Raw genomic sequence first — 130,967 nt, forward strand, 5'->3', positions numbered from 1 at the left:
AAAACAGCTGTAGTGCCAGGTGAGTGATACAGGCCCATTGAGCCTCTTGTTGTCTGTGTTTCCATTCAGTAGATAGATCAAATATGGTGTTTGTCTGTGTTTCCATTCAATAGATATATCTGTTATGTTTTTTTTCTGTGTTTCCATTCCATAGATAACTCAATTATGTTTTTGTCTGGGTTTTTTTATTCAGCAGATAAATCAATTATGTTTTTTGTCTGTTTTTCCCTTCAGATTCAGGTTATGGTGCACTCACTATGTACGCCCGGCCAAAATATTTTCTGATTATTTTGGTGTAATCTACTGCACTATTATTTTAAGTGTGTGTGTATGCAAATTGAAATAAGAGTACTTTCATAGTTGTTTTTTAACAGGGTCACCAGGCACATGGCATGGTAGAGTAGATATTCTCCTTAATCATACAAGTATGGCAGTGATCAACAAGCAATTTGTCAGCAAAGATGAAAAAGACATTGACAAAAATGATGGTGAACCTGGAAGGAAACATAGAAAGTTAAAGAGTTGTGATATCTGCGGTGAAGGAAACGTTATAGAGAAACAAGATATTGTTCTTTTAGATCAAAAAGGCATACAACAAATCCTAGCTCAATCTATAACAAATGGCTATGTCCAAGTTAATATGAATAGGAGCTCATTGCCACAGTTCTTGATTCCAACGTTTGGAGCCACATCAGAGCATGTTACTATTTCTCTGTACGACCCTGAAAATGACTACTTACTGCATATCCAGGAACAACTTCCATTATTTTTTTCATTCAGGTGTGATCACAGACCAGCTAGATGAAACTACTGTAATAATCATTTGGCTTTTCTTGAATTTCTCTGTTTTTACTAAAGAAGAGGTTCATTTGTTCAAAGATCTTGAGAAGTCAGGATTACAAAAAGATTTAGAGGAATTTCTGAAATTATACAAAAAAGCAGAAACAAGGGTAACTTTTATTTTACCAGCTTTTAACATACCTTGTTTTCAGTCTCTCCATACCAGAAAATGTATTCCAAAGTAGACTTGGTTAAAAATGATATGTGAAACTATTACCTGGGACCTCTGTTGACTTGCATTATGACCTTTGTAATAACTTGATATAAATGGTCAAAATTGAAAGAGGATGCTACATGTTTAGCTAATCTACATGTGCCTTATGTTCAGCTAATCTACCACAAGTTTAGCTAATCTACCACAAGTTTAGCTAATCTACCACAAGTATAGCTAATCTACCACATGTTTAAATAGTCTACCATATGTTTATCTAGTATACCATACGTTTAGCTAATCTACCTAATGTTTAGCTAATCTACCACATGTTCAGCTTGTCTATCATATGTTTAGCTAATCTACCTAATGTTCAGCTAGTCTACCACATGTTTTGCTAATCTTCCTAATTTTCAGCTAGTCTTCCACAAGTTTAGCTAATCTACCATATGTTCAGCTAGTCTACCACATGTTTTGCTAATCTACCACATGTTTAGCTAGTCTATCATATGTTTAGCTAATCTTCCTAATGTTCAGCTTGTCTTCCACAAGTTTAGCTAATCTACCGTATGTTTAGCTAGTCTATCACATGTTTAGCTAATCTACCTAATGTTCAGCTAGTCTACCACATGTTTTGCTAATCTACCATATGTTTAGCTAGTCTACATATTTAGCTAGTCTATCACATGTTTAGCTAATCTTCCTAATGTTCAGCTAGTCTACCACATGTTTTGCTAATCTACCAGATGTTTAGCTAGTCTACATATTTAGCTAGTCTACATATTTAGCTAGTCTACCACATGTTTAGCTAGTCTGCAACAAGTTTAGGTAATCCGCCAGATTCAAGGTCACAGGGGTCAAATAGGCTAAAAACTTTAAACGACTTCTCAACAACCAAGAGGTCCAGTGACTTGATATTGGGCCTGTAGCATGCTTTGGTGAAGTGCTACCAACTTGGTTCAAATGAATAATCTTGACCTACATTTAAGGTCACGGGGATCGAATATGATTAAGTCTTTAACTGACTTAATAACCAAGAGGCCAAAGGGACTTGATATTGAGCCTATACATTCAGCACTCTGAGGTGAAGGGCTACCATGTTTGTTCAAATGAGAAACTCTGACCACAACTGAAGGTCACAGGGTCAAATAGGCCAAAATCTTTAAACGACTTCTCAGTATCCAATATTTAGAGCGACTTGCTATTTGGCTTGTAGAAAACTATGATGAAGGGCTACCAAGTTTGTGCAAATAACAAAACTTCACCTACATTCAGGATGACAGGGGTCAAACCGGCTTAAATCTTCAAACAATGATTTTTCGATTGCCAAGAGATTCCGAGACCCGATATTAGGCCAATAGCACGTGGACTGAAGGGACTTTATTTATTGACACGGTATATGTCATTGCGTAGCGTCCGTTGCCCGTCAACATTTCCTTTCAAATCCCTACTAGTGAATGTCTGACGTGATATCAATGAATCAAATGGTCGCACTGTGTACACAGTGGTGACCGTACTATATACTACGGTCATCAAAGATGGATGCTGGCAAAATCGGTGAGTTTCGGTTTTTTACCGAATTTGCTAGTTTACGATAACACTGAAAATTTCTGAGGCGAACCGTAGGAACATTTAAACATGCTATTTCGAAATATCATATAATATATTCTTGACAATAACCTACTTTAACACAAGAAGCGTTGGAAAAATATCTCCTAGATGACCGTAATATACAGCGTGTTTTGAAAACGGCTGACCGTAATATGTTTCGTAGAAGATCGTAATACAGAGGAAGAGTTTTGTTACTGAAGTATGAAATCGTGGTCAGTCATTCATACTCACTACTTATATTTAAGTCTTTAAATTGTTCTAATAGCAAATATTTCAATTTCTACTCAAGTTGGACTCAATGAAACTACCAAACTTAATCTGTTTCATTTGCTCATGAATTTGACCAGATTAACACTGATCAGTGCGTATGAATACATGGTTAAAATCCTTCCGCGGAACGATTTCACTTTTTCTACATTGTTGTTATAAACATGGAATAATTATTAAAATTATCAAATTTATAATGTATTCTTGTATTCTATGAAAGACCAGATATGCTAGGTACTTCTATTTTGACAAAATAATGCTATTTTCAATCCAAAAATTGCGGACTATTTTACTCGACCGACTAGACATGCACAATCCGTACCTCCTCGGGCTTTTCCGCAATGGACTTGCACAAGCTTCGAGACATTCATATCTAGACCGACTTTTTTATTCGAAAAAAAAAACCAATTGAAATATAAGAATTGAATCTTGATTTGGTCGATTTCATGGGGTCATGAATTGAGTTGCTCTTGAGACAAATTCAACATGAACTGCTTCGCAGTTCATTAAATTTGTCTCAAGAGCAACTCAATTCATGACCCCATGAAATCGACTAAATCAAGATTCAATCCCTAAATATGGCCGACGCATCAGACTTGCTAAGTATCATTTCACGTCGCCTTTTCATGCATTTCAAACCTTATGAAATAGAAACAATGTACATGGTAATGATGAGCTATTAACCTTCCGTTATTATTTCAGTTTACAACGTGCAACAATTTGTTTATTTATTATGATTTAAGTGCTAATAGAATATTTTACATGTAGGCGAACGACGGCGACATGAACGCAGGTAAACACTGAAGCTTTTATTCGTTCATGTTGTTTATATTTCTTCGAATCATTGATCAAATTTCAGTTTCGTGTTTTTTCGAATTTTGTATTTTGTGTGTTTGTCTATTACCATTGGTTTTGTTTCGTTCGTTTGCAGTTAGCAAATGATACATACATCTATTGTATGCGTGACATTTAGTATATATATATGTCCTCTTATTTATGCACAGTAGTGAAATTATACTATACATTATAAATATATAGGCTATTCGGCATGTATAATACTATTATAATATTATAAAGAAAAGATCACAATGACAACGTTTTACCAGACATTTTAGTTGTAATTTGATTCTATGTGTATCACGGTAGGACATCACGTGACATAAGTGGTGAATCCACGATATTTCAAGATGGAGTCGCCGAACGCTTCAAGGCGAAAAAGCACAGAAGACGCAGGTAAAACAAGAAAAGAAAATAACCTCTCAAAACAAGACATAGCCCATGTCTTCCGGTCACTATTTCTGCTTCTTCTGATGCACAAACTATTATAAAACTCCCCGTAGTTATCCCCAACACTTCTACAAATCGACGGTTATTGTCGATATTTCCATGTGATTTGTTGTGGTATTTCCCCAGACAAAACTTGATTTAGCGTTAAGACCTATATTCCTGCCATCGTGCTGCTTCAACGGATAGGTATGTATTTATTTCAATCATTTGTCACTTGATGAATTAAAAAAAAACATGACAAAATTAGAATTTAAAACGATTTATGTTGATTTTTCCACATGATCATTTCCCACGCGTACTTTTACGAAAGACGAAAGTGATGAGTGACCACGAAAGAATCATTGAGTACATATGCTTTTAGAATAATGGAATTTTATCTAGTCTACATGACGTGAAAATGAACGGGGAAATGACTATTTTTCCAATAAATATACTTCAAAGTGACGTTTCTGGTTCAATGTTTTAGCGTTTGGCTGATTAAACAGTTGCTGATTATCTTTGATTTCATATTTACGAATGTGTGCGATATGTGGGTAGGGTTTCAAAAGCCAATCTGTGATTTGTGTAATGCTATATTCTTAATTTAGCTGTTTGTAATTCAGTATCGTTTCTTCTGTGATTCCTGTATGCTACATGTATATCTTGAACTAGATAATATAGCATTTCTTAGTACTATGTTTATACTTGTTATTTTATCTTATGTTTGTCGCAAGAATAAAAAAACACTACAGCGCTAATGTTTACTGTTTTAAATATGCGACGTTAAATACAAATTCTTGTATCTTGTTGTATCTTGGACTGTACAGCTATGAAGCTGCTCACAGAGATACGGCACCTTACAGTTGTTGAGACAAGATGTATTTTAGTAGGGCTAACCTTCAACGCCATTAGGTAATATATATACTTTTGATACGTTCTGGGTATTTAATCATATTTCATAACTTCATATATAACTGACTTTTTTTTTTACTTGTGTCTCAGGCCAGGTAAAAAAAACTCTTGTTGATCATCTGAGTGCTTGCTTTATAAGGAATGCTTCTTCAAGCATTATAATGACCATGTTCTGTGACCAACCAGCTTAAAGCAGGTCTAGGGTGTCACCTTGAAGACACATTGATTAATATGTTTTATTTTAAATGTTACAACACCATCAACATCTTTTGGAAATAGTCTATTAAACATTTGATTCAATTCTAGATAGGCATATTGGGCTTTATGTGAAATATAAGAATGGTTGTGGTAAAGCTCTATTAAAAGTGTACTGGACTACGTACAGGTCTATATTTGTATACATGTATTCATATCACAACACATATGTATGTAGACGAGTATTCATATGTTGTATACATAGCATTTCTGTTATTATTGTATGTACAGCTAGTATACTAAACAATCTCGTTAACGACATCTGGAATCAACGCAATTATTTCCTCCTTTTCAATGTCCCTGTTGGGCATTTTCCCATCTTCTGGTGCGTCTTCTGTGGATTTATCTCCGTTGATATCATCATGTAAAAGTTTAATGTCTTTAAATTCTTCGTTTTCATCTTGTGATGTAAATAGGACATGCACGGAAGTAGGACTTCTTTTCACTTTCGGAGTGGTATGCTTAAAGCGTTTGACATTAGGCGATGGTGAGTATGTGTATATTTTTCTCTTTTGCCACTGTGACGGTTTTATTGGTGTATGCTTTGGACAGTATATATCCGTTTCGGCGCGGGGCTGTGAGGTGGAGTGAGAGATTTTGAAAAAAAGCTCTGATGGGGAATCGAAAGAATAAAAGTCGAGTTTCTTTTTTGTTTCCCTATAACCCCTTTGCCTGGCAGAATTCCTTGACAATGTTGTTTTTAGTTTCGTCATCTCTTCGGCACTGGAATTGAATTAAAAGTTAAATCAATATACTAGACACCTTGAGGAAACCAAAGTGGTTTCTAAGACATGATATGTGCCAGTATATTCCGTAATGAATGATTCTCCTATAACCACAAAAGTATAACGTGGGAACTCATCATTTGGGAAAAATTTGTATAAATCGTATTTTTAGTCTATTTTCACCATTTATGTTTTAGTATTTGGTGACTATTGATCAAATATAAATATATACCAACTTGTTCAGGCAGTAGTTGCAGTAGAATGGGTCTTGGCGCTAAAACAACTTTTTGTCGTGGGAAATACCACAGCAAATCGCATGGAAATATCGGCAATAGCCGACGGTTTGTAAAAGTGTTTGTGAAAACTACAGGAAATCGTACAGTGATTTAAAAATAAGAAGATGCATAAGTAGTGTCCAGAAGACTTAGGCTATCTAGATTTGAGATGTTATATTTTACCTGCGTTTTCTCTGCTTTTTTCATTGAGTCGACCGGTGACTCCATCTTGGACTATCGTAGATTCACCAACTGATGTCACGTGATGTCCTACCGTGGTGTATAGTGCATATAAATCTAGTCCCGAATTCCTCTGGCCCTTACACCAGACTAAGACATTTTTACATATCAATAATTTGCTGTTATCCGAGTTTCCTCTGACCCGAACACCGAACCTCAACATTCCTTCGGATAATTGTCTGCAGTTTCCCGAGCTTGGTCCGCCTCTGATACCAACTGTTAGACATAAGTATATATTTGTGGTGTTAGTCCAAGTCCTGGAGGCTAAACAGGCATCCGTCCGTTAGGATACCAAATTCTTGTCAGGGTCTTTCTGATACATGTAGTTTATCCTTATGAGCCATAAGGCTTAAAGTGAATAAACAATACATACAACACAAGACTCATCATGGTTATTAAAACTCATGATGACGTCACTCATATCAATTGGTTACTATTTAATATTATTTCTTTTTATTGTTTTGGAATGTTTATGTTTGATTGTGCAACAAAATTGCCAGTATTATGATTTGCTTATTCATGAAATTACTTACCTGGAACAAATGAGTAAATTATAGATTTTGTTTTCTGCTGTAATTTTAGAGTGTAAACTGTTTACTGAATGAATATACTGCAAGTGTGCATTTCAATATTGTTTCAATTATATTAATATGTACTTGTATGTTATCATGTTACGTAAACTTGGTAGTCACCAGCTACTATATTATTATTTTTCAATACTTGATACAGTGTCTTATTACATAGCCGAAGTATCAATTATAAACTCAATGAACCAAACATCAACCGACGTGCAACATAAACGAAGGTATTGCATTATATGGTTATCAATTTACAGAAATACACAGAATTGAAGGTTCTTTCCTGGCATATTACAGTCATCCTTACGGTCATCCCTTTCAATTACTACGGTCATCATAGTTTGATATTACGGTCATCTCGGAGATATTTTTCCAACACTTCTTGCGTTAACATGGGTTATTGTCAAGAATATATTATATGATATTTCGAAACAGCATGTTAAAATCTTCCTACGGCTCGCCTCAGAAACTTTCAATGTTATCGTAAACTAGCAAATTCGGTAAAAAACCGAAACTCACCGATTTCGCCTGCATCCATCTTTGATGGCCGTAGTATATATTAAGGTCACCACTATGTACATTTGTACACAGTGGGTCGGGAGTATTATTGAGAAAAGGAGATCAAACGATGTATAAACGGAGGGTGTGGCTCCCCTTGGGCCAGAGGGACAGGGGCCCACTTGGGGAAATTGAGGTAAATCCTTTAAATCCCTACATGTCATGAACACCTGAATGGATTTTATCAAAATTTGGTCTTGGACATTATTGGGCAAAGGGAATCTAACGTTTTATAAACAATAAGTGTGGCCGAAGGGTGGGGCCCATTTGGAAAAATTGAGGTAGGTCCATTAAATCCCTACTAGTCCTGAATGCCTGAATGGATTTTGATGAAATTTGGTCTGGGGCATGATTGGCCGAAAGATATCAAACGTTGTATAAACAAAGAGTGTGGCTCCCTTGGGGCGGAAGGGGCGGGACCCAATAGGTGAAATTGTGGTATATCATTTAAAGCCCTACTTGTCCTGAACGCCTTAATGGGTTTTGATGAAATTTAGTCTCATTTGGTAGTTTTCGTTTTGGAAAATCAAGAGTAAATGCATTAACAATGTACGAGCGTGTTATGGGCTCGGGTAAGTTACCTTAAATGATCTTGAAAAGGTCCTGACCAAGTGTTGTTATTGTTTGGGTCGGCCCGTATTCAAGGATGGCCGTCATCTTGAAAAAACACATTTAAAACTTCTCAACTTCCACTTGTGTCATAAGCTGATAATCGGTAGGAATCCACTTGTGTCATAAGATGATGATCGGTAGGAATCCACTTGTGTCATTAGATGATGATCGGTAGGAATCCACTTGTGTCATAAGATGATGATCGGTAGGAATCCACTTGTGTCATAAGATGATGATCGGTAGGAATCCACTTGTGTCATAAGATGATGATCGGTAGGAATGTTAAGGGAAGCCAACAAAGTATTATCTTTCAGTAAAAAGTTTAATATGGAAGTCTGACAACCATTTTGTAACATGGATGCGCCATCATGGTTTTCCTGAATAACACCGGTTTCAAACTTCTCAGGTTCCCAGGGGGGTTCATTTTGAGTTGACCCCAACCCAATTGAATGAATGACATTGAAACGTATATAAAATATGTGGGACAGTATTTTGCAGAAGTCTTGGCGTTGTGGTTTATCAGGAATTGTGACTGACGATATCACCCCCAAGATCTACCGATCTAAGAATTAAGCTTACCCACAATATGCCAATTAATAAAGTGACCTTCCAAAAAAAAAGTAATTCTGCATCCTTCAGCAGAGCGTTAATGCAACAACAGCCTTTCAAAGTCAATTATATTCCTTAAAATGACATGATGACTGTCAGTAAAACATCCAGGAATGCACAATAACCAAGACTGACACTTCCTGTCATTGTGTATTTGGGTGATACTTTATTTCATTCTCTCATTCACAGCATTAATGCTCGACCTTGGCACTTTGATCTTCTTGTGAATATATCATGAGTGACCTTGACACTTTGATCTTCTTGTGAATATATCATGAGTGACCTTGACACTTTGATCTTCTTGTGAATATATCATGAGTGACCTTGGCACTTTGATCTTCTTGTAAATATATCATGAGTGACCTTGACACTTTGATCTTCTTGTGAATATATCATGAGTGACCTTGACACTTTGATCTCCTTGTGAGTATATTATGAGTGACCTTGACACTTTGACCTCCTTGTGAGTATATTATGAGTGACCTTGACACTTTGATATCCTTGTGAATATTATCGACTATGACACTACTCAAATAGGATTATTACGACCATCAAGTCTCCAGGAGGAGCTGCTAGTCTAACACATTGTAGCTTGAAAGATCAACGCAAAACATGTCACACCTATTAACACGTGGTACCTTAGTTTGGTTTATTTTGTTTAACGTCCTATTAACAGCCAGGGTCATTTAAGGACGTGCCAGGTTTTGGAGGTGGAGGAAAGCCGGTGTACCCGGAGAAAAACCATCGACCTACGATCAGTACCTGGCAACTGCCCCACGTAGGTTTCGAACTCGCAACCCAGAGGTGGAGGGCTAGTGTTAAAGTGTCGGGACACCTTAACCACTCGGCCACCGCGGCCCCTACACACATGATGCCTGTATAAATTTAGCAATACAAAACGTATACTGAGAAAGAAGTTTAGATCATTGTATAATGACTGAATGATACACTGTAATAACGGCTTGACGATGTGTTAACAATCATATTTCCCTTCACTCTTGAAAATATGACTAATACTTTGTTGTTTAAATTTTCACGAGCACGGTACCAGTTAACAAACATAAATACATCGTAATATCCGTGTCCCTGATGTACAAGACACGTGATTTATATCTTCATCACGCTATAGCTAGCGGATGATCAATTACACGAGTAAAAACCACAAGAACTTGTGGACATGATTATGATGTTTTTAAGTTAAATGTTACATCATAGACGAGTAAATTACTGTATTACAATCGCATGCTTAATTTGTGAAAAAAAATATCGTTCCTTGGCCTACAGTAATTTACTCGTCAATAATATTACATTTAAATTAAAAACAGCATAATCATGTCCACAAGTACATATGTACCTGTGGTAAAAACTTGATGACATATAATATATATATATAACACTAGGATATAAGTAATGCCCTGTCACAGTATTATAATCGATATAAAGTTATTGATATTGACACTGCATGCAATCTAACTAGCATTTTGAATTGTTAAGTAGACGTTCTGTGAGATGTCAGTGACATAAATCTGCTGTGCAGACATACTTAGTGTACCGACGGTCAGTTGGTAACCTATACATACGTGAAGCATTAAGCTGACTAGGCTTCCAAATCAAGCTCTACTAGTGTTACGATAAATAACGAGGTGTACCGAAATCTCCGTGCGGACTATATGTATACACCTGAGTATAATACACGGGACGTTCGAAGGACCAGGTCACTCTCGTAACAGCTGAGCAGTGACAAACACCAGCTAGTCATGGTCAGTGCTGTTCCTCCGGGGATTAGGGTCCTTCCCTGTGGGCCGTGTGGGGACAGGAACGTCACGTAAGTAACACTTATAGTAATAGACACCAGACAAACAGTGGACCAACAGGCGGATATAGACCAACCATTCCCCACACAATAAACACGGCATTTATAACCACAGGTTAGTTAATGAATGGGCCGACTTATAATTACATATGACTGTACGGTGACATGTGGTCTGACGTTACCTGTTGTTTTATTGTGTCTGAACTATTTAAATATGAGGTAAAGTAAAATGTATTATAAGTCGCTACAGTTTAAATATGATAAGATGTATAAGTCTTTGACGACCAACCTTGAAACATTAAAACATATGACCTAACATAAGCATAAGATAAACATAAGAAGGGTGTATCAAGTAAAACAGTTGGTTATCGGATATATTTAAACTGAGAGAATGGACTAAATATATATCTTTGTTTAGGTCATAAAATATGTAGGCAGCATTTGTTGATCAATAACCGTAATGATTCCACGACGGAAAAAATGAAAATAAATAAATACCGCCATTTATAGAAATAAATAAATTTCTACCCGTTAAAGAAATAAATATGTGTTTCGCTTGGAAGTCAGTATTTCTAGCAGTATACAATATGTCCTACCATTTAAAGAAAGGTAAACATCGGTCATTTTAAAGAATATATATTTCACTCATTTCTGCAGAAATAAATATCTCTACAATATTCAGACATTTTATATCATGTAAAATAAATGTGATATAATGTACTGAAATCCCGAGGCTTAACGACACCAGATTGTCACATCAGTGACATTAAGTAGGTCACATTATTGTTAATATTGATACTGATAATTTCACGTGAGGTTTCTATTATCAGCTGGATATTCGTTCCACAGATTGTATCTAAACTGCTGTTATATCGTGTAAGGCCGAGCCATTTCTGTATTTTTAAACAATTTTCCTATCAATATATTGTTCTGCAAGACACAGAGGTATGAATGGTGTATTAATTTCACACGAAATTTCATGAAACGAGTCGTAGAAGATTTTATTTTTTCGAGCCAGGGTATATATTACACGGTCGACTACATAACAGAACGATTATAACGTTATTAAGCGATGTCAGTATTACCTTGTAGTTCAAACTCACAGAACCCGTTCTATTTTTCCAATTGATCAGTTAGCATACATTAGCAAAGAATCTGCTATCATTATGTTTGTCTTGTTTTACTAGACCCGGAAGTGTATTTCGGTAAGATTTTGGTAGAGGAGGCATTCCGAATTATTCCAAACACTACACACGTCCTCCTCACATCGCCATACCAGTAAATACCCGAAACATACCAGGACTCGAACTCACGAGTTCCAAACCGTAGGCGGCTGTTGCTGTAATCAATCGAGCTGCTATCTTGAATCTGGTCATCACGAAATAGACTAGTCTACTTCTGATACTGAGCAAGGTCTGACCATACACATACACATGACACCCCAGTCAAACTCTGATATTGAGCAAATTCTGACTAGAAGCACACAAATAACGTCCCAGTCCAGTTATGATACTGAGGAAATGTCTGACCATATATACACACACGACACCCCAGTCCAGTTCTGATACTGGGGAAAGTCTGACCATACACACACACGACAACCCAGTCCAGTTCTGATATTGAGGAAAGGTCTGACCATATACACACACACGACACCCCAGTCCAGTTCTGATACTGGGGAAAGGTCTGACCATATATACACACACGACACTCCAGTCCAGTTCTGATACTGAGGACAAGGTCTGACCATATATACTCACACGACACCCCAGTCCAGTTCTGATACTGAGGAAATGTCTGACCATATATACACACACACACGACACCCCAGTCCAGTTCTGATACTGAACAAGGTCTGACCATATATACACACGACACCCCAGTCCAGTTCTGATACTGAGGAAAGGTCTGACCATATATACTCACACGACACCCCAGTCCAGTTCTGATACTGAGGCAAGGTCTGACCATATATACACACACACGACACCCCAGTCCAGTTCTGATACTGAGGAAAGGTCTGACCATATATACTCACACGACACCCCAGTCCAGTTCTGATACTGAACAAGGTCTGACCATATATACACACACACGACACTCCAGTCCAGTTCTGATACTGAGGACAGTCTGACCATATATACACACACGACACCCCAGTCCAGTTATGATACTGAGGAAAGTCTGACCATAAACACACACGACAACCCAGTCCAGTTCTGATATTGAGGAAAGGTCTGACCATATACACACACACGACACCCCAGTCCAGTTCTGATACTGGGGAAAGGTCTGACCATATATACACACACACGACACCCCAGTCCAGTTCTGATACTGAGAAAAGGTCTTAACATATATACACACACACGACACCCCAGTCCAGTTCTGATACTGGGGAAATGTCTGACCATATATACACACACACGACACCCCAGTCCAGTTCTGATACTGGGGAAATGTCTGACCATATACACACACACACGACACCCCAGTCCAGTTCTGATACTGAGGTAAAGTCTGACCATATATACACACACACGACACCCCAGTCCAGTTCTGATACTGAGGAAAGGTCTGACCATATATACTCACACGACACCCCAGTCCAGTTCTGATACTGAACAAGGTCTGACCATATATACACACACACGACACTCCAGTCCAGTTCTGATACTGAGGACAGTCTGACCATATATACACACACGACACCCCAGTCCAGTTATGATACTGAGGAAAGTCTGACCATAAACACACACGACAACCCAGTCCAGTTCTGATATTGAGGAAAGGTCTGACCATATACACACACACGACACCCCAGTCCAGTTCTGATACTGAGAAAAGGTCTTAACATATATACACACACACGACACCCCAGTCCAGTTCTGATACTGGGGAAATGTCTGACCATATATACACACACACGACACCCCAGTCCAGTTCTGATACTGGGGAAATGTCTGACCATATACACACACACACGACACCCCAGTCCAGTTATGATACTGAGGTAAAGTCTGACCATATATACACACACGACACTCCAATCCAGTTCTGATACTGAGTAAAGGTCTGACCATATACACACACACGACACCCCAATCCAGTTCTGATACTGGGGAAAGGTCTGACCATATATACACACACGACACCCCAGTCCAGTTCTGATACTGGGGAAAGGTCTGACCATATATACACACACACGACACCCCAGTCCAGTTCTGATACTGGGGAAATGTCTGACCATATATACACACACACGACACCCCAGTCCAGTTCTGATACTGAGGTAAGGTCTGACCATATATACACACACACGACAACCCCAGTCCAGTTCTGATACTGAGGAAAGGTCTGACCATATATACTCACACGACACCCCAGTCCAGTTATGATACTGAGGAAAGTCTGACCATAAACACACACGACAACCCAGTCCAGTTCTGATATTGAGGAAAGGTCTGACCATATACACACACACGACACCCCAGTCCAGTTCTGATACTGGGGAAAGGTCTGACCATATATACACACACACGACATTCCAGTCCAGTTCTGATACTGAGAAAAGGTCTTAACATATATACACACACACGACACCCCAGTCCAGTTCTGATACTGGGGAAATGTCTGACCATATATACACACACACGACACCCCAGTCCAGTTCTGATACTGGGGAAATGTCTGACCATATACACACACACACGACACCCCAGTCCAGTTCTGATACTGAGGTAAAGTCTGACCATATATACACACACGACACCCCAGTCCAGTTCTGATACTGAGGAAAGGTCTGACCATATATACTCACACGACACCCCAGTCCAGTTCTGATACTGAACAAGGTCTGACCATATATACACACACACGACACTCCAGTCCAGTTCTGATACTGAGGACAGTCTGACCATATATACACACACGACACCCCAGTCCAGTTATGATACTGAGGAAAGTCTGACCATAAACACACACGACAACCCAGTCCAGTTCTGATATTGAGGAAAGGTCTGACCATATACACACACACGACACCCCAGTCCAGTTCTGATACTGAGAAAAGGTCTTAACATATATACACACACACGACACCCCAGTCCAGTTCTGATACTGGGGAAATGTCTGACCATATATACACACACACGACACCCCAGTCCAGTTCTGATACTGGGGAAATGTCTGACCATATACACACACACACGACACCCCAGTCCAGTTCTGATACTGAGGTAAAGTCTGACCATATATACACACACGACACTCCAATCCAGTTCTGATACTGAGTAAAGGTCTGACCATATACACACACACGACACCCCAATCCAGTTCTGATACTGGGGAAAGGTCTGACCATATATACACACACGACACCCCAGTCCAGTTCTGATACTGGGGAAATGTCTGACCATATATACACACACACGACACCCCAGTCCAGTTCTGATACTGAGGTAAGGTCTGACCATATATACACACACACGACAACCCCAGTCCAGTTCTGATACTGAGGAAAGGTCTGACCATATATACTCACACGACACCCCAGTCCAGTTCTGATACTGAGGAAAGGTCTGACCATATATAGACATACATGATACCCCAGTCCAGTTCTGATACTGAGGACAGTCTGACCATATATACACACACGACACCCCAGTCCAGTTATGATACTGAGGAAAGTCTGACCATAAACACACACGACAACCCAGTCCAGTTCTGATATTGAGGAAAGGTCTGACCATATATACACACACACGACACCCCAGTCCAGTTCTGATACTGGGGAAAGGTCTGACCATATATACACACACAACACTCCAGTCCAGTTCTGATACTGAGTAAAAGGTCTGACCATATACACACACACGACACCCCAATCCAGTTCTGATACTGGGGAAAGGTCTGACCATATATACACACACGATACCCCAGTCCAGTTCTGATACTGGGGAAAGGTCTGACCATATATACACACACACGACACCCCAGTCCAGTTCTGATACTGGGGAAATGTCTGACCATATATACACACACACGACACCCCAGTCCAGTTCTGATACTGAGGTAAGGTCTGACCATATATACACACACACGACACCCCAGTCCAGTTCTGATACTGAGGTAAGGTCTGACCATATACACACACACGACACCCCAGTCCAGTTCTGATACCGAGGAAAAGTCTGGCCATATATACACACATGACACCCCAGTCCAGTTCTGATACTGGGGAAGGGTCTGACCATATATACACACACACGACACCCCAGTCCCGTTCTGATACTGAGGAAAGGTCTGACCATATATACTCACACGACACCCCAGTCCAGTTCTGATACTGAGGAAAGTCTGACCATATATACACACGACACCCCAGTCCAGTTCTGATACTGAACGAGATCTGACCATATATACACACACACGACACCCCAGTCCCGTTCTGATACTGAGGAAAGTCTGACCATATATACACGACACCCCAGTCCAGTTCTGATACTGGGGAAAGTCTGGCCATATATACACACACGACACCCCAGTCTAGTTCTGATACTGGAGAAAGGTCTGACCATATATACACACACGACAACCCAGTCCAGTTCTGATACTGGGGAAAGGTCTGACCATATATACACACACGACACCCCAGTCCAGTTCTGATACTGAACAAGGTCTGACCATATATACACACACACGACACTCCAGTCCAGTTCTGATACTGAGGACAGTCTGACCATATATACACACACGACACCCCAGTCCAGTTATGATACTGAGGAAAGTCTGACCATAAACACACACGACAACCCAGTCCAGTTCTGATATTGAGGAAAGGTCTGACCATATACACACACACGACACCCCAGTCCAGTTCTGATACTGGGGAAATGTCTGACCATATATACACACACACGACACCCCAGTCCAGTTCTGATACTGAGAAAAGGTCTTAACATATATACACACACACGACACCCCAGTCCAGTTCTGATACTGGGGAAAGGTCTGACCATATATACACACACGACACCCCAGTCCAGTTCTGATACTGGGGAAAGGTCTGACCATATATACACACACACGACACCCCAGTCCAGTTCTGATACTGGGGAAATGTCTGACCATATATACACACACACGACACCCCAGTCCAGTTCTGATACTGAGGTAAGGTCTGACCATATATACACACACACGACACCCCAGTCCAGTTCTGATACTGGGGAAATGTCTGACCATATATACACACACGACACCCCAGTCCAGTTCTGATACTGAGGACAGTCTGACCATATATACACACACGACACCCCAGTCCAGTTCTGATACTGAGGAAAGGTCTGACCATATATAGACATACATTATACCCCAGTCCAGTTCTGATACTGAGGACAGTCTGACCATATATACACACACGACACCCCAGTCCAGTTATGATACTGAGGAAAGTCTGACCATAAACACAGACGACAACCCAGTCCAGTTCTGATATTGAGGAAAGGTCTGACCATATATACACACACACGACACCCCAGTCCAGTTCTGATACTGGGGAAAGGTCTGACCATATATACACACACGACACTCCAGTCCAGTTCTGATACTGAGTAAAAGGTCTGACCATATACACACACACGACACCCCAATCCAGTTCTGATACTGGGGAAAGGTCTGACCATATATACACACACGATACCCCAGTCCAGTTCTGATACTGGGGAAAGGTCTGACCATATATACACACACACGACACCCCAGTCCAGTTCTGATACTGGGGAAATGTCTGACCATATATACACACACACGACACCCCAGTCCATTTCTGATACTGAGGAAAGGTCTGACCATATATACACACACACGACACCCCAGTCCAGTTCTGACACTGAGGTAAGGTCTGACCATATACACACACACGACACCCCAGTCCAGTTCTGATACCAAGGAAAAGTCTGGCCATATATACACACATGACACCCCAGTCCAGTTCTGATACTGGGGAAGGGTCTGACCATATATACACACACACGACACCCCAGTCCCGTTCTGATACTGAGGAAAGGTCTGACCATATATACTCACACGACACCCCAGTCCAGTTCTGATACTGAGGAAAGTCTGACCATATATACACACGACACCCCAGTCCAGTTCTGATACTGAACGAGATCTGACCATATATACACACACACGACACCCCAGTCCCGTTCTGATACTGAGGAAAGTCTGACCATATATACACGACACCCCAGTCCAGTTCTGATACTGGGGAAAGGTCTGACCATATATACACACACGACACCCCAGTCCAGTTCTGATACTGGGGAAAGGTCTGACCATATATACACACACGACACCCCAGTCCAGTTCTGATACTGAGGAAAGGTCTGACCATATATACACACACGACACCCCAGTCCAGTTCTGATACTGAACAAGGTCTGACCATATATACACACACGACACCCCAGTCCAGTTCTGATACTGAGGAAAGGTCTGACCATATATACTCACACGACACCCCAGTCCAGTTCTGATACTGAGGAAAGGTCTGACCATATATAGACATACATTATACCCCAGTCCAGTTCTGATACTGAGGACAGTCTGACCATATATACACACACGACACCCCAGTCCAGTTATGATACTGAGGAAAGTCTGACCATAAACACAGACGACAACCCAGTCCAGTTCTGATATTGAGGAAAGGTCTGACCATATATACACACACACGACACCCCAGTCCAGTTCTGATACTGGGGAAAGGTCTTACCATATATACACACACGACACTCCTGTCCAGTTCTGATACTGAGTAAAAGGTCTGACCATATACACACACACGACACCCCAATCCAGTTCTGATACTGGGGAAAGGTCTGACCATATATACACACACGATACCCCAGTCCAGTTCTGATACTGGGGAAAGGTCTGACCATATATACACACACACGACACCCCAGTCCAGTTCTGATACTGGGGAAATGTCTGACCATATATACACACACACGACACCCCAGTCCAGTTCTGATACTGAGGTAAGGTCTGACCATATATACACACACACGACACCCCAGTCCAGTTCTGACACTGAGGTAAGGTCTGACCATATACACACACACGACACCCCAGTCCAGTTCTGATACCGAGGAAAAGTCTGGCCATATATACACACATGACACCCCAGTCCAGTTCTGATACTGGGGAAGGGTCTGACCATATATACACACACACACGACACCCCAGTCCCGTTCTGATACTGAGGAAAGGTCTGACCATATATACTCACACGACACCCCAGTCCAGTTCTGATACTGAGGAAAGTCTGACCATATATACACACGACACCCCAGTCCAGTTCTGATACTGAACGAGATCTGACCATATATACACACACACGACACCCCAGTCCCGTTCTGATACTGAGGAAAGTCTGACCATATATACACGACACCCCAGTCCAGTTCTGATACTGGGGAAAGTCTGACCATATATACACACACGACACCCCAGTCCAGTTCTGATACTGGAGAAAGGTCTGACCATATATACACACACGACAACCCAGTCCAGTTCTGATACTGGGGAAAGGTCTGACCATATATACACACACGACACCCCAGTCCAGTTCTGATACTGAACAAGGTCTGACCATATATACACACACACGACACTCCAGTCCAGTTCTGATACTGAGGAAAGGTCTGACCATATATACTCACACGACACCCCAGTCCAGTTCTGATACTGAGGAAAGTCTGACCATATATACACACGACACCCCAGTCCAGTTCTGATACTGAACGAGATCTGACCATATATACACACACACGACACCCCAGTCCCGTTCTGATACTGAGGAAAGTCTGACCATATATACACGACACCCCAGTCCAGTTCTGATACTGGGGAAAGTCTGACCATATATACACACACGACACCCCAGTCCAGTTCTGATACTGGAGAAAGGTCTGACCATATATACACACACGACAACCCAGTCCAGTTCTGATACTCGGGAAAGGTCTGACCATATATACACACACGACACCCCAGTCCAGTTCTGATACTGAACAAGGTCTGACCATATATACACACACACGACACTCCAGTCCAGTTCTGATACTGAGGACAGTCTGACCATATATACACACACGACACCCCAGTCCAGTTATGATACTGAGGAAAGTCTGACCATAAACACACACGACAACCCAGTCCAGTTCTGATATTGAGGAAAGGTCTGACCATATACACACACACGACACCCCAGTCCAGTTCTGATACTGAGAAAAGGTCTTAACATATATACACACACACGACACCCCAGTCCAGTTCTGATACTGGGGAAATGTCTGACCATATACACACACACACGACACCCCAGTCCAGTTCTGATACTGAGAAAAGGTCTTAACATATATACACACACACGACACCCCAGTCCAGTTCTGATACTGAGAAAAGGTCTGACCATATATACACACACACGACACCCCAGTCCAGTTCTGATACTGGGGAAATGTCTGACCATATACACACACACACGACACCCCAGTCCAGTTCTGATACTGGGGAAAGTCTGACCATACACACACACGACACCCCAGTCCAGTTCTGATACTGAGGTAAGGTCTGACCATATACACACACACGACACCCCAGTCCAGTTCTGATACCGAGGAAAAGTCTGGCCATATATACACACATGACACCCCAGTCCAGTTCTGATACTGGGGAAGGGTCTGACCATATATACACACACACGACACCCCAGTCCCGTTCTGATACTGAGGAAAGGTCTGACCATATATACACACGACACCCCAGTCCAGTTCTGATACTGAGGAAAGGTCTGACCATATATACTCACACGACACCCCAGTCCAGTTCTGATACTGAGGAAAGTCTGACCATATATACACACGACACCCCAGTCCAGTTCTGATACTGAACGAGATCTGACCATATATACACACACACGACACCCCAGTCCCGTTCTGATACTGAGGAAAGTCTGACCATATATACACGACACCCCAGTCCAGTTCTGATACTGGGGAAAGTCTGACCATATATACACACGCGACACCCCAGTCCAGTTCTGATACTGGAGAAAGGTCTGACCATATATACACACACAACAACCCAGTCCAGTTCTGATACTGGGGAAAGGTCTGACCATATATACACACACGACACCCCAGTCCAGTTCTGATACTGGGGAAAGGTCTGACCATATATACACACACGACACCCCAGTCCAGTTCTGATACTGGGTAAGGTCTGACCATATATACACACACACGACACCCCAGTCCAGTTCTGATACTGGGGAAATGTCTGACCATATATACACACACACGACACCCCAGTCCAGTTCTGATACTGAGGTAAGGTCTGACCATATATACACACACACGACACCCCAGTCCAGTTCTGATACCGAGGAAAGGTCTGGCCATATATACACACATGACACCCCAGTCCAGTTCTGATACTGGGGAAAGGTCTGACCATATATACACACACACGACACCCCAGTCCCGTTCTGATACTGAGGAAATGTCTGACCATATATACACACACGACACCCCAGTCCAGTTCTGATACTGAGGAAAGGTCTGACCATATATACTCACACGACACCCCAGTCCAGTTCTGATACTGAGGAAAGGTCTGACCATATATACTCACACGACACCACAGTCCAGTTCTGATAATGAGGAACGGTCTGACCATATATACACATACATGATACCCCAGTCCAGTTCTGATACTGAGGTAAGGTCTGACCATATATACTCACACGACACCCCAGTCCAGTTCTGATAATGAGGAACGGTCTGACCATATATACACATACATGATACCCCAGTCCAGTTCTGATACTGAGGTAAGGTCTGACCATATATACACACATGACACCCGAGTCCAGTTCTGATACTGAGGAAAGGTCTGACCATATACACATACACGACACCCCAGTCCCGTTCTGATACTGAGGAAAGTCTGACCATATATACACGACACCCCAGTCCAGTTCTGATACTGGGGAAAGTCTGACCATATATACACACACGACACCCCAGTCCCGTTCTGATACTGAGGAAAGTCTGACCATATATACACACACACGACACCCCAGTCCAGTTCTGATACTGAGGAAAGGTCTGACCATATATACACACACGACGCCTCAGTCCAGTTCTGATACTGGGGAAAGGTCTGACCATATACACACACACGACACCCCAGTCCAGTTCTGATACTGGGGAAAGGTCTGACCATATATACACACACGACGCCTCAGTCCCGTTCTGATACTGAGGAAAGTCTGACCATATACACACACACGACACCCCAGTCCAGTTCTGATACTGAGGAAAGGTCTGACCATATATACACACACGACGCCTCAGTCCAGTTCTGATACTGGGGAAAGGTCTGACCATATACACACACACGACACCCCAGTCCAGTTCTGATACTGGGGAAAGTCTGACCATATATACACACACACGACACCCCAGTCCAGTTCTGATACTGAGGAAAGGTCTGACCATATATACACACACACGACACCCCAGTCCAGTTCTGATACTGGGGAAAGGTCTGACCATATATACACACACGACACCCCAGTCCAGTTCTGATACTGAGGAAAGGTCTGACCATATATACACACACACACGACACCCCAGTCCAGTTCTGATACTGAGGAAAGGTCTGACCATATATACACATACACGACACCCCAGTCCCGTTCTGATACTGAGGAAAGGTCTGACCATATACACACGACACCCCAGTCCAGTTCTGATACTGGGGAAAGGTCTGGCCATATATACACACACACGACACCCCAGTACAGTTCTGATACTGGGGAACGTCTGACCATATATACACACACGACACCCCAGTCCATTTCTGATACTGGGGAAAGGTCTGACCATATATACACACACGACACCCCAGTCCAGTTCTGATACTGGCGAAAGGTCTGACCATATATACACACACGACACTCCAGTCCAGTTCTGATACTGGGGAAAGTCTGACCATATATACACACACGACACCCCAGTCCAGTTCTGATACTGGAGAAAGGTCTGACCATATATACACACACGACAACCCAGTCCAGTTCTGATACTGGGGAAAGGTCTGACCATATATACACACACGACAACCCAGTCCAGTTCTGATAATGGGGAAAGTCTGACCATATATACACACACACGACACCCCAGTCCAGTTCTGATACTCAGGACAGTCTGACCATATATACACACACGACACCCCAGTCCAGTTCTGATACTCAGGACAGTCTGACCATATATACACACACGACACCCCAGTCCAGTTCTGATACTGGGGAAAGGTCTGACCATATATACACACACGATAACCCAGTCCAGTTCTGATATTGAACAAGGTCTGACCATATATACACACATGACACCCCAGTCCAGTTCTGATAATGGGGAAAGGTCTGACCATATATACACACACACGACACCCCAGTCCAGTTCTGATATTGAGGAAAGGTCTGACCCTATATACACACACACGACAACCCAGTCCAGTTCTGATACTGGGGAAAGTCTGACCATATATACACACGACACCCCAGTCCAGTTCTGATACTGAGGTAAGGTCTGACCATATATACACACACGACACCCCAGTCCAGTTCTGATACTGAGGTAAGGTCTGACCATATATACACACACGACACCCCAGTCCAGTTCTGATACTGATGTAAGGTCTGACCATATATACACACACACGACACCCCAGTCCAGTTCTGATACTGAGGTAAGGTCTGACCATATATACACACACACGACACCCCAGTCCAGTTCTGATACTGAGGAAAGGTCTGACCATATATACACACACGACACCCCAGTCCAGTTCTGATACTGGGGAAAGTCTGACCATATATACACACACACGACACCCCAGTCCAGTTCTGATACTGGGGAAAGGTCTGACCATATACACACACACACGACATCCCAGTCCAGTTCTGATACTGAGCATGGTTTTGCTATCAACACAAAATCGACATCTCCGTTAATTAAGTTCTGATACTGAACAGGGTCTGACTATAAAAACAGATGTCACGACGCCTTTCCATATTATCTTTTGTGTCAAATTAATCTTTTGTCCTAGTGGGGTTGCATATATGTTGCGATTTTGCCCCGTTATTAACCTAGCGTCAAAAGGACATTGTCTAATAAGGTTAATATAGGTAGATGGTTTAGAATCCTATTTTTATTCTGTGATAGACTTCTTCCCAAATATGCCCTCTAAAGGCCGGTCGTTGTACTTTATAGGGAAATACACATCTGTCCTCTAAAGGCCGGTCGTTGTACTTTATAGGGAAATACATATCTGCCCTCTAAAGGCCGGGTCATTGTACTTTATAGGGAAATACACATCTGTCCTCTAAAGGCCGGTCGTTGTACTTTATAGGGAAATACATATCTGCCCTCTAAAGGCCGGGTCATTGTACTTTATAGGGAAATACACATCTGTCCTCTAAAGGCCGGGTCGTCGTACTTTATAGGGAAATACATATCTGTCCTCTAAAGGCCGGGTCGTTGTACTTTATAGGGAAATACACATATGTCCTCTAAAGGCAGGGTCATTGTATTTTATAGGGAAATACATATCTGCCCTCTAAAGGCCGGTCGTTGTACTTTATAGGGAAATACACATCTGCCCTCTAAAGGCCGGGTCATTGTACTTTATAAGGAAATATACATCTGTCCTCTAAAGGCCGGGTCGTTGTACTTTATAAGGAAATATACATCTGCCCTCTAAAGGCCGGGTCATTGTACTTTATAGGGAAATACACATCTGTCCTCTAAAGGCCGGGTCGTCGTACTTTATAGGGAAATACATATCTGTCCTCTAAAGGCCGGGTCGTTGTACTTTATAGGGAAATACACATATGTCCTCTAAAGGCAGGGTCATTGTATTTTATAGGGAAATACATATCTGCCCTCTAAAGGCCGGTCGTTGTACTTTATAGGGAAATACACATCTGCCCTCTAAAGGCCGGTCGTTGTACTTTATAGGGAAATACAAATCTGTCCTCTAAAGGCCGGTCATTGTACTTTATAGGGAAATATACATCTGTCCTCTAAAGGCCGGGTCGTTGTACTTTATAGGGAAATATACATCTGTCCTCTAAAGGCCGGGTCGTTGTACTTTATAAGGAAATATACATCTGCCCTCTAAAGGCCGGGTCATTGTACTTTATAGGGAAATACACATCTGTCCTCTAAAGGCCGGGTCGTTGTACTTTATAGGGAAATACACATCTGTCCTCTAAAGGCCGGGTCGTTGTACTTTATAGGGAAATACACATCTGTCCTCTAAAGGCCGGGTCGTTGTACTTTATAAGGAAATACATATCTGTCCTCTAAAGGCCGGGTCGTTGTACTTTATAGGGAAATACACATCTGTCCTCTAAAGGCCGGGTCATTGTACTTTATAGGGAAATAAACATCTGTCCTCTAAAGGCCGGGTCATTGTACTTGATAGGGAAATACAAATCTGTCCTCTAAAGGCCGGTCGTTGTACTTTATAGGGAAATACAAATCTGTCCTCTAAAGGCCGGTCATTGTACTTTATAGGGAAATACACATCTGTCCTCTAAAGGCCGGGTCGTTGTACTTGATAGGGAAATACAAATCTGTCCTCTAAAGGCCGGTCGTTGTACTTTATAGGGAAATACAAATCTGTCCTCTAAAGGCCGGTCATTGTACTTTATAGGGAAATACACATCTGTCCTCTAAAGGCCGGGTCGTTGTACTTTATAGGGAAATACATATCTGCCCTCTAAAGGCCGGGTCGTTGTACTTTATAGGGAAATATACATCGGCCCTCTAAAGGCCGGGTCATTGTACTTGATAGGGAAATACACATCTGTCCTCTAAAGGCCGGGTCGTTGTACTTTATAGGGAAATACATATCTGCCCTCTAAAGGCCGGGTCGTTGTACTTTATAGGGAAATACACATCTGTCCTCTAAAGGCCGGGTCGTTGTACTTTATAGGGAAATACATATCTGCCTCTAAAGGCCGGGTCGTTGTACTTTATAGGGAAATACATATCTGTCCTCTAAAGGCCGGGTCATTGTACTTTATAGGGAAATACACATCTGTCCTCTAAAGGCCGGGTCATTGTACTTTATACAGAAATACAAATACGATGATCTCCAATTCTAAACAAATCAACAAAAACAATATTTCTGGCCTTGATAAGTTCACTGTCCTCTGAGAGACTGTTTTTGTAGGGAGTCTGATAAGGCGGTATCTAGACCACCCTATAACGCACACATTACAAATTGATCCTATGTTTCTAGGTAGACGTTCTACACTTGGGATATATCTTATCAATTTAAAGGGCGGCCGGAAATATACTTCCACTTTTGCTTTGTTGCCTGTATTTATTTTAGAATAAACTAGATAGCAATTTTGGCTTGGGGTTGGTTGATCAATGGAAGCAGTTTTAAAAGAATTCAATGGTGTTACAGTTAACATATATGTATTAGTCAGAATACAGACCAGTGAGATATCCAAGGAATTAGTCGGGTTAAGATGACCAACAATTGGCCAAATTTAAGGATCAGATACTTCCTGATTACTTTCCAGTTCAGAGTTATCTCCCCTTGAGATAGTCAGATTAATAACACCTTCCTTTTTGTGTATCTCCTCTAAAAGAGTAAAAATATTTACACCTCCAAATGGATGTATCTCCCCCGGATGATTTATACTTCTCGTTAAATGTTTCTTACCCTGAGAGATCCTGATTATTTACATCTCCCGTTTAATATCTGTAATCTGCCTTTTTTTTATATTTTATATTTCAGAAATACTCATAGTTTTGTATAGGCTAGTTTTTGCTAGAAATTCGTGGAGATGATAAGGAGGGGGAGCCAACAATGTGTAGATAGTTTTATGTCTCATAAACATTTTGACATGGCAGCCACGGCGGCCATTTTGTAAGATGATTGCACAATCATGGTTTTCATGAGCAACGCATATTTCAAACTTCCCAAGTTTCATCATTGTGATTCAATTTAAACTAACATGGAATGATCCAGAAATAGCACTGACCAAGTGTAGTTATTTCATTTGTCAGTCCAAAACCAAGATGACCACCATCTGGAAAATTACATTTTAATCTTCTCCAGATCTACTGGTGCAATGCTATTATGGAGCTAGAAAACGGTTGGGATGTTAAGGAAGGAAAGTCTAAGTTTTGTTCTTTTTAGGCCTCATATAAACCTTGACTTGACAGTCACGACATGAGTTGTCCTCATGGCTAACATACAATATCAAGCAATCTCATTTGTCTTCTGGGTTTCAAAGACGGTTATCTCCTCTGTCACAGTGACACTTATCTCCCCTGTCACAGTGACGATTATCTCCCCTGTCGCAGTGACAATTATCTCCCCTGTCGCAGTAACGATTATCTCCCCTGTTACAGTGTCGATTATATCCCCTGTCACAGTGACGATTATCTCCCCTGTCACAGTGACGATTATCTCCCCTGTCACAGTGACGATTATCTCCCCTGTCACAGTGACGATTATATCCCCTGTCACAGTGACGATTATCTCTTCTGTCACAGTGACGATTATATCCCCTGTCACAGTGACGATTATCTCCCCTGTCACAGTGACGATTATCTCCCCTGTCACAGTGACAATTATCTCCCCTGTCACAGTGACGATTATCTCCTCTGTCACAGCAACGATTATCTCTTCTGTAACAGTGACGATGATCTCCCCTGTCACAGTGACGATTATCTCCCCTGTCGCAGTGACGATTATCTCCCCTGTCGCAGTAACGATTAGATCCCCTGTTACAGTGTCGATTATATCCCCTGTCACAGTGACGATTATCTCCCCTGTCACAGTGACGATTATCTCCCCTGTCACAGTGACGATTATCTCCCCTGTCACAGTGACGATTATCTCTTCTGTCACAGTGACGATTATATCCCTGTCACAGTGACGATTATCTCCCCAGTCACAGTGACGATTATCTCCCCTATCACAGTGACAATTATCTTCCCTGTCACAGTGACGATTATCTCCTCTGTCACAGCAACGATTATCTCTTCTGTAACAGTGACGATTATCTTCCCTGTCACAGTGACGATTATCTCCCCTGTCACAGTGACGATTATCCCTGTCACAGTGACGATTATCTCCCCTGTCACAGTGACAATTATCTCCCCTGTCACGGTAACAATAATCTCCCCTGTCACAGCGACGATTATCTCCCCTGTCACAGTGACGATTATCCCTGTCACAGTGACGATTATCTCCCCTGTCACAGTGACGATTATCTCCCCGTCACGGTAACAATAATCTACCCTGTCACAGCGACGATTATCTCCCCTGTCACAGTGACGATTATATCCCCTGTCACAGTGACGATTATCTCCCCTGTCACAGTGACGATTATCTCCCCTGTCACAGTGACGATTATATCCCCTGTCACAGTGACGATTATCTCTCCTGTCACAGTGACGATTATATCCCCTGTCACAGTGACGATTATCTCCCCTGTCACAGTGACAATTATCTCCCCTGTCACGGTAACAATAATCTCCCGTCACAGTGATGATTATATCCCCTGTCACAGTGACGATTATCTCCCCTGTCACAGTGACGATTATCTCCCCTGTCACAGTGACGATTATATCCCCTGTCACAGTGACGATTATCTCTCCTGTCAGAGTGACGATTATATCCCCTGTCACAGTGACGATTATCTTCCCTGTCACAGTGACGATTATCTCCCCTGTCACAGTGACGATTATCTCCCCTGTCACAGTGACGATTACCTCCCCTGTTACAGTGACGGTTATCTCCCCTGTCACGGTGACAATTATCTCCCCTTTCACAGTGACGATTATCTCCCCTGTCACGGTAACAATTATCTCCCCTGTCACAGTGACGATTATCTCCCCTGTCACGGTAACAATTATCTCCCCTGTCACAGTGACGATTATCTCCCCTGTCACAGTGACGATTATCTCCCCTGTCATAGTGACGATTATATCCCCTGTCACAGTGACGATGATATCCCCTGTCACAGTCACGATTATATCCCGAGACACAGTGACGATTATCTCCCCTGTCACAGTGACGATTGTATCCCAAGACACAGTGACGATTATCTCCCCTGTCACAGTGACGATTATGTCCCAAGTCACAGTGACGATTATCTTCCCTGTCACAGTGACGATTATCTTCCCTGTCACAGTGACGATTATTTCCCCTGTCACAGAGGGGCTGCGGTGGCCGGGTGATTAAGGTGTACGGACACTTTATCACTAGCCCTCCACCTCTGGGTTGCGAGTTCGAAACCTACGTGGGGCAGTTGCCAGGTACTGACCGTTGGCCGGTGGTTTTTCTCCGGGTACTCCGGCTTTCCTCCACCTCCAAAACCTGGCACGTCCTTAAATGACCCTGGCTGTTAATAGGACGTTAAACAAAAACAAACCAAACCCTTGTCACAGTGACGATTATCTCCCATGTCACAGTGACGATTATCTCCCTTGTCACAGTGTCGATTATCTCCCCTGTCACAGTGACGATTATATCCCCTGTCACAGTGACGATTATCTCCCCTGTCACAGTGACGATTATCTCCCTTGTCACAGTGACGATTATTTTCCCTGTCACTGTGAGGATTATATCTCCTGTCACAGAGACAATTATCTCCCCTGTCACAGTGACGATTATCTCCCCTGACACAGTGACGAGTATATCCCCTGTCACGGTAACAATAATCTCCCCTGTAACAGTAACGATTATCTCCCCTGTCACAGTGACGATTATCTCCCCTGTCACAGTGACGATTATATCCCCTGTCACAGTGACGATTATCTCCCCTGTCACAGTGACGATTATATCCCCTGTCACAGTGACGATTATCTCCCCTGTCACAGTGACGATTATTTCCCCTGTCACAGTGACGATTATCTCCCCTGTCACAGTGACGATTATCTCCCCTGTCACAGTGTCGAGTATATCCCATGTCACAGTGTCGATTATATCCCATGTCACAGTGACGATTAGATCCCCTGTCACGGTGACGATTATCTCCCCTGTCACAGTATCGATTATATCCCATGTCACAGTGACGATTATCTCCCCTGTCACAGTGACGATTATCTCCCCTGTCACAGTGACGATTATATCCCCTGTCACAGTGACGATTATCTCCCCTGTCACAGTGACGATTATATCCCCTGTCACAGTGACGATTATCTCCCCTGTCACAGTGACGATTATCTCCCCTGTCACAGTGACGATTATCTCCCCTGTCATAGTGACGATTATCTCCCCTGTCACAGTGACGATTATCTCCCCTGTTAAGGTGACAATCAACTTTCCTCATTTAAGGACGATTATTCTCTTGTTACAGATATAGAATCTACATACTGATCTTCACATTCTTCTGTTACACCTGTTACCACATGTCCAGAAAGCCAATCAGTGTCGTCAAGGTAAGGAACGAAAACATCCTTCTTTTCTTTATCGTCATTTTTACTACGATTGTCAGTCAAATTAAAAAGTATTTTCAATTTACTTTGTATCTATTTGAAAACAATGATAAACTTTAATGTAGTTTCCACACCATGCTATAAGAAAGTCACACTTAAAACTTTTAAAATTTGAGATAAATTGTATAGAAGTTATTTCTTGCTTGCAGAAACATACATAGCACGTATTTTCTGGACGAAAATTTGGCTATCGCTTGATAGCCGTGTTGTTCCTTGTTTACATCGATATTAAATTCCTGCAATTACAGATCTGTTCCATTAAAGCAGAATATTTTTTGCACTTTTACATTGTATAATTTATTTAGACAGTCAATTATTTTACAAACAGTGATATACCTCTACAGAAGTTATCTCGTGTGTTATAATGAGTTTAGTGTTAGGGTTAACCTTGTTACTGTCTGTGATATACCTCTACAGAAGTTATCTCGTGTGTTATAATGAGTTTAGTGTTAGGGTTACCCTAGTTACAGTCTGTGATATACCTCTACAGAAGTTATCTCGTGTGTTATAATGAGTTTAGTGTTAGGGTTACCCTTGTTACAGTCTGTGATATACCTCTACAGAAGTTATCTCGTGTGTTATAATGAGTTTAGTGTTAGGGTTACCCTAGTTACAGTCTGTGATATACCTCTACAGAAGTAATCTCGTGTGTTATAATGAGTTTAGTGTTAGGGTTACCCTAGTTACAGTCTGTGATATACCTCTACAGAAGTTATCTCGTGTGTTATAATGAGTTTAGTGTTAGGGTTACCCTTGTTACTGTCTGTGATATACCTCTACAGAAGTTATCTCGTGTGTTATAATGAGTTTAGTGTTAGGTTTAACCTTGTTACAGTCTGTGATATACCTCTACAGAAGTTATCTCGTGTGTTATAACTAATGAGTTTAGTGTTAGGGTTACCCTAGTTACAGTCTGTGATATACCTCTACAGAAGTTATCTCGTGTGTTATGATGTGATATACCTCTACAGAAGTTATCTCGTGTGTTATAATGAGTTTAGTGTTAGGTTTAACCTTGTTACAGTCTGTGATATACCTCTACAGAAGTTATCTCGTGTGTTATAACTAATGAGTTTAGTGTTAGGGTTACCCTAGTTACAGTCTGTGATATACCTCTACAGAAGTTATCTCGTGTGTTATAATGAGTTTAGTGTTAGGGTTAACCTTGTTACAGTCTGTGATATACCTCTACAGAAGTTATCTCGTGTGTTATAATGAGTTTAGTGTTAGGGTTACCCTAGTTACAGTCTTTGATATACCTCTACAGAAGTTATCTCGTGTGTTATAATGAGTTTAGTGTTAGGGTTACCCTTGTTACTGTCTGTGATATACCTCTACAGAAGTTATCTCGTGTGTTATAATGAGTTTAGTGTTAGGTTTAACCTTGTTACAGTCTGTGATATACCTCTACAGAAGTTATCTCGTGTGTTATAACTAATGAGTTCAGTGTTAGGGTTACCCTAGTTACAGTCTGTGATATACCTCTACAGAAGTTATCTCGTGTGTTATAATGAGTTTAGTGTTAGGTTTAACCTTGTTACAGTCTGTGATATACCTCTACAGAAGTTATCTCGTGTGTTATAACTAATGAGTTTAGTGTTAGGGTTACCCTAGTTACAGTCTGTGATATACCTCTACAGAAGTTATCTCGTGTGTTATAATGAGTTTAGTGTTAGGGTTAACCTTGTTACAGTCTGTGATATACCTCTACAGAAGTTATCTCGTGTGTTATAATGAGTTTAGTGTTAGGGTTACCCTAGTTACAGTCTTTGATATACCTCTACAGAAGTTATCTCGTGTGTTATAATGAGTTTAGTGTTAGGGTTACCCTTGTTACAGTCTGTGATATACCTCTACAGAAGTTATCTCGTGTGTTATAATGAGTTTAGTGTTAGGGTTACCCTAGTTACAGTCTGTGATATACCTCTACAGAAGTTATCTCGTGTGTTATAATGAGTTTAGTGTTAGGGTTACCCTAGTTACAGTCTGTGATATACCTCTACAGAAGTTATCTCGTGTGTTATAATGAGTTTAGTGTTAGGGTTACCCTTGTTACTGTCTGTGATATACCTCTACAGAAGTTATCTCGTGTGTTATAATGAGTTTAGTGTTAGGTTTAACCTTGTTACAGTCTGTGATATACCTCTACAGAAGTTATCTCGTGTGTTATAACTAATGAGTTTAGTGTTAGGGTTACCCTAGTTACAGTCTGTGATATACCTCTACAGAAGTTATCTCGTGTGTTATGATGTGATATACCTCTACAGAAGTTATCTCGTGTGTTATAATGAGTTTAGTGTTAGGTTTAACCTTGTTACAGTCTGTGATATACCTCTACAGAAGTTATCTCGTGTGTTATAACTAATGAGTTTAGTGTTAGGGTTACCCTAGTTACAGTCTGTGATATACCTCTACAGAAGTTATCTCGTGTGTTATAATGAGTTTAGTGTTAGGGTTAACCTTGTTACAGTCTGTGATATACCTCTTCAGAAGTTATCTCGTGTGTTATAATGAGTTTAGTGTTAGGGTTACCCTTGTTACTGTCTGTGATATACCTCTACAGAAGTTATCTCGTGTGTTATAATGTGATATACCTCTACAGAAGTTATCTCGTGTGTTATAATGAGTTTAGTGTTAGGGTTACCCTAGTTACAGTCTGTTATATACCTCTACAGAAGTTATCTCGTGTGTTATAACTAATGAGTTTAGTGTTAGGGTTACCCTAGTTACAGTCTGTGATATACCTCTACAGAAGTTATCTCGTGTGTTATAATGAGTTTAGTGTTAGGGTTTCCCTTGTTACAGTCTGTGATATACCTCTACAGAAGTTATCTCGTGTGTTATAATGAGTTTAGTGTTAGGGTTACCCTTGTTACTGTCTGTGATATACCTCTACAGAAGTTATCTCGTGTGTTATAATGAGTTTAGTGTTAGGGTTACCCTTGTTACTGTCTGTGATATACCTCTACAGAAGTTATCTCGTGTGTTATAATGAGTTTAGTGTTAGGGTTACCCTTGTTACTGTCTGTGATATACCTCTACAGAAGTTATCTCGTGTGTTATAATGAGTTTAGTGTTAGGGTTACCCTTGTTACTGTCTGTGATATACCTCTACAGAAGTTATCTCGTGTGTTATAATGTGATATACCTCTACAGAAGTTATTTCGTGTGTTATAATGAGTTTAGTGTTAGGGTTACCCTTGTTACAGTCTGTGATATACCTCTACAGAAGTTATCTCGTGTGTTATAATGAGTTTAGTGTTAGGGTTACCCTTGTTACTGTCTGTGATATACCTCTACAGAAGTTATCTCGTGTGTTATAATGAGTTTAGTGTTAGGGTTACCCTTGTTACTGTCTGTGATATACCTCTACAGAAGTTATCTCGTGTGTTATAATGAGTTTAGTGTTAGGGTTTCCCTTGTTACAGTGTGTGATATACCTCTACTGAAGTTATCTCGTGTGTTATAATGAGTTTAGTGTTAGGGTTACCCTTGTTACAGTCTGTGATATACCTCTACAGAAGTTATCTCGTGTTATAATGAGTTTAGTGTTAGGGTTACCCTTGTTATAGTCTGTGATATACCTCTACAGAAGTTATCTCGTGTGTTATAATGAGTTTAGTGTTAGGGTTACCCTTGTTATTGTCTGTGATATACCTCTACAGAAGTTATCTCGTGTGTTATAATGAGTTTAGTGTTAGGGTTACCCTAGTTACAGTCTGTGATATACCTCTACAGAAGTTATCTCGTGTGTTATAACTAATGAGTTTAGTGCTAGGGTTACCCTTGTTACAGTCTGTGATATACCTCTACAGAAGTTATCTCGTGTGTTATAATGAGTTTAGTGTTAGGGTTACCCTTGTTACAGTCTGTGATATACCTCTACAGAAGTTATCTCGTGTGTTATAATGAGTTTAGTGTTGGGATTACCCTTGTTACTGTCTGTGATATACCTCTACAGAAGTTATCTCGTGTGTTATAATGAGTTTAGTGTTAGGGTTACCCTTGTTATAGTCTGTGATATACCTCTACAGAAGTTATCTCGTGTGTTATAATGAGTTTAGTGTTAGGGTTACCCTTGTTATTGTCTGTGATATACCTCTACAGAAGTTATCTCGTGTGTTATAATGAGTTTAGTGTTAGGGTTACCCTTGTTACAGTCTGTGATATACCTCTACAGAAGTTATCTCGTGTTATAATGAGTTTAGTGTTAGGGTTACCCTTGTTATAGTCTGTGATATACCTCTACAGAAGTTATCTCGTGTGTTATAATGAGTTTAGTGTTAGGGTTACCCTTGTTATTGTCTGTGATATACCTCTACAGAAGTTATCTCGTGTGTTATAATGAGTTTAGTGTTAGGGTTACCCTAGTTACAGTCTGTGATATACCTCTACAGAAGTTATCTCGTGTGTTATAACTAATGAGTTTAGTGCTAGGGTTACCCTTGTTACAGTCTGTGATATACCTCTACAGAAGTTATCTCGTGTGTTATAATGAGTTTAGTGTTAGGGTTACCCTAGTTACAGTCTGTGATATACCTCTACAGAAGTTATCTCGTGTGTTATAATGAGTTTAGTGTTAGGGTTACCCTTGTTACAGTCTGTGATATACCTCTACAGAAGTTATCTCGTGTGTTATAATGAGTTTAGTGTTAGGGTTACCCTAGTTACAGTCTGTGATGTACCTCTACAGAAGTTATCTCGTGTGTTATAATGAGTTTAATGTTAGGGTTACCCTAGTTACAGTCTGTGATGTACCTCTACAGAAGTTATCTCGTGTTATAATGAGTTTAGTGTTAGGGTTTCCCTTGTTACAGTCTGTGATATACCTCTACAGAAGTTATCTCGTGTGTTATAATGAGTCTAGTGTTAGGGTTACCCTTGTTACAGTCTGTGATATACCTCTACAGAAGTTATCTCGTGTGTTATAATGAGTCTAGTGTTAGGGTTACCCTTGTAACAGTCTGTGATATACCTCTACAGAAGTTATCTCGTGTGTTATAATGAGTTTAGTGTTAGGGTTACCCTTGTTACAGTCTGTGATATACCTCTACAGAAGTTATCTCGTGTGTTATAATGAGTTTAGTGTTAGAGTTACCCTTGTTACAGTCTGTGATATACCTCTACAGAAGTTATCTCGTGTGTTATAATGTGATATACCTCTACAGAAGTTATCTCGTGTGTTATAATGAGTTTAGTGTTAGGGTTTCCCTTGTTACTGTCTGTGATATACCTCTACAGAAGTTATCTCGTGTGTTATAACTCATGAGTTTAGTGTTAGGATTACCCTAGTTACAGTCTGTGATATACCTCTACAGAAGTTATCTCGTGTGTTATAATGAGTTTAGTGTTAGGGTTACCCTTGTTACAGTCTGTGATATACCTCTACAGAAGTTATCTCGTGTGTTATAATGAGTTTAGTGTTAGGGTTACCCTTGTTACAGTCTGTGATATACCTCTACAGAAGTTATCTCGTGTGTTATAATGAGTCTAGTGTTAGGGTTACCATTGTTACAGTCTGTGATATACCTCTACAGAAGTTATCTCGTGTGTTATAATGAGTTTAGTGTTAGGGTTACCCTAGTTACAGTCTGTGATATACCTCTACAGAAGTTATCTCGTGTGTTATAACTAATGAGTTTAGTGTTAGGGTTTCCCTTGTTACAGTCTGTGATATACCTCTACAGAAGTTATCTCGTGTGTTATAATGAGTTTAGTGTTAGGGTTACCCTTGTTACAGTCTGTGATATACCTCTACAGAAGTTATCTCGTGTGTTATAATGAGTTTAGTGTTAGGGTTGCCCTTGTTACAGTCTGTGATATACCTCTACAGAAGTTATCTCGTGTGTTATAATGAGTTTAGTGTTAGGGTTACCCTTGTTACAGTCTGTGATATACCTCTACAGAAGTTATCTCGTGTGTTATAATGTGATATACCTCTACAGAAGTTATCTCGTGTGTTATAACTAATGAGTTTAGTGTTAGGGTTACCCTAGTTACAGTCTGTGATATACCTCTACAGAAGTTATCTCGTGTGTTATAATGAGTCTAGTGTTAGGGTTACCCTTGTTACAGTCTGTGATATACCTCTACAGAAGTTATCTCGTGTGTTATAACTAATGAGTTTAGTGTTAGGGTTACCCTTGTTACAGTCTGTGATATACCTCTACAGAAGTTATCTCGTGTGTTATAATGAGTTTAGTGTTAGGGTAACCCTTGTTACAGTCTGTGATATACCTCTACAGAAGTTATCTCGTGTGTTATAATGAGTTTAGTGTTAGGGTTACCCTAGTTACAGTCTGTGATATACCTCTACAGAAGTTATCTCGTGTGTTATAATGAGTTTAGTGTTAGGGTTACCCTTGTTACTGTCTGTGATATACCTCTACAGAAGTTATCTCGTGTGTTATAATGTGATATACCTCTACATAAGTTATCTCGTGTGTTATAATGAGTTTAGTGTTAGGGTTACCCTAGTTACAGTCTGTGATATACCTCTACAGAAGTTATCTTGTCATCACTGATGATATGATAGCTTATAATACATTGTTTCATATATACACGTTTGTCGTGTTATGGTTTGGTCGTGTTGTATAACAACACGAACATTTGAACTGACACTCACACCCTGTCGGGTCACAAAGGAATCCGATAACTTCTCAGAAGGATGTTACTTTACCCACTGACGTCACCAGGTTTACGGTGACCTCATTATCTAGATAATATGAACTTTGATAGTGATGATGTTATTGACCGAACTGTTGTTAAGGTCCTTCAGCCTGATACAATGGCACTCTGACGGGCTACACAAGTATGGTTGTGAACTTGGAATACTTATTTCGTTACTCTGGTCACGTCTAGAGGTCGTGTATGAAGAAAGCCTACGTGTATCCAACGTATATTGTCAAAGATCTGGTCGGAGCCACTAAATATTAACGTGTCCTTCAACCTGTAGTGGTCAAATATCTGGACACAACCCTACACATTCGATGTGTAATGGTCAAATATCTGGACACAACCCTACACATTCGATGTGTAATGGTCAAATATCTGGACACAACCCTACACATTCAACGTGTAGTGGTCAAATATCTGGACACAACCCTACACATTCAACGTGTAATGGTCAAATATCTGGACACTACCCTATACATTCGATGTGTAATGGTCAAATATCTGGACACAACCCTACACATTCAACGTGTAATGGTGAAATAGTTGGTCACAACCCTTCAACATCAAAGTGTTGTTGTCAAACATCTGGTCACAACATTATTGTTTAGTTTTTAAATATCTCGTCATAGCTCTTTCAAATCAACGTGTAGTCGTCAAATTCTCGGCACCGCTCCTCAATAACAACGTGTTGTTGTCAAATATTTCCTCACAACCTTCAAAATAAACGTGATTTTTTTTCAAATATCTCGACACAGTCCTTCAAAATCAAGATGTTCTTGTCAAATATCTCGAAACATACCTTTAAAATAAGTGCGGGGTTGTCAATTATCTCCTTACATCTGTTCAAAATTAACGTGAAGTTATCAAATATTCCCACATATTTCTTCAAAGTCAATGTGTTGTAATGACCTTACCATATAACTAGTGGTGACCTTACTATATAACTAGTAATGACCTAACTATATAACTAGTGGTGACCTAACTATATAACTAGTGGTGTTCTAACTATATAACTTCTGGTGACCTAACTATATAACTAGCGGTGACCTAGCTATATAACTAGTAATGACCTAACTATATAACTACTGGTGACCTAACTATATAACTAGTGGTGACCTAACTATATAACTAGTAATGACCTAACTATATAACTAGTAATGACCTAACTATATAACTAGTGGTGTCCTAACTATATAACTGTTGGATACCTAGCTATATAACTTTTGGTGACCTAACTATATAACTAGTGATGACCTAACTATATAACTAGTGGTGACCTAACTATATAACAAGTGGTGTCCTAACTATATAACTAGTGGTGACCTAACTATATAACTAGTGGTGACCTAACTATATAACTAGTGGTGACCTAACTATATAACTAGTAATGACCTAACTATATAACTAGTGATGATCTTACTATATAACTAGTGGTGACCTAACTATATAACTAGTAATGACCTAACTATATAACTAGTGGTGACCTAACTATATAACTAGTGGTGACCTAACTATATAACTAGTGGTGACCTAACTATATAACTAGTGGTGACCTAACTATATAACTAGTGGTGACCTAACTATATAACTAGTGGTGACCTAACTATATAACTAGTGGTAACTTTACTATATTACTAGTGGTGACCTTACTATATAACTAGTGGTGACCTAACTATATAACTAGTGGTGACCTAACTATATAACTTGTGGGGACCTACTTATATAACTAGCGGTAACTTTACTATATAACTAGTAGTGACCTAACTATATAACTAGTAGTGACCTAACTATATAACTAGTGGTGACCTAACTATATAACTAGTGGTGTCCTAACTATATAACTAGTAGTGACCTAACTATATAACTAGTGGTGTTCTAATTATATAACTAGTGGTGACCTAACTATATAACTAGTGGTGACCTAACTATATAACTAGTGGTGACCTAACTATATAACTAGTAATGACCTAACTATATAACTAGTAATGACCTAACTATATAACTAGTGGTGACCTAACTATATAACTAGTGGTGACCTAACTATATAACTAGTGGTGACCTAACTATATAACTAGTGGTGACCTAACTATATAACTAGTGGTGTCCTAATTATATAACTAGTGGTGACCTAACTATATAACCAGTGGTGACCTAACTATATAACTGGTAATGACCTAACTATATAACTAGTGGTGACCTAACTATATAACTAGTGGTGACCTAACTATATAACCAGTGGTGACCTAACTATATAACTAGTAATGACCTAACTATATAACTAGTAATGACCTAACTATATAACTAATAATGACATAACTATATAACTAGTGGTGACCTAACTATATAATCAGCGGTGACCTAACTATATAACTTGTGGGACCTAACTATATAACTAGTAATGACCTAACTATATAACTAGTGGTGACCTTACTATATAACTAGTAATGACCTAGCTATATAACTAGTGGTTACCTAACTATATAACTAGTGGTGATCTTACTATATAACTAGTAATGACCTAACTATATAACTAGTAATGACCTAACTATATAACCAGTGGTGACCTAACTATATAACTAGTGGTGACCTAACTATATAACTAGTAATGACCTAACTATATAACTAGCGGTGACCTAACTATATAACTAGTGGTGACCTAACTATATAACTAGTGGTGACCTTACTATATAACTAGTAATGACCTAGCTATATAACTAGTGGTTACCTAACTATATAACTAGTGGTGATCTTACTATATAACTAGTAATGACCTAACTATATAACTAGTAATGACCTAACTATATAACCAGTGGTGACCTAACTATATAACTAGTGGTGACCTAACTATATAACTAGTAATGACCTAACTATATAACTAGCGGTGACCTAACTATATAACTAGTGGTGACCTAACTATATAACTAGTAATGACCTAACTATATAACTAGTGGTGACCTAACTATATAACTAGTGGTGACCTAACTATATAACTAGTAATGACCTAACTATATAACTAGTAATGACCTAACTATATAACTAGTGGTGACCTAACTATATAACTAGTAATGACCTAACTATATAACTAGTGGTGTTCTAACTATATAACTAGTGGTGACCTAACTATATAACTAGTGGTGACCTAACTATATAACTAGCGGTGAACTAACTATATAACTAGTAGTGACCTAACTATATAACTAGCGGTGACCTAACTATATAACTAGTGGTGACCTAACTATATAACTAGTGGTGACCTAACTATATAACTAGTGGTGACCTAACTATATAACTAGTGGTGACCTAACTATATAACTAGTAATGACCTAACTATATAACTAGTAATGACCTAACTATATAACTAGTAATGACCTAACTATATAACTAGTGGTGACCTAACTATATAACTAGTGGTGACCTAACTATATAACTAGTGGTGACCTAACTATATAACTAGTGGGGACCTACTTATATAACTAGTAATGACCTAACTATACAACTAGTAATGACCTAACTATATAACTAGTGGTGACCTAACTATATAACTAGTGGTGACCTAACTATATAACTAGTGGTGACCTAACTATATAACTAGTGATGATCTTACTATATAACTAGTAATGACCTAACTATATAACTAGTGGTTACCTAACTATATAACTAGTGGTGTTCTTACTATATAACTAGTAATGTCCTAACTATATAACTAGTAATGACCTAACTATATAACTAGTGGTGACCTAACTATATAACTAGTTGTGTCCTAACTATATAACTAGTGGTGTTCTAACTATATAACTAGTGGTGACCTTACCATATAACTAGTGGTGACCTAACTATATAACTAGTAATGACCTAACTATATAACTAGTGGTGACCTAACTATATAACTAGTAATGACCTAACTATATAACTAGTAATGACCTAACTATATAACTAGTGGTGACCTAACTATATAACTAGTAATGACCTAACTATATAACTAGTAATGACCTTACTTTATAACTAGTTCTGTCCTAACTATATAACTAGCGGTGACCTAACTATATAACTAGTGGTGACCTTACTATATAACTAGTGGTGACCTTACCATATAACTAGTAGTGACCTAACTATATATTTAGTAATGACCTTACTATATAACTAGTGGTGTTCTTACTATATAACTTGTGACTGATTATATCAGTAGTAATATTTTTCTTTAAAACTAGAAATAATTACCTAACTATGTAACCAGTTACTATAAAACTAGTATTGGATCCTATGAAAGTCATTAAATCGGATAATTCTTTGCTGTAATAACATGAACTGTTTTTTCCGTAGAGCGTGCTTCACCGGAACTGCTCCAAGGTGACAGATGACACAGGGAGTCCTCACTTTGGTAACGACACAACCTGGTGTGACTGGCAACCATTCGGTGTGTATCATAAGTATACCAATATTAAAGTCATTGAAGCTGTAGGATTGTACCAAGTTATATATTAGTCCGTAAGGATGGTGTATTGTTCTATGACGGAGATGAATTGGTACGTGACGGTGGTTTATTGTTCCGTGACCGAAGGATATTGGTTCGTGAGGGAGGTATATTGTTCCGCGACGGAAATGAATTGGTCCGTGACGAAGATGAATTGGTCCGTGACGGAGGTTTATTGTTCTGTGACTGAGGGATATTGGTTGGTGTGGGAGGTGTATCGGTCTGTGACGGAGATTTGTTACTCCATGACATATACATTGGTCATTGATGGAGGTATGTTTGTCCGTGACGGAAGTGTTTTGTTCCGTGACGGAGATCTATATACGTATTGTTCCGTGAGAGAGATGGAGTGGTCTTTGAATGATGTATGTTGTTTCGTGACGGAGATGTATTGTTCCATGACAAAGATGTATTAGACCATGGCGGAGATATTCCGTGACGTTGGTATATTGTTCCGTGACGGACATTTTTTGTTCCGTGACGGAGTTGTATATACCTGTTCTGTGACAAAGATGTATCTGTCCTTGAATGATGTGTGTTGTTCCGTGACGTGATGTATATACCTATTCTTCTGTAACAAAGTTGTATCGGTCCTTGAATAATGTGTGTTGTTCCGTGACGGAGTTGAATTATTCCCTGGCGGAGATGCATTGTTCCGTGACAGAGATGAAATGGTCCGTGATTATGACGGAGGTAGGTTGTTCCGTGACAGAGCTTTTTTGTTCGGCGACGGAGTGGTATTATTCTATGACGGAGATGTAATAGTCCGTGACGGGAATATGTTGTTCCTTGACAAAAAGGTAATGGTCCGTGACGGAAATATGTTGTTCTTTGACAAAAAGGTAATGGTCCGTGACGGGAGTATGTTGTTCCTTGACAAAAAGGTAATGGTCCGTGACGGAGATATGTTGTTCTTTGACAAAAAGGTAATGGTCCGTGACGGAGATATGTTGTTCCGGGACAAAAAGGTAATGGTCCGTGACGGGAATATGTTGTTCCGTGACAGAGATGTAATGGTCCGTGACGGGAATATGTTGTTCCGTGACAAAAGGTAATGGTCCGTGACGGGAATGTGTTGTTCTGTGACAAAAGGGTAATGGTCCGTGACGGGAATATGTTGTTCCGTGACAGAGATGTAATGGTCCGTGACGGGAATATGTTGTTCCGTGACAAAAGGGTAATGGTCCTGTGACGGGAATATGTTATTCCGTGACAGAGATGTAATGGTCCGTGACGGGAATATGTTGTTCCGTGACAGAGATGTAATGGTCCGTGACGGAGATATTTTGTTCCGTGACAGAGATGTTTTGTTAGGCGATAAAGATGTATTGTGTCATGACGGACATGTAATGATCCTTGAACGATGTATGTTGTTCCGTGACGAATATGTATTAGTCCGTGGTCGAGATAGTTTGGTCCGTGACGTACATGTTTTGTTCCTCGAATGAAACATAATGTAAACAAGCAGTTGATACCAGTTAAAGTATAAATGTTATATCTTTAGATTTGGTAGGTCGTTCTATTCAGGTAACACTGAGACGTTTTAAAGATTTGTCCAAGGGGAGATAACATCGAGACGATTTATAGATTAGTTCAAAGGGAGATAAAATATAGACATTTTTAAGATCATGTCAGGGGGAGAAAACACCTAGACGCTGTGAGATCAGGTAAAGGGGAGATAACACCGAGACAGTTTAAAATCAGGTCAAGGGGAGATAACACCGAGACGATTTATAGATTAGTTCAAAGGGAGATAACATATAGACTTTTTTAATATCATGTCAGGGGGAGAAAACACCTAGACGCTGTGAGATCAGGTCAAGGGGAGATAATACCGAGACATTTTAAGATCAGGTCAAGGGGAGATAACACCTAGATATTTTAAGATCAGGTCAAGGCGAGATAACACAGAGACCTCGTGATATCAGGTCAAGGGGAGATGACACTGAGACATTTTAAGATCAGGTCAAGGGGAGATAACACCGAGACATTTTAAGATCAGGTCAAGGGGAGATAACACCGAGACATTTTAAGATCAGATCAAGGGGAGATAACACATAGACGATATAAGACATTGTTGATTAAGATACCATATTACGTACACCATAGAAACTATTGTATAATATGCTTTATTATATGGAAACAGAGTTTGTATCATTGTAGATGGCAGCGATTACAGCCAGCTGTTCGGGACCCTCGATCTTGTCTATCTGTTCGCCTATGCCATCAGCATGTTCTTCAGGTGTGTAACCCTCCTGTCTGACTTATCTAATAGTTTACCCTATCAGCATGTTTTAAAGTGTGACATACTCTGATATAACCTATCGACTCAGCATTACATCAATCCCTAATTTCACAATAGGTGATAACAGATGATATAATATTGAATCACATGAACTCTTATCAAATGTTATAATCTTTAATCAGGTAATATAATCTCTCATCAGATCACATGATCTCTCATCAGATCACAAAATCTCTCATCAGATCAAAAAATCTCTCATCAGATCACATAATCCCTCATCAGATCACAAAATCTCTCATCAGATCACAAAATCTCTCATCAGATCACATAATCCATCATCAGATCACAAAATCTCTCATCAGATCACAAAATCTCTCATCAGATCACATAATCTCTCATCAGATCACAAAATCTCTCATCAGATCACACAATCCCTCATCAGATCACATAATCCCTCATCAGATCACAAAATCTCTCATCAGATCACATAATCCCTCATCAGATGACACAATCTCTCATCAGATCACAAAATCTCTCATCAGATCACATAATCCCTCATTAGATCACAAAATCTCTCATCAGATCACATAATCCCTCATTAGATCACAAAATCTCTCATCAGATCACAAAATCTCTCATTAGATCACAAAATCTCTCATCAGATCACATAATCCCTCATTAGATCACAAAATCTCTCATCAGATCACAAAATCTCTCATTAGATCACAAAATCTCTCATCAGATCACATAATCCCTCATTAGATCACAAAATCTCTCATCAGATCACAAAATCTCTCATTAGATCACATAATCCCTCATCAGATCACAAAATCCCTCATCAGATCACATAATCCCTCATCAGATCACAAAATCTCTCATCAGATCACAAAATTTCTCATCAGATCACAAAATCTCTCATCAGATCACATAATCCCTCATCAGATCACAAAATCTCTCATCAGATCACATAATCCCTCATTAGATCACATAATCCCTCATTAGATCACATAATCCCTCATCAGATCACAAAATCTCTCATCTGATCACAAAATCTCTCATCAGATCACAAAATCTCTCATCAGATCACATAATCCCTCATCAGATCACAAAATCTCTCATCAGATCACAAAATCTCTCATCAGATCACATAATCTCTCATCAGATCACAAAATCTCTCATCAGATCACATAATCCCTCATTAGATCACATAATCCCTCATCAGATCACATAATCCCTCATTAGATCACTAAATCTCTCATCAGATCACATAACCCCTCAATCTCGGACATGGTGACATAATAATCAGATGACATAGTTCACATAAAATGATGTAGTTTATCGTGAGGTGACATATAATCTTAGTAACAGTAGATATAATCTCTCAACAAATGACATCACATCGCATTAGACAGCATAATATGTAGACATCTCTATATCAAAATATCCTATATAACATATACTTCAGTATTAACATTAGTAAGATAATATTTTACAGTCAACGTCAGTATTGACATCAGTAAGGGACTATTTTACAGTAGACATCAGTATTAACATAAGGGACTATTTTACAGTGGACATCAGTATTAACATAAGTAAGGGACTATTTTATAGTAGACATCAGTATTAACATAAGGGACTATTTTACAGTAGACATCAGTATTAACATAAGTAAGGGACTATTTTACAGTGGACATCAGTATTAACATAAGTAAGGGACTATTTTACAGTGGACATCAGTATTAACATAAGGGACTATTTTACAGTGGACATCAGTATTAACATAAGGGACTATTTTACAGTGGACATCAGTATTAACATAGGGGACTATTTTACAGTGGACATCAGTATTAACATAAGGGACTATTTTACAGTAGACATCAGTATTAACATAAGGGACTATTTTACAGTGGACATCAGTATTAACATAAGGGACTATTTTACAGTAGACATCAGTATTAACATAAGGGACTATTTTACAGTGGACATCAGTATTAACATAAGGGACTATTTTACAGTAGACATCAGTATTAACATAAGGGACTATTTTACAGTAGACATCAGTATTAACATAAGGGACTATTTTACAGTAGACATCAGTATTAACATAAGGGACTATTTTACAGTGGACATCAGTATTAACATAAGGGACTATTTTACAGTGGATATCAGTATTAACATAAGGGACTATTTTACAGTAGACATCAGTATTAACATAGGGGACTATTTTACAGTAGACATCAGTATTAACATAAGGGACTATTTTACAGTGGACATCAGTATTAACATAAGGGACTATTTTACAGTAGACATCAGTATTAACATAGGGGACTATTTTACAGTAGACATCAGTATTAACATAAGGGACTATTTTACAGTAGACATCAGTATTAACATAAGGGACTATTTTACAGTGGACATCAGTATTAACATAGAAGACTATTTTACAGTGGACATCAGTATTAACATAGAAGACTATTTTACAGTGGACATCAGTATTAACATAAGGGACTATTTTACAGTGGACATCAGTATTAACATAAGTAAGGGACTATTTTACAGTAGACATCAGTATTAACATAAGTAAGGGACTATTTTACAGTAGACATCAGTATTGACATAAGGGACTATTTTACAGTGGACATCAGTATTAACATAAGTAAGGGACTATTTTACAGTAGGCATCAGTATTAACATAAGGGACTATTTTACAGTAGACATCAGTATTAACATAAGGGACTATTTTACAGTAGACATCAGTATTAACATAAGGGACTATTTTACAGTGGACATCAGTATTAACATAAGGGACTATTTTACAGTAGACATCAGTATTAACATAAGGGACTATTTTACAGTGGACATCAGTATTAACATAGGGGACTATTTTACAGTGGACATCAGTATTAACATAAGGGACTATTTTACAGTGGACATCAGTATTAACATAAGGGACTATTTTACAGTGGACATCAGTATTAACATAAGGGACTATTTTACAGTAGACATCAGTATTAACATAAGGGACTATTTTACAGTAGACATCAGTATTAACATAAGGGACTATTTTACAGTGGACATCAGTATTAACATAAGGGACTATTTTACAGTGGACATCAGTATTAACATAAGGGACTATTTTACAGTAGACATCAGTATTAACATAGGGGACTATTTTACAGTAGACATCAGTATTAACATAAGGGACTATTTTAAGTGGACATCAGTATTAACATAAGGGACTATTTTACAGTAGACATCAGTATTAACATAGGGGACTATTTTACAGTAGACATCAGTATTAACATAAGGGACTATTTTACAGTAGACATCAGTATTAACATAAGGGACTATTTTACAGTGGACATCAGTATTAACATAGAAGACTATTTTACAGTGGACATCAGTATTAACATAAGTAAGGGACTATTTAACAGTAGACATCAGTATTAACATAGGGGACTATTTTACAGTAGACATCAGTATTAACATAAGGGACTATTTTACAGTAGACATCAGTATTAACATAAGGGACTATTTTACAGTGGACATCAGTATTAACATAGAAGACTATTTTACAATGGACATCAGTATTAACATAAGGGACTATTTTACAGTGGACATCAGTATTAACATAAGGGACTATTTTACAGTAGACATCAGTATTAACATAGGGGACTATTTTACAGTAGACATCAGTATTAACATAAGGGACTATTTTACAGTAGACATCAGTATTAACATAAGGGACTATTTTACAGTGGACATCAGTATTAACATAAGTAAGGGACTATTTTACAGTAGACATCAGTATTAACATAAGGGACTATTTTACAGTGGACATCAGTATTAACATAATGGACTATTTTACAGTGGACATCAGTATTAACATAAGGAACTATTTTACAGTGGACATCAGTATTACATAAGGGACTATTTTACAGTGGACATCAGTATTAACATAAGGGACTATTTTACAGTGGACATCAGTATTAACATACGGGACTATTTTACAGTGGACATCAGTATTAACATAAGTAAGGGACTATTTTACAGTGGACATCAGTATTAACATAAGTAAGGGACTATTTTACAGTAGACATCAGTATTAACATAAGTAAGGGACTATTTTACAGTAGACATCAGTATTGACATAAGGGACTATTTTACAGTGGACATCAGTATTGACATAAGGGACTATTTTACAGTGGACATCAGTATTAACATAAGGGACTATTTTACAGTAGACATCAGTATTAACATAGGGGACTATTTTACAGTAGACATCAGTATTAACATAAGGGACTATTTTACAGTAGACATCAGTATTAACATAAGGGACTATTTTACAGTGGACATCAGTATTAACATAAGGGACTATTTTACAGTAGACATCAGTATTAACATAAGGGACTATTTTACAGTGGACATCAGTATTAACATAATGGACTATTTTACAGTGGACATCAGTATTAACATAAGGAACTATTTTACAGTGGACATCAGTATTACATAAGGGACTATTTTACAGTGGACATCAGTATTAACATAAGGGACTATTTTACAGTGGACATCAGTATTAACATACGGGACTATTTTACAGTGGACATCAGTATTAACATAAGTAAGGGACTATTTTACAGTGGACATCAGTATTAACATAAGTAAGGGACTATTTTACAGTAGACATCAGTATTAACATAAGGGACTATTTTACAGTGGACATCGGTATTAACATAAGGGACTATTTTACAGTAGACATCAGTATTAACATAAGGGACTATTTTACAGTAGACATCAGTATTAACATAAGGGACTATTTTACAGTGGACATCAGTATTAACATAAGGGACTATTTTACAGTGGACATCGGTATTAACATAAGGGACTATTTTACAGTAGACATCAGTATTAACATAAGGGACTATTTTACAGTAGACATCAGTATTAACATAAGGGACTATTTTACAGTAGACATCAGTATTAACATAAGGGACTATTTTACAGTAGACATCAGTATTAACATAGGGGACTATTTTACAGTAGACATCAGTATTAACATAAGGGACTATTTTACAGTAGACATCAGTATTAACATAAGGGACTATTTTACAGTAGACATCAGTATTAACATAAGGGACTATTTTACAGTGGACATCAGTATTAACATACGGAACTATTTTACAGTGGACATCAGTATTAACATAAGGGACTATTTTACAGTAGACATCAGTATTAACATAAGGGACTATTTTACAGTAGACATCAGTATTAACATAAGGGACTATTTTACAGTGGACATCAGTATTAACATAAGTAAGGGACTATTTTACAGTAGACATCAGTAATAACATAATGGACTATTTTACAGTAGACATCAGTATTAACATAAGGGACTATTTTACAGTAGACATCAGTATTAACATAAGGGACTATTTTACAGTAGACATCAGTAATAACATAATGGACTATTTTACAGTAGACATCAGTATTAACATAAGGGACTATTTTACAGTAGACATCAGTATTAACATAAGGGACTATTTTACAGTGGACATCAGTATTAACATAAGGGACTATTTTACAGTAGACATCAGTATTAACATAAGTAAGGGACTATTTTACAGTAGACATCAGTATTAACGTAAGGGACTATTTTACAGTAGACATCAGTATTAACATAGGGGACTATTTTACAGTAGACATCAGTATTAACATAAGGGACTATTTTACAGTAGACATCAGTATTAACATAAGGGACTATTTTACAGTGGACATCAGTATTAACATAAGTAAGGGACTATTTTACAGTAGACATCAGTATTAACATAAGGGACTATTTTACAGTGGACATCAGTATTAACATAATGGACTATTTTACAGTGGACATCAGTATTAACATAAGGAACTATTTTACAGTGGACATCAGTATTACATAAGGGACTATTTTACAGTGGACATCAGTATTAACATAAGGGACTATTTTACAGTGGACATCAGTATTAACATACGGGACTATTTTACAGTGGACATCAGTATTAACATAAGTAAGGGACTATTTTACAGTGGACATCAGTATTAACATAAGTAAGGGACTATTTTACAGTAGACATCTGTATTAACATAAGGGACTATTTTACAGTGGACATCGGTATTAACATAAGGGACTATTTTACAGTAGACATCAGTATTAACATAAGGGACTATTTTACAGTAGACATCAGTATTAACATAAGGGACTATTTTACAGTGGACATCAGTATTAACATAAGGGACTATTTTACAGTGGACATCGGTATTAACATAAGGGACTATTTTACAGTAGACATCAGTATTAACATAAGGGACTATTTTACAGTAGACATCAGTATTAACATAAGGGACTATTTTACAGTAGACATCAGTATTAACATAAGGGACTATTTTACAGTAGACATCAGTATTAACATAGGGGACTATTTTACAGTAGACATCAGTATTAACATAAGGGACTATTTTACAGTAGACATCAGTATTAACATAAGGGACTATTTTACAGTAGACATCAGTATTAACATAAGGGACTATTTTACAGTGGACATCAGTATTAACATACGGAACTATTTTACAGTGGACATCAGTATTAACATAAGGGACTATTTTACAGTAGACATCAGTATTAACATAAGGGACTATTTTACAGTAGACATCAGTATTAACATAAGGGACTATTTTACAGTGGACATCAGTATTAACATAAGTAAGGGACTATTTTACAGTAGACATCAGTAATAACATAATGGACTATTTTACAGTAGACATCAGTATTAACATAAGGGACTATTTTACAGTAGACATCAGTATTAACATAAGGGACTATTTTACAGTAGACATCAGTAATAACATAATGGACTATTTTACAGTAGACATCAGTATTAACATAAGGGACTATTTTACAGTGGACATCAGTATTAACATACGGAACTATTTTACAGTGGACATCAGTATTAACATAAGGGACTATTTTACAGTAGACATCAGTATTAACATAAGGGACTATTTTACAGTAGACATCAGTATTAACATAAGGGACTATTTTACAGTGGACATCAGTATTAACATAAGTAAGGGACTATTTTACAGTAGACATCAGTAATAACATAATGGACTATTTTACAGTAGACATCAGTATTAACATAAGGGACTATTTTACAGTAGACATCAGTATTAACATAAGGGACTATTTTACAGTAGACATCAGTAATAACATAATGGACTATTTTACAGTAGACATCAGTATTAACATAAGGGACTATTTTACAGTAGACATCAGTATTAACATAAGGGACTATTTTACAGTGGACATCAGTATTAACATAAGGGACTATTTTACAGTAGACATCAGTATTAACATAAGTAAGGGACTATTTTACAGTAGACATCAGTATTAACGTAAGGGACTATTTTACAGTAGACATCAGTATTAACATAGGGGACTATTTTACAGTAGACATCAGTATTAACATAAGGGACTATTTTACAGTAGACATCAGTATTAACATAAGGGACTATTTTACAGTGGACATCAGTATTAACATAAGTAAGGGACTATTTTACAGTAGACATCAGTATTAACATAAGGGACTATTTTACAGTGGACATCAGTATTAACATAATGGACTATTTTACAGTGGACATCAGTATTAACATAAGGAACTATTTTACAGTGGACATCAGTGTTACATAAGGGACTATTTTACAGTGGACATCAGTATTAACATAAGGGACTATTTTACAGTGGACATCAGTATTAACATACGGGACTATTTTACAGTGGACATCAGTATTAACATAAGTAAGGGACTATTTTACAGTGGACATCAGTATTAACATAAGTAAGGGACTATTTTACAGTAGACATCTGTATTAACATAAGGGACTATTTTACAGTGGACATCGGTATTAACATAAGGGACTATTTTACAGTAGACATCAGTATTAACATAAGGGACTATTTTACAGTAGACATCAGTATTAACATAAGGGACTATTTTACAGTGGACATCGGTATTAACATAAGGGACTATTTTACAGTGGACATCGGTATTAACATAAGGGACTATTTTACAGTAGACATCAGTATTAACATAAGGGACTATTTTACAGTAGACATCAGTATTAACATAAGGGACTATTTTACAGTAGACATCAGTATTAACATAAGGGACTATTTTACAGTAGACATCAGTATTAACATAGGGGACTATTTTACAGTAGACATCAGTATTAACATAAGGGACTATTTTACAGTAGACATCAGTATTAACATAAGGGACTATTTTACAGTAGACATCAGTATTAACATAAGGGACTATTTTACAGTGGACATCAGTATTAACATACGGAACTATTTTACAGTGGACATCAGTATTAACATAAGGGACTATTTTACAGTGGACATCAGTATTAACATAAGTAAGGGACTATTTTACAGTAGACATCAGTAATAACATAATGGACTATTTTACAGTAGACATCAGTATTAACATAAGGGACTATTTTACAGTAGACATCAGTATTAACATAAGGGACTATTTTACAGTAGACATCAGTAATAACATAATGGACTATTTTACAGTAGACATCAGTATTAACATAAGGGACTATTTTACAGTGGACATCAGTATTAACATACGGAACTATTTTACAGTGGACATCAGTATTAACATAAGGGACTATTTTACAGTAGACATCAGTATTAACATAAGGGACTATTTTACAGTAGACATCAGTATTAACATAAGGGACTATTTTACAGTGGACATCAGTATTAACATAAGTAAGGGACTATTTTACAGTAGACATCAGTAATAACATAATGGACTATTTTACAGTAGACATCAGTATTAACATAAGGGACTATTTTACAGTAGACATCAGTATTAACATAAGGGACTATTTTACAGTAGACATCAGTAATAACATAATGGACTATTTTACAGTAGACATCAGTATTAACATAAGGGACTATTTTACAGTAGACATCAGTATTAACATAAGGGACTATTTTACAGTGGACATCAGTATTAACATAAGGGACTATTTTACAGTAGACATCAGTATTAACATAAGTAAGGGACTATTTTACAGTAGACATCAGTATTAACGTAAGGGACTATTTTACAGTAGACATCAGTATTAACATAGGGGACTATTTTACAGTAGACATCAGTATTAACATAAGGGACTATTTTACAGTAGACATCAGTATTAACATAAGGGACTATTTTACAGTGGACATCAGTATTAACATAAGTAAGGGACTATTTTACAGTAGACATCAGTATTAACATAAGGGACTATTTTACAGTGGACATCAGTATTAACATAATGGACTATTTTACAGTGGACATCAGTATTAACATAAGGAACTATTTTACAGTGGACATCAGTGTTACATAAGGGACTATTTTACAGTGGACATCAGTATTAACATAAGGGACTATTTTACAGTGGACATCAGTATTAACATACGGGACTATTTTACAGTGGACATCAGTATTAACATAAGTAAGGGACTATTTTACAGTGGACATCAGTATTAACATAAGTAAGGGACTATTTTACAGTAGACATCTGTATTAACATAAGGGACTATTTTACAGTGGACATCGGTATTAACATAAGGGACTATTTTACAGTAGACATCAGTATTAACATAAGGGACTATTTTACAGTAGACATCAGTATTAACATAAGGGACTATTTTACAGTGGACATCGGTATTAACATAAGGGACTATTTTACAGTGGACATCGGTATTAACATAAGGGACTATTTTACAGTAGACATCAGTATTAACATAAGGGACTATTTTACAGTAGACATCAGTATTAACATAAGGGACTATTTTACAGTAGACATCAGTATTAACATAAGGGACTATTTTACAGTAGACATCAGTATTAACATAGGGGACTATTTTACAGTAGACATCAGTATTAACATAAGGGACTATTTTACAGTAGACATCAGTATTAACATAAGGGACTATTTTACAGTAGACATCAGTATTAACATAAGGGACTATTTTACAGTGGACATCAGTATTAACATACGGAACTATTTTACAGTGGACATCAGTATTAACATAAGGGACTATTTTACAGTAGACATCAGTATTAACATAAGGGACTATTTTACAGTAGACATCAGTATTAACATAAGGGACTATTTTACAGTGGACATCAGTATTAACATAAGTAAGGGACTATTTTACAGTAGACATCAGTAATAACATAATGGACTATTTTACAGTAGACATCAGTATTAACATAAGGGACTATTTTACAGTAGACATCAGTATTAACATAAGGGACTATTTTACAGTAGACATCAGTAATAACATAATGGACTATTTTACAGTAGACATCAGTATTAACATAAGGGACTATTTTACAGTAGACATCAGTATTAACATAAGGGACTATTTTACAGTGGACATCAGTATTAACATAAGGGACTATTTTACAGTAGACATCAGTATTAACATAAGTAAGGGACTATTTTACAGTAGACATCAGTATTAACATAAGGGACTATTTTACAGTGGACATCAGTATTAACATAGGGGACTATTTTACAGTAGACATCAGTATTAACATAGGGGACTATTTTACAGTGAACGTCAGTATTGACATCAGTAAGGGACTATTTTACAGTAGACATCAGTATTAACATAAGGGACTATTTTACAGTAGACATCAGTATTAACATAAGGGACTATTTTACAGTAGACATCAGTATTAACATAAGGGACTATTTTACAGTGGACATCAGTATTAACATAAGGGACTATTTTACAGTGGACATCAGTATTAACATAAGGGACTATTTTACAGTGGACATCAGTATTAACATAAGGGACTATTTTACAGTGGACATCAGTATTAACATAAGGGACTATTTTACAGTGGACATCAGTATTAACATAAGGGACTATTTTACAGTGGACATATAGCTGAGAGGATGAATCTCCGTTACTTCCTGTCCTTAGGAATGATCATGACTGGGCTACTGACTGCAGCATTTGGAATGGGATATTTCTGGAACATTCACAACCTTGGCTTTTATATAGCAATACAGGTACTGATATATAGACAAGATATTATATAGCCATACAGGTAATAATATATAGACAGGATATTATATAGTCATACCGGTAATAATATATAGATAGGATATTATATAGTCATACAGGTAATGATATATAGATAGGGTATTATATAGCCATACCGGTAATAATATATAGACAGGATATTATATAGTCATACAGGTAATGATATATAGACAGGATATTATATAGCCATACCGGTAATACTATATAGACAGGATATTATATAGTCATACAGGTAATAATATATAGACCTGATATTATATAGCCATACAGGTAATAATATATAGATAGGGTATTATATAGCCATACAGGTAATAATATATAGACAGGATATTATATAGTCATACAGGTAATGGTATATAGACAGGATATTATATAGTCATACAGGTAATAATATATAGACAGGATATTATATAGTCATACAGGTAATAATATATAGACAGGATATTATATAGCCATACAGGTAATAATATATAGACAGGATATTATATAGCCATACAGGTAATAATATATAGATAGGATATTATATAGCCATACAGGTAATAATATATAGACATGATATTATATAGCCATACCGGTAATAATATATAGACAGGATATTATATATAGCCATACAGGTAATAATATAGAGACAAGATATTATATAGCCATACCGGTAATGATATATAGACAGGATATTATATAGTCATACCGGTAATAATATATAGACAAGATATTATATAGCCATACAGGTAATAATATATAGACATGATATCATATAGAGAAAAATCTTTCTTTAATTCTATAGAACATTTTCAGTAAAGTAACATTATTTAACTAGGTTCTAAAAACTGGTTATCAAATTCTTGTCTGCATTTTTTACAGCTTTGTACTGATATTTGTAGGTGGTTGGTGGGATGTTCCAGTCCACAGGTTGGCCCGCCGTTGTTGCTTGTATGGGAAACTGGTACGGTAAAGGAAAGTAAGTATGGCGGTGATAACGTTGTCGTTAGTCAGTGGAAAAACACCAAACAGTTTTCGACTTGTCACGTGTCAATTCTCCAATCCCTATCCGTAGATATGGTTCCTCTTTCTGCCTACATTTCCCTTCATTTCCTTTTACTGTCGATTCTCATTGACTGATCATACCGCCCTGTTACAAACATTGACTGATCATACCGCCCTGTTACAAACTTTGACTGATCATACTGCCCTGTTACAAACTTTGACTGATCATACTGTCCTGTTACAAACTTTGACTGATCATACTGCCCTGTTACAAACTTTGACTGATTATACTGCCCTATTACAAACATTGACTGATCATACAGCCTTGTTACAAACATTGACTGATCATACCGCCCTGTTACAAACTTTGACTGATCTTAACTCCTTGTTACAAACATTGATTCATCATACCGCCCTGTTACAAACTTTGACTGATCATACCGCCTGTTGCAAACGTTGACTGATCATAACGCCTTGTTTCAAACTTTGACTGATCATACTGCCTTGTTACAAACTTTGACTGATCATACTGCCTTGTTACAAACTTTGACTGATCATACAACCCTGTTACAAATTTTGACTGATCATACTGCCTTGTTTCAAACATTGACTGATCATACCGCCTGTTACAAACTTTGACTGATCATACCGCCTTGTTACAAACTTTGACTGATCATACTGCCTTGTTACAAACTTTGACTGATCATACTGCCTGTTACAAACTTTGACTGATCATACCGCCTTGTTACAAACTTTGACTGATCATACTGCCTTTTTACAAACTTTGACTGATCATACTGCCTTGTTACAAACTAGTTTCTCTCACGGATTAATTCGTGGAACTTACTGGTTCCCCTTTGCCTCAATCATATCACTGAAACGTTCCCCTCTGCCAAATTTATATCAATCATGTCATTAATTACGCATTCCACTCACTGCCTAACTCATGTTACTAATTACGTAGTCCCCCCCACTGCCTAACTCGTGTCATTAATTACGTAGTCCACTCACTGCCTAACTCATGTTACTAATTACGTAGTCCACTCACTGCCTAACTCATGTTACTAATTACGTAGTCCACTCACTGCCTAACTCCTGTTACTAATTACGTAGTCCACTCACTGCCTAACTCATGTTACTAATTACGTAGTCCACTCACTGCCTAACTCATGTTACTAATTACGTAGTCCACTCACTGCCTAACTCATGTTACTAATTACGTAGTCCACTCACTGCCTAACTCCTGTTACTAATTACGTAGTCCACACACTGCCTAACTCATGTTACTAATTACGTAGTCCACTCACTGCCTAACTCATGTTACTAATTACGTAGTCCACTCACTGCCTAACTCCTGTTACTAATTACGTAGTCCACACACTGCCTAACTCCTGTTACTAATTACGTAGTCCCCTCACTGCCTAACTCGTGTCATTAATTACGTAGTCCACTCACTGCCTAACTCGTGTCATTAATTACGTAGTCCACTCACTGCCTAACTCATGTTACTAATTACGTAGTCCACTCACTGCCTAACTCATGTTACTAATTACGTAGTCCACTCACTGCCTAACTCATGTCATTAATTACGTAGTCCACTCACTGCCTAACTCATGTCATTAATTACGTAGTCCACTCACTGCCTAACTCATGTTACTAATTACGTAGTCCCCTCACTGCCTAACTCCTGTTACTAATTACGTAGTCCACTCACTGCCTAACTCATGTCATTAATTACGTAGTCCACACACTGCCTAACTCGTGTCATTAATTACGTAGTCCACTCACTGTCTAACTCGTGTCATTAATTACGTAGTCCACTCACTGCCTAACTCCTGTAATTAATTACGTAGTCCACTCACTGTCTAACTCCTGTTACTAATTACGTAGTCCACTCACTGTCTTACTCATGTTACTAATTACGTAGTCCCCTCACTGCCTAACTCATGTTACTAATTACTAGTCCACTCACTGCCTAACTCATGTCATTAATTATGTAGTCTGTATCAATGCCAAACTCATGCCCATCTCACTCATGTCAATAATATCTATATCTAGTATATCCCTAGTGGTTTCCCATTGTACTAAGTAATGTTCCATGTCACTGAGTGGTTTATCATGGTACTAAGTACTGTTCATTGTCACTGAGAGGTTTCCATTGTACTAAGTACTGTTCCATGTCACTGAGTGGTTTTCATTGTACTATAAATACTGTTCCGTATCACTGAGTGGTTTTCATTGTACTAAATACTGTTCCGTATCACTGAGTGGTTTTCCATGGTACTTAATACTGTTCCATGTCACTGGATGGTTTCTCCCATCACTGAAACCCGTTAATGTATAAACCTATTTTATTGTGTTCTAGGCGTGGTCTGATTATGGGGATCTGGAACTCCCACACATCCGTGGGTAACATCCTTGGCTCACTCATCGCCGGTGGATTTGTTACCGCTAATTGGGGCTGGTCCTTTGTAATCCCCGGTATAATCATTTCAGTCTTGGGTATTTTCGTCTTCCTCTTCCTCGTCCCAGGTAAGAAACTGAACCATTCTAGATATACTTGCATGAATGTATGATTCAACAGAACTTTTTTTTCACGTTTGGAATGTGGACATTCACGGGCCAATGATTGTTGCATTTTATTTTCGGACAATCGATTTCTTGTCAACACGTGGCACTAAAAAGTTGTGAGATCGATCTCAGACATCTGTTACCTCAATTGATACCAGGTCTTTACTTCGTTTGATACATTGAATGGATTTGTTTATTCGTTTGATACAGTAGATGGATTTGTTAGATACAGTAGATGTATTTGTCAGATACAGTAGATGGATTTGTCAGATACAGTGGATGGATTTGTTTGTTTGATACAGTAGATGGATTTGTTTATATGTTTGATACAGTAGATGGTTTTGTCAGATACAGTAGATGTATTTGTCAGATACAGTAGATGTTATTGTCAGATACAGTGGATGGATTTGTATATGTGTCTGATGTAGTAGATGGATTTGTATATGTGTCTGATGTAGTAGATGGATTTGTATATGTGTCTGATGTAGTTGATGGATTTGTATATGTGTCTGATGTAGTAGATGGATTTGTTTGTCTGATGTAGTAGATGGATTTGTATATGTGTCTGATGTAGTAGATGGATTTGTATATGTGTCTGATGAAGTAGATGGATTTGTATATGTGTCTGATGTAGTAGATGGATTTGTATATGTGTCTGATGTAGTAGATGGATTTGTATATGTGTCTGATGTAGTTGATGGATTTGTATATTGGTCTGATGTAGTAGATGGATTTGTATATGTGTCTGATGTAGTAGATGGATTTGTATATGTGTCTGATGTAGTAGATGGATTTGTGTATGTGTCTGATGTAGTAGATGGATTTGTATATGTGTCTGGAGTAGTAGATGGATTTGGATATGTGTCTGATGCAGTAGATGGATTTGTATATGTGTCTGATGTAGTAGATGGATTTGTATATGTGTCTGATGTAGTAGATGGATTTGTTTGTCTGATGTAGTAGATGGATTTGTATATGTGTCTGATGTAGTAGATGGATTTGTATATGTGTCTGATGTAGTTGATGGATTTGTATATGTGTCTGATGTAGTAGATGGATTTGTATATGTGTCTGATGTAGTTGATGGATTTGTATATGTGTCTGATGTAGTTGATGGATTTGTATATGTGTCTGATGTAGTAGATGGATTTGTATATGTGTCTGATGTAGTTGATGGATTTGTATATGTGTCTGATGTAGTTGATGGATTTGTATATGTGTCTGATGTAGTGGATGGGTTTGTATATGTGTTTGATGTAGTAGATGGATGTGTATATTGGTCTGATTTAGTAGATGGATTTGTATATGTGTCTGATGTAGTAGATGGATTTGTATATGTGTCTGATGTAGTGGATGGATTTGTATATGTGTCTGATGTAGTAGATGGATTTGTATATGTGTTTGATGTAGTAGATGGATTTGTATATGTGTCTGATGTAGTAGATGGATTTGTATATGTGTCTGATGTAGTAGATGGATTTGTATATTGGTCTGATTTAGTAGATGGATTTGTATATTGGTCTGATTTAGTAGATGGATTTGTATATTGGTCTGATTAAGTAGATGGATTTGTATATTGGTCTGAGTAAGTAGATGGATTTGTATATGTGTTTGATGTAGGAGATGGATTTGTATATGTGTCTGATGTAGTTGATGGATTTGTTTGTCTGATGTAGTAGATGGATTTGTATATTGGTCTTATTTAGTCGACACATTTGTATATTTATATGATACAGTTTATTGATTTATTTGATACTGTTGATGGATTTGTGTTTTTGTATGGATGATGTATTTGTTTATTTTTTGATAGAGTATATGGAGTTGCTTGATCAATTAGACAGGGTTGTTTATTTGTCTGATAAAGGAGATTGATTTGTTTATTTGTCTGATAAAGGAGATGGATTTGTTTCTATTTTCGATACAGTAGATGGATTACAGACACTGCGCGGATTCAGTATACAGAACTGACATACAATTACTGTCGATATAAGATATTGTAAACTTAAAAACAATAAAATATATAGTAGTTATATACAGTAATATTTGTATTAAAGGTTTCGTTATGTATTACTGTATTGGATTATTGTACCATAATCTTTTCCATATATATAAACTCCTTTCTGCTTTACATCTTTGTTATCAATTTTGATATTTAAGCCATGATTTGACTTCATCAATCATTTCACTGTAGATCCCAAAGATGTTGGTTGTACCCTTCCTGACCACCAGGGAACTGTAAGTACAGATATATTTCTGATAAAAAGTTATGTAGATAATCATATATATATACTATCACAAGGGATTCTCTCCCCTATCACGTAGAGAAATTCAGGACAGTGTAAAATTAATTATTAACTCATGTCTATACTATCACAAGGAATAATTGTCCCTATCACTATTACAAGGCGTTCTTTCCCCTATTAATCGGATGAATTTAAGGAATAGAATACCCCCTTTTCTCTAGGGATTCCCTTTGTAAGTGTGAAACAAGTAATGATTATGTTAAGGGTAAGAGTTATTCTCTAACCTGCTGCCCTCCGAAGGTCTGGTATCCGCCAAACATTTCCATTGTATGAACTATTTATATCTATTATTCATCATATACTTTGGAGTAAACGCTTCATTCCTACTTCATATATCAAGTATGGCTACAAAAACAACACATCGTTCGTGTTAACATGCTTTCGAATTGCATTGACAATTCACTTAAAACATTAAACCTGCTTTTTTTGTGTGAAAAATTTCAGCTCATTATTCTTAATATCTAATTTAATTAAAAACAGGACTGACTTACATGCTTACAATTAACAAGATACATTGCTGCTATTTTCATACATGTGTGACCTGACGCTTCTCGTCTGTAACAAAATAACATTTCATTCAGGGCGTAACATCAGACAACCCCGCTGTCAATAAGGCCCAGGAAGGCGGCAGTGAGTCGGAGGAGGTAGGTAAACTTTACCATGGCAGGGTTAGCCCAATCGTTATACATTCTTTATCTTATATCACTTAGGAAGCAATTTATTATAAAAAAAAATATCTCAGTTTGTTTTCGAAATCCTGGTCAATGGTGCATGATAATTATAAATCAAACTAATCTGCATGTATTTGATCATCCTGATTAAAATCATGGTATACATATAAATCCATTATCATGTTTTTATCGTTATAATAATGACTTATCTGCATGCATTTGATCTAAATCATGATATACATACTCACAAATAAACTCATTATCATGTACTTTATCATTATAATGATATCAAATATTGATACTTTGAATAAGATACACTTTTATCACAAAACAAAGTGAGAATGATTCAGAGTAAATAAACCTTCTCTTGGTACTTTTCAATAAGTTGATGTCAGGTAACAAACCTTCTCTAGGTACGTTATAATAAGTTAATGTCAGGTAACAAACCTTCTCTAGGTACGTTATAATAAGTTAATGGCAGGTAACAAACCTTCACTGGGTACGTTATAATAAGTTAATGTCAGGTAACAAACCTTCTCTAGGTACGTTATAATAAGTTGATGTCAGGTAACAAACCTTGTCTAGGTACGTTATAATAAGTTAATGTCAGGTAACAAACCTTGTCTAGGTACGTTATAATAAGTTAATGTCAGGTAACAAACCTTCACTGGGTACGTTATAATAAGTTAATGTCGGGTAACAAACCTTCTCTAGGTACGTTATAATAAGTTCATGTCAGGTAACAAACCTTCTCTAGGTACGTTATAATAAGTTAATGTCAGTCAGGTGACAAACCTTCTCTAGGTACGTTATAATAAGTTAATGTCAGGTAACAAACCTTCTCTAGGTACGTTATAATAAGTTAATGTCAGGTAACAAACCTTCTCTAGGTACGTTATAATAAGTTAATGTCAGGTAACAAACCTTCTCTAGGTACGTTATAATAAGTTAATGTCAGGTAACAAACCTTCTCTAGGTACGTTATAATAAGTTAATGTCAGGTAACAAACCTTCTCTAGGTACGTTATAATAAGTTAATGTCAGGTAACAAACCTTCTCTAGGTACGTTATAATAAGTTAATGTCAGTCAGGTAACAAACCTTCTCTAGGTACGTTATAATAAGTTAATGTCAGGTAACAAACCTTCTCTAGGTACGTTATAATAAGTTAATGTCAGGTAACAAACCTTCTCTAGGTACGTTATAATAAGTTAATGTCAGGTAACAAACCTTCTCTAGGTACGTTATAATAAGTTAATGTCAGGTAACAAACCTTCTCTAGGTACGTTATAATAAGTTAATGTCAGGTAACAAACCTTCTCTAGGTACGTTATAATAAGTTAATGTCAGGTAACAAACCTTCACTAGGTACGTTATAATAAGTTAATGTCAGGTAACAAACCTTCTCTAGGTACGTTATAATAAGTTAATGTCAGGTAACAAACCTTCTCTAGGTACGTTATAATAAGTTAATGTCAGGTAACAAACCTTCTCTAGGTACGTTATAATAAGTTAATGTCAGGTAACAAACCTTCTCTAGGTACGTTATAATAAGTTAATGTCAGGTAACAAACCTTCTCTAGGTACGTTATAATAAGTTAATGTCAGTCAGGTAACAAACCTTCTCTAGGTACGTTATAATAAGTTAATGTCAGGTAACAAACCTTCTCTAGGTACGTTATAATAAGTTAATGTCAGTCAGGTAACAAACCTTCTCTAGGTACGTTATAATAAGTTAATGTCGGGTAACAAACCTTCTCTAGGTACGTTATAATAAGTTAATGTCAGGTAACAAACCTTCTCTAGGTACGTTATAAGTTAATGTCAGTCAGGTAACAAACCTTCTCTAGGTACGTTATAATAAGTTAATGTCAGGTAACAAACCTTCTCTAGGTACGTTATAATAAGTTAATGTCAGGTAACAAACCTTCTCTAGGTACGTTATAATAAGTTAATGTCAGGTAACAAACCTTCTCTAGGTACGTTATAATAAGTTAATGTCAGTCAGGTAACAAACCTTCTCTAGGTACGTTATAATAAGTTAATGTCAGTCAGGTAACAAACCTTCTCTAGGTACGTTATAATAAGTTAATGTCGGGTAACAAACCTTCTCTAGGTACGTTATAATAAGTTAATGTCAGTCAGGTAGCAAACCTTCTCTAGGTACGTTATAATAAGTTAATGTCAGGTAACAAACCTTCTCTAGGTACGTTATAATAAGTTAATGTCAGTTAACAAACCTTCTCTAGGTACGTTCTAATAAGTTAATGTCAGTCAGGAACAACCTTCTCTAGGTACGTTATAATAAGTTAATGTCAGTAGGTAACAAACCTTCTCTAGGTACGTTATAATAAGTTAATGTCAGGTAACAAACCTTCTCTAGGTACGTTATAATAAGTTAATGTCAGGTAACAAACCTTCTCTAGGTACGTTATAATAAGTTAATGTCAGGTAACAAACCTTCTCTAGGTACGTTATAATAAGTTAATGTCAGGTAACAAACCTTCTCTAGGTACGTTATAATAAGTTAATGTCAGGTAACAAACCTTCTCTAGGTACGTTATAATAAGTTAATGTCAGTCAGGTAACAAACCTTCTCTAGGTACGTTATAATAAGTTAATGTCAGTCAGGTAACAAACCTTCTCTAGGTACGTTATAATAAGTTAATGTCAGGTAACAAACCTTCTCTAGGTACGTTATAATAAGTTAATGTCAGGTAACAAACCTTCTCTAGGTACGTTATAATAAGTTAATGTCAGGTAACAAACCTTCTCTAGGTACGTTATAATAAGTTAATGTCAGGTAACAAACCTTCTCTAGGTACGTTATAATAAGTTAATGTCAGGTAACAAACCTTCTCTAGGTACGTTATAATAAGTTAATGTCAGTCAGGTAACAAACCTTCTCTAGGTACGTTATAATAAGTTAATGTCAGGTAACAAACCTTCTCTAGGTACGTTATAATAAGTTAATGTCAGGTAACAAACCTTCTCTAGGTACGTTATAATAAGTTAATGTCAGGTAACAAACCTTCTCTAGGTACGTTATAATAAGTTCATGTCAGGTAACAAACATTCACTAGGTACGTTATAATAAGTTAATGTCAGTCAGGTAACAAACCTTCTCTAGGTACGTTATAATAAGTTAATGTCAGGTAACAAACCTTCTCTAGGTACGTTATAATAAGTTAATGTCAGTGATGTAACAAACCTTCTCTAGGTACGTTATAATAAGTTAATGTCAGGTAACAGACCTTCTCTAGGTACGTTATAATAAGTTAATGTCAGTCAGGTAAAAAAAACTTCTCTAGGTTCGTTTAAATAAGTCAATGTCAGGTAACAAACCTTCTCTAGGTACGTTTCAATAAGTTAATGTCAGTCATGTAACAAACCTTCACTGGGTACGTACTAATATATTATTTCCAGTCAATTTTTTTTGATCAAGTTTAAGTTGTTAATGTTGAATTAATTGTTAGATACAGCCTTGGGAATGGTTTGTTTTATTGGATTCGAACAGAACGTGGCTGTTGCTGATGCTGTAAATGTGATAATGTTTATATTATGTATATATATGATATATGGAATGGTTGGTTTTAAATAGGTTGGAACGAGGTGATTGTCGCGGACTCTGTTAATAAGTTAGTATTTGCATTAACTATCTATAATAAAAGGAATAGCTTGTTTTAAAGGGTTTCCAGAAAGGTGAATGTTACGGAGGTTTTAATATGATATGTTTGAATTAGATATATATATAATCCAGGGAATGGTCGGTTTTAAAGAATTGAACGGGTGTTGATTGTCATGGATGCTGTGAATGTGATGATGTTTGAGTTAGTAATACATATAATCCATGGAATGGCTGGTTTAAATAGGTTGAACTGAGGGTGATTGTCTGTGACGCTGAATCAAAAGCTCCCCTACCCGGGGCCTATGTATCGGTTGAAACACCTTTGGCAGTCAGCCGCAGTGACCCAGTCGTGTCCATTATCCCCGTCTCACGGATTACAACTGTCGATATGTTGCCTAGGACCGCAAAGGTCACCATGGGAACGGTATGACTTTTCCCGCGGAATCGCTAATCATACTTCTGTAGATATGTAGTGTACCTTTATTTTCCGAATCACACTTTGATACGCGATAACACATAGTACAACGCCTAATGAACATCTAGGTTTAAAATTATGTATCAGTGTTAATAACAATTCTATTGTTAAGGATGTATCATTGTTTATAACAATTCTGTTGTTAAGGATGTATCATTGTTTATAACAATTCTATTGTTAAGGATGTATCATTGTTTATAACAATTCTATTGTTAAGGATGTATCATTGTTTATAACAATTCTATTGTTAAGGATGTATCATTGTTTATAACAATTCTATTGTTAAGGATGTATCATTGTTTATAACAATTATATTGTTAAGGATTTATCATTGTTTATAACAATTCTATTGTTCAGGATGTATCAGTGTTTATAACAATTCTGTTGTTAAGGATGTATCATTGTTTATAACAATTCTATTGTTAAGGATGTATCATTGTTTATAACAATTTTATTGTTAAGGATGTATCAGTGTTTATAACAATTCTATTGTTAAGGATGTATCATTGATTATAACAATTCTATTGTTAAGGATGTATCAGTGTTTATATAACGATTCTATTGTTAAGGATGTATCATTGTTTATAACAATTCTGTTGTTAAGGATGTATCAGTGTTTATAACAATTCTGTTGTTAAGGATGTATCATTGATTATAACAATTCTATTGTTAAGGATGTATCAGTGTTTATAACAATTCTGTTGTTAAGGATATCTACATTCATATGTATCATTGTTTATAACAATTATATTGTTAAGGATGTATCATTGTTTATAGCAATTCTATTGTTAAGGATGTATGATTGTTTATAACAATTCTATTGTTAAGGATGTATCATTGATTATAACAATTCTATTGTTAAGGATATACTGATACAACGCCTAATGAACATCTAGGTTTAAAGATATGTATCATTGTTCATAACAATTCTATTGTTAAGGATATACTGATACAACGCCTAATGAACATCTAGGTTTAAAGATATGTATCATTGTTTATAACAATTCTATTGTTAAGGATGCATCATTGTTCATAACAATTCTATTGTTAAGGATGTATCATTGTTTATAACAATTCTATTGTTAAGGATGTATCATTGTTTATAACAATTCTATTGTTAAGGATGTATCGTTGTTTATAACAATTATGTTGTTTAGGATATCTACACTCATATGTATCATTGTTTATAACAATTTTATTGTTAAGGATGTATCATTGTTTATAACAATTCTATTGTTAAGGATGTATCATTGTTTATAACAATTCTATTGTTAAGGATATCTACACTCATATGTATCATTGTTTATAACAATTCTATTGTATATACTGATACAACTACTGATCATGTCTCCACTCCGCTAAATTAAGAATCATTTTACTGATATCAAGTAAGACTGCGGTATAGATACTTTGTTTCGTTATCCCTTTGGGTAGTTGGACGGCGTTATGTGTGATCGTGATATCTGGTGTTCGCTAGATTAAATATTACATCGTGTCCGATGTTTCACAGCTAGTCCGGTTTATACTGGAATGGTATTACTGTTGTTCTAAATGTGTACGCACATGCGCCTCATTAGATAATTCGATTAAGTAGCAGAGCGAAAGTCCTATACACTTTGTCTTACGCTCAACTGGTTATGGTAGGTAGTGGTGGTGGCGGTGGTGGTGGTTGTGGTGGGCTTGTTTCCTTGTAACCAGCTTACCTACACTGTACACAATTGTAAAATATTTGTCATAGTTTAGAATCATCATATATGTATCATCATAATTATATTGTAGATAATAGAGTGCTTATTGCTTAACACCTTCGCTACAGACAACTTTCAAATATGATGCAGTTTTCAGGAAACGATTTGAAGACCGCCTACACTATTCTTTTATTGTATTATTATATAAACGTTGTTTTCGAGTTATGTATCCGACTTATGATTATCAACATAATGACTTCATCCGATTTATATTAGTATATCTGATTTATTTGTTATCAAATAGACGCATGATAACCAGCCATATTTACTACATTATGAGTTTTTATCTTCCAGAAGAATTAGGTCATCAATTGATTTGTTCTAATAGTTTTGGCATTAGGACTTAACGGACCACGTACAACCTAACAAGAGGTGGTTCACTTTCCTTCTATCATGGTTTGATGAATTCCTCCACACTAATATAGATATGTACTTGTATCGGCTGATCTATACAAGTTTGTTTTCAGAACAAACAACTACTGGCATCGTTGCATAATGTACCCGGCTATGGTGCGGGACCTAATGTAGGTAGCGCGTCATACTCTCAAGGGCAGCTGCTTGATCTGTTCTCGTAACAAACAGCACACACTTCCTGACAGCTGCTTGGTCTGTTCTCGTAACAAACAACACACACCTGCTGACAGCTGCTTGGTCTGTTCTCGTAACTAATAACACGCACCTCCTGTTAGCTGCTTGGTCTGTTTTCGTAACAAATAACACACACACTGACAGCTGCTTGGTCTGTTCTCGTAACTAACAACACACACCGGTACCTCCTGACAGCTGCTTGGTCTGTTCTCGTAACAAATAACACACACCTCCTGACAGCTGCTTGGTCTGTTCTCGTAACAAATAACACCCACCTCCTGACAGCTGCTTGGACTGTTCTCGTAACTAATAACACACACCTCCTGACAGCTGCTTGGCCTGCTCTCGTAACTAATAACACACACCTCCTGACAGCTGCTTTTTCCGTTGTCGTCAAAACGATCACGCCTCCTAAAGGCTGCTTAGTCTGTTCCCGTAAACAATAGCACACCTCCAGAAAGCTACTTAATCTGTTCTAGACTGCCGCTAACAGTTGCTTATTCTATTCTTGAGAGAAATAATAGCATTTCTTTACAATTTGGGTATGCCTTAATAACACTGAATCTGAAAGATGAACGACATAATATTCTATATTTATCATTTACTGTAGGACAACTATGTCGTCTGTCGTCAGTGGTTTGATTCGTTCATCATGAAAACAATATTCAATCATATCTGATAAACTCTTAACCATCATTATAAACTGATCATTTGTCTAAATTGCTAGTGTAAGTGAATCACAAACTATAATAAATGTTGGGTTACTTGTATGTAAACTGTCCAGTGACAAAGGGATGTATATTACATAGAAGATATGCATGTTGTGATGTGACTGTACGTAAACATCATCCCCACCCATTCCCAGCCAACATTTGCTTCCCTATACCACAGGCGCTTGCATAGAAAATGTTATTTTCATTTTTTTTTTGACAGTGGTATGTGTAATCTGTTAAGCTGGAGGTTGGCAACAACGCCACGAGCGAAACGGCACTGTCATATCAAAAAGTCATATTTTCTATGCAAGCGCCTGTGCCCTATACCAATAAGACCACGTGAAATGCGACGAGAGTTGTGTACCTGTCCACATTTCCTTCCTATAATGTCTTCTGGCTTACTCTCAAAATATCTGTAAGATCACGTGATATACGAGGAGAGTTGTGTACATGTCCATATCTCCTTCCCTTATTGTCGCATGGCTTACTATTACGATACCAGTGATATCACGTGATATACGACGAGAGTTGTGTACCTGTCCATATTTTCTTCCCATTGTTTACCTATGTTTGTCATGAAACATTATCTGTTTTACCACGTGCAGCAAGACCTCGTGTTATGTGCCGACAGTTGCATACCTGTGTATATGTTGGTAATCTGATGATCGATATTTTGTTCTGTTAGTCACGTGGCATTGTTTTGATATCAAACCAAAACTAAGATGTATTAATTGAACATATTTATCAGTTCTATTTTTTTTGTTATTTGAAAAAAATATATGTTTTGGAGGTAGCTAACTAAATGGAATTTGAATGTGTTCAAGTGATAAGGAGTACATTCCATGATATTGGATTGTGAAAACAAGTGTTAAGCTATTACATCTTCCAACTCATCTGTCAAATGTGGTTGGCTATCCTTTCTTCATGTACTAATTACTTAACCGTTGATTTTTGACCTGTAGGAATATAACAGTTCTGCAAACCTGATCAGACCGGTGGCGACACCGGACAAAGCAATTAGCTTCTTCGCAGCTCTTCGTATTCCAGTAAGTATACCTCCTCACTGTCCTCCTCACTTACCTCATCACTGACCTCCTCACTGACCTACTCACTGATCTCACTGACCTCACTGACCTCCCTGACCTCCTCACTGATCTCCTCACTGATCTCACTGACCTCACTAATCTCCTCACTGACCTCACTGACCTCCTCACTGACCTCCTCACTGATCTCCTCACTGACCTCACTGATATCCTCACTGACCTCCTCACTGACCTCACTGATCTCCTCACTGATCTCACTGACCTCACTGACCTCACTGATCTCCTCACTGACCTCCTCACTGACCTCGCTGATCTCACTGACCTCCTCACTGATCTCCTCACTGACCTCACTGACCTCACTGACCTCCTCACTGACCTCCTCACTGATCTCCTCACTGACCTCCTCACTGATCTCCTCACTGACCTACTCACTGATCTCACTGATCTCCTCACTGACCTCACTGACCTTCTCACTGACCTTCTCACTGACCTCCTCACTGACCTCACTGATCTCCTCACTGACCTCACTGACCTCACTGACCTTTTCACTGACCTCATCACTGACCTCCTCATTGAACTCCTCACTGATCTCACTAACTTCACTGATATCACTGACCTCTTAACTGTCCTCTTCACTGACCTCCTCACTGACCTCACTGACCTCACTGATCTCCTCACTGACCTCCTCACTGACCTCCTCACTGACCTCACTGACCTCACTGACCTGCTCACTGATCTCCTCACTGACCTCCTCACTGACCTCACGGACCTAACTGATCTCCTCACTGACCTCTTCACTGACCTTCTCACTGACCTCCCTGATTTCCTCCCTGAAGTTCTCCCTGGCCTCCTCCCTGACCTTCTCCCTGAACTCCTCACTGACCTCCTCACTGACCTCCTCACTGATATCCTCACTGACCTTCCTGACCTCCGCCCTGACCTCAATCTTGACCTCCTCCCTGACCTCTTCCCTGACCTCTTCCCTGACCCCCTCACTGACCTCCTCACTGACCTCATTCTTGACCTCCTCACTGACCTCATTCTTGACCTCCTCCTCCCTGACCTCCCCACTGAACTCATTGACCTCATTTCTTGACCTCCTCACTGACTTCCTCCCAGATCTCCTCACTGACCTCCTCCCAGATCTCCTTACTAACCTCCTCCCAGATCTCCTCACTGACCTCCTCACTGACCTCCTCACTGATATGTCTATAGACTCATGTTATCTTTATGCTTTTAAACGCAGTTTATTTGCTCCAGGTTAATTATAACAGAAGGCTGATTATATTTTTTAATTGTTTAGGGAGTGGTGGAATTTTCATTGTGTCTGTTTTTTGCAAAACTCGTAAGCTACACCTTTCTCTTCTGGCTGCCGAAATACATCAGTAGTAAATGTAAGTACATCAGTAGTAAATGTAGGTAAATTAGAAGTAAATGTAGGTACATTAGTAGTAAATGTAGGTACATCAGTAGTAAATGAAGGTACATCAGTAGAAATGTAGGTACATCAGTAGTAAATGTAGGTACATTGATAGTAAATGAAGGTACATCAGTAGTAAATGTAGGTACATTGATAGTAAATGTAGGTAAATTAGTAGTAAATGTAGGTAAATTAGTAGTAAATGTAGGTAAATTAGTAGTAAATGTAGGTACATTATTAGTAAATGTAAGTACATCAGTAGTAAATGTAGGTACTTCAGTAGTAAATGTAGGTACATTAGTAGTAAATGTAGGTACATCAGTAGTAAATGAAGGTACATCAGTAGAAATGTAGGTACATCAGTAGTAAATGTAGGTACATTGATAGTAAATGAAGGTACATCAGTAGTAAATGTAGGTACATTGATAGTAAATGTAGGTAAATTAGTAGTAAATGTAGGTAAATTAGTAGTAAATGTAGGTACATTATTAGTAAATGTAAGTACATCAGTAGTAAATGTAGGTACTTCAGTAGTAAATGTAGGTACATCAGTAGTAAATGTAGGTACATTTGTAGTAAATGAAGGTACATTAGTAGTAAATGTAGGTACATTAGTAGTAAATGTAGGTACTTCAGTAGTAAATGTAGGTACATTAGTAGTAAATGTAGGTACATCACTAGTAAATGTAGGTACATTAGTAGTAAATGTAGGTACATTAGTAGTAAATGTAGGTACATTAGTAGTAAATGAAGGTACATCAGTAGTAAATGTAGGTACATTAGTAGTAAATGTAGGTACATTAGTAGTAGATGTAGGTACATCAGTAGTAAATGTAGGTACATCAGTAGTAGATGTAGGTACATTAGTAGTAGATGTAGGTACATCAGTAGTAAATGAAGGTACATTAGTAGTAGATGTAGGTACATTAGTAGTAAATGTATGTACATTATTAGTAAATGTAGGTACATCAGTAGTAGATGTAGGTACATTTGTAGTAAATGAAGGTACATTAGTAGTAAATGTAGGTACATTAGTAGTAAATGTAGGTACATCAGTAGTAAATGTAAGTACATTAGTAGTAGATGTAGGTACATCAGTTGTAAATGTTGGTACATCAGTAGTAAATGTAGGTACATTAGTAGTAAATGTAGGTACATCAGTAGTAAATGTTGGTACATCAGTAGTAGATGTAGGTACATTAGTAGTAAATGTTGGTACATTAGTAGTAAATGTAGGTACATTAGTAGTAAATGTTGGTACATTAGTAGTAAATGTAGGTACATCAGTAGTAAATGTAGGTACATTAGTAGTAAATGTAGGTACATTAGTAGTAAATGTTGGTACATCAGTAGTAAATGTAGGTACATCAGTACTAAATTTTACCAAAAATAAGGTTCTGATTCGATAGGTTTCTTATTACCTCGCCGGAACGAAGTCCTATTGAGTTATTGGCTTTCACTATATATCTAGCATGTCCGTACACAGATAGGATTATGTTTTATTGAATAGTGTTATGTCTACGCTAGTGAAGATAAAGCTTCAATACCTGACAGATCTACTTCTCGTGAAGATACCTCTTCACACTCTCTTCACATTTACTACATTTGCGTACCTGTGGACCTTGACCATGCCTTTAACCTACTTCAAACAGTGTTTTAACCTTTTCGTATGTTTATTCACAGTAAGAGATAGGGCTTGCATACCTGAAATGCGTGTTCCTTTGGCATGGTATTTCTATTAGTATTACATGGGCCTTGACTGTAGTTATTTATTGACTTAAAAAATAATTCAGAATGTTAAATAACTAGGCACGCTATGTTGCCTTATGACAACACGTGTACTCAACACAATTGGGAGACCTTGGAAAGGAAACAAATGGAGTCCACGGAGATTGAACATTGGAGACGGAAAAATGGGGACACAGAAATGGTACAATAGAGACATTGGACATAGAACAATGGCGACTATTGGGGCGGAACAAGGGAGACCTTTGAGATGGTACAATGAAGACCTTGGAAATAGACAATGGGGACCTTGGAAATAGACAATGGAGACCTTGGAAATAGAACAACGGAGACCTTGGAAATAGACAATGGAGACCTTGGAAATAGAACAACGGAGACCTTGGAAATAGAGCGACGGCGGCTATTGGGACGGAACAATGAAGACCTTGGAGACGGAGCAATGGGGATTTGAAAATAGAACGATGAAGACCTTGGAGATTGAGCAATGGAGACGATTGGAACGGACAATGGAGACTTTGGACATGGAACAATGGGGACTTAAGAGAAAAAACAATGAAGACCTGGGAAATGGAGCGATCGAGACCTTCGATATGGAAGAGCGGATACCTTAGAGACGGAATAGCGGAGACCCTAGAGACGGAATAGCGGAGACCTTAGAGACGGAATAGCTGATACCTTAGAGACGGAAAAGTGGAGACCTTAGAGACGGAATAGCGGAGACCTTAGAGACGGAATAGCTGATACCTTAGAGACGGAAAAGTGGATACCTTAGAGACGGAATAGCGGATACCTTAGAGACGGAATAGCGGATACATTAGAGACGGAATAGCGGAGACCCTAGAGACGGAATAGCGGAGACCTTAGAGACGGAATAGCGGAGACCTTAGAGACGGAATAGCTGATACCTTAGAGACGGAAAAGTGGAGACCTTAGAGACGGAATAGCTGATACCTTAGAGACGGAATAGCTGATACCTTAGAGACGGAATAGCGGAGACCTTAGAGACGGAATAGCGGAGACCTTAGAGACGGAATAGCTGATACCTTCGAGACGCAATAGCGAAGACCTTAAAGACAGAATAGCTGATACCTTAGAGACGGAATAGCGGAGACCTTAGAGACGGAATAGCGGATACCTTAGAGACGGAATAGCGGAGACCTTAGAGACGGAATAGCGGAGACCTTAGAGACGGAATAGCGGATACCTTAGAGACGGAATAGCGGAGACTTTAGAGACGGAATAGCGGAGACCTTAGAGACGGAATAACGGATACCTTAGAGACGGAATAACGGAGAGCTTAGAGACGGAATAACGGATACCTTAGAGACAGAATAGCGGAGACCTTAGAGACGGAATAACGGAGAGCTTAGAGACGGAATAGCGGATACCTTAGAGACGGAATAGCGGATACCTTAGAGACGGAATAGCGGAGACCTTAGAGACGGAATAGCGGAGACCTTAGAGACGGAATAGCGGAGACCTTAAAGACAGAATAGCGGAGACTTTAGAGACGGAATAACGGAGACCTTAGAGACGGAATAGCGGAGACCTTAGAGACGGAATAGCGGATACCTTAGAGACGGAATAGCGGATACCTTAGAGACGGAATAGCGGATACCTTAGAGACGGAATAGCGGAGACCTTATGTGTTATAGTTATGTTATATTTATTTAAATTCTTTTGGTAGTTTTCGGGGTTTTGTTTGTTTTTTGTTTTTTATATAAATATATTTGTCTGAAAATATTGACATCATCTATATATATGTTGATGCTGACGATATTTACAGAACAGTTTAACAGTCAACAATGTTCATATATTGTATTGTATTATACTGTTGATTTGCTTTTCTTGACAGCGGACATCGATGCTGAGAAGGCTGCAGATCTGTCTACCTTTTTCGATGTTGGCGGAATTTTCGGTACGAAATTAATGCCTTATTCCGTGTGAATAATTGTTAGGGTTAGCAGTGTATGGTTTAAACCACGAGGCTTCCTTTCCGGAATAATGTCGCGTATTGGTATAAAGTATATCTTCATACTACATGTAATTGATAGTTACAATGAGTTAGGGCTATAGTCATTTTTCCAGTATGATTCTCCTCCAACTATATTGAATGAAGTTGTTAATACGAATGAGTTTTAACATAACGCAATGAGACAATTTGGTAAAATGTCTTTAGAAATATGATGATGTAACGTTGTCAGTAAGTGTACAGTTTGATATACTATAGGACGGTAGGGGTCAGCGGATATCATTATCATAAAATCCTCTGTTAGGAGCTTTACTAATTAGAATATTTATAATTGGAAACGATTTCCTCTTAACAACTGATAAAAACACATCAAATGGCAGAGAAGGGAAACCTATAGATACTTATGGAACACTTTTTGTTCCTGTAAACACTGTTGGATTCCTAACGTGTGATATTTTTAATCAAGGAGGTATTGCGGCGGGGTTAATATCTGACTACACAGGCGCTCGGGCTTCGACGTGTGTCTTACAGCTTATGTTGGCCGCACCTGTGGTAAGTATTGTATCACCTGTGGTAAGTATTGTATCTCCCGTGTTAAGTATTGTATCACCTGTGGTAAGTATGTTATCACCTGTGGTAAGTATTGTATCACCTGTGGTAAGTACTGTATCACCTGTGGTAAATATTGTATCACCTGTGGTAAATATTGTATCACCTGTGGTGAGTATTGTATCACCTGTGGTAAGTATTGTATCACCTGTGGTAAGTATTGTATCACCTGTGGTGAGTACTGTTTCACCTGTGGTAAGTACTGTATCACCTGTGGTGAGTACTGTTTCACCTGTGGTAAGTACTGTATCACCTGTGGTAAGTATTGTATCACCTGTGGTATGTATTGTATCACCTGTGGTAAGTACTGTATCACCTGTGGTAAGTATTGTCTCACCTGTGGTAAGTATGTTATCACCTGTGGTAAGTATTGTATCACCTGTGGTAAGTATTGTATCACCTGTGGTAAATATTGTATCACCTGTGGTGAGTATTGTATCACCTGTGGTAAGTATTGTATCACCTGTGGTAAGTATTGTATCACCTGTGGTGAGTACTGTTTCACCTGTGGTGAGTACTGTATCACCTGTGGTGAGTACTGTTTCACCTGTGGTAAGTACTGTATCACCTGTGGTAAGTATTGTATCACCTGTGGTATGTATTGTATCACCTGTTGTAAGTATTGTCTCACATGTGGTAAGTATTGTATCACCTGTGGTTAGTACTGTATCACCTGTGGTAAGTACTGTATCACCTGTGGTAAGTATTGTATCACCTGTGGTAAGTATTGTATCACCTGTGGTAAGTACTGTATCACCTGTGGTAAGTATTGTATCACCTGTGGTAAGTATTGTATCACCTGTGGTAAGTATTGTATCACTTGTGGTAAGTACTGTATCACCTGTGGTAAGTGTTGTATCACCTGTGGTAAGTATTGTATCACCTGTGGTAAGTATTGCATTACCTGTGGTAAGTATTGTATCACTTGTGGTAAGTACTGTATCACTCGTGGTAAGTATTGTCTCACCTGTGGTAAGTATTGTATCACCCGTGGTAAGTATTGTATCACCTGTGGTAAGTATTGTCTCACCTGTGGTAAGTATTGTATCACCTGTGGTAAGTACTGTATCACCTGTGGTAAGTATTGTATCACCTTGTTACGGTTGGTGGTCATTGAGAGTTAGAATAAGGGTTAGAGTTAAGTATTGTATCACCTTGACTCCGTAGTAAGTATATTAATATATCAACGGCTAATAGTACAACGTGATAAACCCACAAAATGTTTTGGTGGCCAGTGAGATTTAGGGTTAGGTTAGGGTCATGTATTAGGTAAGGGTGAGGGTTATTGCTATATCAAAGGCTAACTTTACGACGTGATCAACTCCAAGGTTAGGGTTGGTGGTTAGTCAAGGTAAGGGTTAGGTGTTAGATAAAGGCAGGGTTTATTACGGGCGGGGGTTAGTTATGGTAAAGGTCTGGTTAAGGTTAGTGTTGGTGGTTAGTGAGAGTTAGGGTTAAGTATTAAAGAAGGTGAGGGTTAGTTATGGCAAAAGTTTGGTTAGGGTTAGGGTTGGTTGTTAGTACGAGTTAGGATTAGGTTAGGGTTATGTGTTAGGTAAGGGTAAGAGTAAGTTATGGTAAATGTTTAATTAGGATTAGGGTTTAGTTAAGGCGAGGGGTTAATCAGCGTTAGCGATTAGTTAGGATAATGGTAAAGGGTTAGTTTGGATTAGAACTACTAAAGAATTGCTGATAAAATAACAGAAAGAAAAACTCGAGTATTTCACGATACATTGATGATAGCGCAATAAAAACATCTGTGTGAGAAAAATAATAATGTTGACCTGTATCTTGCAAGTCTGGTACTTGCCAGTCAACACTTTTCCTCGATTTTGTATATATATTGTCGATGGAACTGGCTTTGTACTCGAAATATAAAGTTTTACATCCGGTTGGTTTATACTACGGAACACTGGTATACTCCTTTCAAATGTTTCTTTGGTTGATTATTTATATTTGAATTTCAGATGTACATCTACAACTTGTACGGAAGCATCGACCTCGCCCACAGCATAGGTAGGCTAATCTTTATCTTCTTAATAGAGAATATATATATAGGTAGGCTATACATTTTTACCAGTGAAATATCAAAAATTATTCATTCTATAAAAGTGATATTTTTCACTAGTGAAAAATATCACTTTTGCTGATTTGACCAATCAAATTAATGATTAGAAAATACCAAAATAATTGACCTATCAGAAAGCCCGACATATATGTCAGCACCTGGACAGGGAGAACTACTTTTTTTGTATGCAAACTTTCGCTGTAGGTCTAGTTAGCATACGGGGTAGGTTTTTCGTTGATAAAAAATGTAATAAACATTATGTAAAAATGTAATAAACTCGTGTGGCTAATATTTTGATATTTTTCACTCGTGCTGCGCACTCGTGAAAAATATCAAAATATTAGCCCCACTCGTGAAATATATTTGGTATTACTGAAGACACTGTTAGATATCCTCTATATCTTCTTAATAGCGAATATATCTACAGATTGGCTACACGTTATCTTCTGAATAGAGAATATTTAAGGATTTAACTGTCCTTTTTGCTAGCGCACAATATGACGTTTGTTTGCAAAGCTCTGGCATCTATATCGACCATAGACACCAAAAAAGACAGTTTAATGCTTATATTTACATTCTCGATATATTCGTTTTGTTATTTTTGAAAATAAAAATGGAGTTAGCATAAAAAATGCCAATATTCAGCGATTTCGTCAATGGGGTTCGACAAATAGAACAGCCTATGATTTCAAGATTCATTTGTCACGCACAGATTGGCAAACAAAAAAGTGCATTGAAATAATACGAAAAAAACAGTCTGTTCAATTTTTTTTTTATTATTTGTGTAACAATATTGTATAAAATGTCTTTTTTTTTTTATACTTTTTAAGTAAAATAAAAAAAGATTTACGTTAGTTACAAGTAGTTCCGGTGGGTGAATATATTCATGCGCGGCATGGATTGATGTCACGTTTTGGGTGTCAATTATGGTCACATAGACTGCAAATCATTTCGCTTAGTTTATATCGTGGCTTCGCCACCAAAATGTAAATATATCTAAAGGTAGGCTATACTTTATCTTCTTTATTGAGAATATATCTATAGTTATTCTACTCTTCTACTTGACGATATATCTACAGGTATTCTACTCTTCTACTTGACGATATATATATATGTTGTCTACTCATCTACTTGACGATATATCTACATGTATTCTACTCTTCTACTTGACGATATTTATAGGAAAAAAATACCGAAGACCTTAGTATTCGGGTATCATTGTTTGCTTTCTGCACATCGAATTGTTTAGTAACTAGCTTAAATGCTTGATAATGAATGGTACTATGTACAGTAAAATGTAACTGTTAAGTCAATCTTTGATTTCTCAGGACTGTCGCTACTTTGTGGGTTTATGGTGAATGGTCCATACGCTCTGATAACTACAGCAGTCAGCGCTGACCTCGGGACTCACAAAGTCCTACAGGGGAACTCCAGGGCCCTGGCGACTGTCACAGCTATCATAGACGGAACCGGAAGTATAGGTAAGTCCTGCACAGTCATGATAAAACATCGGCGACTATTTATAACTATCACTTAGACAGAACCGGAAGTATAGGTTTATCATACACAGTGAAACTAAAATACTGGCGACTTTCTATAGCTATCACATAGACGGAACCGGAAGTATAGGTAAATCATACACAGGCTAAAACACTGGCGAGGGTTAGGGTTAGGGTTAGGGTTAGGCTTAGGGTTAGATTTAGGGATTGTAGCTATCACATCGACAGAGCAGGAAATATAAGTATGTCTTACAGGGGAAAGCCAAGGAACTGGTGATTGTCACAGTCATCGACCAGTGCAGCATTGTATCATGATGGTATTGCAGCGTTCTCAAGACGTTGTTTGTCCACTTCGGGACGATGGTAGAAGCATAGTTGAAACGTAAAGGGTATCACCGTCATAAATCGCGGTGTAAGGAACATGTCGATGGTCGTTGTTGCTTTTGACAGGACAGGAATAATACATGTAATATCATAGCTTCAATAATCGGAGTAAATATGAAAATAGAGACACGTGGTAGGTCTGTCCTACATACCTTATCGAGTTATTTAGATAGGAACAGAGAGAATGTTTATCTAACGACACTCATCAATTTATTTTTCCGAACCCGAGTTTATTGATATATTCACATATAGCATTTTCATGTCAGTATATTTTGTTGTTGTTATAACCACCAGGTGCTGCTATTGGTCCATTACTGGCGGGAATTATCGAGACGACTGGCTGGAACAATGTTTTCTACATGTTGATTGGTTCAGACGTGCTATCGATGCTGGTAAGCTTGTCTATAGCCGCCCAAGCGGGAAATTCCCTCAATCATACAGCGGCACCGCTCCCTACGGTCACTGACGTTTCATAGACGCTTCTTCATTGCCTTCATAGCAGTTGTATATTGTGTTCTGTTGTTCGCCTTTATGCGAAGATATCAGAGTGGTTATTAACACAAAATGGTCAACAATCACCTGGGCGGCTTCTGCCTTATTGTTAGATACACCTTATACTTACAGTCTAGTGTAGACAGACAGTCTAGTGTAGAAAGTATTGTAGGTAGGTATAACTTAAATGTATACCTACAGTCTAGTCAATTTACCAGTATGAGAACTGCTTATATACCCACCAAAATGGAGTTTTGTGATTTAACCCATCTTTCCGTCCTTGTGTTTACATAGATGTTTAATCATTGAGAGTTCACGACTGGATTTTCTGACTTGTTTATTAGATTTGTACCAGATGTACAATAAAACGGAAACTCAATCTCCGCATTTAACTATAGTTATAATATATTCACATAGCTTTTGAGCTATTTGAAATAATGTGCGAGCATGATAGATTTCTAACTAAAACAACATTTTTATTCAGGCCATCAAATGTTCTATCTATTTCATCCTGCATATGAAAACAATTTTTTTCAGCAATGCATAATTATTTATAATGATAATTCGTTTATCAATCATAACAATTTCATTACAATTTACATGACTTAGATATAATTTAATGTTAATGTATTTCCTGGTGTATATGTTTCGATTTCAGTGCTATGTTTATATACATGTTCTTTGATATTGGTTTAAGAACTACTTAGAGTTTTGTTAACACGTTTTGTTTTTACACTTGTTGTTTTGATTACCTGATCCCGATGTTAATATACATGTGTTATTTATTATATCTATGTAATGGGGACAGTTTTTCTTTAGATATGGATATATATATATAACTTTCACGTTTATACCATACATACAATTTAAGTTATTAATGATTTCATTTAGTGTACATTATTATATAGCACAGTCAAATCACTCCCACAGTCTATCACGCGTACAGGCCTTGTCACCATGATACCGAACGTGTACAGGCCTTGTCACCATGATACCGAGGGTTTATCTACCGTCCACTGTGTCAACTTTTATATATTTATGAAATTTGGACCAACGCCATTTAAGAAACATGACCTTAATATTTCATCGTTTTTATTTTGTAATCCCCGAATGCCAATTAATCAACCATTTACTTTAATTTTTAATGATTGGGTAAAAATTATAGTCAAACTGATTAAAATATTAATATTTATCAAAAATAAGTAAATAAAATGTGAACGAAATGTTAACTAGGTAGTTATAGCATTCAATAGAAAAGAAAAAAAAGTAATGTTTCGTTTTACAAGAAGGTTAGAGAGACACTCTACCTTAATTTGTTTATTTATCGACTTTTCTTTGGTGATAAACTAGCTAATAGTACGGGTCCTATTGGGGTTATAAACACCCTGCTATCTAATAGTACATGTCCTAGGGTTATAAACACCCTACCTTGATTTGTTATTGTGTCGACTTATATTTGGTAGGACGCTATCTAATAGCACAGGTCCTAGGGTTATAAACACCCTACCTTGATTTGTTATTGTGTCGACTTATATTTGGTAGGACGCTATCTAATAGTACAGGTCCTAGGGTTATAAACACCCTGCTATCTAATAGTACAGGTCCTAGGGTTATAAACACCCTACTATCTAATAGTACAGGTCCTAGGGTTATAAACACCCTACTATCTAATAGTACAGGTCCTAGGGTTATAAACACCCTACCTTGATTTGTTACTATGTCGACTTATATTTGGTAGGACGCTATCTAATAGTACGGGTCCTAGGGTTATAAACACCCTACTATCTAATAGTACATGTCCTAGGGTTATAAACACCCTGCTATCTAATAGTACGGGTCCTAGGGTTATAAACACCCTACCTTGATTTGTGACTATGTCGACTTATATTTGGTAGGACGCTAGCTAATAGTACCGGTCCTAGGGTTATAAACACCCTACCTTGATTTGTTACTATGTCGACTTATATTTGGTAGGAAGCTATCTAATAGTACAGGTCCTGCGGTTATATTAAAATATATATTTACAGTTGTTAGATATATACAACGTTTTTAGTTTAACTTCCATATCTGATATCGGTGTTGGATATCTTGGAATAACTGCAGTATAACGAATTAAGGGCCGCGGTGGCCGAGTGGTTAAGGTGTCCCGACACTTTAACGCTAGCCCTCCACCTCTGGGTTGCGAGTTCGAAACCTACGTGGGGCAGTTGCCAGGTACTGACCGTAGGCCGGTGGTTTTTCTCCGGGTACTCCGGCTTTCCTCCACCTCCAAACCTGGCACGTCCTTAAATGACCCTGGCTGTTAATAGGACGTTAAGCAAAAACAAAACAAAACAAAACTGCAGTATAACAAGATTGCTGATGTTTTATTGTGATTCCTTGGTCGTAGATGTTTACCGTGTTGTGATCTGTCGGATTTTCGTCCACGTATTTTCTATGAATACAGAAAGAATTATTTAACCACTTTTTTCACAAACATTACGGATGTGGAACGCCGGGCATTAATAAGTTGTTCTGGCGTCAGTTTTGACCACTAACATAGACATTAATGCTATGTTGATATGCGTACTAACATTAAGATGTTATAGCTAACTGTTAATCGACAAGTTCTAATACTGTTTGTCATGTTGAATACTAACGATATGGAAGTGTCATATCCACTGTTGCATTTGTGTGTTTAGTGGTTGTTTAATCATTAGTACTAATATGGTTTTGTTATTTTAACACTAACAATATTTTGTTAATTAAACCACTAACGTCACTGTGATATAACTTACAAGTTTACTACTAACCTGTTTTGTGACTAACACTTACCTTTGTTTTTCCACAGTTTCTTGTACGACTTTTCGTGAAGGAAATCTTAGAGAAAGTTCGTAAGTAACAGAGCTCCACACGACTAGCTCAGGCCTTTCTACGTTACCGTATACTAACACCTGGTTATAACTGGTGTGTAATCGTCACCCATGGATTCCCATACCTACACGTTCTATCGTGTTCCTGTGAACAACTATTTGTGTTCCTGTGAACAACTACTTGTGTTCCCGTGAACAACTACTTGTGTTCCCGTGAACAACTACTTGTGTTCCTGTGAACAACTACTTTTGTTGCTGTGAACAACTACTTGTGTTCCTGTGAACAATCATTTGTATTACTGTGAACAATCACCTATGCTCCTGTGAACAATCATTTGTGTACCTGGGAACAATCACTTGTGTTCCTGAATCTGAATTTAGTTGTTCCTACAGGGGATAAGCAATACATACGTACACATGAAAAGGTGTTTCCCTCATGAGCTTTGAGGGGAGTCAGTTGTATTTCGTGTATTTGATCTAATTCAATATCCTTACCACATTAGTGTCACTATCAGCTCACTCATTGTATTGTCTTTCCAGCTTTTGAATGTTGTAAGCTACCTGTCTAAACTTCAGCTATTTTTTCTTCTATCCAGCGAATCTTTTTCCTCTGTATTTTTTCCATGACTTACTCTTCTCTGAAATCATTTAAAATTGATAAAGTGTTATGGAGATAATTATGATATGTATAGCCATTTAAATTAGGCAAATAGATACTCGGCGTGCTATGTAAACAGATCATCGTCTCTGCAATATTGTAACTGTTAAGATGATATTATCGGAATACATACAATCACTCGTGTTATTAAGAGGATCAGGAAGCTACATTCAAGGACATGATTTCGGCAAGCTTCCAAATGATATTATTGAATTGGGAACTTAAAACTTGACTTTTACTTTTCTGATTTGCCTGATAGTCGTTTCCAGGTCAATTTATTCTCATTATATACTACCCAGATAATACACATTAAATATACTCCAGGTATACCAGACACCATATACAGTCCTATCAAGTTCATTAACGGTGTACAAATACCAAATGTTAGTAACATGTCGTCCAGATAATGCCTGCTAATACTATTGGCTCAAATACCACTTTAGCCATGGGACGTCGTTCGCGAACATTTTTTGGTATCACTACTTATTGACAACTTATAGAAGATCATTTCCCACACTTGATTTGAAAGTTACCCAAAGTCCTTTTTAACTATATTCCTATTCAATTTGGGGTTTGATCCGGAAAGCAGGTAACTAACAGGTGGTCGTCTTTGATCTTAATGGTTAGAGATAGTGATAACTATTTTATACAAATTTTATATTTTGTTTCCCATACCTCTAGTCTTGCATGCTGAATTTCATGAATCATTTAAAAAAAAGGACACTGAAGATATGCATCCTTTTTTGATTTTATCAGTTTCATATTTGTGTCTTGATCAATATATTGATTGCTCAATCGCATATTTCATAGGAATGTATCCCGTACTTCGTTAGTGTACATACTCATTTGTACTCAGTAATGTCAGTCTTACCTAGATCTCAGTAATGTTAGTCTTACCTAGATCTCAGTAATGTCAGTCTTACCTAGATCTCAGTAATGTCAGTCTTACCTAGAGATCTCAGTAATGTCAGACTTACCTAGATCTCAGTAATGTCAGTCTTACCTACATCATCTCAGTAATGTCTGTCTTACCTACATCTCAGTAATGTCAGTCTTACCCAGATCTCAGTAATGTCAGTCTTACCTAGATCTCAGTAATGTCAGACTTACCTAGATCTCAATAATGTCAGTCTTACCCAGATCTCAGTAATGTCAGACTTACCCAGATCTCAGTAATGTCAGACTTACCTAGATCTCAATAATGTCAGTCTTACCCAGATCTCAGTAATGTCAGTCTTACATAGGTCTGAGTAATGTTGTTCAATTACGGGCATCAAGAACCCCCCGGTGTTAGTATAGTTAGGGTGCTAGTTTGTCGAGAACTATATTTTATTATTTCTTATTCTCAATATCCGTGTAAGAAGGGAATTATTTAAATTATTATGGTTATCCCAACCATTACATACTGATAATGATGTATGTGTGACGACATTGACTATCTATCTGGTAACGATGTCTGTGTGACGACATTGACTATCTATCTGGTAACGATGTCTGTGTGACGACATTGACTATCTATTTGATAACGACGTCTGTATGACGACATTGGCTATCTATCTGGTAACGATGTCTGTACGACGACATTGACTATCTATCTGGTAACGATGTCTGTGTGACGACATTGACTATCTATCTGGTAACGATGTCTGTATGACGACATTGACTATCTATCTGGTAACGATGTCTGTGTGACGACATTGACTATCTATCTGGTAACGATGTCTGTATGACGACATTGACTATATATCTGGTAACGATGTCTGTGTGACGACATTGACTATCTATCTGGTAACGACGTCTGTGTGACGACATTGACTATCTATCTGATAACGACGTCTGTATGACGACATTGACTATCTATCTGGTAACGATGTCTGTGTGACGACATTGACTATCTATCTGGTAACGATGTCTGTGTGACGACATTGACTATCTATCTGGTAACGATGTCTGTATGACGACATTGACTATCTATCTGGTAACGATGTCTGTGTGACGACATTGACTATCTATCTGGTAACGATGTCTGTATGACGACATTGACTATCTATCTGGTAACGATGTCTGTGTGACGACATTGACTATCTATCTGGTAACGATGTCTGTGTGACGACATTGACTATCTAAATTGATGACCACAATGCTAGTACGGTTTACCCTACCACAGTAATGAATCGTGCATCATATAACCAAAACAATATTTAAGAAATAATTGGTATTTGTTTTAATTAAAGCTCACGATCTCCAGAGCCGTTCAAGTTTATAGCGTATTTTCATGTTAACCTTTTTACATCATATACAATGTAGCTTTATTTTTATTACCATTTCGATGTGATTGTTTTAGACATCATTTAATGGAAAGATCAGTGTTTTAATTCTATGAACTGGGATATTAATTAAAGTCTCTTTACTGATCAATAGTATGGAAGTTTGTTTATTAATTATTGATATGAAAGTTTGTTAATTAATTATTGATATGGAAGTTTGTAAATTGATTGTTGGTATGGAGATATGTTAATTAATTATTGATATGGAAGTTTGTAAATTGATTGTTGGTATGGAGATATGTTAATTGATTATTGATATGGAAGTTTAATTAATTGTTGATATTGAAGTTTGTAAATTGATTATTGGTACGGAAGTTTGTTGATTGATTATTGATATTGAAGTTTGTAAATTGATTATTGGTACGGAAGTGTGTTAATTGATTATTGGTATGGAAGTGTGTTAATTGATTATTGATATTGAAGTGTTTTAATTGATTTTTGATATGGAAGCATGCTACAGTTTGTACTTGATTATTGATATGGAAGCATGTTGATTGATTATTGGTATAGAAGTTTATTAATTGATTATTGATATGGAAGTGTGTTAATTAATTATTGATATGGAAGTGTGTTAATTGATTATTGATATGGAAGTTTGTAAATTAATTATTGATATGGAAGTGTGTTAATTGATTATTGGTATGGAAGTGTGTTAATTGAGTATTGATATTGAAGTTTGTAAATTGATTATTGATATTGAAGTTTGTAAATTGATTATTGATATGGAAGCTTGTAAATTGATTATTGGTATAGAAGTTTATTAATTGATTATTGATATGTAAGTTTGTAAATTGATTATTGGTATGGAAGTGTGTTAATTGATTATTGGTATGAAAGTGTGTTAATTGATTATTGATATTGAAGTTTGTTAATTGATTATTGATATGGAAGCTTGTTGATTGATTATTGGTATGAAAGTGTGTTAATTGATTATTGGTATGAAAGTGTGTTAATTGATTATTGGTATGGAAGTTTGTTATTTGATTATTGATATGGAAGCTTGTAAATTGATTAATGATATGGAAGATTAGTGTAATAGAATAACACTAGAATAATCGATCAGTGTGATCAGAGTTAATGAATCTATTCAGAGATTTTTATATGTTGATTTTCAAGACTAATTACAATGTTAAATGTCAAACAGTTGGCCATCTTTAAATCTAACATTTTCAGAATTGTATTGCTTTTTTGAGAAGTATATTTGTTAATCATTCCCAATTTTTAGAGTTGAATTCTCCGTAGTCTCTTATTGTGCATGCTTGTTTATATAATGATCTGTGGCAATATTGCATGTTATTAATTACATATTTTTATCGCTATTTCTGAGAATGTTCCTGATATATTTCTCAAAAAATTATCCTCTCTTTCAAACGGGTATGTGGACGGAAGGAAAGAATATGACATGAGGACAGCCGAGAAAAGATCAGTACTTCATACATCGAATTAATATCATTCGACTGGCGCCAAGATCCATTTGGAGCTACTTAAGTTAGGGTACTGCGGGTGTCAATAGCAGTGTTCTTATATTCAATGTCCGTATGACCGATGAAATTTTCAATGAAGTGTTTTTTGTCTAATCATAAACATAACATGCTGATAACGATGTAGGTGTGTCGACTTTGGCTATTTATTCTGATGACCACGATGCCAGTAGTGTTTATTCTAACACTGTATTGAATTGTGCAATACATATCTTCCTATCAAGTTCTACTAGATCACACAACCAAGACAGTACGCATTAACAGATACTGTAAAAGTGGATATTTTCGCGTGTGGAAATTTTCGCTTAGCCAGCTTCCAAAGTGTTCGCGGTGTGGATATTTTCGCGCCGTCAAGATATTTTTGCGCTTACTTGTATCTTTTATATTTAGTATATTTATGTGTTAATATATTCGCGTGTGGAAATTTTCGCGGAGATTTACTGATAGCGAAATAAGCGAAAATTTCCACACCGCGAATATTTCCACTTTTACAGTAACTGGTATGTGTTTGTCTATACCACTTTGTTGGTATGCCTTTTTATATCGTATAGCTTTATTTTATTGCCATTTTGTCAGACATTTTTTCAAGTCTCTAGTTTAATGGAATTTTCAAGGTTTAAATTTCTTTGAAAAAGGAATCAAATGAGTATTTGAATTAATTAGAAAGGTGTGTTAATTGATAATGTGGACGAAAGTGTGTGAATTAATCATCGATAGGAAAGTAATTTAATTTACCATTGGTAGTAAGGTTTGTGAATTGATTATCTATGCAATTGGTCATAGTCATCCGAGTATTTTAATTGAGAATTTTACATTAGAGTTAATTAATATATCATTTGTCTCAGAGTTTTTAATTGGTCACTTTTATCAGAGTGTTTTTATGAGCAAATATAAGTCATTTTATTATACGTAAATGGAAATTCTACATGACAAGCTGACATTCTATATACTTATTACTAAAGTGATATTTCGATAAAACTACTTGCGATTTGTGTTACATAACAATACGTTAATGTGATTTAGTCTTATCTTGAAGCAAGTGGATAGTTTTTAGATGCTTTCTTGTTCCCTCTCAAGATGACTTATATGACGGGTAAAATGGGCCTTGGATATTTAATGGAGACATTGAAAAAGCCTTGAAATGGCCTTGAATTTGGTTTGATATAATCCGTATGTACAATAGAAAAATCAGGTTTACATTATATAATACGAACAACTCCCTTGTTTATTGTTAACATAAGACATCCTGCCTGAGGGATCCTTTTGGTTGACATTTGGTACGAATGAAATGAGATGGAAACATTGATTCTTTACTCTATATTCTATATCGTCACTCATTTGTGGTGATGCTACCCAGATTTTGGGTAACATTTTAACAGGTCTCATTAAGTATGTGTGAGTTTCATACTGTAGGCTTCTAGAACGAAGAATTGCATTCAATTGTTATATATTTAGTAAAATAAGAACCATTTTATATGTATGTATATGGTACAAGTAGAATATTTTCATGAACAATATATTCAACAGTGCAAATATAAATGTATTTTCAAACGGTTGTAGACCGGTGATTGTGTCCACAGTTTTCTATAAATTTGTCGACAGTCTATGAGCGTGATATAGGTACCGCTATGTCAATGGTCCAGCAGGCACCTCATATAAACAGAGAGGTTACTGTCATGATTAAATAACAAATAAAGCATCTAAATATGGTTTGGTGTCAGTATCTTATAATTTGACCATGCTTGTAACAGGCATTTTCGGGATACAAATTTATCTAATCAGCCCATAACGTGACAAAACGCCGTCTTTGATTGGCTGATACAGCGGAGCAATATAATAAAAGTGAAAGTAGTTCGTCAATAAAATCAGATTACCACAGGGATTGTATACGATAGATTTAATTATAAGGGCTGACTTGAATTTATCTTATTTTTGCTATGGAGCTATAACACAAACGTAAACACCGAACAGCTATAAAACAAAACACCAGGAGTGTGCTCACATCATAAACCGCTAGAGTATACTCCGAGCTTTGAGTTATATCTACATACGAACAAACATACATTAAAACTATTTCAATGTCGATTGGTTCTCCTAGCTTTATATGAACAACTATATAGCAACTCATACATCAGTATTTAATTTCAGTATGCTTGAAAGCACTGGCAAAAATTGTAACCGTTTTTCGTTACAACATTAGCATCATAGTGTGTAGTAATGTCGGGGACCGCGTTTTGACGGGAAGAACTCTCCGCCGTCAAGCTGGCGCAATTTTTCTTCACATGTTCTTTTGAATAAACACGATCCATGTAATATTGATATAAATCCGATTATCCGTCACCATAGTTACCTTATATCGTCACCATAGTTACCCAATATCTGCCACCATAGTTACCCTATAATCGTCACCATACTTACCTTTTATCCGTCACCATAGTTACATCACATCGCAACCATAGTTACCTTATATCGTCACCATAGTTACCTCACATCGTCACCATAGTTACCTCACATCGTCACCATAGTTACCTTATATCGTCACCATAGTTACCTCACATCGTCACCATAGTTACCTCACATCGTCACTATACTTACCTTTTATCCGTCACCATAATTACCTCACATCGTCACTATAGTTACCTCACATCGTCACCATAGTTACCTCACATCGTCACCATAATTACCTCACATCGTCACCATAGTTACCCTCACATCGTCACCATAGTTACCTCACATCGTCACTATAGTTACCTTATATCATCACCATAGTTACCTTATATCGCCACCATAGTAACGTTATAAAGTCACCTTACATCGCCTTATACCCGTCACCATAGTCACCTGATATCGTCACCATAGTTACCTTATATCGTCACCATAGTTACCCTCTAATCGTCATCATACTTGCATTATATCCCTCACCATAATTACCTCACATAGTCACCATAGTTACCTTATATCGCCACCATACTTACCTTATATCCGTCAACATAGATACGTTATATACATAGTCACCATAGTTACTTACATCGCCTTATACCCGTCACCATAGTCACCTGATATCGTCACCATAGTTACCTGATATTGTCACCATAGTTACCTTATACTGTCACCTTATACTGTCACCATAGTTACCTTATACTGTCACCATAGTTACCTTATACTGTCACTATAGTACCTTATACTGTCCCCATAATACCTTATACTGTCATCATAGTACCTTATACACCATCATAGTACCTTATACTGTCACCATAGTACCTTATACTGTCACCATAGTACATTATACCGTCACTATAGTACCTTATACTGTCATCATAGTACCTTATACTGTCACCATAGTACCTTATACTGTCATCATAGTACCTTATACTGTCATCATAGTACCTTATACTGTCACCATAATTTAATATTCCCTATCAGTTGTAACACTTCATCTCTATACAATAGAAAGGACATGATGAAGAGATCGTCACAATTGAGCCCACCACTCGCAATCTTTCCAAACAAATAAGTCAAGGTCATTTTAGCATCGCGACACAGTCATTGTATTAAAACAAGGGATCCAACAACAGGCAACAGATGATCTATACATTTTTCATCTTTTAATGAGGCATGACTTTTTTATTGCAATATCAATATAATATATAGGAATAATTTGATGTTGTTTCAATCAAAACTTACTATTAAGCATTTCATCAATCGATTCTAGACAGTATTCGGACCACGTGTCAGACATGTGTTTCGAGTAGGACCCGGAAGTTATAATGACGTCATCAGTCTCCGATAGCTTACTAATGGTGTTCCAAACTGCTTTCCAATCTACGCCTGCTTTCACGAAATGAAATGGGCTAACATATGGGGATTCGTCCCAGTTAAATATTACCCCATCCGTTGGAGTGGGAATCTCGTGTACTGACAGATTGTACAGCTTTGACAGGTATATATGGGCGTGGCGGACTACTTCCGTCGACACGCTATGGTAGCCCTGTGTTAGTGGTTCTCCGAGTTTCTGTAAATCTGTCCAGATATCATGTATTGAAAATGCAGCCAACAACACAGCCTTACCAGTCTTGATGGAAACGCCGAAATCAAGCGTCATATCCAGGGGAAGGTCTGAAAATAGTGCAGGACCATCCCCTCCCTGATATCTACCATCACAGTAACTAGAGATTCCAGTCGTTGACCTGATATAATTATGTGAATTAAAACTCCCAGAGTATGAATGGACGTTACAGAGGTATTTTTTCCACCAAGGGAAATCGTACACCAAATACAATTTCACAGCAATATGATAGTTCACAGCTTCCAATTGTGAACGAATATGTGGCCTTTGTAACACCTCCCAGTTGACCTTAAGCAAGGCTGGTGTTGGAATGGCCAGTACTACCCGGCGACTACACACCGTTATAGACTCGTCAGTGGGACTTGTTGTCCCGTCCAGCGTGACAGTCCTAAGGAGTCTCAGTGTATAGCTACCTCTAGGCTGTCTGGCGATACTGACCAGCTGGTGATTCGTATGGAGACTGTGTTTGCTGTGGATACACCAGAAATATAATTATGAAATCAGAAAATAAAATCGTACTTTAATGTATAAAGTGTATTGAAAAAATAAGAGACATCAGAGGCTCAATCGGTATCCTCCTCAGCACTATTTTATCAGTGTAATTTGATTGCCATTTAACACCGTTACAAATAACGGATGATTGAAGGTAAGCTGTCACAATAACGACACTACATTGTAACAAATAACGAATTATTTAAAGGTAAGCTGTCACAATAACGACACTACATTGTAACAAATAACGAATTATTTAAATGTAAGCTGTCACGATAACTACACTACATTGTAACAAATAACGGATTATTTAAAGGTAAGCTGTCACAATAACGACACTATATTGTAACAAATAACGGATAATTTAAAGGTAATCTGTCACAATAACGACACTACATTGTAACAAATAACGGATTATTTAGAGGTAAGCTGTCACGATAACGACACTACATTGTAACAAATAACGAATAATTTAAAGGTAAGCTGTCACGATAACGACACTACATTGTAACAAATAACGGATTATTTAGAGGTAAGCTGTCACGATAACGACACTACATTGTAACAAATAACGAATTATTTAAAGGTAAGCTGTCACGATAACTACACTACATTGTAAAAAATAACGGATTATTTAGAGGTAAGCTGTTACGATAAGGAAACTACATTGTAACAAATAACGAATTATTTAAAGGTAAGCTGTCACAATAACGACACTGTATTGTAACAAATAACGAATTATTTAAAGGTAAGCTGTCACGATAACTAGACTACATTGTAACAAATAACGGATTATTTAAAGGTAAGCTGTCACGATAAGGAGACTACATTGTAACAAATAACGGATTATTTAAAGGTAATCTGTCACGATAACGACACTACATTGTAACAAATAACGAATTATTTAAAGGTAAGCTGTCACGATAACTACACTACATTGTAAAAAATAACGGATTATTTAGAGGTAAGCTGTTACGATAAGGAAACTACATTGTAACAAATAACGAATTATTTAAAGGTAAGCTGTCACAATAACGACACTGTATTGTAACAAATAACGAATTATTTAAAGGTAAGCTGTCACGATAACTAGACTACATTGTAACAAATAACGGATTATTTAAAGGTAAGCTGTCACGATAAGGAGACTACATTGTAACAAATAACGGATTATTTAAAGGTAATCTGTCACGATAACGACACTACATTGTAACAAATAACGAATTATTTAAATGTAAGCTGTCACGATAACGACACTACATTGTAACAAATAACGGATAATGTAAAGGTAAGCTGTCATGATAACGACACTACATTGTAACAAATAACGGATTATTTAAAAGTAAGCTGTCACAATAACGACACTACATTGTAACAAATAACGAATTATTTAAATGTAAGCTGTCACGATAACTACACTACATTTTAACAAATAACGGATTATTTAAAGATAAACTGTCATGATAATGATACTACCTGATAGCTTCCTATTGATTACTTACATGCTGACAGACAGGAATTTCTTCACTAACTGTTCTGGCAGTCGTTGCATGCCTCCTGATATCGTTAACATGTCGTATACAGGTAAAGTCTCATTGTCTGGTGTAAATGGTAATTCTGATGCGGCGGTTACATTGTGTAACGAATATTTGAGTACATTGGATATTATTTCAACGGCGTCCTTGCTCACGTACTTTCGGAGGAATTCTTGGAGTCTGCAAACAATATACATATACATGAACGTAATTGTTGAACATTGTTTAGTATCATATCATAAATATTGGCATGATTGTTAACATGGCTTTAAATATAAATACGCATTTTCGTTTATCTCTTTTCAATAAGGGTTTTCGATATCCTAATAGCAATCAACATTATGTGGCGGCACAGTTAAGATGTGTACCTCGAAACCTTACTAACACACCTCAATACCTAACTAACACACCTCCATACCTTACTAGCACAGCTCCAAACCTAACTAACACACCTCCATACCTGACTAACACACCTCCATACCTAACTAACACACCTCCATACCTAACTAACACACCTCCATACCTAACAAGCACACCTCCATACCTAACTAACACACCTCCATACCTAACTAACACACCTCCATACCTGACTAACACACCTCCATACCTGACTAACACACCTCCATACCTGACTAACAAACCTCTATATCTGACTAACACACCTCCATACCTGACTAACACACTTCCATACCTAACTAACACACCTCCATACCTGACTAACACAACCCCATACCTGACTAACACACCTCCATACCTGACTAACACACCTCCATACCTAACTAACACACCTCCATACCTGACAAACACACCTCCATACCTGACTAACACACCTCCATACCTTACTGACACACCTCCATACCTAACTAACACACCTCCATACCTAACTAACACACATCCATACCTAACTAACACACCTCCATACCTGACTAACACACCTCCAAACCTGACTAACACACCTCCATACCTAACTAACACACCTCCATACTTAACTAACACACATCCATACCTAACTAACACACCTCCATACCTGACTAACACACCTCCATACCTTACTAACACACCTCCATACCTAACTAACACACCTCCATACCTAACACACTTCCATACCTAACTAACACACCTGCATACCTGACTAACACACCTGCATACCTGACTAACACACCTGCATACCTGACTAACACACCTGCATACCTGACTAACACACCTGCATACCTGACTAACACACCTGCATACCTAACTAACACACCTGGATACCTTACTAACACACCTCCATACCTAACTAACACACCTCCATACCTAACTAACACACCTCCATACCTAACTAACACACCTCCATACCTGACTAACACACTTCCATACCTTACTGACACACCTCCATACCTGACTAACACACTTCCATACCTTACTGACACACCTCCATACCTGACTAACACACCTCCATACCTTACTGACACACCTCCATACCTAACTAACACACCTCCATACCTTACTGACACACCTCCATACCTGACTAACACATCTCAACACAACGACACACCTCCATACCTAACTAACACACCTCCATACATGACTAACACACCTCCATACCTAACTAACACACTTCCATGCCTAACTAACACACCTCCATACCTGACTAACACACCTCTATACCTGACTAACACACCTCCAAACCTGACTAACACACCTCCAAACCTGACTAACACACATCCATACCTGACTAACACACCTCCATACCTGACTAACACACCTCCATACCTGTCGACCACACCTCCATACCTGACTAACACACCTCCATACCTGACTAACACACCTCCATACCTGACTAACACACCTCCATACCTGACTAACACACCTCCATACCTGACTAACACACCTCCATACCTAACTTACACACCTCCATACCTAACTAACACACCTCCATACCTGACTAACACACCTCCATACCTAACTAACACACCTACATACCTTACTAACACACCTCCATACCTGACTAACACACCTCCATACCTGACTAACACACCTCCATACCTAACTAACACACCTCCATAACTGACTAACACACCTCCATACCTAACTAACACCTCCATACCTGGTTAACACACCTCCATACCTAACTAACACATCTCCATACCTAACACACCTCCATACCTAACTAACACACCTCCATACCTGACTAACACACCTCCATACCTGACTAACACACCTCCATACATAACTAACACACCTCCAAACCTTACTAACACATCTCCATACCTGATTACCAAACCTCCATACCTGACTAACACACATCCATACCTGACGAACACACCTCCATACCTAACTAGCACACCTCCATACCTGACTAACACACCTCCATACCTGACTAACACACCTCCATACCTAACTAACAAACCTCCATACCTGACTAACACACCTCCAAACCTGACTAACACACCTCCATACCTGACTAAAACACCTCTATACCGGACTAACACACTTCCATACCTGACTAACACACCTCCATACCTGACTAACACACCTCCATACCTAACTAACACACCTCCATACCTAACTAACACACCTCCATACCTAACTAACACACCTCCATACCTGACTAACACACCTCCATACCTAACTAACACACTTCCATACCTAACTAACACCCCTCCATACCTGACTAACACACCTCCATACCTGACTAACACACTTCCATGCCTAACTAACACCCCTCCATACCTGACTAACACACCTCCATACCTGACTAACAAACCTCCATACCTGACTAACACACCTCCATACCTAACTAACACACCTCCATACCTAACTAACACACCTCCATACCTTACTGACACACCTCCATACCTGACTAACACATCTCAACACAACGACACACCTCCATACCTAACTAACACACCTCCATACATGACTAACACACCTCCATACCTAACTAACACACTTCCATGCCTAACTAACACACCTCCATACCTGACTAACACACCTCTATACCTGACTAACACACCTCCAAACCTGACTAACACACCTCCAAACCTGACTAACACACATCCATACCTGACTAACACACCTCCATACCTGACTAACACACCTCCATACCTGTCGACCACACCTCCATACCTGACTAACACACCTCCATACCTGACTAACACACCTCCATACCTGACTAACACACCTCCATACCTGACTAACACACCTCCATACCTAACTTACACACCTCCATACCTAACTAACACACCTCCATACCTGACTAACACACCTCCATACCTAACTAACACACCTACATACCTTACTAACACACCTCCATACCTGACTAACACACCTCCATACCTGACTAACACACCTCCATACCTAACTAACACACCTCCATAACTGACTAACACACCTCCATACCTAACTAACACCTCCATACCTGGTTAACACACCTCCATACCTAACTAACACATCTCCATACCTAACACACCTCCATACCTAACTAACACACCTCCATACCTGACTAACACACCTCCATACCTGACTAACACACCTCCATACATAACTAACACACCTCCAAACCTTACTAACACATCTCCATACCTGATTACCAAACCTCCATACCTGACTAACACACATCCATACCTGACGAACACACCTCCATACCTAACTAGCACACCTCCATACCTGACTAACACACCTCCATACCTGACTAACACACCTCCATACCTAACTAACAAACCTCCATACCTGACTAACACACCTCCAAACCTGACTAACACACCTCCATACCTGACTAAAACACCTCTATACCGGACTAACACACTTCCATACCTGACTAACACACCTCAATACCTGACTAACACACCTCCATACCTAACTAACACACCTCCATACCTAACTAACACACCTCCATACCTAACTAACACACCTCCATACCTGACTAACACACCTCCATACCTAACTAACACACTTCCATACCTAACTAACACCCCTCCATACCTGACTAACACACCTCCATACCTGACTAACACACTTCCATGCCTAACTAACACCCCTCCATACCTGACTAACACACCTCCATACCTGACTAACAAACCTCCATACCTGACTAACACACCTCCATACCTAACTAACACACCTCCATACCTAACTAACACACCTCCATACCTAACTAACACACTTCCATACTTGACTAACACACTTCCATGCCTAACTAACACCCCTCCATACCTGACTAACACACCTCCATACCTGATTAACACACCTCCTTACCTGACTAACACACCTCCATACCTAACTAACACACCTCCATACCTGACTAACACACCTCCATACCTACCTAACACACCTCCATACCTAACTAACAAACCTCCATACCTGACTAACACACCTCCATACCTGACTAACACACCTCCATACCTAACTAACACATCTCCATACCTAACTAACACACCTCCATATCTGACTAACACACCTCCATACCTAACTAACAAACCTATATACCTAACTAACACACCTACATACCTAACTAACACACCTACAAACCTGACTAACACACCTCCATACCTGACTAACACACCTCCATACCTGACTAACACACCTCCATACCTGACTAACATACCCCCATACCTAACTAACACACCTCCATACCTAACTAACACACCTCCATGCCTAACTAACACACCTCCATACCTAACTAACACACCTCCATGCCTAACTAACACACCTCCATACCTGACTAACACACCTCCATACCTGACTAACACACCTCCATACCTGACTAACACACCTCCATACCTGACTAACACACCTCCATACCTAACTAACACACCTCCATACCTTACTGACACACCTCCATACCTGACTAACACACCTCCATACCTAACTAACACACCTCCATACCTAACTAACACACCTCCATTCCTGACTAACACACCTCCATACCTAACTAACACACCTCCATACCTGACTAACACACCTCCATACCTGACTAACACACCTGCATACCTGACTAACACACCTCCATACCTAACTAACACACCTCCATACCTGACTAACACACCTCCATACCTGACTAACACACCTCCATACCTGATTAACACACCTCCTTACCTGACTAACACATCTCCATACATGACTAACACACCTCCATACCTGACTAACACACCTCCATACCTAACTAACACACCTCCATACCTGACTAACACACCTCCATACCTGACTAACACACCTGCATACCTGACTAACACACCTCCATACCTAACTAACACACATCAATACCTAACTAACACACCTCCATACCTGACTAACACACCTCCATACCTGACTAACACACCTCCATACCTTACTAACACACATCCATACCTGACTAACACACCTCCATACCTAACTAACACATCTCTATACCTAACTAACACACCTCCATACCTTACTAACACACATCCATACCTGACACTAACACACCTCCATACCTAACTAACACATCTCTATACCTAACTAACACACCTCCATACCTTACTAAACACACCTCCATACCTGACTAATACACCTCCATACCTTACTAACACATCTCTATACCTAACTAACACACCTCCATATCTGACCAACACACCTCCATACCTGACTAACACACCTCCATACATGACTAACACACCTCCATACCTAACTAACACACGTCCATACCTGACTAACACACCTCCATACCTGACTAACACACCTCCATACCTAACTAACACACGTCCATACCTGACTAACACACCTCCATACCTTACTAACACACCTCCATACCTAACTAACACACCTCCATACCTAACTAACACACATCCATACCTAACTAACACACCTCCATACCTAACTAACACACCTCCATACCTAACTAACACACCTCCATACCTAACTAACACACCTCCATACCTAACTAACACACCTCCATACATGACTAACACACCTCCATACCTAACTAACACACGTCCATACCTGACTAACACACCTCCATACCTGACTAACACACCTCCATACCTAGCTAACACACCTCCATACCTGACTAACACACCTCCATACCTTACTAACACACCTCCATACCTAACTAACACACCTCCATACCTAACTAACACACCTCCATACCTTACTAACACACCTCCATACCTGACTAACACACCTCCATACCTAACTAACACATCTCTATACCTTACTTACACACATCCATACCTAACTAACACATCTCTATACCTTACTTACACACCTCCATACCTTACTTACACACATCCATACCTAACTAACACACCTCCATACCTAACTAACACACCTCCATACCTTACTAACACACATCCATACCTACCTAACACACCTCCATACCTTACTAACACACATCCATACCTAACTAACACACCTCCATACCTGACTAACACACCTCCATACCTAACTAACACACCTCCATACCTTACTAACACACATCCATACCTAACTAACACACCTCCATACCTAACTAACACATTTCTATACCTAACTAACACACCTCCATACCTTACTAACACACCTCCATACCTTACTGACACACCTCCATACCTAACTAACACACCTCCATACCTGACTAACACACCTCCATACCTGACTAACACACCTTCATACCTGACTAACACACCTCCATACCTGACTAACACACTTCCATGCCTAACTACATTTAACACCCCTCCATACCTGACTGACACACCTCCATACCTAACTAACACACCTCCAAACCTGACTAACACACCTCCATACCTGACTAACACACCTCCATACCTGACTAACACACCTCCATACCTGACTAACACACCTGCATACCTGACTAACACACCTCCATACCTAACTAACACACCTCCATACCTGACTAACACACCTCCATACCTGACTAACACACCTCCATACCTGATTAACACACCTCCTTACCTGACTAACACATCTCCATACATGACTAACACACCTCCATACCTGACTAACACACCTCCATACCTAACTAACACACCTCCATACCTGACTAACACACCTCCATACCTGACTAACACACCTGCATACCTGACTAACACACCTCCATACCTAACTAACACACATCAATACCTAACTAACACACCTCCATACCTTACTAACACACATCCATACCTGACACTAACACACCTCCATACCTAACTAACACATCTCTATACCTAACTAACACACCTCCATACCTGACTAACACACCTCCATACCTTACTAACACATCTCTATACCTAACTAACACACCTCCATATCTGACCAACACACCTCCATACCTGACTAACACACCTCCATACATGACTAACACACCTCCATACCTAACTAACACACGTCCATACCTGACTAACACACCTCCATACCTGACTAACACACCTCCATACCTAACTAACACACCTCCATACCTAACTAACACAACTCCATACCTGACTAACACACCTCCATACCTAACTAACACACCTCCATACATGACTAACACACTTCCATACCTGACTAACACAGCCCCATACCTAACTAACACACCCTCCATACCTAACTAACACACCTCCATACCTGACTAACACACCTCCATACCTAACTAACACACCTCCATACCTGACTAACACCCCCCCATACCTGACTAACACACTTCCATACCTGACTAACACACCTCCATACCTAACTAACACACCTCCATACCTAACTAACACACCTCCATACCTAACTAACACACCTCGATACCTGACTAACACATCGCCATACCTGACTAACACACCTCCATACCTAACTAACACACCTCTATACCTAACTAACACACCTCCATATCTGACTAACACACCTCCATACCTAACTAACAAACCTATATACCTAACTAACACACCTACATACCTAACTAACACACCTACAAACCTGACTAACACACCTCCATACCTGACTAACACACCTCCATACCTGACTAACACACCTCCATACCTGACTAACATACCCCCATACCTAACTAACACACCTCCATACCTAACTAACACACCTCCATGCCTAACTAACACACCTCCATACCTAACTAACACACCTCCATACCTAACTAACACACCTCCATACCTGACTAACACACCTCCATACCTGACTAACACACCTCCATACCTGACTAACACACCTCCATACCTGACTAACACACCTCCATACCTAACTAACACACCTCCATACCTTACTGACACACCTCCATACCTGACTAACACACCTCCATACCTAACTAACACACCTCCATACCTAACTAACACACCTCCATACCTGACTAACACACCTCCATACCTAACTAACACACCTCCATACCTGACTAACACACCTCCATACCTGACTAACACACCTGCATACCTGACTAACACACCTCCATACCTAACTACACACATCCATACCTGACTAACACACCTCCATACCTGACTAACACACCTCCATACCTGATTAACACACCTCCTTACCTGACTAACACATCTCCATACATGACTAACACACCTCCATACCTGACTAACACACCTCCATACCTAACTAACACACCTCCATACCTGACTAACACACCTCCATACCTGACTAACACACCTGCATACCTGACTAACACACCTCCATACCTAACTAACACACATCAATACCTAACTAACACACCTCCATACCTGACTAACACACCTCCATACCTGACTAACACACCTCCATACCTTACTAACACACATCCATACCTGACTAACACACCTCCATACCTAACTAACACATCTCTATACCTAACTAACACACCTCCATACCTTACTAACACACATCCATACCTGACACTAACACACCTCCATACCTAACTAACACATCTCTATACCTAACTAACACACCTCCATACCTTACTAACACACCTCCATACCTGACTAATACACCTCCATACCTTACTAACACATCTCTATACCTAACTAACACACCTCCATATCTGACCAACACACCTCCATACCTGACTAACACACCTCCATACATGACTAACACACCTCCATACCTAACTAACACACGTCCATACCTGACTAACACACCTCCATACCTGACTAACACACCTCCATACCTAACTAACACACGTCCATACCTGACTAACACACCTCCATACCTTACTAACACACCTCCATACCTAACTAACACACCTCCATACCTAACTAACACACATCCATACCTAACTAACACACCTCCATACCTAACTAACACACCTCCATACCTAACTAACACACCTCCATACCTAACTAACACACCGCCATACCTAACTAACACACCTCCATACCTAACTAACACACCTCCATACATGACTAACACACCTCCATACCTAACTAACACACGTCCATACCTGACTAACACACCTCCATACCTGACTAACACACCTCCATACCTAACTAACACACGTCCATACCTGACTAACACACCTCCATACCTTACTAACACACCTCCATACCTAACTAACACACCTCCATACCTAACTAACACACCTCCATACCTTACTAACACACCTCCATACCTGACTAACACACCTCCATACCTAACTAACACATCTCCATACCTTACTTACACACATCCATACCTAACTAACACATCTCTATACCTTACTTACACACCTCCATACCTGACTTACACACATCCATACCTAACTAACACACCTCCATACCTAACTAACACACCTCCATACCTTACTAACACACATCCATACCTACCTAACACACCTCCATACCTTACTAACACACATCCATACCTAACTAACACACCTCCATACCTGACTAACACACCTCCATACCTAACTAACACACCTCCATACCTTACTAACACACATCCATACCTAACTAACACACCTCCATACCTAACTAACACATTTCTATACCTAACTAACACACCTCCATACCTTACTAACACACCTCCATACCTTACTGACACACCTCCATACCTAACTAACACACCTCCATACCTGACTAACACACCTCCATACCTGACTAACACACCTCCATACCTGACTAACACACCTCCATACCTGACTAACACACTTCCATGCCTAACTACATTTAACACCCCTCCATACCTGACTGACACACCTCCATACCTAACTAACACACCTCCAAACCTGACTAACACACCTCCATACCTGACTAACACACCTCCATACCTGACTAACACACCTCCATACCTGACTAACACACCTCCATACCTGACTAACACACCTCCATACCTAACTAACACACCTCCATACCTGACTAACACACCTCCATACCTGACTAACACACCTCCATACCTGATTAACACACCTCCTTACCTGACTAACACATCTCCATACATGACTAACACACCTCCATACCTGACTAACACACCTCCATACCTAACTAACACACCTCCATACCTGACTAACACACCTCCATACCTGACTAACACACCTCCATACCTGACTAACACACCTCCATACCTAACTAACACACATCAATACCTAACTAACACACCTCCATACCTTACTAACACACATCCATACCTGACACTAACACACCTCCATACCTAACTAACACATCTCTATACCTAACTAACACACCTCCATACCTGACTAACACACCTCCATACCTTACTAACACATCTCTATACCTAACTAACACACCTCCATATCTGACCAACACACCTCCATACCTGACTAACACACCTCCATACATGACTAACACACCTCCATACCTAACTAACACACGTCCATACCTGACTAACACACCTCCATACCTGACTAACACACCTCCATACCTAACTAACACACCTCCATACCTAACTAACACAACTCCATACCTGACTAACACACCTCCATACCTAACTAACACACCTCCATACATGACTAACACACTTCCATACCTGACTAACACAGCCCCATACCTAACTAACACACCTCCATACCTAACTAACACACCTCCATACCTGACTAACACACCTCCATACCTAACTAACACACCTCCATACCTGACTAACACCCCCCCATACCTGACTAACACACTTCCATACCTGACTAACACACCTCCATACCTAACTAACACACCTCCATACCTAACTAACACACCTCCATACCTAACTAACACACCTCGATACCTGACTAACACACCGCCATACCTGACTAACACACCTCCATACCTAACTAACACACCTCTATACCTGACTAACACACCTCCATACCTTACTAACACACCTCCATACCTAACTAGCACACATCCATACCTAACTAACACACCTCCATACCTGACTAACACACCTCCATACCTAACTAACACACCTCCATACCTAACTAACACACCTCCATACCTAACTAACACACCTCCATACCTAACTAACACACCTCCATACCTAACTAACACACATCCATACCTAACTAACACACCTCCATACCTAACTAACACACCTCCATACCTGACTAACACACCTCCATACCTAACTAACACACCTCCATACCTAACTAACACACCTCCATACCTGACTTACACACCTCCATACCTGACTAACACACCGCCATACCTGACTAACACACCTCCATACCTAACTAACACACTTCCATACCTAACTAACACACCCCCATACCTGACTAACACACCTCCATACCTAACTAACACACCTCCATACCTGACTAACACACCTCCATACCTAACTAGCACACATCCATACCTAACTAACACACCTCCATACCTGACTAACACACCTCCATACCTGACTAACACACCTCCATACCTAACTAACACACCTCCATACCTAACTAAAACACCTCCATACCTGACTAACACACCTCCATACCTGACACAACTCCATACCTGACTAACACACCTCCATACCTGACTAACACACCTCCATACCTAACACAACTCCATACCTGACTAACACAACTCCATACCTAACTAACACACCTCCATACCTGACTTACACACCTCCATACCTGACTAACACACGTCCATACCTAACTAACACACCTCCATACCTGACTAACACACCTCCATACCTAACTAACACACCTCCATACCTGACTAACACACCTCCATACCTCACTAACACACCTCCATACCTAACTAACACACCTCCATACCTAATTAACACACCACCATATCTTACTAACACACATCCATACCTAACTAACACACCTCCATACCTAACTAACACACCTCCATACCTGACTAACACACCTCCATACCTAACTAACACACCTCCAAACCTAACTAACACACCTCCATACCTAACTAACACATCTCCATACCTGACTAACACACCTCCATACCTGACTAACAAACCTCCATACCTGACTTACACACCTCCATACCTAACTAACACACCTCCATACCTAACTAACACACCTCCATACCTGACTAACACATCTCCATACCTAACTAACACACCTTCATACCTGACTAACACACCTCCATACCTGACTTACACACCTCCATACCTAACTAACACACCTCCATACCTGACTAACACACCTCCATACCTGACTAACAAACCTCCATACCTGACTAACACACCTCCATACCTAACTAACACACCCCCATACCTGACTAACACACCTCCATACCTAACTAACACACCTCCATACCTAAATAACACATCTCCAAACCTAAATAACACACCTCCATACCTGACTAACACACCTCCATACCTAACTAACACACCTCCATACCTAACTAACACACCTCCATACCTAACTAACACACCTCCATACCTAACTAACACACCTCCATAACTGACTAACACACCTCCATACCTAACTAACACACCTCTATACCTAACTAACACACCTCCATACCTGACTAACACACCTCCATACCTGACTATCACACCTCCATACCTGACTAACACACCTCCATACCTAACTAACACACCTCCATAACTAACTAACTAACACACCTCTATACCTAACTAACACACCTCCATACCTGACTAACACACCTCCATACCTGACTAACACACCTCCATACCTGACTAACACACCTCCATACCTAACTAACACACCTCCATACCTGACTAACACACCTCCATACCTGACTAACACACCTCCATACCTGACTAACACACTTCCATACCTGACTAACACACCTCCATACCTGACTAACACACCTCCATACCTGACTAACACACCTCCATACCTGACTAACACACCTCCATACCTGACTAACACACCTCCATACCTGACTAACACACCTCCATACCTGACTAACACACCTCCATACCTGACTAACACACCTCCATACCGGACTAACATACCTCCATACCTGACTAACACACCTCCATACCTGACTAACACACCTCCATACCTGACTAACACACCTCCATACCTGACTAACACACCTCCATACCTAACTAACACACCTCCATACCTGACTAACACACCTCCATACCTGACTAACACACCTCCATACCTGACTAACACACCTCCATACCTGACTAACACACTTCCATACCTGACTAACACACCTCCATACCTGACTAACACACCTCCATACCTGACTAACACATCTCCATACCTGACTAACACACCTCCATACCTGACTAACACACCTCCATACCTAACTAAGACACCTCCATACCTTACTAACACACCTCCATACCTAACTAACACACCTCCATACCTAACTAACACACCTCCAAACCTAACTAACACACCTCCATACCTGACTAACACACCTCCATACCTGACTAACACATCTCCATACCTAACTAACACACCTCCATACCTGACTAACACACCTCCATACCTAACTAAAACACCTCCATACCTGACTAACACACCTCCATACCTGACTAACACATCTCCATACCTTACTAACACACCTCCATACCTAGCTAACACACCTCCATACCTAACTAACACAACTCCATACCTGACTAACACACCTCCATACCTAACTAAGACACCTCCATACCTGACTAACACACCTCCATACCTGACTAACACAACTCCATACCTAACTAACACACCTCCATACCTGACTAACACACCTCCATACCTGACTAACACACCTCCATACCTAACTAACACACCTCCATACCTAACTAACACACCTCCATAACTAACTAACACACCTCCATACCTGACTAACACACCTCCATACCTAACTAACACACCTCCATACCTAACTAACACACCTCCATAACTAACTAACACACCTCCATACCTAACTAACACACCTCCATACCTGACTAACACACCTCCATAACTGACTAACACACCTCCATACCTGACTAACACACCTCCATAACTGACTAACACACCTCCATACCTGACTAACACACCTCCATAACTGACTAACACACCTCCATACCTGACTAACACACCTCCATACCGGACACAACTCCATACCTAACTAACACACCTCCATAACTAACTAACACACCTCCATACCTGACTAACACACCTCCATACCTAACTAACACACCTCCATACCTAACTAACACACCTCCATAACTAACTAACCACCTCCATACCTAACTAACACACCTCCATACCTAACTAACACACCTCCATACCTGACTAACACACCTCCATACCTAACTAACACACCTCCATACCTGACTAACACACCTCCATACCTGACTAACACACCTCCATACCTGACTAACACACCTCCATACCGGACACACCTCCATACCTAACTAACACACCTCCATACCTAACTAACACACCTCCATACCTAACTAACACACCTCCATACCTAACTAACACACCTCCATAACTAACTAACACACCTCCATACCTAACTAACACACCTCCATACCTAACTTACAAACCTCCATACTTAACTAACACACCTCCATACCTAACTAACACACCTCCATACCTGACTAACACACATCCATACCTAACTAACACACTTCCATACCTAACTAACACACCCCCATACCTGACTAACACACCTCCATATCTGACTAACACACCTCCATACCTGACTAACACACTTCCATACCTGACTAACACACCCCCATACCTAACTAACACACCCCCATACCTGACTAACACACCTCCATACCTGACTAACACACCTCCATACCTAACTAACACACCTCCATACCTGACTAACACACCTCCATACCTAACTAACACACCTCCATACCTGACTAACACACCTCCATACCTAACTAACACACATCCATACCTGACAAACACACCTCCATACCTAACTAACACACCTCCATACCTGACTAACACACCTCCATACCTAACTAACACACCTCCATAACTAACTAACACACCTCCATACCTGACTAACACATCTCCATACCTAACTAACACACCTCCATACCTGACTAACACACCTCCATACCTGACAAACACACCTCCATACCTGACTAACACATCTCAACACAATGACACACCTCCATACCTAACTAACACACCTCCATACCTAACTAACACACCTCCATACCTAACTAACACACCTCCATACCTGACTAACACACCTCCATACCTGACTAACACACCTCCATACCTAACTAACACACCTCCAAACCTAACTAACACACCTTCATACCTAACTAACACACCTCCATACCTAACAAACACACCTCCATACCTGACTAACACACCTCTATACCTAACAAACACACCTCCATACCTGACTAACACACCTCCATACCTAACAAACACACCTCCATACCTGACTAACACACATCCATACCTGACTAACACACCTCCATACCTAACTAACACACCTCCATACCTGATTAACACACCTCCATACCTGACTAACACACCTCCATACCTGACTAACACACCTCCATACCTTACTGACACACCTCCATACCTAACTAACACAACTCCATACCTTACTGACACACCTCCATACCTAACTAACACACCTCCATACCTAACTAACACACCTCCATACCTGACTAACACACCTCCATACCTGACTAACACATCTCAACACAACGACACACCTCCATACGTAACTAACACACCTCCATACGTAACTAACACACCTCCATACCTAACTAACACACCTCCATACCTAACTAACACACCTCCATACCTAACAAACACACCTCCATACCTAACTAACACACCTCCATACCTAACTAACACACCTCCATACCCGACTAACACGTCCATACCTGACTAACACACCTCCATACCTGACTAACACATCTCAACACAACGACACACCTCCATACCTAACTAACACACCTCCATACATGACTAACACACCTCCATACCTAACTAACACACCTCCATACCTTACTAACACACATCCATACCTACCTAACACACCTCCATACCTAACTAACACACATCCATACCTACCTAACACACCTCCATACCTTACTAACACACCTCCATACCTTACTAACACACATCCATACCTAACTAACACACCTCTATACCTAACTAACACACCTCCATACATGACTAACACACCTCCATACCTAACTAACACACCTCCATACCTAACTAACACACCTCCATACCTAACTAACACACCTCCATACCTAACTAACACACCTCCATACCTTACTAACACACCTCCATACCTAACTAACACACCTCCATACCTGACTAACACACCTCCATACCTGACTAACACACCTCCATACCTGACTAACACACCTCCATACCTACCTAACACACCTCCATACCTGACTAACACACCTCCATACCTAACTAACAAACCTCCATACCTGACTAACAAACCTCCATACCTGACTAACACACATCCATACCTACCTAACACACCTCCATACCTGACTAACACACCTCCATACCTAACTAACACACCTCCATACCTAACTAACAAACCTCCATACCTGACTAACACACCTCCATACCTGACTAACACACCTCCATACCTAACTAACACACATCCATACCTGACTAACACACCTCCATACCTGACTAACACACCTCCATACCTGACTAACACACCTCCATACCTGACTAACACACCTCCATACCTGACTAACACACCTCCATACCTAACTAACACACCTCCATACCTGACTAACACACCTCCATACCTGACTAACACACCTCCATACCTAACTAACACAGCTCCATACGTAACTAACACACCTCCATACCTAACTAACACACCTCCATACCTAACTAACACACATCCATACCTGACTTACATACCTCTATACCTGACTAACACATCTCCATGCCTAGCTAACACACCTCCATACCTAACTAACACACATCCATACGTAACTTACACACCTCCATACCTAACTAACACACTTACATGCCTAGCTAACACACCTCCATACCTAACTAACACACATCCATACGTAACTAACACACCTCCATACCTAACTAACACACTTACATGCCTAACTAACACACCTCCATACCTAACTAACACACTTACATGCCTAGCTAACACACCTCCATACCTAACTAACACACATCCATACGTAACTAACACACCTCCATACCTAACTAACACACTTACATGCCTAACTAACACACCTCCATACCTAACTAACACACCTCCATATCTGACTAACACACCTCCATACGTAACTAACACACATCCATACCTGACTAACACACCTCCATACCTAACTTACACACCTCCATACCTAACTAACAAACCTCCATACCTGACTAACACTCCTCCATACCTAACTAACACACCTCCATACCTAACTAACACACCTCCATACCTGATTAACACACGTCCATACCTAACTAACACACCTCCACACCTTACTAGCACAGCTCCATACCTGACTAACACACCTCCATACCTGACTAACACACCTCCATACCTGACTGACACACCTCCATACCTGACTAACACACCTCCATACCTGACTAACACACCTCCATACCTGACTAACACACATCCATACCTAACTAACACACCTCCAAACCTAACTAACACACCTGCATACCTAACTAACACACCTCCATACCTAACTAACACACCTCCATAACTGACTAAAACACCTCCATACCTAACTAACACCCCTCCATACCTAACTAACACACTTCCATACCTGACTAACACACCTCCATACCTAACTAACACACTTCCATACCTGACTAACACACCTCAATACCTGACTTACACACCACCATACCTAACTAACACACATTCATAACTTTTAGTACATCACACTGGTGCCTTACGTTTGATCTGTCAGTCTCACACCATCCTTTGATACAAGAAAGGGGCGTTCCTTCTGAAGCGACGATACATCTCCGCTGAAATTTGTCTTCTTCGTTAAATACCTAAAATCATTAAATGTCCTGATTAGTTGATTTCAATTTCATTTCAGAATATCTTATTGTGCAAATATTTGCTACAATGGGAAACAGCCAACCGAGATAGCCTATACAGGCCCTCTCCCTACAATGATAATAACAGAACATACACATCAATACAACAATATATAAAGTTATTATGATTTATATCAAAGTGATAAATTGTTATAAAAAGCAGACAGTACCATATCAAATAAATCATCATGACATAGAAGTCTTATATTCATATCATTATGTATAAATTACAGTTTATAAACTATTCAGGTAAAGCGACTTGTATCTCTGACGTAACATTGAACCTCCTCTAAAATAATTTTGTTCGCGATAAAATTGTGCGTTTCAGATCTGATTAAGAGAATTTGGATAGTTTCCGAAATAGTGTTATCGAGTTCTGAAATAGAGTTGAAAAGAAGTCGCCTTGGGTTAGTATAAAAGGGACAGTGCAAAACATAATGATGACGATCTTTGATTGGAGAACAACACAAGCAGGCTGAACTGTCACTAAGATGAGAGTTCAAAAGGTCATTATGGAGATTACTAGCAAAATTACTAAGCTGGCATAGTATAATATTGATACTACGATCACCATAATACTTAAGTGTCTGAACGTTGGGCCTTCCTATCAATTATATGTGTATTTAAGATACTCTTTTTATTGATCTAATAGATGTCAATGTAGGAAACGGACAGGTAGGATCATTCCATTCCGTCGTAAGGGACGGGAAGAACCTAATAGACGTCAATGTAGGAAACGGACAGGTAGGATCATTCCATTCCGTCGTAAGGGACGGAAGAAGCTAATAGACGTCAATGTAGGAAACGGACAGGTAGGATCATTCCATTCCGTCGTAAGGGATGGGAAGAAGCTAATAGACGTCAATGTAGGAAACGGACAGGTAGGATCATTCCATTCCGTCGTAAGGGACGGAAGAAGCTAATAGACGTCAATGTAGGAAACGGACAGGTAGGATCATTCCATTCCGTCGTAAGGGACGGAAAGAAGCTAATAGACGTCAATGTAGGAAACGGACAGGTAGGATCATTCCATTCCGTCGTAAGGGACGGAAGAAGCTAATAGACGTCAATGTAGGAAACGGACAGGTAGGATCATTCCATTCCGTCGTAAGGGACGGAAAGAAGCTAATAGACGTCAATGTAGGAAACGGACAGGTAGGATCATTCCATTCCGTCGTAAGGGACGGAAAGAAGCTAATAGACGTCAATGTAGGAAACGGACAGGTAGGATAAATCCATTCCGTCGTAAGGGACGGAAAGAAGCTAATAGACGTCAATGTAGGAAACGGACAGGTAGGATCATTCCATTCCGTCGTAAGGGACGGGAAGAAGCTAATAGACGTCAATGTGGGAAACGGACAGGTAGGATCATTCCATTCCGTCGCAAGGGACGGGAAGAAGCTAATAGACGTCAATGTAGGAAACGGACAGGTAGGATCATTCCATTCCGTCGTAAGGGATGGGAAGAAGCTAATAGACGTCAATGTAGGAAACGGACAGGTAGGATCATTCCATTCCGTCGCAAGGGACGGGAAGAAGCTAATAGACGTCAATGTAGGAAACGGACAGGTAGGATCATTCCGTCGTAAGGGAAGGGAAGAAGCTAATTTGATATAAATGAGTTTGTATAGCTGCAACATTAAACAATCGACTATGACGAAAATTATAGTTGTCTCCTGTATTAATAACAGGATGTAAAAGTTCGTGAATATTAGAGGGGCAATTCTTTTTATAGATACTAAACAAAAGCCCCATGGGGCTTAACGGTAATCTAACAAACACTTACAGCGGGGACACCCCCCTCAATCCAGCATCATTACCATAAATTATTTATATGCAGGCAGTTATGTTTCAGATCAAATCTGGTTTTTATCCTTTTTGGCTTAAAGGAGAAGCATCTTAAAGCAAAATATCAGCCAAGTTTCCATTTTTGGGACATGTCCCTCATTCCCTATCGGTCAGGCAAGCCTCATTTATATCAATTAGGGATTTCCCCTCCCCAATGATGTTTCATACTAAATATTGTTGTAATCAATTGAGGCATTAAAGAGGAGTAGCATTTTAAAGCAATATTTAACCTAAGTGCTCCTTTTGGGCGCCCCATCCTTCTTTCCCCAGGGCTCAGACCTGTCTCATTTATATAAATTATGATTGCTGTTCCCTTAAGATGTTTCAAACCAAATTTGGTTGTAATCAATGAAGGAATTAAGAAGGAGTACGATTTTAAAGCAAAATTTTTGTTAAGTTCTCCTTTTGGGGCCTCGATCGCCCTTCTGTCCCCAGGGGGGGGCCATACGCATCACTTATAAAAATTGTGATTGTCATCCTCTTATAATAATTCAAACTAAATTTGGATGTAATCCAGCCAAGGGTTAAAGAAGAGTAGGGTTTTAAAGCATTATTTAACAAAGTTCCCGTTTTGGGGCCCCCGCCCCTGTGGGGCCCCAGGTCCACACGCACCTCATTTATATAAAAATATGACCGCCCTCATCCAACGATGCTTCAAAATCAAATCAAACCAAATTTGGAAGTAATCCACTCCACAGGTTCAGAGGACTAGCGTTTGAAAGAAAAAAAGTCTACGCACGGCGCACAGACACGGAACGGAACACGATGGCTAATAGGTCATCCTGAACCCTTGGGGTCAGATGACGTAAAAAATCCCTATTTCTACGTAGAGGTCTCATTTAGTAAGTGGTATTAAGCCAGATCTTATAAAGTATGCAGGTTTTGTCCCCTCTCCCCCGTCTTAAGCCCGTATTGATGCGAATTGGGTACCTTATACTGTCATCATAGTACCTTATACTGTCATCATAGTACCTTATACTGTCATCATAGTACCTTATACTGTCACCATAGTACCTTATACTGTCATCATAGTACCTTATACTGTCATCATAGTACCTTATACTGTCATCATAGTACCTTATACTGTCACCATAGTACATTATACTGTCACCATAGTACCTTATACTGTCATGATAGTACCTTATACTGTCATCATAGTACCTTATACTGTCACCATAGTACCATATACTGTCACCATAGTTACCTTATACTGTCCCGTTAGTACCTTGTACTGTCATCATAGTACCTTATACTGTCCCCATAGTACCTTATACTGTCACCATAGTACCTTATACGTTCACCATAGTACCTTATACTGTCACCATAGTACCTTATACTGTCACCATAGTACCTTATACTGTCACCATAGTACCTTATACTGTCACCATAGTACCTTATACTGTCACCATAGTACCTTATACTGTCACCATAGTACCTTATACTGTCACCATAGTACCTGATACTGTCATCATAATTCAATATTCCCTATCAGTTGTAACACTTAATCTCTTTTTAATAGAAAGAACATTATGAAGAGATCGTCACAATGGAGCCCACCACTCTCAATCTTTCCAAACAAATAAGTCAACGTCATTTTAGCATCGCGACACAGTTATTGTATTAAAACAAGGGATCCAATAACAGGCAACAGATGATCTATACACTTTTCATCTTTTAATGAGGCATGACTTTTTTATTGCAATATCAATATAATATATAGGAATAATTTGATGTTGTTTCAATCAAAACTTACTATTAAGCATTTCATCAATCGATTCTAGACAGTATTCGGACCACGTGTCAGACATGTGTTTCGAGTAGGACCCGGAAGTGATAATGACGTCATCAGTCTCCGATAGCTTACTAATGGTGTTCCAAACTGCTTTCCAATCTACGCCTGCTTTCACGAAATGAAATGGGCTAACATATGGGGATTCGTCCCAGTTAAATATTACCCCATCCGTTGGAGTGGGAATCTCGTGTACAGACAGATTGTACAGCTTTGCCAGGTATATATGGGCGTGGCGGACTACTTCTGTCGACACGCTATGGTAGCCCTGTGTTAGTGGTTCTCCGAGTTTCTGTAACTCTGTCCAGATATCATGTATTGAAAATGCAGCCAACAACACAGCCTTACCTGTCTTGATGGAAACGCCGAAATCAAGCGTCATATCCAGGGGAAGGTCTGAAAATAGTGCAGGACCATCCCCTCCCTTATATCTACCATCACAGTAACTAGAGATTCCAGTCGTTGACCTGATATAATTATGTGAATTACAACTCCCAGAGTATGAATGGACGTTACAGAGGTATTTTTTCCACCAAGGGTAATCGTACACCAAATACAATTTCACAGCAATATGATAGTTCACAGCGTCCAATTGTGAACGAATATGTGACGTTTGTAACACCTCCCAGTTGACCTTAAGCAAGGCTGGTGTTGGAATGGCCAGTACTACCCGGCGACTACACACCGTTATAGACTCATCAGTCGGACTTGTTGTCCCGTCCAGCGTGACAGTCCTAAGGAATCTCAGTGTATAGCTACCTCTAGGCTGTCTGGCGATACTGACCATTGTCTGGTGTAAATGGTAATTCTGATGCGGCGGTTACATTGTGTAACGAATATTTGAGTACATTGGATATCATTTCAACGGCGTCCTTGCTCACGTACTTTCGGAGGAATTCGTGGAGTCTGCAAACAATATTCATATACCTGAACGTAATTGTTGAACATTGTTTAGTATCATATCATAAGTATTGGCATGATTGTTAAAATGGCTTTAAATATAAATACGCATTTTCGTTTATCTTTTTTCAATAAGGGTTTTCGATATCCTAACAGCAATCAACACTATGTGGCGGTACAGTTAAGATGTGTACCTCGAAACCTTACTAACACACCTCCATACCTAACTAACACACCTCCATACCTGACTAACACACCTCCATACCTAACTAACACACCTCCATACCTAACTAACACACCTCCATACCTAACTAACACACATCCATACCTAAATAACACACCTCCATACCTAACTAACACACCTCCATACCTGACTAACACACCTCCATACCTAACTAACACACCTCCATACCTAACTAACACACCTCCATACCTAACTAACACACATCCATACCTAAATAACACACCTCCATACCTAACTAACACACCTCCATACCTGACTAACACACCTCCATACCTAACTAACACACCTCCATTCCTAACTAACACACCTCCATACCTAACTAACACACCTCCATACCTAACTAACACACTTCCACACCTAACTAACACACCTCCATACCTGACTTACACATCTCCATACCTAACTAACACACCTCCATACCAAACTAACACACCTCCAGACCTGACTAACACACGTCCATACCTGACTAACACACCTCCATACCTGACTAACACACCTCCATACCTAACTAACACACATCCATACCTTACTAACACACCTCCATACCTAACTAACACACCTCCATACCTGACTAACACACATCCATACCTGACTAACACACATCCATACCTAACTAACACACCTCCATACCTAACTAACACACCTCCATACCTGACTAACACACCTCCATACCTGACTAACACACCTCCATACCTTACTAACACACCTCCATACCTAACTAACACACCTCCATACCTAACTAACACACCTCCATACCTGACTAACACACCTCCATACCTAACTAACACACCTCCATACCTGACTAACACACCTCCGTACCTAACTAACACCTCTCCATACCTAACTAGCATACCTCCATACCTGACTAACACACCTCCGTACCTAACTAACACACCTCCATACCTAACTAACACCTCTCCATACCTAACTAGCATACCTCCATACCTGACTAACACACCTCCATACCTAACTAACATACCTCCATACCTAACTAACACCTCTCCATACCTAACTAACACACCTCCATACCTGACTAACACACCTCCATACCTGACTAACACACCTCCGTACCTAACTAACACACCTCCATACCTGACTAACATACCTCCATACCTGACTAACACCTCTCCATACCTAACTAGCATACCTCCATACCTGACTAACACACCTCCATACCTAACTAACACACCTCCATACCTGACTAACACACCTCCATACCTAACTAACACACCTCCATACCTGACTAACACACCTCCATACCTAACTAACACACCTCCATACCTAACTAACACACCTCCATACCTGACTAACACACCTCCAAACCTAACTAACACACCTCCATACCTAACTAACATACCTAACTAACACACCTCCATACCTGACTAACACACCTCCATACCTGACTAACACACCTCCATACCTGACTAACACACCTCCATACCTAACTAACACACCTCCATACCTGACTAACACACCTCCATACCTGACTAACACACCTCCATACCTAACTAACACACCTCCATACCTGACTAACACACCTCCATACCTGACTAACACACCTCCATACCTAACTAACACACCTCCATACCTGACTAACATACCTCCATACCTGACTAACATACCTCCATACCTGACTAACACACCTCCATACCTAACTAACACACCTCCATACCTGACTAACACACCTTCATACCTAACTAACACACCTCCATACCTGACTAACACACCTCCATACCTAACTAATACACCTCCATACCTGACTAACACACCTTCATACCTAACTAACACACCTCCATACCTGACTAACACACCTCCATACCTAACTAATACACCTCCATACCTAACTAACACACCTCCATACCTAACTAACACACCTCCATACCTGACTAACACACCTCCATACCTGACTAACACACCTCCATACCTAACTAACACACCTCCATACCTGACTAACACACCTCCATACCTGACTAACACACCTCCATACCTAACTAACACACCTCCATACCTGACTAACACATCTCCATACCTAACTAACACCCATCCATATCTGACTAACACATCTTCATACCTGACTAACACATCTCCATACCTGAATAACACACCTCCATACCTAACTAACACACCTCCATACCTAACTAACACACCTCCATACCTGACTAACACACCTCCATACCTAACTAACACACCTCCATACCTGACTAAAACACCTCCATACCTGACTAACACACCTCCATACCTGACTAAAACACCTCCATACCTGACTAACACACCTCCATACCTGACTAACACACCTCCATACCTGACTAACACACCTCCATATCTGACTGAAACACATCTCCATATCTGACTGAAACACATCCATACCCAGCTAACACACATCCATACCTGACTAACACACCTCCATACCTGACTAACATACCTCCATACCTAACTAACACACCTCCAAACCTAACTAACACACCTCCATACCTAACTAACACGCATCCATACCTAACTAACACACCTCCATACCTAACTAACACATCTCCATACCTGACTAACACACCTCCATACCTGACTAACACACCTCCATACCTAACTAACACACCTCCATACTTGACTAACACACCTCAATACCTGACTAACACACCTCAATACCTGACTAACACACCTCCATACCTAACTAACACACCTCCATACCGAACTAACACACCTCCATACCTGACTAACACACCTCCATACCTAACTAACACACATCCATACCTGACTAACACACGTCCATACCTGACTAACACACCTCCATACCTAACTAACACACCTCCATACCTAACTAACACACCTCCATACCTGACTAACACCCCCATACCTGACTAACACACCTCCATACCTAACTAACACACCTCTATACCTAACTAACACACCTCCATACCTAACTAACACACCTCCATACCTGACTAACACACCTCCATACCTAACTAACACACCTCCATACCTAACTAACACACATCCATACCTAACTAACACACCTCCATACCTGACTAACACACCTCCATACCTGACTAACACACCTCCATACATAACTAACACACCTCCATACCTGACTAACACACCTCCATACCTAACTAACACCCATCCATACCAAACTAACACACCTCCATACCTGACTAACACACCTCAATACCTGACTAACACACCTCAATACCTGACTAACACACCTCCATACCTGACTAACACACCTCCATACCTAACTAACACACCTCCATACCTGACTAACACACCTCCATACCCGACTAACACCCATCCATACCAGACTAACACACCTCCATACCTGACTAACACCCATTAATACCTGACTAACACACCTCCATACCTAACTAACACACCTCCATACCTGACTAACACACCTCCATACCTGACTAACACACCTCCATACCTAACTAACACCCATCCATACCAGACTAACACACCTCCATACCTGACTAACACCCATCCATACCAGACTAACACACCTCCATACCTGACTAACACACCTCCATACCTGACTAACACACCTCCATACCTTACTAACACACCTCCATACCTAACTAACACACCTCCATACCTGACTAACACACCTCCATACCTGACTAACACCCATCCATACCAGACTAACACACCCCCATACCTAACTAACACCCATCCATATCTAACTAACACACCTCCATACCTGACTAACACACCTCCATACCTGACTAACACACCTCCATACCTAACTAACACACCTCCATACCTAACTAACACACCTCCATACCTGACTAACACACCTCCATACCTAACTAACACACCTCCATACCTGACTAACACACGTCCATACCTAACTAACACACCTCCATACCTAATTAACACATCTCCATTCCTAACTAACACACCTCCATACCTAACTAACACACCTCCATACCTGACTAACACACCTCCAGACCTAACTAACACACCTCCATACCTGAATAACACACCTCCATACCTAACTAACACACCTCCATACCTGACTAACACACCTCCAGACCTAACTAACACACCTCCATACCTTACTAACACACCTCCATACCTGACTAACACACCTCCATACCTGACTAACACACCTCCATACCTTACTAACACACCTCCATACCTAACTAACACACATCCATACCTTACTAACACACCTCCATACCTAACTGACACACCTCCATACCCAACTAACACACCTCCATACCTGACTAACACACCTCCATACCTGATTAACACACCTCCATACCTAACTAACACACATCCATACCTTACTAACACACCTCCATACCTGAATAACACACCTCCATACCTGACTAGCACACCTCCATACCTAACTAACACACCTCCATACCTGACTAACACACCTCCATACCTAACTAACATCCATCCATACCAGACTAACACACCTCCATACCTGACTAACACCCATCCATACCAGACTAACACACCTCCATACCTGACTAACACCCATCCATACCTGACTAACATACCTCCATACCTGACTAACACCCATCCATACCTGACTAACACACCTCCATACCTAACTAACACACCTCCATACCTAACTAACACACCTCCATACCTAACTAACACACCTCCATACCTGACTAACACACCTCCATACCTAACTAACACCCATCCATACCAGACTAACACACCTCCATACCTGACTAACACCCATCCATACCAGACTAACATACCTCCATACCTGACTAGCACCCATCCATACCAGACTAACACACCTCCATACCTAACTAACACCCATCCATATCTAACTAACACACCTCCATACCTGAATAACACACCTCCATACCTTACTAACACACCTCCATACCTAACTAACACCCATCCATACCTGACTAACATACCTCCATACCTGACTAACACACCTCCATACCTGACTAACACACCTCCATACCTGACTAACACACGTCCATACCTAACTAACACACCTCCATACCTAACTAACACACCTCCATACCTGACTAACACACCTCCATACCTTACTAACACACCTCCATACCTAACTAACACACCTCCATACCTAAATTTCATTACATCACACTGGTGCCTTACGTTTGGTCTGTCAGTCTCACACCATCCTTTGATACAAGAAAGGGGCGTTCCTTCTGAAGCGACGATAAATCTCCGCTGAAATTTGTCTTCTTCGTTAAATACCTAAAATCATTAAATGTCCTGATTAGTTGATTTCAATTTCATTTCAGAATATCTTATTGTGCAGATATTTGCTACAATGGGAAACAACCAACCGACATAGCCTATACAGGCCCTCTCCCTACAATGATAATAACAGAACATACACATCAATACAACAATATATAAAATTATTATGATTTATATAAAAGTGATAAATTGTTATAAAAAGCAGACTGTACCATATCAAATAAATCATCATGACATAGAAGTAAGTATTATCATATCATTATGTATACATTAGAGGTTATAAACTATTCAGGTAAAGCGACTTGTATCTCTGACGTAACATTGAACCTCCTCAAAATAAATTTGTTCGCGATAAAATTGTGCGTTTCAGATCTGAGCAAGAGAATTTGGATAGTTTTCGAAAAACTGCTATCTAGTTCAGAAATAGAGTTGAAAAGAAGTCGCCTTGGGTTAGTATAAAAGGGACAGTGCAAAACATAATGATGGTGATCTTTGATTGGAGAACAACACAGGCAGGCTGAACTGTCACTAAGATGAGAGTTAAAAAGGTCATTATGGAGATAACTAGCAAAATTACTAAGCTGGCATATAGTATAGTATTAATTTTCAGATCACCATAATAATTAAAAGTGCCTGTACATTGGGCATTCCTATCAACTATATGTGTATTTAAGATACTCTTTTTTATTGATCTGATAGATATCAATGTAGGAAACGGACAGGTAGGATCATTCCATTCCGTCGTAAGGGACGGAAAGAAGCTAAAAGACGTCAATGTAGGAAACGGACAGGTAGGATCATTCCATTCCGTCGTAAGGGACGGGAAGAAGCTAATAGACGTCAATGTAGGAAACGGACAGGTAGGATCATTCCATTCCGTCGTAAGGGACGGGAAGAAGCTAATAGACGTCAATGTAGGAAACGGACAGGTAGGATCATTCCATTCCGTCGTAAGGGACGGGAAGAAGCTAATAGACGTCAATGTAGGAAACGGACAGGTAGGATCATTCCATTCCGTCGTAAGGGACGGGAAGAAGCTAATAGACGTCAATGTAGGAAACGGACAGTTAGGATCATTCCATTCCGTCGTAAGGGAAGGGAAGAAGCTAATTTGATATAAATGAGTTTGTATAGCTGCAACATTAAACAATCGACTGTGACGAACATTATAGTTGTCTCCTGTATTAATAAAAGGATGTATAAGTTCGTGAATATTAGAGGGGCAATTCTTTTTATAGATACTAAACAAGAGCCCCATGGGGCTTAACGGTAATCTAACAAACACTTACAGCGGGGACACATCCCTCAATCCAGCATCATGACCATAAATTATTTAAACGCAAGCAGTTATGTTTCAGATCAAATCTGGTTTTTATCCTTTTTGGCTTAAAGGAGGAGCAGCATCTTAAAGCAAAATTTCAGCCAAGTTCCCATTGAAGAGGAGTAGCATTTTAAAGCAATATTTAATCTAAGTGTTCCTTTTGGGTGCCCCATCCTTCTTTCCCCAGGGCTCAGACCTGTCTCATTTATATAAATTATGATTGCTGTTCCCTTGAAATGATTCAAACCAAATTTGGTTGTAATCAATGAAGGAATTAAGAAGGAGTACGATTTTAAAGCAAATTTTTTGTTAAGTTCTCCTTTTGGGGCCTCGATCGCCCTTCTGTCCTCAGGGGCCCCATACGCATCACTTATAAAAAATGTGATTGCCATCCTTTTATAATAATTCAAACTAAATTTGGATGTAATCCAACCAAGGGTTAAAGAAGAGTAGGGTTTTAAAGCAATAATTTACCAAAGTTTCCCTTTTGGGGCCCCGCCACTGTGGCCCCAGGGCTCACACCAGCCTCATTTATATAAAATATGACCGCCCTCCCACAATGATAGTTCACACCAAATTTAGTTGTAATCCACCCAAGGGTAAAGGAGGAGTAGGATTTTATAGCAAATATTCACCAAAGTTCCCTTTTTGGGGCCCCGCCCCTCTGGCCCAAGGGTTCACCTCAGCCTCATTTATATAAAATATGACCGCCCTCTCCCAACGATGCTTCAAACCAAATTTGGAAGTAATCCACCCAAGGGTTCAGGAGGACTAGCGTTTTGAAAGAAAAAAGTCTTACGCACGGCGGACGACGACGGACGGAACACGATGGCTATAGGTCATCGTGACCCTTTGGGTCAGATGACGTAAAAATCAATATTTCTACGTAGAGGTCTTATTTTAGTAAGTGGTATTAAGCCAGATCTTGATAAAGTATAGCATGGTTTGTCCCCCGTCTTAAGCCCGTAATGATGCGAATTGCTTCTAATTGAATCGAGCCCAGAAAGTCATAATCAGTCTGATTCCAGTTTGACCATAAAAGATTTGAATATTCAAGAATTGGTCGAAAAAAATATGGTGTACATACTTAAGAGATATTTCTTATCAAGTCTGAATTTTAGCATTCTAAGTATATTGATTCGTTTATTGGCTTTTTCGTGAATAAAATTTATGTGAGTTGACCAGTTTGCCGTTGTGTTGAAGAATATACCTCAGTGCTTTTGATGGGTAACCTTGTTTATAACTAGGTTATTATGATGGTAACATTGTTTATAACTAGGTTATTATGATGGTAACATTGTTTATAACTAGGTTATTATGATGGGTAACATTGTTTATAACTAGGTTATTATGATGGTAACATTGTTTATAACTAGGTTATTATGATGGTAACATTGTTTATAACTAGGTTATTATGATGGTAACATTGTTTATAACTAGGTTATTATGATGGTAACATTATTTATAACTAGGTTATTATGATGGTAGCATTGTTTATAACTAGGTTATTATGATGGTAACATTGTTTATAACTAGGTTATTATGATGGTAACATTATTTATAACTAGGTTATTATGATGGTAACATTGTTTATAACTAGGTTATTATGATGGGTAACATTGTTTATAACTAGGTTATTATGATGGGTAACATTGTTTATAACTAGGTTATTATGATGGTAACATTGTTTATAACTAGGTTATTATGATGGTAACATTATTTATAACTAGGTTATTATGATGGTAACATTGTTTATAACTAGGTTATTATGATGGGTAATATTGTTTATAACTAGGTTATTAAATTACAGAATAGGTTGCAATGTCGCCTACAAAAATGAAGAGATAAACTTTTATCAGGATTGAAAATTATGCCCCATTTTTCAGCCCATGAACACATTTTTCTCAAATCATCATTCACATGTACAATGGCAGCGAATTCCTGATGATTATCTTCAGTAAGAGTGTATAAAATGTATTGTTTTCTAAGTAGATTTGAATTCATCTATGACCACTCTCTGCCTTCTATTACTGAGAAAGGATCAAAACCATATTAACATGTTAACAGTTATGCCATATATTTTTTTAACTTGAATCTTTGGGTAGGTTCCGTTGTAAATAGAGTAAACACGTGACATCATACCTGTAAATAGAGTAAACACGTGGCATTCTACCTGTAATTAGAGTAAACACGTGGCATCCTACCTGTAAATAGAGTAAACACGTGACATCCTACCTGTAAATAGAGTAAACACGTGGCATCCTACCTGTAAATAGAGTAAACACGTGACATCATACCTGTAAATAGAGTAAACACGTGGCATTCTACCTGTAATTAGAGTAAACACGTGGCATCCTACCTGTAAATAGAGTAAACACGTGACATCCTACCCGTAAATAGAGTAAATACGTGGTATCCTACCTGTAAATAATGTAAACACGCGACATCCTACCTGTAAATAGAGTAAACACGTGACATCATACCTGTAAATAGAGTAAACACGTGACATCCTACCTGTAAATAGAGTAAACACGTGGTATCCTACCTGTAAATAGAATAAACACGTGACATCCTACCTGTAAATAAAGTAAACACGTGGCATCATACCTGTAAATAGAGTAAACACGTGACATCCTACCTGTAAATAGAGTAAACACGTGACATCCTACCTGTAAATAGAGTAAACACGTGACATCCTACCTGTAAATAGAGTAAACACGTGACATCCTACCTGTAAATAGAGTAAACACGTGACATCCTACCTGTAAATAGAGTAAACACGTGACATCCTACCTGTAAATAGAGTAAACACGTGACACCCTACCTGTAAATGGTTTGTAATCCCTGTCTTTCGTTTTGACGTAGGTTGTAGGGGATGGTATTTTCGTTGAAGTCTCTATTCTGTAAATAACGGCCCCTCAATACTTCTGCCTTTAATCCGACCTCCTGTACGGTACGGTACAGTATCGAGTGTGATTCCCTGATGAACCTCATAGCTCCTAGTTCGATCGGAATATCGGAGTTTCCGGGAAATGATGTGTAAAGAAACGACCACCCAACCGGTCAGATAACTCGTACAGGCCGACATTGAATCCATGTTTCCTCAGCTTCCATGCTGTGTATGTCCCTCCCACGCCACTGCCTACTACGGCAACATCATGGCAACCGTCTGGAATCATATACAGACCAATCAAAGCTTTCTCAGATAAAAAAAACAAGGGGCCCATTGGTATAAACGGTCATCTGACAAACACTTACAGCAGGGACACATCCCTCAATCCAGCACAATTACCATAAATTGTCTGTTAATAGGTAGTTATGTTTCTGATCAAATTTGGTTTTTATCCATTTTGGTTTAAAGAAGAGTAGCATCTTAAAGCAAAATTTCAGCCAAGTTCCCATTTTTGGGCAACGCCCCTTTGTCCCAATGGGTCGGACCCGCCTCATTTATATAAAATAGAATTGTCCTTCTCCAATGATGTTTCACACTTCAATGATATTTAACCTAAGTTCTCCTTTTGGGGACTGTAACGTAGGACAAATGTCAGATTTAGGTATTTGGAAATGAAACAATTACACTAGAACTAGTACAAGAAATATTTACAATTTATTATATACAAGTACATATAAACACAAAAGCACAATCACGCTCACTCTCACAACCTCTAACAAACCCATAAAGTTCCACATATAAAAGTTCAGCACAGGACGTCACAGTAAGTCACAGCTCACATTATAAGTTCTCCTCACGAACAAGAATCAATGCATTGAAGCTGAACCGGTATGGAAGGGAATGTCCGCCAAAATTCTATGTGTCTAACTTACATTCTAGTTCGTCTTGCTTACTAATTCTACATTACATTACAACATGCGTGTAACATTATTGCATTCTTATTATGCTAACTGACTTTCTAAATTATCTTCCTTGCAATATATTTTATTTACTTCCCTATTTTTATTGCCGTTGTTAATTTCTGTATGCCTGATGCGTAATTGATACACGATTGCTTCAAGTTAATTCTGAAATTCAGATATAGTTTAGTAAAATAATAACAATGTATCACAACGAAATGCCTACGAGACATCCATACACACAAGCACTTGCAAGCAAGCCGAACGCACCTAGAAGAATTAGAATGACATTTAAACGAATACAGTTGCAAAAATTGGAAGATTGCGTTTTTTAACGCTAGGTGGCGCTCTCGCTATGAAACAGGGTCCCGTGATATTGTGTACGCCGCACCCGGACCCGGACCCGATCCCCGTACCAGGAATATTGATAATTTTTTTTTCTCAACAACGACTTAATGAATAAATCTCACTTTTTTCTTTTAAATCCTGATTAATATTTCAAAAATCAGACATCTTAAATGAAATGGAAGTGATACCTACAATTTTAGTAATCGTCGATTTACATTTTTCAGGGTGTGATTTTGTGTACGCCGCACTCAACCGTGAAAAATTACGGTTTTTGGTTGTTTATTCGTAAACAAGGGTTTAATTTTATGATATTTTCGATTCCATACTTCAAGTAAACCTAGTTCTTGATACAAATATAAGTTTTGATTACAAATAATACTTATTTCATTACAAATCTTGCCTTTTTTGAGATCGCGGCGATGATCATGGGTTTTTTTGTTTACGCTCGGTCCCGTACCAAGGGCAGACTACTCCCGATCCACCGCCCCGTGCTAGGACTACTGGTTTATGTGGAACCAAATCTAATGTGAAACATCACTGGAGGAGGGAAATGATATTTTATATAAATGAGGCTTAGGCCAAAGGGCCTGATTTGTGGGGCCCGAAAATGGGAACTTTGCTTTAAAACCCTACACCTCCTGAACCGTTCAGTGGATTACAGCTAAATTTTGTGTGAAACATAATAAGGGGATGGTAATCATAATTTATATAAATGGTGTGACCCTGGGGTAGCACACCACAGTAAGACAGCCTGGCCATGGGCAATTTTTTTGTTAAGCAAATAACTCCTGTATTATGATATGCATAAAAAATGAAAAAAATAAATTTACACTATAATCGGTATATTCAGTATGAAGTAGTACATACAGGCTTCACATTTGTTAAAACAAAAATCAATAAATTGGTTCCGGATTTTAAATATCCGGATTTTCCGAAAGTGTGTTTACACAGGAAATTTAGTTTTGCCTACAGCGAAAAATGGAAGCTCACAGTAAAGGTAAGATAGCGGGAAAACTTAATGTACAACACATGTCAAAACAAGATTAATTCTGTCTTTTGGATAGAGATATTTAATTTCAAATAGGTTTCAGAAAAAAAATGTGTAGAGAATTGTGTCATTTTGGGTAAAATATCACAATATTTTTCATTTTTTAAGCAAGTTTTTAAGTTGTTACCATGGTTTTTACAGCTCTAAAAATCACAGAAAAAATAAGTTTACTTATCCGAGCTGTATTAAAATTGTAAATGTTGTACAGATTACAAATATATATACTTTATTAGTGGTAATATGTAGGGTTAACTGGCAATGTTTACATATATAAAACATGTGCCATATTTTTCAGAATTGGGCATTTTTACTGTACACTGCTACCTAAGGTCTTAACGTTAACCGTCCATCCTCAAATGTCATCGGCGAAATGTTTTGACTCCGGTCTATTGCACAGGCGCTTGCATAGAAAATATGACTTTCAATTTTTTTTGATATGACAGTGGTATGTGTAATCTGTTAAGTACTTAACAGATTACACATACCACTGTCAAAAAAAAAAAAAAATGAAAATAACATTTTCTATGCAAGCGCCTGTGGTCTATTGCCGTATAACTACAAGTTTTACTCCCATGAACTTGTGAGAAGGTCAGGAACATATAGTAGAACCTGACTCGTAATGACGACATCTGGTCATTGTGAAACTGGATTGATATTTTAGCACATGTGGCCTAGTTGGTATGGGAAGAAGACTAAGGTCATTATATGTAGACAAAGGTCATTATAAGTAGATCAATGTCATTATAAGTAGACCAAGGTCATTATAAGTAGATCAGGGTCATTATAACTAGACCAAGGTCATTATAACTAGACCAAGGGCATTATAACTAGTCAAGGTCATTATAAGTAGAACTAGGCCAAGGTCATTATAAGTAGACCATGGTCATTATAAGTAAACTATGGTCATTATAATTAGACCATGGCCATTATAAGTAGACTATGGTCATTATAACTAGGCCAAGGCCATTATAACTAGGCCAAGTTCATTATTAGTAGATCAATGTCATTATAAGTAGACCATGTCATTATAAGTGGACTATGGTCATTATATGTAGACCAATGTCATTATAAGTAGACCAAGGTCATTATAAGTAGACCAATGTCATTATAAGTAGATCAAGGTCATTATAAGTAGATCAGGGTTATTATAAGTAGACCAAGGTCATTATAAGTAGACCAAGGTCATTATAAGTAGACCAATGTCATTATAAGTAGATCAAGGTTATTATAAGTAGACCAAGGTCATTATAAGTAGACCAAGGTCATTATAAGTAGACAAAGGTCATTATAAGTAGACCAAGGTCATTATAAGTAGACCAAGGTCATTATATGTAGACAATGGACATTCATTAGAGTCATCTTTACCCAGCATGTTTCGCGGAAAAAATCGTGGCCCTACAATGTAGGTAGGTATCTTGGTTTTTGAAAAACAGTTGTTAAAGATAACTACTGAAACCCCACCATGGAATCCGCTTATTTACCTTCAAACTTAATAAACATGTAATCCATGGTGCCGTGTGTTACATAATCGCTAACGTATCTATTGTTGAAAACAGAGTATCGGCTTTTATGTAGGCAACACATGGAACACATCGTGTGATGGGTGAATTTATTATAGATGTTATCTATGTATTCTACGTCAATTGATAACGACTGTTGTAGAATATTAGGAATTGTAAAACGACAGAAAATATGATATCAATAAAATAATACCGCCATCTTTTTACGTGATTAAATAATATATTTTGTACGGATCTCACCGAGGTATACCGAGACTGGACTCTTACGGACCTCACCGAAGTACACCGAGACTGGACTCTTACGGACCTCACCGAGGTATACCGACACAGGACTCTTATGGACCTCATTGATGTACACCGAGAGACTGGACTCTTACGGACCACACCGAGGTATACCGAGACTGGACTCTTACGGACCTCACCGACGTAAACCGAGACTGGACTCTTATGGACCTCACCGAGGTACACCGAGACTGGACTCTTACGGACCTCATCGAGGTATACCGAGACTGGACTCTTACGGACCTCACCGAGGTACACCGAGACTGGACTCTTATCGACCTCACCGAGGTATACCGAGACTGGACTCTTACGGACCACATCGAGGTATACCGAGACTGGACTCTTACGGACTTCACCGAGGTATACCGAGACTGGACTCTTACGGACCTCACCGAGGTACACCGAGACTGGACTCTTACGGACCTTATCGAGGTACACCGAGACTGGACTCTTATGGACCTTATCGAGGTACACCGAGACTGGACTCTTACTGACCTCACCGAGGTATACCGAGACTGGACTCTTATGGACCTCATCGAGGTATACCGACACAAGACTCTTACGGACCTCACCGAGGTACACCGAGACTGGACTCTTATCGACCTCACCGAGGTATACTGACAGAGGACTCTTATCGACCTCACCGAGGTATACCGAGACTGGACTCTTACGGACCACATCGAGGTATACCGAGACTGGACTCTTACGGACCTCATCGAGGTACACCGAGACTGGACTCTTATGGACCTCATCGAGGTACACCGAGACTGGACTCTTACGGACCACATCGAGGTATACTGAGACTGGACTCCTACTGACCTCACCGAGGTACGTCGAGACTGGACTCTTACGGACCTCACCGAGGTATACCGAGGCTGGACTCTTACGGACCACATCGAGGTATACCGAGACTGGACTCCTACTGACCTCACCGAGGTATACCGAGACTGGACTGCCACTACTGAGCTGTGATGGTCAATCCGACTAGTACAGGTGTGTGCTGTATGTGTTGACTAGTACAGGTGTGTGTTGTATGTGTTGTATGTGTTGACTAGTACAGGTGTGTGTTGTATGTGTTGACTAGTACAGGTGTGTGTTGTATGTGTTGACTAGTACAGGTGTGTGTTGTATGTGTTGACTAGTACAGCTGAGTGTTGTATGTGCTGACTAGTACAGGTATGTGTTGTAT

At 38.8% G+C, this 130,967-nt stretch overlaps 3 protein-coding genes and 1 long non-coding RNA gene across 7 annotated transcripts; 1 reads left to right on the forward strand and 3 right to left on the reverse strand.

Moving 5' to 3' along the window:
- The first annotated feature begins 10,594 nt into the window (after nucleotides 1–10,594).
- LOC117340801 (glucose-6-phosphate exchanger SLC37A2-like) lies at nucleotides 10,595–84,018 on the forward strand. 4 transcript variants are annotated; one of them, XM_033902575.1, is made up of 19 exons: nucleotides 10,595–10,724; nucleotides 30,193–30,274; nucleotides 41,327–41,420; nucleotides 43,641–43,719; nucleotides 54,708–54,843; nucleotides 55,759–55,835; nucleotides 58,227–58,393; nucleotides 60,624–60,667; nucleotides 61,317–61,379; nucleotides 65,278–65,457; nucleotides 67,724–67,780; nucleotides 69,520–69,603; nucleotides 70,904–70,994; nucleotides 74,622–74,684; nucleotides 75,205–75,290; nucleotides 77,315–77,363; nucleotides 78,744–78,896; nucleotides 79,593–79,690; nucleotides 82,621–84,018. In XM_033902575.1, the coding sequence occupies exons 1-19, from the start codon at nucleotides 10,657–10,659 to the stop codon at nucleotides 82,669–82,671; spliced, it is 1,722 nt and encodes a 573-aa protein (XP_033758466.1). In that variant the 5' UTR covers nucleotides 10,595–10,656; the 3' UTR covers nucleotides 82,672–84,018. The 4 variants fall into 4 exon arrangements, with proteins under 4 accessions (XP_033758466.1, XP_033758467.1, XP_033758468.1 ...); XM_033902576.1 differs by lacking the exon at nucleotides 67,724–67,780; XM_033902577.1 differs by lacking the exon at nucleotides 65,278–65,457.
- A 6,460-nt stretch (nucleotides 84,019–90,478) lies between these two features.
- On the reverse strand, nucleotides 90,479–93,630 carry LOC117341181 (achacin-like). The gene is made up of 2 exons (XM_033903026.1): nucleotides 93,169–93,630; nucleotides 90,479–91,643 (listed from the first exon to the last, which is right to left on the reverse strand). The coding sequence occupies exons 1-2, from the start codon at nucleotides 93,402–93,404 to the stop codon at nucleotides 90,782–90,784; spliced, it is 1,098 nt and encodes a 365-aa protein (XP_033758917.1). The 5' UTR covers nucleotides 93,405–93,630; the 3' UTR covers nucleotides 90,479–90,781.
- A 21,338-nt stretch (nucleotides 93,631–114,968) lies between these two features.
- LOC117340664 (aplysianin-A-like) lies at nucleotides 114,969–126,093 on the reverse strand. The gene is given in 3 exon segments (XM_033902429.1): nucleotides 114,969–115,860; nucleotides 125,654–125,745; nucleotides 125,748–126,093. Coding segments are annotated over 3 exon segments (1,137 nt in total). The 5' UTR covers nucleotides 125,956–126,093; the 3' UTR covers nucleotides 114,969–115,023.
- Nucleotides 115,862–125,649, reverse strand: LOC117340213. Its single transcript, XR_004535400.1, has 3 exons — nucleotides 125,553–125,649; nucleotides 121,300–121,401; nucleotides 115,862–115,976 (listed from the first exon to the last, which is right to left on the reverse strand). It is a non-coding gene; the product is annotated as an uncharacterized LOC117340213 (long non-coding RNA).
- Nucleotides 126,094–130,967: the final 4,874 nt, after the last annotated feature.

This window comes from Pecten maximus, chromosome 13, assembly GCF_902652985.1.
Source record: "Pecten maximus chromosome 13, xPecMax1.1, whole genome shotgun sequence".
Taxonomy (NCBI): domain Eukaryota; kingdom Metazoa; phylum Mollusca; class Bivalvia; order Pectinida; family Pectinidae; genus Pecten; species Pecten maximus.

Bases quoted from the DNA above. Each gene is read 5' to 3' on its own strand.
- LOC117340801 (XM_033902575.1), top strand. From the start codon at position 10,657: ATGGTCAGTGCTGTTCCTCCGGGGATTAGGGTCCTTCCCTGTGGGCCG. The intron at 43,720-54,707 runs GTGTGTAACCCT...ACTATTTTACAG, and splicing joins GCCATCAGCATGTTCTTCAG to TGGACATATAGCTGAGAGGA. The intron at 78,897-79,592 runs GTAAGTCCTGCA...TATAACCACCAG, and splicing joins AGACGGAACCGGAAGTATAG to GTGCTGCTATTGGTCCATTA.
- LOC117341181 (XM_033903026.1), bottom strand. From the start codon at position 93,404: ATGTATATGTATATTGTTTGCAGACTCCAAGAATTCCTCCGAAAGTAC. The intron at 91,644-93,168 runs GTAAGTAATCAA...GTGTATCCACAG, and splicing joins AAATTCCTGTCTGTCAGCAT to CAAACACAGTCTCCATACGA.